General features: G+C 37.6%; 1 protein-coding gene across 1 annotated transcript; it reads left to right on the top strand.

Annotated features, from left to right (window-relative positions):
* Positions 1–29,466: 29,466 nt before the first annotated feature.
* LOC149811764 (glucose-6-phosphate 1-dehydrogenase, cytoplasmic isoform-like) lies at positions 29,467–107,830 on the top strand. The gene is made up of 16 exons (XM_089992520.1): positions 29,467–29,545; positions 30,856–31,086; positions 56,124–56,206; positions 57,462–57,528; positions 57,615–57,801; positions 73,921–74,078; positions 74,168–74,236; positions 74,756–74,814; positions 95,236–95,272; positions 96,866–96,937; positions 97,107–97,254; positions 101,200–101,295; positions 104,851–104,921; positions 106,206–106,321; positions 107,276–107,321; positions 107,406–107,830. Exons 2-16 carry the CDS (start codon positions 30,886–30,888, stop codon positions 107,571–107,573), a joined length of 1,578 nt encoding a protein of 525 aa, XP_089848646.1. The 5' UTR covers positions 29,467–29,545; positions 30,856–30,885; the 3' UTR covers positions 107,574–107,830.
* Positions 107,831–120,618: the final 12,788 nt, after the last annotated feature.

Below are 120,618 nucleotides of genomic sequence, written 5' to 3'. Positions count from 1 at the left end.
CCAAAGATGAGAAATTGTCACAAAATTTTTATCGTTCGAAAGTTATGGTCAACGCTCTGGGTATGGGTTACAAAAAGATTGATGCTTGTCCAAATTACTGTATGTTGTATTTCAAGGAGCAAGAAAATAACATATCATGCCCGTCATGTGGGCATCCTCGGTTCAAGCCAAAGACAAGAGGCAATGGTAGCACGAGATCAAAGGAAGTTTCATACAAGTCGCTCTACTACTTTCCCATCACTCCTAGATTGCAGCGATTGTATATGTCTTCAAGGACAGCTAAACACATGAGATGGCATGCAAATAAAGTTCGACACGATGAAAACAAGATCACGTATTCTGTTGACGGTGAAGCTTGAAAGCACTTTGATCGTACTCATCAGAACTTCGCAATGGAAGTGCGAAATGTTAGACTCGGTCTATGTACAGATGAATTTAATCCATTTGGGGGTAGATCAACTCCATACTCATGCTGACCAATATTTGTAACTCCATACAACCTTCCACCAAGCTTGTGTATGAAACGTCCCAATCTTTTCTTGTCTCTGTTGATCCCTGGTCCGACCTCACCTGGCCAAAATCTTGATGTATATTTAAGGTCATTGATTGATGAACTAAAAGTACTGTGGGATGACGGTGCTACCACGTATGATGCCCACAAAAAACAAAATTTCAACATGAAGGCCGATGTTCTATGGACAATCAGTGACTTCCCTGCATATGGTATGCTATCTGGTTGGAGCACACATGAGAGGTTGGCATGTTTGTACTGCATGGAGGATTTCAAAGCTTTTAGATTGAGGCATGGAAGGAAGCCTTGCTGGTTTGAGTACCATTGTCAATTTCTACCCAGCGACCATCCGTTTCGACGATAAAAGAATGCGTTTAAAGCAGGCACAACTGAAACGGAAGGTCCATCCTCAAGATTGTCTGGCATAGAGATTCTAAGAAGATTGCGATACTTTTCAGATGTATTAACAGATGCCCGCAGTCCTACACCCTTCTGTGGATTTGAGAAGGATCACAATTGGACGAAGAAATCTATTTTTTGGGAACTACCGTATTGGCCGACCCTATTGATACGACATAATTTGGATGTGATGCATGTGGAGAAAAATGTGTTTGATAATGTGTTCAATACAATAATGAATGTTAAAGGAAAAACAAAGGATAATTCGAAGGCCCGTATGGATTTAAAATTAATATGTAAAAGACCAGAATTGGAACTCAAAGAGTATAATGGCAAAGTACTGAAACCAAAGGCAAAGTACGTGCTCGAACCTGATAAAATAAAACATGTATGTCAATGGTTGAGACAATTGAGATTTCCAGATGGATATGTCTCTAACATTGCTCGGGCTGTGAAGATTGACGATGGACAGTTATATGGGTTAAAGAGTCATGATTGTCATATCTTTATGCAACGATTGATACCCCTAGCATTCCATGATATGTTAGACAAACCTATATGGGGGGTACTGTCTGTGTTGAGTAGGTTTTTCAGAACATTGTGCGCATCGGAGGTCGTAGTATCAGATGTAAAGAATCTCGAGGACTATGTCATCACCATTGTTTGTCTGCTAGAAAAGATATTTCTGCCAGCATTTTTCGATGTTATGGAACATTTGATCATACATCTGCCATATGAACTAAGGGTTGGTGGCCCTGTGCAATATCAATGGATGTACCCATTTGAAAGATATATGTTTTTTTATATTTGTCTCTTTAATGATAGATATTTAAAATTTGAAATGTATATTTTTGCCAGATGCATGTTCGACCTCAAAAAAAAGGTTTGTAATAAAGCAAGAGTAGAAGACTCTATTTGTGAGGCGTACACTTTAAAAGAGATTTCAAATTTCTCATCTATGTACTTCGAACCTCATATTCCAACACGTTACACATGCCCGCCCCGTAACGATGATGGAGAACAAGTAACTGTAGCTGACAAGTTGTCGATATTTCAACTACTTGGGCATGCATTTGGTAGTTGTCGATCAAAGCTCTTGACAGATCAAGAGCAAGATGCAACACACATCTATATTCTTTTTAATTGCTCAGCGATCGACCCATACATCGAGTAAGTATATGTAGACGCAACACAATTATAAATCCTTTTATGTTCTATATGTGGATACATGGTTCGGTAATATAAGTATTTGTGGTTTGCAGACGATTTGATCTGGAGTTGCAAAGAGAAGTTTCACATCTCACTGATGCAAAAGTACAAAAAGAACATGAAACTAAGTTTGTGGAGTGGTTGAAACAGTTGGTAAAGAAGCTAACATAAATTTTGTACTTATAAACAACACTAAGTTACTTAATTGATCGTGATCACAATCATTGTTTATGTCTGTGCGTAGGTCCGCCATGGTGATGTTAAAGATCAAGAAATATGTGATTTAAAAAATGATCCGACCAAAGTTGTGCAATGCTACAACGGGTACATCGTAAATGGTTATCGATTTCATACAAAAGATTACGATATAAACAAATCAACGATAAATAGTGGCGTGTGTGTAAAGGGTAGCAGCTACGGTGAAAATGAACATGATTACTACGATGTTATAGAGAAAATAATGGAGTTGACTTACTTAGGCATAAATAATAGGGTAACTTTATTCAAGTGTCATTGGTTTAATCCAACTGCAATAAGACTCGACAAAGCTTCAGGCATTGTGGAGGTGAATCATAAATCCAGGTTTGGAACATATGAACCATTCATATTAGCCTCGCAAGCTCAACAAGTTTATTATACTTCATATCCGAGTATAAAAAAGTCAGATAAAAATGAATGGTGGGAAGTTTGCAAGGTAATGTCCAAACTATACCCTGAGTATGATTAGTTACAGGAAGATGAGTTAGCTGAAGACAGCGATTACTATCAATCAGATGATGTCTATGACTTCGCTTATGGTCACGATGTTGCGCATGATATGCATGTCATATCTCCATTGGCCGATAAAACATTCATAGAGGAATGTGATCCAAATGATGTACCGAGTGGATGGGTAAACAATGAAGAAGAAGAAGAAAAAGAAGAAGAAGAAGAAGAAGAAGAAGAAGAAGAAGAAGAAGAAGAAGAAAGTCAAACAAGTGACAAGGAAGAATTCTCAAGCTAGTGAGCAAAATCTTGTAATACAAACCTCTATTTAAATGCATTGTAATACTTGATGTGAATGATTTGAATTATTTGAATGTATTGTAATACTTGATGTGAATGAATGAGTTGTATTGCAATACTTGATGTGAATGATTAAAAATTTTATTTGAATGTATTGTAATACTTGATACGAATTATTTAAATGCATTGTAATACTTGATGTGAATAATTTGAATTATTTGAATGTATTGTAATACTTGATGTGAATGATTCAAATGCATTGCAATACTTGATGTGAATGATTTGAATGATTTGAATGTATTGTAATTTATGCAACTAATGATTTGAATTATTGCAATACTTGATGTGAATGATTTGAATTATTTGAATGCATTGTAATACTTGATGCGAATGATTTGAATGCATTGCAATGCTTAATGTGAATGACTTGAATGCATTGCAGTACCTGATATAAATGATTTGAATGTATTGTAATACTTGTTGCAAATCATTTGAATGCATTGCAATACTTGATGCGAATGATTTAAATTATTGTAATACTTGATGCGAATGACTTGAATGTATTGTATGACATATGTTATTTGTTAGAATATGGTTCATGGAGGTTACAGTGGTCGCTCATCCAGTAGTAGCCAGACCCAACCTTCATCTTCACGGGCTCCTGTGATAGGTATATCATTTAAGTAATTGGATGCTTGATTAGTTCAAATGCGTATTCTGTGAAAGTCTAACGTATTTTTTTACAGATGATGTTTCGCCTGTACACAACCCACCTACACCAGTTGATCACACAAGTCATGAGCCAACACAGGAAGCAGGGTCTTCTCAGACTGACACAAGAAGACTCATTCGAATAGTGTATATCGATAATCGACCGTAAGTATTTCGTTTTCAATGATTGCATATCTTATAAATATTTTATATTGATATTTACTGTGTAACAATTCATGTGCAGCACGATGTTTGAGCCACAAGAAGTAGTACGGGAGATTAGGAATTCACTTCTTCAACATCTACCAGAACTAGTGGCTCAATGGAAAGAGTACCCAAAGGAGGTGTTAGACAGATTGTGGTCCTCATTCACGATATACAGTTGTTCCTCATAGTTAATGTGTTTCATATTTAATTTATTTAAGTAATGTATACTAACTTTCTGAAAATATCTGTAGGTTTCGAATCGCTTCGCAACTACGATGGAAGAAAATGATGCAAGGAAGGTGTGGCAGAAGGTGACTGCCAATCGATTTGCAGACATGTTGCACAATATGAAGACTGCAGCAAAAAAAACATCTGGCGTAATAGATGATCCACTACAGTGGAAGGGCCATGACCCTATTACTATCAGGAGAGATTATTGGGATGAAATATGCGATAAGTGGGCTGGAGATGCATTTCGAAATCGCTCTGCAAAGGTTGTACAAAATCGAGCGAAAATATCCGAAGCCCATCTACATACAGGTGGATCTAAGACATTTGGGAGCCACCTGAAGAAAATGGTAACTCATCAATATATAATATTAATTTTATAAGTATTGTTGCAAACTCGTGAACTAAATCTTTTGTCCTTTAACTTCGCAGAAAGCAGAAAAAGGAGACAATGTACCATATAAGGATGTGTTTGTTGAAACACATAAACAGAAGACCACAGGAGTCTTCGTATCAGAGAATGCGAGAACGACAACGATATGTATTTATTCTATTAATAATCATTGCAATATGCAAGTTATCATAATGTTATCATTAATTATTAATGCATACTTTAAACATTATTTTGTAGGAGGCATATGAGCAACATATGGTAGAGCGATATGGCGATGACGCTACTCAGCATTCATCATTTGATCCTGCAGCATGGGTAACTGCAGCAGGTGAACCAAAAAAAGGTCGCGTGTTCGGGTTTGGGAGTAATCTGAACACTTCACCAGTTATTGCTTCTTCCAATTACGGCTCACAGACTTCTTTCGCCGACATAAGCTCCAAGCAGCAACCTATTCTTTCCGGTGATGATGTACGCCAGATCATTAAGGACACAGTGAATGACTACTTCCATGACACTGTCGCCCCCTTTCTCTGAGATGAGATCAACAATCTTGTGCTGAACAGAGGATCTTCGATTGCAGGTCCCTCTCAAGTATAATCACATATTCAGTTTTTTGTCTGCCTTAGAACACATATGAGCATAATTGAATCACATATATAACTTTTTGCTTGCCTTAGAGCACATATGAGCATGATAGAATCACATATAGAGTTTTTTGCCTGCCTTAGAGCACATATGAGCATGCTATAATCACATATAAAGTTTTTTGCCTGCCTTAGAGCACATATGAGTATGATAGAATCACATATAAAGTTTTTTTGACTGCCTTAGAACATATATGAGCATGCTATAATCACATATTTAGTTTTTTGACTGTTTGAGAACACATATGAGCATGTTATAATCACATATTCAGTTTTTTGACTGCCTGAGAATACATATGAGCATGCCAAAATCACATATAGAATTTTTTTACTGTCTTAGAACATATATCATTCATGATATATTCACATATAAAGTTTTTTGCTTTGCTTGCCTTAGAGCACATATTAGCATGATAGAATCACATATAGAGTTTTTCTGTCTGCCTTAGAACACATATGAGCATGCTATAATAACATATTCAATTTTTTGACTGCCTTAGCACACATATGAGCATGATCGAATCACATATATAGCTTTTTGCCTGCCTTAAAGCACATATGAGCATGATAGAATCACATATAAAGTTTTTTTATTGCCTTAGAACACATATGAGCACATGATAGAATCACATATAGTGTGTAATTTATTTCATTATATTTTGTTTATCAATATTGACTGTTCTTTTCTTGTGTAAGCTGCTAGCGATAATCAGCATAGCGGAGCTGAAGGGACAGATAAAGGCAATGAAGAAGAAGACGCACAAAATCTTGGGGATGATTAGAGAACTGTGTTGAAGAAGTTCTATTTTTTTTGTTTCTTAAATGTAATTATTGAATTGTAGTTAATTGAACTTGTTAATTTTAAGGTGGAACGCTTAATTGTTGTAGATTCCTTTTATATGAAATTTTTTGTGTGGTTTGTTTTTTATTTACAGAAAATATGAATTGTACAGGAAATATAAATTGTACCGTTCTCGGTATTTAATTTTCAAATATTTTTTTTTTATTTTTTTTCGTGTTTGCGACGGATTAGTGACGGAAACATCCGTCGCTATGCATATAAATCTAGCGACGGCTTAGCGATGGACGTAAATCCGTCGCCAAGCCGTGGTCGTCGTTTAGTATCGGTGGATTGGCGACGGAATATATCGTTCGTTATTCTGTCGCAATTAGCGACGGACCTGACGACGAATTTATTTCGTGGCCAGTTAGCATCGAAAAATTTGTGACATAAGCATACCATTGCCTCGTCGTTGCTAAGCCTATTAGCGACGGAATGTGGTTGTCGCTAATCCCCTGCTTTGTTGCGGTGTCTTAGCTCAATTGCTAACGGCACATCAAGGATGTCATTAGGAATTACTAATTGTCGTTAGCATGCCATGAAATGCCGTTAAAATATATAGAATGTCATTAGAAGTGATCCAAAATGGGACTGTCATAATCATTTATCTAGTGTTGTTAGCAGCATTTTCATTAAGACCTAGTGTTGTTAGCACCTTGTGATATGCCCCAACACCCCGCACATGACCTAGGCGATTAGGTGCATGGACGCCCACAGCCCACGGCCTTGAGCCATTTTACTTTTGGTTATTTAGTCATTTTCTTATTTGGTTATGGGTTTGTTGAGCATTGATCTATTGATCTGAGGCCCGACCTGTGGTGACATGGATATGAATAAATGAGCATGCTTATATAAGCTCACCTTGGGGTGAAAACCTTAGGCATCTATGAGAAATCAATTTTTTGAGTAGTTGTCTCTCTTTAGGATTGACATGCGGTTCCTTCAATCCTCAGGTTGCAGTGCCCCCTCTTGGCCATTCTTTGGGTGATGTGAGGCTTAGGCAACCCCAATGAATAAGTAAGCCTCCCGGTGCTCTGCTCGAGGGCATCGAGCAAACTGGTAGCTTGTTCCTGTGTAGCTACAACCCCTTTCACATTGGGTGATACATGCAGGTCCTCTCACACGAGATCAGGCCTTAACAATGCCTAATCTACCCTTGCATGCATAGTTGGGGAGATTCATTGCTCCCCTATATATGTAGTGGATGTCATGCTAGAAGCGCCAAACGAAGCCCCACATCACCCGTTAGTGTAAGTATGTTTCTAATCTTGGTGTTGAGTGTTTGTTAGACCAGTCTGGTATTAGAGAAACCATCATGTCTCGAGTTCGAATCTCAGAAGGGGCAACCTAAGAAAAAGGCTACCTGAACCAGAGTGAGAGCTAGAAAAGATGGAAAAGACCGCCTGGAGTTGAGATCATTGTGAGAGTCGCCAAAAGATGGAAAGGACTACCTACAGTTGAGGTCAGAGTGAAAGTCATCCTAGAGTGAGTCGTCGAGGATGTTAGCTGCATAGCGTGGTTGTTAGGATCTTAGTGGTCAAGGACTTAACTTTATGAATCTATACCTCATTCTGGAACTCCCAAAAACCTATTTGTCTATCATGTTATCCTGATTCTTAGCACTTAAATTATAAAACCTCTAGTCAATCAGAAAGAAGCCTACAAACCCTCAACCAATCAAATCCGAGATCTTTGGATCTCGGATATATAGCATTAAGGTTCATATCTGTCAAAAAATCTATAAATAGGGCCCTGATATTTCAAATCCAACATCTAATACGTGAGACTAGGAACATTGATACCATGTCATAGTCACTACACACCCTGGCTTCCTAGAGCCTAGTACCCTAACTCTGCCTCGGCAAGTCCAGCCCAGCTGAGCCTACTTAGCCCAGTTTAAGAACCAGACTCCTTGTCTCACTTAGTGTTGTTGGAGTCTCCCCGTGCTCGTCTACATCATAAAAGAGGGTTACCTAAGCTTGAGGTGAGATTCAATTCTTTTTATTTTTTTTATTTATTTTTTTTATTATTATTATAAGTATAGATTTTTCCTAATGTTAGCATACTTGTTTATGTTTGTGTTTTCCTTGAGCCATAGTTGTGGCTCACACCATCAAGCTTGCTTTTTTTATAAGACCCATGTACGTGGCATGATCCCTTGCAAGCTAAAGCCCAAATATTAAGGATTTCGAGCTCTTGAGGTGGTTGATCTTTGCTCAGTAAAGGAAGAAGGACAACTTAAAGAGCGAACCCAAAACTCTCATCTTATATTCGGATCTAGTTTTTCGAATCCAAAAACTTTTTCAGATAAAACCCTCTTTTTGGCTTGCAAAATTTGGGGATCTACAAAATGGTACTATAGGACCACTCATCTAGATGTCAGAATTAGAGATATCTGGGATTTTAGCATTGCAAGGTCAATTTTACCCTTTTTTAGTATTTTTGGATATTAGATCCACACCAGATCCAAAATTGAGTTTTGTCTTATTTTCCTATCTTGACCCTACACTGCTAGAAAGGCTACATCTCTCTGTCTGTAAGTCATATAATTGCATTCTAGGAGTCGTTGAAAATAGACATTCAAGGCTACATTTCTCATTTTGAGTGTAAGCCCAAATTTTGCTTCTAAGGTCTTCGAAAATGCATGGAAAATGAGAAAACAATAGATTTTTATAGTGTTTTCTATCAACCTATCTGTACTATTCGCATCATATCTCAGCATTATAATTTTAAAATCAATGTTTTCATAGTTGTTGGACTTCTGAGATCCTGATCTAAAACTTCTCTGTTTTTGGTAAGAACCATAAACCCATCTAGGATTCTCGTTTTTTTTTTAAAAACTAAGGTAGAATTCCGGTCTATAGTAAGTAGGTGGTTGTCGACAAGTCTATCTTATAAGGGTTGTATCTCTCTAATAGTACATCACGTCTGGGTGATTTTGGTGTCGTTGAAAAGCTAGTTTTTTTTAACTTCAATTGTTTTTTCTATTTTCCTTGATTTCTAGTGTTGGTGACTAGAAAGTGGATTAAGTCGATGAGAATAAGTACTTGGGTGCCTTTTTTCTTTTGCTATACGCATATTGTTGGGGTTGTATCTTAGTGCCTTCTTGTTATTTTTTGGTGAATGAGGTATCGTTATAAGGGTCTTAAAGTCCTATTTTCTTGTTATTGTGAGAGATTTTTCGTATTCTATTGTTTTTGGGTCTAAAACCAGTGTTAAAATCTTGGACTGTAAAAAATTTCCAATCACTCCGTGATTGTGGATCAAATTTTATTTTTGGGGTATCAAAATCCAGTGATTCGATCGCCCTTGAGTCTTTCAGTATTCTAGTCTTATTATTTGAGTGCTTTTGTGTTGCATTTAGACCCCAAAAAGCCTTAGGCAAGGATTTCTTTTGGATCTAGTTCTTGATCTCGTGATCTGTATTCTTATAAATTGGATCTCGTTAAAAAGTTGCTGCTCGCAAAAGTGAATTTTTGGTTGTTCAAAACATTTAGTTTGAAAAAAAAAAACTTTTGAGTATCCTTTTCCTGCTTTCATACATAGAAACCTTAGTTAGAATTGGGTATTTTTTTACTTGTTTTAGAATAAAAAAATTTGACTAGAAACACTTGTTGGAGAAAATCATGTCATATAGATTTTCTAATCTAACTAGGTAGTCATTCATTTTGTGTGAGATATTTTTTACACCACCTTTGCTTCTCTTTTGATTTATTCTCATTTCTTAGGACTTTGATTGTAGATCCTACGTTTTCTTTCTTGGATTTTCAAAACCCCTCATCTTGTACTATATATTTTTTTATCTTCAAATCTTCCCACTAGTACCAAAAGTCAGGTATATTAGTGATGGCCCAAGGAGGTTGAGTACCTGCTCGCATGTAATAGGAGTCATTGTTCATGTATATAGCAAAAGGTCTGGCAGGAAGTGAACCCTACCATGTGGCTTGGTAGGAACGTGGAGCATACAAAGAGGCCTAGGGGAACCTATTTTAAAAAAATCTAATCCATGTGCTATGTCTCTGTAAGATGCACAAATTTTTGAAAATTTATTTTTGAAAATTTTAGGTAAATAAACCAGTGTAAATTCAAAGTTTTGAATTAATCTCTTGAAAAGTTAATATAAGCATCGATTCAAATAAACTAAAGGTTTTTAAGAAATTTAAAACTGGAAAATTTAATTTCGTAGATTTAAACCTATTGGGATTTGGATCTTTGTCCAATATCTAAAATATCTGAAATCCACTGTCTAGGTTAAATGGGTCCAGTACCTGGATCTAGTTCATAAGCAAATTTGAGATCCAATAAAGAGTATAAAAAAATAATAATAATATACATTGAATTCTAGTAATTGGATTTGGATCCCAAGAGGATAAATTTTTTTGGATCTAGATCCCAAGATACAAAATTCATAATGGTGTTGGATATGGGTGTGAATCGATACACATAGGACTGGATCCAACATGGATCTAGAAATTGATGATAAAGAATAAGGTAAGGTAGTATTAGATATAAAATTTAATACACATAAATATAAGAGGAGATTCATGTTAATAAAATATTACATACTATATATAAAGTATAGATATATATATTAAAGTAAAAACACAACACAAAGCGCTGAAGAGGTAAGGCATTAAAGAGTGGGACGCCCTCTTTAGTGGACCCCACCTAAACTAAGAAGAGATAAAGATAAAGATAAAGAAAAAAAAGAAATAATAAATAAATTTATCTAATCATGAAGCGGCCACACATTTTGGACATTATGAGGAGGGAGTTACAATTAGAAGAGTGAGGTGGGCTGAACCCACTCTCCCACTTCTTAAAACTCATGAAAGAGGGAGTTACATGATCCACCACAAGTAAGATTGAAAAAAAAAATGTGAAACTCTTATTTTCCTAACTCTCATATCCACTTCTCCCTCATTTAATATCACTTGTACGTGACCCTACTCCCATCCAAAACTTCCTCCCCACTACTTGATTAGGTGACTCTTAGAATGACCTATGAAACCCCCCAAATTAAACCACTACCATCACTCAATAAAATTGTAACTCTTATTCCCTCCCTCTCTATATAAAGCCCACGTGAACCTCTCTTCTTCCATACTTTTTCGTATCAATCTCTCTCCACCTTGCATTCTCCTCACAGCTAGAAGGTGACAGAGGAATTCTCATCCGACTACTATAGCTCAATCGGTGCCACAATTGACCCAAAGTTCTGTTAGTAAGGTAGCTACTTTGATTTAGTATATGCGTGTAGGTTTAGGCCCATGAACTTTAATTTATTTTATGTTGTAGATTTTCTATAGTTTTCATTTGGTAATCAAATGTTAGTATTTGACATAAAAGTCTTATTGGCATTTTTTATTAGATTGATATGTGATGTCTCTGTTCAGTCGGATATGTAGGTACTTTGATTTAGTATATGCGTGTAGGTTTATACCCATGAACGTAATATTATTTCCATGCTATAGATTTCCTGTATTTTTTATTTGATAATTGAATGTTGATATGGGCATTTTTCTTTGAGATTGATATATGTTGTTTTTGTTTAATTGGATATGTAAATGTTGATAGAGTTTAAGTATGTAGGCAGAGGCTGCGTGGTTTAATCCAAAATTGAAATTTTCCTAAGGGTTTATGGACGTATATATGGATGCGAGAAAATAAGATTTTTTTTATTTGATTTTCCTTAAGATGATTAGGCCATTTTTTCAGTACTTGGACTGCTGACATTTCTTTTATGAACTGTGTTTTTCGGTCTTGTACATAAAGTGGTCCCGATGTGTTATGGGTCTGGTCACATAGAAAATCCATGACAAATGAATGGTATTATTTCCTAGCATAGTCGGTTCTTTAATTAGGCCTATAAAGAAAAGGAATAAAAACCAATACGTGTTGTAAAATTCAAACTGTGACCTGCAGTTAAAAATCTAAGTTTTTGTAAAATGATATTTGTGTTTTATGAAAAATGATATATGTGTTTTATGATTTAAATGGTAAACTGCGGTTAAATCTTAGTTTTTGTGTAAAACAATATTTATGTTATGGTGTTCAATTTAAATATGTGATTTAAGTTTTTTTTTTATGAAAAATGATATATGTGTTTCTGGTTCAAATAAAATTTGTGAGTTAACCCTATATGATATACTAATCGATGTATGCAAATTATGCTCAAAAGCAAAATACGGTTGTTAGAAGTCGTATATATTATAGGTTTGAATGTAAATAAACAATTTAGTCATTGTTTATGTTAAGTGTTACTTGTATTTTAATATGAAATTTTCATTAAGTGAAATTTATGATTTCTTTTATATGATGTGCATTTTTTTTTCTTAAGCATGATCATGTCTTGCATGATGTATTAAGGCATATCTGCATGTTAATTAATGAACATGTTACAAATACCATGCCCTATATGAATGGTGTGGTTGTTCGAATAAGAAAGATCAGATTTTGATAAAACGTGTGTGCAGTTGCAAAAAAAAAATAGATCTTAGAATGTGTGGGGTGTGATGCTTGTGTTGGTTGCATGATATCGACAAATGTATGATTAATGCAAGATGGATGAGGCATGTTTGTAGTGGTAACTGCATCATGATAGGAATATGATGAACATGCATGTTATTGACAAAATGCAACTAAATTATGTGCTAATACATTGTTCTGAGATATTTCAAGCATAATAATGAAATTGTGGCCCACATGATAGTGAAAAATACAATATGTGCTCAGGACATATGTAATCAAAGTGTAGTGTTTTGTACCCCAAAGTGGTAGCCAATGACTTTATGATGAGTCCAATGAAAATCATATGTACTTGTGCCCTGTGGAGGCCATTGAAGTTTGCAAAGAATTAAGTAATGTTTAAGTACATATGTCATGGGGATTAACTAATTAAGAAAATAAATTCTCATATTATTTACAATTAAGTAAGTAATGTCTATGCATGTATGACAATAGAACCATTGAGGAACTTATTCAAAGGAAATATTTGTGAGGGTGTGCATGACCAAAATCAGGTGATCCAGCTAAGGCAGTAAATCTCTGTGAGGATTGCATTATCCAAGACCAGGTAATCCGTTAGGATGATAAATCTCTGCGAGAAAGTACATCATCTAAGACCAGGTAATCTGACTAGGGCTAGACTCCCTGTGAGATTATACATTTCCAAGATCAGATGATTCAGAGTGGAACCCATTTTCAAGACATGATGAATTTCTGAAAATAAGGCTTCAGCTGAATAAAATTCCGATATATCGAGTTGAGGGTGTTGGGATTTCTCTCTCGATAAGTTTTGTCCCTCACCCAGGGCCAGAAAAGAAGTGCAAGGCCAAGGTAATAAGAAACAAATTGTTTGAATATACTCCTTGGTCGTGTCTCTGATACGGATATTGTCTGCGTTGTACCCACAAAGGTTGTTAACAAGATAAACAAAAAGTGTAGTGCACATTTAGTGAGGCACATCATGCATCATTTAAGAAACATCACCTAAATGAAAGTATTATAAGCCACTCATGTCATAGATAGACGACATACTTGCATTGGTAAGTCATGCATAATGGATTTGATCATGCATAAGTGTTAGAATTTTTGTCTTTCAGTGATTTTGTGATTTACTCATGCTAAAATAGTTGTTTTTGTGTGAAAAAAATGATGCTTCATGTATGTTTGTTTCTATACACATGTATTTTGTCATTGTATTCTTACGGGGGTATAGTTATTGACACCTTACAAAATTACAGGCACTAAATGATCTACCAGAGCAGTGATGAAAAGTTGAGGCAAAGTTAGAGAGCCAAATCATTTCCTTTGATGAAACTATTCATTGAGTATTTTCGATACAAGATTGACACCTTGCCATTGATCAATCAACTCTATGATATCTGACAAAAGAATGATAAGGACACTCAAGACTTTATCTATCGGTAGAGGTTAGTATACCAACATATGGAGGACTTGATCTGAAAATCCCACGCCATTGCCCTCATCATTAATAATTGTAGCAAATCACTGAAAGGATTCTTGGCCACTTGGATATACAAAACTTTCACCGAGCTCATCGAAGCTGCTAGATGAATGGAGTCCAATCATAAGAAGGGTGTGTACGATGGTCTATTAGCTAAGATAATAGGTAATAAAGTCTATGAATCCAAGAAACCTAACTCTAAGAACCAAGTCAGTATAGTCAATCTAGACAAAAGCAAGAATCAGTCTAGATCATCCCAAAGCCAAAATCAAAATAAGTCTTAGGTAGTATAGGCTAGAATCAACATAGATTGGACTGAGGGTGATTCTTAGAAGCATTGGTGCACTCTTGACAATATGCTTCACAAACTTCAGCTCAGGCACTATCCCCTTGAAGGAGCTGATGAGCTATGTCATAAATCATTTTTAAGTATCTGTCTTCGATATACTTCATGACAAATACGTAAAAGCGATTTATGATGTAGCACATTGGCTCTTCAAGGGGACAGTGCCTGAGCTGAAGTTTGTGAAGCATATTCTCAAGGTGTACTATTGCTAGAGTCTCTATCAGTCTCAGTTCGAGGAAAATGGTGCAATGGGCTGCCATTACTAATGAGCTCATTTTCTTGGAGATGATGTATCCGCAGTTGCACATAGAATCGCTTTGCAGAAGGAAATAAACTCGACGATGAATGATATGGATGTTTTGGTGATCTCTTTTATAAAAATGGGAGTCTCTAAAAGATAGATATGTATTTGACGAAAATGTCCTCCTATAAATAGCTTTTCACATTCGTGCACCTGTATTGCATTAGAAGCACATCACTATTTTGGATGTGGGTTTCATAATGGTGATGATATTTGTTTTCTTTCTTTATGATGGTCATATATTGTATCTAAGCCAAACCATTGATCATGATGTATTGTAACTAAATACTAATATTTTTTGTATATAAATGTGGTTGTAAATCATGTAAATTTGTAGTTACAAAGTTATGGCGAGAACAATATGTTTTTGTGAATGAAATTGATTTGTATTTAAGAGGTTAAATCGATTTGTATCGATGAAGTAAACCCCAAAATCCTTAAACCTAAACCCTAAACCACATTCACCCGTAAAAGCGATTAGAAAATATTGTTGACATAGACATAGCCCATAAAAGCAAATCGCAATAGCACGTAGCCTTCATACGTCATTGTGTAAATCACGGTGGTACTTGTCATTCACTTAGACAAAGCTCATTGTCTAAAAGACAGACGTCATTGTGTAAATCGCGATGGTATAACGATTTACACAATGACGTCTATGTCGGCCACATCTGGATAAAAATAGCACTGTGCATGAGTACAAATCGTGGTAAAAGTGCACGATCAATGTTTGTGCAAATCGTTTCAGTCATTTATCAATGTTTATGCAAACTGTTTCATCCATTTATCAATGTTTGTGCAAATCGTTTTAGACGTTTATCAATCATTGTGTAAATCGCGACAGGAACACAGCTCGTAAAAGCAAATCAGTAGTATTTTCACTGTACACAACGCTAAATGCTTGTTTGATTTTTATTTACAAACGCCTATCATTACAACAATTTGTTCAGTGGCATTTGTGTGCTACACTTATACTCGATATTAACAAAAAAATCATATCTCACAAATCGACACTAGAAAACACATATAATCTTACAAATCGATATACAACAATTCAGCATAATATATTACAAATCGGTATACGACAATTCAACATAATGTCTTACAAATCGATATACGGTAATTCAATATAATATATTACAACTCAATATTAACAACCAAAAAAATATCTCACAAATCGACACTAGAAAACACATAATATCTTACAAATCGATATACGACAATTCAGCACAATATATTACAGATTGATATTAACAAACAAAACAATATCTCACAAATTGACACTAGAAAACACATAATATCTTATAAATATATATACGACAATTCAACATAATATATTACAAATCGATATTAACAACCAAAATAATATCTCAAAATACGTGTGCCATATTATGTCAATTTTTAAGATGTGTCAATTTGCAAGATATTTGTATTATGATTTTGAAACGTGTGTCTGCGAAATTTACATTGTTACGATTTGTGCGCTTGAGGTGGCAATTTGCGTATTCAAAACATGTGTGCCAGGTGCGTAATTTTGGTTTACAATTGAGGTTTAGGGTTTTATGATTTAGGGCTTAGGGTTAGGGTTTTAGGGTTTGGGGCTTAGGGTTAGGGTTTAGGTTTATGGTTTAGGGATTAGAGTTTAGGGTTTAGGGTTTAGGGTTTAGGGTTAGGGTTTAGGTTTAGGGTTTAGGTTTAAGTTTAGGTTTAGGTTTATGTTTAGGTTAGGGTTTAGGTTTAGGGTTTAGGTTTAGGTTTAGGGTTTAGGGTTTAGGGTTTGGAGTTTAGGGTTTAGGGTTAAAGGGTTTAGGGTTTAAGTTTAGGGTTTAGGGTTTAGGTTTAGGTTTAGGTTCAGGTTAGGGTTTAGGTTTAGGGTTTGGAGTTTAGGGTTTAGGTTTAGGGTTTAGGGTTTGGAGTTTAGGGTTTAGGGTTAAAGGGTTTAGGGTTTAACTTTAGGGTTTAGTAATATATTAAGGGTTTAGCGTTAAAGTTTAGTAAGATATTAAGGGTTTAGGGTTTAGCGTTATGGTTTAGTAAGATATTAAGGGTTTAAATTTTAGGATTTAGGGTTAGGGTTTAGGGTTTAGGTTTAGGGTTTAGGGTTTATGGGTTTATGGGTTTAGGGTTTATGGGTTTAGGGTTTAGGATTAGGCTTTAGGTTTAGGGTGTAGGTTTTAGGGTTAAGGTTTTAGGGTTTAGGTTTAGGGTTTATGGGTTTAGGGTTTAGGGTTTAGGGTTTAGGGTTAGGGTTTAGGTTTAGGGTTTAGTAATATATTATGGGTTTAGGGTTTAGCGTTATGGTTTACTAAGATATTAAGGGTTTAGGGTTAGGGTTTAGTAAGATATTAAGGGTCTAGGGTATAGGGTTAGGTATAAGAATATATTATGCGATATGTGTACCAATTTGTAAAATATTAAGTGATTTCTAGTATCAATTTGTTAGATATTTGTAGTATGTAATTGAAACATGTGCGTGAGGAATTTACATTGTAGCGATATGAGGTGACCATTTGCGTGTTTAAATCGTTGCTTATTTAGCGATTTTTATGAAAATTGCTTCAATGTGTCATACCTATAATTAAATAGCTGCCACATGAATCACTATCGTCAACAAGTATAAATCGCTATTGCACCAAACATATAAATCAATCAGCTTTAAACGTAAATAATAAATCATAATCTCAATGTTCATTATATTTTGGTACTTTACATAACCCTCATATATATCAGATTGGCAGATGATTGGCGACGGGTGAGGTGGGAGAAAGAGAAACTTTGGGTGTGGGTTGAGGGGTGAGAGGCACAACATCGACAAGAAGGGATGATGGTGGTTGGAGGGTGAGGAGTTGGGAGGCACAGGAGGCGCCCTTGCTTCTCAGAGCTGCCGCAGGCGACTTGTGCAGTGGTGTTGCGGTTGTCCTCTCCATTTCAGACATCATTATCACCGGAAAGAGAGAGAGAGAGAGAGAGTGGTTGGGGAGTGATAAGAGAAAATGTGTCTAAAAAAGCCAATGCGATATAGCCGTTACAGACAGAAAATAAAATATTGCGGCTTTTCTCCCCTGCCAGTTCAAAATTTTAAATCGATGTCCTGTTCTTAACGAACAACACATAAATTTAACTGCATCATTATATGTTACAATCGACTCCCCAAGTATATATTATTATAAATTATCACTTTCGTTACACAATCACCAACATTACAAGTCATCACAATATTTGGCTTCATAAGTAAACATCGTAGTACGAGTTAGCAAAATTAAGTATAAATCGAGGTAACTTTATAATTACGCATCGCTACTGCATCAAACGTATAAATCATTGCTGCTTCAAAAGTATAAATCGTTGTACAAATCGCACCCTTCATAAGTACATATTGTTGTAATGTTTTGGCTTCATAACTAAACATTATAGTACGATTTAGCAAACTTAAGTACAAATCGTGGTAACTTCATAAATCATAAATACGCATGACTACTGCTTCAAACACATAAATTGTTGTTGCATCGAACGTACAAATCGCTGCTTCAAACGTACAAATCATTGTATAAATCGAATCCTTCATAAGTACATATCGTTGTAAATCATAAATCGCTACTACATTAAATGTATAAATCATTGCTGTTTTAAATGTATAAATCATGATTCGTAAATCACTACTACTTCAAACGTACAAATCGTTGTTACATAGAACAAATCCCTACTGCATTAAATGTATAAATCATTGTTAAATTCAAACTTACAAATCGTTGTAGAAATTTAGCCTTCATAAGTATATATTGTTGTAATGTTTGGCCTTCATAAGAACAAATCGTGCTAACTGTTTTTCGACACCCAGAAAGTGGATATGCACAAATTGATTTGTTTCAGTATGAAAATAGGTGTTATTTAGCATGAATAGTACAACCAGTTGTAAGATTTAACATTCAGATTTATAAATCAATTTGTTTACATAAAATTCACCAAAAAGACACAAGTTTTGCTAATCCGACAGTGGAGGACAAACACCTAGAAGGTAGATGCAGCCGATGGTGGCAACGGTGCTCCGAAACCGCTCCGACGACAACAAACTACAAAAAGAGGTGCTCCGACAGCAGCAAATGACGACAAAAGGGTGCTCCGACGGCAGCAGACAACGACAAAGGGTACTCTCACGACAACAGACAACGTCAAAGGCTATGTCGTCAGAGGAAGCTCCTGTTACAGCAGATGGTGAATCATAAAAGGGTGATCAGGAACTATAAAGGATAACCCTTTCTGGCAGGAGGACATTTCTATCATTTACTCAAAACATCATTTTATGGCACTAATGGCAGGAAAGGGTACTTAGGTCTTTGCAAACGCATCGAACTCCGATGCTAAGTGATGCCGACACACACGGAGAAATGAGCCCCACGTGCTTACATACATGGTGCTCATTCAGACCCGAGAACACGCACCTGCGTGTTCCGGGGAGGACATATAACCTGCTTTGGTAGAATCGATAACTCTGCTTTCAGGGGTTGTAGAAGATACCCTGACTTTGCCAAATTGATAAATGAATGGCTCATGCTACTAAAAATGGGATACCAACTTTTCAGAGGACTTAGAAAGAACAACCAAGGCGGGCAAAACCGTCTCCAAGTCAAATTCAAGAGAGGGTCAGGTACAAGGGTAAAGGCAAATGAAGAGTCCAAAGTGCCCTTAGGTCATCTTCAAAGTTCGTCCAAGCGGAGACCATCCTACTAGAAGTTTTTCTAGACCCCATACCAAAAGAAAAAAATAGGTTATAATTAGCAGATGAAGAAAGTCACCCGGTTCCCCAACTAGTTAAGAATTGGAAGGCCTAGCATCCTTGATTTGAGAAATCAGTCACAAGAATCCAACCATAGACGTCTTGGATCAAGGTGATATGTAAGATCTAGAAGGACTTGGCAATCTAAACCTAAATCCACATGAAGAACACCTAGGCACAAACGAAGAGCCTCAAGGATTATTTCCACTACATCAGGAAGTCACACTCTTCGCTGAGAGGGCAGAATATGGTGTTTGGGGATAGGATCTTAGTCGCAATGCATAGTTTGAGTCAGCTTTCCACAAATGGAGCACCTTTGTCTGGAATGATTTCCAAAGGGATTTACATCAAGAGTAGTGAGTGCACTACTATCAAAGAGACTGCAATTGTTCACCCTGGCAGAATTCCAAGGCACGATAGGACCGCTAGAAATAGTCTGACAATACCCCGAAGTAGCAATTGGGATATATGCTAATTGTGACCAGAAATGAACAATAAAAACCACTAAAATATTGGAACACAAAGTGAAAGGAAAACTAAAGAAGAACAGAAAAAGAAAGATAACATGTCCAAAAAAAAAAAAAACTTCTATAAAAATTTGTGAAAAAATATCAATAAATTGAAGAGTCATAAACTTTCCCAAATGAGTAATCGATTTCTTCCTAAACCCACATCATTTTGAAGGACAAAATCTGAAAAAAAAGTAAAAAATCAGGGTTTTTAATAGAAAAGTATTGTGATATATCACGATACCTTGTCTTTTGGCTGTTTTGTAGAAAATTTATAGGTTTTGAAGCAAATGGTGATATATCACTATACATTGGCTATATATAACCAATATTATATATATATATATATTGTGTGTGTAAATTTTGGCTGCCCTCAAATGTATCATACCCTCTAGTAGAAACAGCTTGTTCCATACATTTTCTTTTATTTTATGGGCTATGGATATGATCCACATGGTTTGTTTAGTCCAAACCATATTTTATATTATCTGATCACATTGTATAAGCAGATTTTTTAAAGGCTTCAAAATTTAATCGTTTACCATGTGTAAAAAAATCATAATTGCGAAATCATGTATTTAAAACTACTCAATTAAAGATGCAATCCCTACAAAATGGACTGTGACGCATCTGGGGGGTTAAATTAATGAAATAAAACTCATGCTTATGAGTTTTAGTTTGGGTATGGTACTATACAATGTAACAAATAATTTACATCCAGCTATAGATTATACTTTCACACATCTAACTAGTGTGTGTGAAAATGTTTGGTACCAAACCCCCTAATTGGAACTCATAAGGGAGGTATTTTTTACCAAATTAGACTTTAAAGATGTGTTGAAGATAGTCAAAATAGTAGGAAACGACCTATAGATTATATTTTTTGACATAAAAGTATGAATTTTTTGAGATTTGAAAATTTAGTACATTGTAGGGTACTGATTTTCAGTCCCCAATAAAAGTAAAAAAAAAACATAATTGAAGGGTCATTTTTCTACTAAAACAAACTTTTGGATCACATCTAGAGGATTAAATGTGCAAAAAGTACAAAGATAAAAATATTACAGTTTTTCACCAAGGTTCCTTAATTACATACAAATAGGGTTGATAAGCGAATTGAGCAGCACAACTTGGCTAGGTTTGGCTTGTCAGCCGAGCTATGAGCAGCTTGTTTAACTTGAACAAGTCAGGCCTGAACACAAGGTGTTCGGCTTGACTCAGCTCAGGTGAGCTCATATAAATAAAATAAATATTTCATGTGTAATATATTTTTCAAATGTAAAATATAAAGAGAAAAATGCATAGAATATATATATATATATATATATATATATATATATATATATATATATATATATATATATATATATATGTATGTGTGTGTGCATATTTTTGAAAAATACATCATTATGTCCACACCTTTAAAAGCCTCGCATAAAACATCTAATACAAATATTTAAAAATCAATATGATACTGTTAGAAAGTATGATACCTTTATCTTTATGCACACATGCACAATAAATTGATCAAATTAATAACATACATCAACAAATGAAAAGAAAAAGAATGTCTCAGTTCCGCTCATCTAGTTGAAGTAACTTGTGAACTTCACTAACTTGACAGAATGTCTCAGGTTCGAAACCCATGGGGTGCATCCCTTGCCATGAGGTTGAAGCTAGGTGTGCTCTTTGGTGGGCATGGGGACCTCATGGTTTTACCAGCCAAAGGACTGCCAACGTGTAGTTGGTCATCCGGAGAGTTTAAAAAAATAAATAAAGTGTGAGCTCGCTTCTTTACAAAAGAGTATTTTGGAAATACTAATATTATATAATAAACATAAAAGTTTTTTCTTTTTCGTGTTTGCAGTCAAAATTTTAATTAAAATTTCACAGCATATTCCATGCGAATATTCCGATGGACTGAGCCAAACTTTTTGAAAGTAGAAAATGAACATATCTGTCAGATCTAAAGTAAATGGCATGTAAATCAAAACGATACGTATGAAGTAAGGTCTGACGTCATGTAATCTGTGATGCTAAGTAAGGCCTGACATCATGCAACATTAGTGGATGACATGACCAAATAAAAGTATATTTAATAATCTCTCTCTCTCTCTCTCTCTCTCTATATATATATATATATATATATATATATATATGAGTAATGGGTATGTGGTTTTTTTGCCTTTTCGGTGTTCATTTGGCAGTTTTGACCCCCGTAAATGTGTTGGGCATGTTCGATTTATGAGTTATCCACACCTGTAAATTGTGTTTTAGATGAAAAAAATGATGTTTGGAGTCTTAAAATTTTATAAAGATTTTAGACTGGACCTTATAAAAACTCACCGATGTGTTGGAATCAAATACTTGAAAAGTTGATCCCTATAAAATCAAGTACATAGATCACATTTGTAAGGTCAAAATTTTAAAAATAAAACAAAAAAAACCTGAAACATTCATTTAGCACCTACCCATTATATATATAACTGAACCTATTAAGCCCCATTTCTCGTTCTGCCCAATGGGCTTTAAGTGCTTTATGGTGGATCGTATCTTGCTCTATTTAGTGGGACATATTTTTTCGACAAAAAACATATTTTTATGAGCCAAAAAAAATTGGTACCTTCGTAGCTATTCATTTTGGATCACCTAAAAAAACTGTATACATGTCAAATTCCCGCAATCCAAAAGCCTATAAATCAGTATTAGACGTGAGAAAAAAAAAACTTAAAACTACTATTTTTGAAGGGAACTAACTAGACCTAACATTAAAAAGGGGCCTAAAGAGAGAGAGAGAGAGAGAGAGAGAGTAACTAGAATATAAGAACAAGAAATATGAGCATTTCCAACACTTTTTTTGCAAATCCAACCATGTAGATGTGCTGGAATTTGCTAGGAATCAACCATTGAATCATATATTTTTTATGAAAAATGTGATTTTTGAATGCTTGAATATTTATGAAGATTATAAGCCATGATTTTAAAACCTTAGAAAAATCATATTTATTCATCAAAAAGAGAGTGTTCTTATAAATCCAAGCATATAGATCACATTCATACGGTTAGATTCAAGACGATAGGACAAAAAAATCATGAAAATAGCAGAACATAATTAGTTCTCATATTTCCGGTTCTCATGTTCTAGTGATTATATATATATAGTGTGGAAAGCTACTCGATTTCATCCTTACCATATCATACCAGATTGCTTGCGACCATCAATTTTCAATGTTTTTTTTGAAATTCTGACCTTACATATATGTTCAACATGATTTATGTACTAGAAATTGACACTTGAATCATATGATTATGATACATGGATAGGTTTTTATAAGGTCCAAAATCAATGGTTTACAATTTTTATAATTTTTTGAGGCTTTAAATACCATTTTTTCATCCAAAATGCATGATCCAATTGTCAATTTCTAGTAAATCAATCATGCTAAACATATCTCTAAGGTCAAAATTTTGAAAAACATCGAAAAAAATCTTGAGTGGGTAGGGTTGATACATTTTCTATCTTGTAGGTTTTCATTTCTCTCTCTCTCTCTCTCTCTATATATATATATATATATATATATATATGTATAGAAAAAGTGGTAGCCTGCAAAAACTCATCCCTACCAAATTTCTTGGGACCATCAATTTTTTGTGTTTTATGTGTCTAGCATGATTGATTTACTAGAAATTGACACTTGGATAATTTGATTGTGATTCATAGATAGGTTTTTATAGGTTCAAAAATCAATGGTGTATCATTTTCATAAATTTCAAATACCTTTTTTTTTCATCCAAAATGTATGATTCAATTGTCAATTTCTAGTAAATCAATTATGCTGAACACATCTATAAGGTCATAAATTTGAAAAAAAAACATGAAAAAATCTTAGTGGGTAGGGTTGGTACGTCTTCTATCTAGTAGGTTTTCATTCATATATGTAAGGTAACTAAAATATGTTTACCAACAAAATATGTTTAATGATATGTCACTAGAATATGAGAACTAGAAATATGGGTATTTCCAACACCTTTTTTGCAAATCCAACCATGTGGATGTGTTTGGCATGGTGAATTTACTAGAAAGCGACCATTGGATCGTGTATTTTTGATGAAAAATGTGATTTTTGAATGCTTGAATATTTATGAGGATTATGAGCCATTTATTCTAAAGTTTTAAAAAAATCTCATTTTATGCATCAAAATTGGATTATTCAAGAGCGGGTTCTTATAAAACCAAACTTGTAGATCACATCTTTACAGTTAGATTCAAGAGAAAAAGAACAAAAAAATTATGAAAATTGTGGTTCACAGATTTGTTCTCATATATATATATATCATTTTTATCCGGTATGCACTGAGATTTTTATATGTTTTTTTATTTTCTTCTAAAATTTCACTATGCAGATGCGATCTAGATGCTTGGTTTTATAGAAAGCTACTCTTAGATCATTCGATTACGATATATAAAAAGAATCGTTTAAGGCTTGAAAATCAATGACTCAAATTTTTTATAAATATTCAAGCATACAAAATCACATTTTTTTATCCGATTATGATGATTCAATAATCAATTTCAAGCAAATGGATCATGTATATTTGCAGGGTTAGATTTGCAAAAAATTCTACAAAATTCTCAATTCATACTGGTTTGCATATTTTACTGGTTTACATATTCCAGTTTTTTTTTGTATGTATGTATATATATATGAGAAATGAAAACTTACAAAATATAAAACCTACAAAATAAAACATTATAGTGGATTCATTTTCTTGAATTTTGTGGTGTTTTTTCAAAATTCTGACCATATAGATGTGATCTATATGCTTGTTTTTATAGGAATCGCTTTTTGGAACATTTGATTCAGATGCATGGATAGGTTTTTATAAAGTTTAAAAAATCAACAGCCTACCATTTTCATAAATTTTTGAGTCTCTAAATATCATTTTTATCCAAAATGCATGAGTGTTTTCTAGTCAATCAATGGTGCTGAACACGTATGAGGTCAAAATTTCCAAAAAAAAATCATATTTGGTTTAATAGGTTTTGTATTTTGTAGGTTTTCATTTCCCAATATATATTCTCCCTTGTTTTCTCATTCTTATACATATGCATGTTTCGTTTGCATCACAAGGAAAATTTGTTATTTTTCTCCCTCGTTGTTTTCTCATTCCTATACATTAGCATGTGCTGTTTAACTTACATGTGATTCACCATCATATGATTCCAAATCACAGGATGGGCCTACAGTTTGATTTGGAATTATCACATATGAATAAGAAGGGTCTGGGTTTGGGGCTGTCATATTCAGCCTAAGCCCGACAAGAATCATGCTCAATCTGGCCTGTAGGTAAGGCCAAAACATGACTATAATGGGGCCTGGCCCGGCCCAGCCCAGCAGAAAAAAAAAAAAAAACTGGTCGAGCTTGAAGGGCTTGACCCCACTGACCTAGACCCAGCCTGACAAGTCTCAAGCTCGGCATGAACCCAACAAGATTTGGGCCAGGCTTCAGGTTGCTTGGGTCTAGGTGGGGCGTTTTGGGCCTTAACAGGCTGTCAGGCTTGCTAGGCCTAAGGGGTTTGGGGTAGTGGGATGGGACCTAGGCTGCTAGGCAGGTGGTCTAGGTTCAAATCTCATGGGTATCATTCGTTGTGCAAGCCGAAGCGTGGTGATTCCTTGGAAGCGAGGGGTATATTGCCCTCGGAGTTTTACGCTGCTAGAACAAAGACTATAAGTATGACAGGCAGAGCCAGCATAATTAGGTCTATGATCCTGGGGCAGTTTTTTCGAGTAAAAAAAAAAAAGGTATAAGCCAGCCGCCCTCAAAGTACGTTGATGCCACTGCATGGAATTTTGGTTCCCAATTTGTAGCCTATAATGGAACCATGTAACAAATATCGGCAAGATATTGAATTGAATATATTGTGATATTATGTGGAATATTCACATGCCGTGAAAATCCTGATGGTATTGCCAGAAATTTAAGATGTCGCCCGTTTCCATTGTACTGAGACGTTCCCAATATTTTCCCAAAAACCATTTTCTTTCTTTTTTTTCTTCCCTTGTGAAAAGACTCGTAGATCATAATTTTGGCAGTGAAATGGAACAGCAAAAATCCCTAACAATCTTTTCTATAGCATTGAAGATTTTCACCATTTCATGTTTTTAGGTAAGGGACCGTCCATAAGTGCAGGAAGTTCTGGAAATTTGTTGGCATCCAAACACAAACTCTATTCAATTCCATGTACGATCATCCAAGAAGTTCTTTGGCATTTCGATGTGGATCGAAAGGAATGCATTCAGCCTACTAGAAGACACATGGCTGGGGTGCTCCACCTGATTTTGGTGCTCTATCGAATCTGGTTGCTCAAACCAGTATCAACCCAACCCCATATCAGTTTGCTTCGGGTAGAATCAGCAGTGAAGATTTTAGTGGATATAGATCTCATAAAAACTTCATTCGAGGGATGGGCAAAAACCCGACCATTTCTCAAGAACAATGACTAAGGACTCTGATACTACCACTTGGATCTGGAACCTAAATGCATGCTCATGATTTTGATAGCCATACCAGGGATTTAGAGGAGATCTCTCAAAAAGTATTTATTTCTCGGTCAAATATCCAACATCTTTCAGCCCCGAATTGGCATAATCGAGATTCATTTTTTTTTTTTTTGTAATTTTTATTTTTTCAATTTTTATGAATTAAAAAACAAATCAACTTATTCTCTCAATCTTTCAAACACATTGGCTTCTAGAAATGGGTGCCCATATATGATATGGCTCAAGTGAAAGTGTTTGTAGAGAAATTGAATTTTGTAACTAAGGATAGTTTCAGTAAATGCCAGGGACATGTGAGGACAAAGCATATCTTTTACAAAAGTGGGATCACTTTCACTAGATACAAGTGTTGAAAATGGTGGATGTTCTGTTCTTGTTCACATCGATGTGAAGGGAGAGAGTAGCTGAGCATATATTCATGAATAGTTATTAACTCTATGCACCACAAAACAAATTGGATCACCACCGCGAGGTCGCCCACGTGGCCAGCAGAGTGGTTGTGAAGGTGCTGAGATGAAGGCACCGGATCGGACACTTTTGGCAGTGTCTATGTAGCTTTCAGTAGCGGACCATGCATGTAAGGCACGGTGGTCGTGGGGCGCCACCCAGGGCTTTCCTCGCTTCAACAAGGGATCCTCGTCATAAAAAAAATGCAAAGCAAATTGGATCCGGCTTGAATCTAATTCATTTTTTATCGTGTTCTTAGACTTGATCTTGACCTTGTTGCTTCTAGATTTAATTTGGGGCCAGATCGGCGAATGTTTATATAGATATTTACGTTATCAAATTGAAAAATGATCGTATTGTAGGGCAAAAATGATGTATTTTTTGAAAAACCTTACAATTTTTAAAAATTCGCCAAATGTTCAAATTCGCAAATGTCCTACTTTAAATGAATCATTTTAACCTTCACATGAGCAAATTTTGTCTTGATATATGAATTTCCTCCCAAATATGTGCTCAAGTATTGCATTTAAGATATGTGATAGAAATTGTCACCGATTTTTTACTTAAAAAATTAAATTTTTTGAAAAAACATAAAAAATAGCAAAATAACTAGACATAAATACCATTGCAATGATATGTGATTTACTAAAAAAAATGATGAACGGACGTTGAGATACAACCTGGACAACATTCTTAAAACAAAAAATGAATAGGTGCGGTGCTCGATTATTCTATGCTATTTTCTAGCAATCCATACCAAAAATCCAAAATACAATAAAAATGACAAAGATATATTGAGGTGTTAGCTTTCAATGCCACCAAGATTACCTTAATTTGAAAAATGGTTGGGGAGAAACTTTCTCGGGGGGTTTTATTCTGACTCAAAACAAAAAAATTGTAGGCCTATGTCTCAACTTTCCAACCACTATAAAAACGTAGGATTTTAATGACGGATCAAAGATATATATATCTAAGAACAAAGACTGTTGTATAAAAAATATGTGAATATATGAATTTCATTCTAAATATATGTGATATTTCTGCTAAAACATGCAAATTTCTTCCTATATATGCGATTTTATTCTCAAATATAAAAATTTCTTTCAAATATATGAATTTTCTCTTAAACATATGAATTTTCTTCTAAATATATATGATTTTCCTCATAAATATGTAAATTTATTTCTATATATGCAATTTTCCTCCCAAATATGTGATTTTCTCTTAAATATGCGGATATGCAAATTTTCTTGTAAATATATTATTTTTTTTCAAATATGTGATTTTTCCCTTAAATGTGTATTTTTTCTTTCAAATATTTTGAAAAAAATCATATATTTAGTATTAAATTCACATATTTAGGAGAAAAATTATATATTTAGGAGGAAAATCACATATATAAGAGGAAACTCGCATGTGTAGAAGTAAATGCACATATATTTAGGAGAAAATTCATATGTTTTGGTAAAAAAATTGCATATTTAGAAGAAAATTAAATTCATATATATTTAAAAGAAAATTTGCATATTTGCATATTCTCTGCAAAACAATTTATGTTATTTGATGTGTATCTCTTTGATCTAACGTTGAAAACCTATGTTTTTATTGTCGTTGGAAAACTGAGAGATATGCCTGCAACTTTTTTGTCTTGAATCAGAACTGAAAACTCCTCCAAGGTTTCTGTTTTTTTTTTATTTATTAATAAAAAGATGTAATATTAGTCAAAATGTAAAATCAAAATTAAAATTAAATATATAAAAAATGAAAGTAGTTTATGTATATTTAAATTTTTATATGGTAATATTAATCTGATAATTTTAATTATTAATTAAAAATTAACCATTTCCCATAACCTAGTTGACCATATATTTGCTCTAACTTCACTAATTTCAACATTTTTGTTATCGTAAATTCAATAGGTTGGTTTTTTCTTTTAATTGATATATATCTAATGGTGAGAAGATATTATGTAATTAAAATATTAAAATACCATCAATTTAATATACAATGGAATAAGTTTTTCAGTTATTTATATTTTTGAAATTTAATTATTTCTAAATGTTAATCTAAAATGTGTAATTTTGCTAATTAATCAAGATTTACGAGGAGTTTGCATGCCGAGGTTGAGCGATTTTTTTTTTTTCAATTATAATCACGATTTGTCGAGGAAGGACATCCCGAGGAATTGACGAGGACAAGTTTGGCTACTATGTTGCATCCCTATTTCTCGGCCTGATGCCAGTTTCACGTGTAATAAACATAGGTTAAAAAAAACACAGCAGACATTGTAGAAAGAACCAGTGGCTAGTCTGTCCATTAAAATTCTCCTTTGTAGGTGGCAAAGTTTTACAGCACGAGTCTGTCCCCGTCCCTGTCAGGATCTATAAATACCACTCCTTACGATTATTCACAGTGAAACCAAAAAGTACAGAGAGAGAGAGAGAGAGAGAGAGAAGAAGAAGAAGAACACCAACTTGAGTTTTGCTACAGGTAAACGGGAACTCCATTCTTTCCTTTGCTTCTGTCTGAATTCTGTTATCAATTCAAGAGCCAACTTGTTGGTCTATTTGGTCCTTTTCTGTGGAGTGACCCATCGTTGGTGTTCTTGTCGATCTTTGGTTTGGTAGTTAGCTCTTTACTTCATGTAAGATTTTCACAGTAATTCATGGATCTGATGATTTAGTTGTCTAATTTTTGGTGGTTGTGGAGTTTGAATTTTCTTTATTTATGAGGATGTTCTTGCTTGATGATCATGATGCTTAAGGTTTTAGTTTAGGAGCGTATCTGTGTGTTAGTTTTGCGTTAAGTATTTTTTATGTTTTATGGGGGGTTTATGCTTTGATGTAAGCTGGTGATAGTTGGTTGGTGTCCTTGCATCTGCATCACAATTTGCCCAAGAATTGCTAAAATTCGTCAGGTTAACAATTCAATGATAGAAATAATCAACATCAAGTGACTAGCTATTTTTTTATAAAACTTTCTATATCATACAGTAAATATCAAATACAAATTCAAAATTGGTCAAACACCTCTTTAAAAGTAGAAATTTAGTAGTTTTGAAGTTTTTTTTTTAAAATCTAGGGATGCTAACTCGCTGTTTTTTGGACCTCTGTAGTAAAACAATTTAAAAATCAAGATCTAAATGTATCTTCAAATCAAATATTGTCCTACTTGATGAGTTTGACACATTGAAACAAAGAAAATGCATGGATTCCCATTTCACTTGCTCTAAAATCATGTTGGCAAGAGCAATTGCTTGAAAGGAGACTTATTAGTCATTGTTGATTAGGTATAAAATCTTGTGTAGAAGCATCTATCTGAACTGTGTAGATGGCATGCTTACTTTTGGAATACAGAAGTATACAAAAGGTCATGATAGATATGCAATAGATGGAGGCTTTGATGCCTAGCAGTTCGCTACAATATTACTACTTTTCTTAGAAGTCATTGGTTCAGGGGGATTTATTAATGGGCCACATATAACAAACACTAAAAGTTTTTTTGTTCAGCCTCTGAAGTTATACCCCTCTGGATTCGTTGATACAGTAATACAGTAATTTTCACTGATACATTCATGTAGTTTTTCTTCTTTCTTTTCTTATTCCTCGTGATTACCTGCCTCTCAAGGAAATAGATGGGTGGTAAAGGTGATCTTTGGTTGATCTTGTTTGCTTATACTTACTCTGATACATAACTGACTGCATTATTTAGTATGCTTCATACAATTAATTTTAAGTAGAATATTTTCTTTTAAATTTTTTAAACTGCAGATCATACAAAATTCATCTTTGTGATCACAGGGCAGTCTCAGTATCCATTCCACTGTTGCCATGGGATCTAGAATATTACCTGTGACTGTGAGAAGTGACTCCTTCTCAGATAGGGGCTCTGTGAAGGATGAATCCTTTTCTGACAGAACAGAACCTGAAACTGTGTCAGAAAATGGATGCCTTTCCATCATTGTCCTTGGTGCTTCAGGAGACCTTGCCAAGAAAAAGACATTTCCAGCTCTTTTCAATCTTTTCAGGCAGGTATGCTACAGATAATAAGAGATTCTTGCTCCAATTTCTGATTTTTGTTGGTCATGTTGTATATCCTTCCTGGAACTATTAACAAACTGTTATAATGTTTTATATGCTTGTAATTCATGTACAATGTGCAGTTTTGGTTGGAGTAGCGGCATCCATAAGTCTCGCCAAACTGATCATAATTTTCCTGATTTTTTTAATTTCTGATTTAGATCTTCGAGAAGGTTTAATTATGATTTATTACCTTTTCAAATTCTAACAATTCTCATATTTTCTTTTATATGTTCTTTTTATGGTTTGCTAATGGAAGATATTATGCAAATGCAATACCATTTATAGCCTTTGAAGACAGAGCTAATTGGTTATTTGGGTTAGGCAAGTAGCCAATGCAAATACATGATACACTGAGTTCAATGTCCAGGACATGTTATGACAGCTGGATGTTCCTTTTCAGTGTTATGATCTGTTCTAGGTTACAATTCAGTGACTTCCAAAGGATTATTTTTGTTGCTTTTGAAAGAAGATGTTGGGAGAAGGAAAAAAAAAGGAGCTTTGTTTGCAAAATAGCTACAGGATACTGTGGTTTGGAAATTCAAATGAACCTCTTTTTTGCCTTCATTTCTAAATCTATATGTCAGTATACAATCTGTTTAACCAAAATTTCCTTAAAATGAAAAATGCCAAAAAATCCAGTGAATCTTGAAGAATCTTTCAAGTGTGTTTTCTTGTTTCTTGACTCTTTATAAGCATTGAAGCTAATTCCTTATTTATCTATCCTAGAACTCGCTCATCTGCACAAGTTTACACTTTGGGGAATATCTGTCTGATTAGTACTAGTTGTACTTTCTTATGCACATTCCTCTAAATAAAACCTTCTGTAGGATTTTTATTTCATAAGCTTCATAAGAGACTTGAAGGATGTTTTTCTGCCTAAATTTCAAGAAAATTTGTAGTTTTTGGGCACGTGAAACATATATATAAGCTGAGCTGAGAATGATTTGAGTGTTCAAGGTTGACTTCATAATTAACTTTTCCAAGCTCGAGCCTTGTTGTTGGAGCTTAAGTGGAGCATGAGTATTTCTCAGGCTTAGTACAAGCATGCATGATATCAGTTTGGTTGGGCTTGAGTGTGTGATCTATAACCTCCCTCATGCTAATTCACATTAGTGACACCATAAGAACATTACCTTTTAATTCTTGAAGAATTAAATCTGCATCTTGTACATCTTATTTAATTGTTTAATACTGTAACACCACCAAAATCCCGGACTTGTGACTTTTAGGAAAATTTTGAAAGCTTTGTAATCATCCCTTTATCAGAGTTTAAAATAGGAGTTCAACGAAAAATGGTATTTGACATAACAAGTCAATTGACCTTGGGCACATTACGGGTGAACCTTTTCCTTTATGCAACGGATTTGCAACTCTATACATACATTGAAACCAAATAGATTCAAAACGAGGTTTTAAAGTTTATACGAAAAGTGAAATTTCAAAGAAACCTTTATTCCAAATTATAAAAATGTACTCAAGGGCGAAATGTTAGGGAAAGAGTCTCATCTTGATATCATCACATCATCGTACCATCGACTGCCAATCCGGCCTAATCATCATCAGTACCCATGAAACAGGTCAGATTGATAAAAATCTAGTAGGTGCATAGATATAAAAAAATTCAGAATAAGACTAACATATGCGTTGTTGTTTTCATGATGTGCAGTTCAGAATAACTAAAATGAGCATGATAATCTTTTTTTGATATTAAACTGACCTGAGAGAACGTAGAAACAACTCAGACTGCCTGAGCATTTGTTATTTTACGTATTTTTATACCCCAAAATTTTGAACTTATTAACCTTTCAAAATAATTGAAAGAGACTAGAAAATCCTTTATTTTTCTCAGAGTTTTTGTTTTAGTGAATCAACGGAGACAGTTTTTCGAAAATAAAAGACAAGTCGACAACCTTGGGCGCATTTGCATAAAAAACTCCATTTCACAATAGATTGAATCTTCGCAAAACATTCAGAAACCATATGCATTAGAAGAAAATTTCAAGTTTATACAAAATGGGATTTCCTGAAGAAACCTTATAGAAAATGCAAAACCCAAAATGTATCCAGGATGCGGAAAGCCAGTAGAAACAATGGGATCTTGAAGCCATCTTGCAATCGCGCCATCGACCGTCTCGTAAACGTAATCATCACATTTATCCATAAGATGGGTCAATTTCATAAAAAAATGGTAGGTGCACAAGTAAGACAATATAGAACAATTCTAGCATATACATTTAATTCATACATGATACGCAACAAGTAATACGACAAATCTAGTATAAGCAGTTAATTAATACACGATGTGCAATTCAACAAGTAATGTGAGCAAGATAACTTTGTTTCAATATTAACTGGCCTGCGCATACGTACAAGTGTAAAACGTAAAAACAATTGAGACTGATCTGAGGGTTTATTATGCTATGTATTTTCGATATCCTGAATAGCTAGCTGAGTCCACTCATAAGGGGATGGTCGGTGACCGAGAGAGGATTCCCCAAAGGCATACATGGCAACGGATGCATCCAACTTCTGCAGAAGTTCATGGGATCTACCACCTAGGATAGTCTCTAGTAGTCTCGTCCCCTAACTCCGATGACTAGGGACACCAAGTCATTTGCCCGAGGGGTGGTTGTGAACAACCTGTTCATCGGAGTTTTTGTATCGATCCATCTTCTCCCTTGACGGAAACAAGAGGCGAATGGGTGTATCAGGACTCAGGTTTTATTTAACTGACGACCCATTCTATCTTTCAAACCAGCTCGAACATCTTGCCTGTGAAGGCGATTATCATCATTATGTGATTTCAACAATGTGCCAATCGCACGCTTTGAGGTTACCACAAACCTCTCATCTAATCATCGTAGTACTAACATGCCATGCCTATTTAAAGGTACGACTACGATGAGAGGGGCATTGGTTTCTCAAAAGGAAACCTCAACTCCATTGTTTTGTAAAAAAAACAATGCAACAAATATTTAGTTTGACATGATTTAGTCTTTTTAAAACACTTGTACATCCTTATGCAATTTGCACGATATGTGATCATCACAGATCCCTCATCCATTTATCGCAGTATCAGCATGTTGCGCATGTCTTGCGATACTATGCGATAAACGGGGTATGGGTTTCTCAGCAGAACCCTGCCCAAACACATGCTTATGCCCCCAATCGGGGTTATTCGAGTTATATCGGAAACTCAAACTGAAGTTGTAAAATATTTCTCCCAAATGTGCAGACTTTGGAAAGCTTAGTTGCAATTTTACAACCTATAAGCGTGCAAATTTTGCTTGGCAAAACTATGCATTCGGAAAGTTGGATTCCCGCAAGGAATCCCTTTTTCTTAAAAACTCTAGCACTATGCGCAAACCCATGTCTTTCAAAAAAGAGCAAGTGGGAAATCGATAGAATAGAACACGCGCTTGCGTGTCCTACGAGGTTGCATTTATGTAGGGATTATACATATATTACATAATGTTGGCCTGTGTACATTGCAGCGCGATGGCAAAGTATAAAGAAAATAAGTGCCTAAGCAGTGCACGATGTACGAAATCGTACCTTGTCTAACTAAATACGTAAGCAGTGCATGAGGTACACAACCATACCCTTGCTAAATAAATGCATAAGCAGTGCACGACGTACGAAACCGTATTTCGGCTAAATAAATGTGTAAGCAAAAGCCTGTGCACGTGACAACGCGGTGGCAAAGTAAATGACATAATGGAAAGAGGATAAGGATCACAAAACTGCGTCATTGAATTAAATGTGTAAGCAGTAGCCTGTGCACTAAAGCACGACAGCAAATTAAATGACATAAAAGGAAATGACAAGGATCACAAAACTGCATCATTGAGTTAAAAACATACTTATATATATACGTATATATATGTATATTTATTAATTTTTGTTTAAATGTTCTATGCTTAGTTTAGTTCATCCATTGTCTTTTTGAGTAACTTTTCCCTACCTCGGAGATTGTCAGAGTTGTTGACATCTCTAGGCATAGGTGATCAAAGGCTCGTGCCTCGGGGCACGTGCAAAATTTGTTGCATCGATGGGGTGCGCTGAAGGACTTGAAGTACTGCCTAAATGACACAAGTAAGCTTCTTTATCAAAAAACACGTGTCGAACCTAAAAGGAAGGGAGGGCAGGGTTGCGCCCCTGCCCGTCGTCCTTGAAAGGAAAAAGAGAGGACAGGTTCACGCCCCTGCTCGACAGCAAAAAAGAGGAGGGGGCAGGGGTCGTGCCCCTGCCCGCCCACCTAACAGAGGAAGATGAAGGGGTAGGGGGCACGCCCCTACGCGTCGGCCAACCTAAACAGGGAGGGGGCAAGGGTCGTGCTCCTGCCCACCGGCCTGACAAAAGATTGAGGAAGGGGACATAGGGCATGCCCCTGCCCGCCAACCTGAGAGCATAGGGAATGGGGTGGGTTCGGCTACCTGGCCGAGCCCGGCCCCAACTCAAACTGAGAGAGGGGTCGGGTGGGCACGGCTGCCAGGCCGAGCCTGGCCCCAACCCTTAGAGAGAGAGAGAGAGAGAGAGAGAGAGAGAGAGAGAGATGGGGTGGGTTGGGCTCGGTTGCCAGACCGAGCCTGATCCCTCCCAAACAGAGAGAGAGCGAACACCCCTCTCTGGCTAAAAAGAAGCAGGGAGGGGCAGTGCCCCTCCTCTGCTGAAGCCAGGAGGCAGGGAGGGGCGGCGCCCCTCCCCTGCAGAAATGAAAGAGAGAGCAGGGAAGGGGTGGAGCCCCTCCCATGCGAAATGAAAGAGAGAGAGAGAGAGGGGGGGGGGGTGCGCCCCTCCCCTTGTCCACAGAGACAGGGAACCAGGGAGGGGGCGACGCCCCCCCCCCCCTTCCATGTTAACAAAGGGGAAAACATGGAGGGGTGACGCCCCTTCCCTGTTAACAAAAAGGGGGGCATGGAGGGGCGTCACCCCTCCTTTGTAAAAAGGGGAACCAGGGAGGGGGCGATGCCCCTCCCTGGTGAAACAGGGAGCGAGGAGGGGGACAACGCCCCTCCCTCGACTTAGAGCGGAGTGTGAGGGGGTTGTGCCCCTCCCCCGACCATTAGAGAGAACAGGCAGGGGGCAGTGCCCCTCCCTACGAACCGAGGAAAACAGAAGGAGATAGAGAGAAGAGGGAAAGAGAGAGGGAGCAACGTACCTAGAGGTCGTCGACGCGGGAGAAGGAGGTCGCCGACGTGAGGGAGGGTGGTCGCCAGTGTGGAGAGAGAGAGAGAGAGAGAGAGAGAGAGAGAGAGAGAGAGAGAGAGAGAGAGAAGGTCGGGGGGGGGGGGGGTCTCCTGAGCATAATCGGAGACCCCCTCCCCCTTTCGTGCTTAAATAGAGCATGGGGGGAAGCGAGTCCGGATCCAACCTGGATTCGAAACTTAATTTTTTTTATATTGATGGGTTTTACAACCTACCATCAAAATAATTTCATCCGCAAAATTTTATTGAATTTAACGTTCAAATTACAAGTCAGGGTATTTTTTCCTAATGTCAGACTCAGGTTCCCAGGTGCATTTCTTGATTTCATGATGCTGCCAGCGAACCTTGACGAGAGAGGTAGTCTTCGATCTTAACACTTGGTCTCTTCGATGTACGATCTCCACAGGTCTTTCTTTGATGGTCAACTCTCCCCGAATGTCCACGTCATCATAGTGGATGATATGTGATGGGTCGTGAACGTACTTTCTTAGCATAGATATGTGAAAGATATTATGAATCTAAGCATACTTAGGAGGTAGCGATACACGGTATGTTGTATCACCAATCTGGTCCAAGATCTCAAAAGGTCCAACATATCTGGGACTTAGCTTCTCTTTTTTCCCGAATCAGAAAACACTCTTCGTCGGGGATACCTTGACAAAAACTTTGTCCCTTACCGAGAAAGTGAGTTCTTGACGACGTTGGTCGACGTAACTATTTTGCTGACTCTGCGCAGTACGGAGATGCTCCCGTATCAACTGCACTTGCTGAGTATAGTGTTGTAACATTAATGGTGAATCTAATTTTCACTCGCCAATCTCGTCCCAGTAGACAGGTGATCGACAAGGCCTTCCATACAAAGCCTCGTAAATGGCCATCCCGATGCTAGCGTGGTAGTTGTTATTATACGTGAATTCTGTAAGGCTGGTATGAAAATCCCATTCTCCCTTGCAGTCCATCTTGCAAGCCCGCAACATGTCTTTCAAAGTCTGAATCGTACGTTCAGACTACCTGTCGGTTTAAGGGTGGAAGGCAATACTAAATTTCAACTTCGTGCCCGATGCTAACTGAAGTTGCCCCCAGAATCTCAAAGTGAACCTCAGATTGCGATCGAAAATAATTGAGATGAATAGGCAGTAAATGAGCGGACTTGGTGAGTCTATCAACGATCACCTAAATCACATCATGTTTCCTCTGAGTCTTCGGCTGGCTTACGATAAAATCCATAGTGATATCCTCCCACTTCCATTGTGGGATTTCCAAACGCTGCATCACTCTGCCTGGTCTTTGGTGATCGATCTTAATCTGCTGACAGGTCAAACACTTTGAGACGTACTGGGATACGTCTTGCTTCATCCCGTTTCACCAGTATCTTCGTTGCAGGTCCTTGAACATCTTCGTGACTCCCAGGTGAATAGTGTATCATTGTAGAGTCTGGAGGGCATGACGGTAAACTTGTAATGCCCATATCTGGTTCGAAAGATTGTCTTTGAGATATCATCTCTCTTAATTATGAGTTGATGATACCCAGATCCAAAGTCGATCTTTGAAAAGATTTTGGCTTTCTACAGTTGATCGAACAGATCCTCGATGCGCGACAACCGTTGCTTATTCTTTATTGTGGCCTGGTTGAGCATCTGGTAATCTATGCACAAACGGAACTATCCGTCCTTTTTCACAAACAAAATTGGTGTTCCCTAAGGCAAAATGCTTGGTCGAATGAATCCGTGATCCATCAGCTCCTGTAACTGCTTCTTGAGTTCCTCGAGCTCGGCTGACGCCATCCGGTATGGTGCCTTAGAGTGTGATGCACTGTCTGGTAGCAATTCAATATTGAATTGCACCTCACGAGGCCTGACGAGGTCGTCGGCCTCCTTCTTGCGGCAATCCCGGATTTAGTGGCCCATCTTGCCACAATACAGGCAACCGCCTGTCTCACGAGGGCAAGCTTGCCCGGTATGCCACCGTCTGCATTTGGGGTAGACATCGCCTAACTGATGTCTGAGTGGTGGATTGCTCTGAGGCCGTTGTCGCTTTGATGAAGGAACACATTTCTTTCCTCCGCTCTTTTCATGAAAGGGCGACCACTTAACTTGGCCGCCAGTGGGAACCTTCTTCTGATTGCCACCCGCAGTAGATGACTTCCTGCTCTAGACGTTCTTAGAACGTTCCTAGTCGTCGCTCTGGAGGGTGGATGCCACACCAACCGCAGAGAAGGTCAAAGGCATACTAGTAAGGACCCGATGTCTGAGTCCTTCCTTCAGCCCTCGGATGAACTTTTCGGCCCGTTCACGATCGTCCTCGAATAGGCTAGGATAATAGTGCTTCAGATTTTGGAATTTGGTGATATAATCCACCAAACTTGAGCTGCCCTAACAGAGCTCCAGAAACTCAACCTTATTTTTGTCCCTCGCGTGAGGGGGAAAGTAACTTCCTAGGAAAGCGCTTCTAAAGGCTTCCCAAGGAATCAATGAGGCCCCTAGAAATTAGATGCCCCGGACCATGTCCCACCATTTGCGGGTGTTGTCCTTCAGTCGATAAGTCTCGAATAATGTCTTGTCATCCGGGACTGACAACACCTAGAAAGCGCGCTCCACTTCTTCGAACTAGTTTTCGGCCATCTCTGGATAGACCTTGCCAGCAAAGGTCAGGGGATCAAGCTTCAAAATTTTTTTATACGTCACCGTCGTATGATGGCTAGTCTCTAAAAGAGGTACTTGATCCCGCTGCGTGCAGACCTAACTCTGAATAGCCTCAGCTATGGCACTAAGAGAATCCATCACGAATCCCCTCTGCTCTGACCATGTATCTGTTGAATCGTCATTCGAGCTTTGCACCATCCTTAATGTAACCAAATGATACCTAAATATTCAGGGAACTCGAGAGAATGAAGTCAAAAAGATCTATATCATAAATGTATTGCGTAAGGAGCTTACAAAATCCTAACAATGTTGGTAGATATGCAGAAAGGAAAAACTATCCACAAAAGCAAAGGAGTTCGCAGACTCCAAAACAAACCAACAGATACTAACTCCCCTCAGGGATGGTTAGTGAATTGTCTAAGATACTCCCCCTTGTTGCCAGTGCGCCTAAACCTATGCGGAGGAGGAGAGGGGTACAAATCTTCATTTGGGACTCCTTGCCCATGGAGGGGTGTTGTGGGTGTGTAGTGGGGCCAGTCTTTTGCATAAATCGGCGAGGCCGGAGTGTAGACCGGAGAATCAGGTGAGGGTGTGTAGGTAGGCGAAGCATTGCCCCGAGTGCCTGCTAGGTGTGGTAGTAACCCATGAGACAGAGGTAGTCCCAAAGCACCCTGGACTGAGGAAGTTGTCCTCACGTTTTTGTGCTATCGATGCCCTTCTGATGTAGCATTCTTTGAGGTGACAAGTATCTATGGTGTGCCCTGTGTAACGACCCCAACTCATGCCCGTGAAAAAGTGGTAATTTTTTTTTTTATAAATCAGTACCTAGTCGACTGACAGTCAGCTGGGGCTTGGTTCCAGCCCAGCCGGCCCAATCGGCTAGGGTCGACTGCCCCGCGGCATCAAATAAAATGTTATATTTATTTATTATTATTATTTTTTAATATACTTGTGACCCAGCCGACTGGCTGGGTCTGGCACACAGCCAAACCCAACACAATCGGCTGGGTCAGTCCTTCCAGCCTAGTCAGCTGGGGGCTGAGTGACCCACGGCTCAAAATAAATATGTTTTTTTTTACTATTTATAGGCTTCAAGGGGGTGATGCCCCCCCCTCTCCAGCCCATCTATAAGGCTGGAGAGAGAGAGTTCTCTCTTCTAGGAACTCCTTTCTCTCTTTGGTTTTTCGAAAATTATGAAACTCTTAAGTTGACTTTTTTATAATTTGATTTCAAAAGGACTCTAAGTCTCTCAAACCTTCTTAGATCCTTCTAGGAGTGTTTAAGGACTCTACTAAGAGTCCTAAACAAACATCAAAATAAATTTTCAAAATTAAATTAAATAAATTAATTAATTATTTAATGTTATATGCTATATAAATTTTCAGAAGCTCCCCAAAATTACCAAATTAACTTGTGAGGCTTCTTAACATTAATTAACTCCAATTTAAAGGTTTCTAATGAATTTAAAGTTGGAAAAATCGTTGGGCATGGATTTGAGTCTGGATCCAAGATCCAAATCTATCTAAAAAATCCAAATGGGTCTTGAGCTGGATCAAATCCAGATTAATTTGGGTCTTGGATAGAGTCCAAATCCATATTAATTTGGATCAAATCCATCAGATCTGGTCCGATCCAAATTCGGATTCGAATCGACAAACTGTTCAGTTTTTGAAAAAATGTGATTTTCGAGCTAAACGTAGCTCGAATCAAGGAAAATAAAATATTGTTACACTCAGAATTTTGAGACGCATCTAACAATATATAACTCGAATTTGGCTTCTGAAATTCGCTTGAAAATAACCCAATTTTTGCTTGAATTTAAAGGTAAAAAACAAAACTTTTTCTCACGTTTCGATTGGCTCGTTTAAGCCTTGACAACGAGACCTGGGTCAAGCCTAGACTCAAAAGCATCGGCCTAAAATCGAGAATTGAACGATTTTACTTCTATACTTAGTCAAATTTTTGAAAAAATTTCAAAATGACTAAGTGTGAAAACACACGATATTACACCCCTACCCCCTTAAAAGAATTTCGTCCACGAAATTAGAACCTACTGAATAGGTGTGGGTAGCACCAGAATCAAACATCACACGAGCCTAATGATCAACAATTAAGAAGATACCTCCGATTAGGTCAGTCTGATCATCCTGTGTGGCAACTGTATCTGCGTAAACTCGTTCGTTCGTCTTTCACTGTCGTTGTTGCTGCTGCACCTACTGCTGTTGTCCTCCCTGACCCGTCGGCCTGTTTGGACAGTAAGTCGCAATGTGCCTAGGCTACTGGCACTTGTAGCAGACTCCTCTGAACAAAGGACAAGAGCCCTGAGGATGACTCTTGTTGCACCGTCGGCACACAAGTGGCGCCTTCCCCTGCTGCTGCCCCTACGGGGTCCGCTGCCTCTTACCTCCCTATGCCTTGCCGCCCGCAGTGCTATCTCCACTAGTGCCTCTCTTTTGCGACCCATCCTTGGACCTCTCCCACTCCTCGTTCAGGACCGTCACAGACTCTATCGCCTCACTGAGAGTAGTACGTTGACTCATTATCACACGGACTCTAAGTCTATCCTTCAGTCCGCGAACGTATTTGGTTGCCCTCGCCTTATCATCAACGAATAGGTTCGGGCAATACCGCTCCAAACTCTTCAATTTGGTGGTGTAGTCCACCAGACTCATACCTCCCTAAGCTAACTCAAGGAATCGTTGTTGCATCCTCTCCCGTGCGTAAGAGGGAAAGTACGTGTCCAAAAACTCTTCCTTACACACCTCCCAGGGAATCACGCCAACTCCATCATACTTTACCTTTCGCAGGGTGTCCCACCACCTTTTGGCATCGCCCTTCAGACGGTACGTGCCAAAAGCGGTCTTCTTGTCTTTGGGGACAGGTAAGACATCAAACGCCCGCTCGGTCTCCTCCACCCAGCTCTCTGCCTCTTTTGGGTCGGCCTTCCCTGAAAACGTTGGCGGATCCAACTTCAAGAATCGCTCGTAAGTAACGTCACCAGGGTTCAGAACAACCTCGGTGGGATGGACACATCTAGATATCTACGCCGACTGCACTGTCTGCGCTGTCATAGTCTCGGTAAGTGTGTGGAGGGCATTCATCATGAAATCCCTCTGCTCCTGCCAGTCCGTGGGAGCACTAGAAGAAGTCAAAGCATGGTTGTGGCAATACATCTAAAATATGAAAGATTTGAAAAGTTATACCCCAATCGATCCTACCCTCTTAGGATTTATCTCGAATACAAATTATACAAGCATATCACAATTTCTTAATTCATATTGCAAAAATTAAGAATTACCATGAATACATAAGAAATTCACATACTTTCGTAAAAGTACCTAATAGCCTTACCAGTGAAGGAGATTGCTTTGGAGCACGAGGCACGACTTGCTAACATTCTTGGTCAGGGCTCAATTACCAAAAGAGACTTTTGACAAATAAAAGATGATATAATTAGGATTTTGTGGTGTGCTATGATGTCAAACCTGTAACGACCCCAACTCATACCTATGAAAAAGTGATATATATATTTTTATAAATCAGTACCTAGTCGACTGACGGTCGGCTGGGGCTCGGCTCCAGCCCAGCCGACCCAGTCGGTTAGGTCAGTCCTAACCTAGTCGACCGAGTCGGCTAGGGCCGACTGCCCTGCGACATCAAATAAAATGTTATATTTATTTTATTTTATTTGTTATATACCCGTGACCTAGTCGACTGGGTCTGGCACACAACCAAACCCGACCCAGTCGGCTGGGTCAGTCCTTCCAGCTCAGCCGATCGGCTGGGGGGTTGACGATGGCCCAAAACAAATATTTTTTTTTTACTATTTATAGGCTTCAAGGGGGGTGACGCCCCCACCTCTCCAGCCCATCTAGAAGGCTGGAGAGAGAGAGAGTTCTCTCTTCTAAGAACTCCTTTCTCTCTTTGGTTTTTCGAAAATTCCAAAACTCTTAAGTTGACTTTTTCATAGTTTGATTTTAAAAGGACTCTAAGTCTTTCAAACCTTCTTAGATCCTTCTAGGAGTGTTTAAGGACTCTACTAAGAGTCCTAAACAAACATCAAAATAAATTTTCGGAATTAAATTAATTAATTAATTAATTAATGTTATATACTAAATAAATTTTCAGAAGCTCCCAAAAAATACCAAATTAACTTGGGAGGCTTCTTAACATTAAGTAACTCCAATTTAAAGGTTTCTAATGAATTTAAAGTTGAAAAAATCATTGGGCATGGATTTGGATCCAAATTCGGATCCAAGATCCAAATCCATCTCAAAAATCCAAATGGGTCTTGAGATGGATCAAATCTAGATTAATATGGGTCTTTGATAGAGTCCAAATCCATATTAATTTGGATCAAATCCATCAGATCTATTCCAATCTAAATCCGGATCTGAACTGACAAACTGTTCAATTTTTGAAAAAATACGATTTTCGGGCCAACCGTAGCCCGAATCAAGGAAAATAAAATATCATTACGCTTAGAATTTTGAGACACATCTAATGATATATAACTCGGATTTCACTTCTGAAATTTGCTTGAAAATAACCTGAATTTTGCTTGAATTTAAAGGTAAAAAATAAAGCTTTTTCTCACGTTTCGATTGGCTCGTTTAGGCCTTGACAATGAGACTTGGATCAAACCCAGAGTCAAAAGTATTGGCCTAAAATTGAGAATCGAACGATTTTACTTCTATACTTAGTCAAATTTTTGAAAAAATCTCAAAATGACTAAGTGTGAAAACACGCAATATTACACCTTGCTTCTCCACAAAAGACACACTCCTCTTGGACATCCAGGGGGCCTTTCACCTCTGATGTGCCTGGTGCGGCATGCCGGTTAACCAGTACATGCGACGGTACACGACTGTCCTCTCGACAATGCACTGCTGCCCATGTCGCGGCTAAAGGTGCTTGGTAGATGACCGGATGTGCAAAACCCCAAGCATCAATAAAAGTGGGTGGGGGCTGCCTGTTAGCTCAATAGTACGACCAAGATGTAATACCTCCACTCTTTTCCACGATGGGACCCCTACCCCTTACTGAGCGGCCACGCGTCTTACGCGTGCCACTGTTCTGGCCATTTTTTGCCCTCGTGGAGGGTCAATATCTTTAAACTTGGTTAACTCTCGGCATGAGCCCAACCTAGCCCAGTCGGCTCGAACCAGGTTCGGGTTCCACCCTTGCGACACAAGCATTTCTTATTTCAATAATATAAGAAGATTTCATCATTTACTTCTCAGCACAATAAAAAAAATACCTTTTAGCGCACCACATCGGTGCAACAGACAAGACACGTGCACCGAGGCACGAGCCTTTAAAGACCTACACTTAGAATCGTCATCCAGCGTGACTGTCTCCGAGGTAGTGAAAAATTGCATACGAGGACAATGGTAGAACACTTCTAACATATATTTATATATATATGCTTTTAACTTAAGGACGCAGTTTTGCGTATCCTTGTCCATTTAATTTATGTCATTTACTTTGTCGTTGCGTTGTTAAGTGCATAGGCTATTGTTTACACATTTATTTAGTCGATGTACGGTTTCGTACCTCGTGCACTGCATACATAATTTATTTAACTCGATGTGTGGTTTCGCACATCGAATCTTGCTTTACGTTATTTACTTTATCATCACACTATTACGTGCACACGCTACTGTTTACATATTTTATTTAGCCGAGGTATGGTTTTATACCTCGTGCATTATTTATGCATTTATTTAGCTGAGGTACAATTTCGTATCTCGTGCACTGCTTACATATTTATTTAGTCGAGGTACGGTTTCGTACCTCGTGCATTGCTTACGCATTTATTTAGATGAGGTACGGTTTCATACCTCGTGCACTGCTCACGCAATTTATTTAACTTGATGTGTGGTTTCGTACATCAAGTCTTGCTTTATACATTGTCGCCGCGGTGTAATGTGCACATGCCTACGTTTTGTGATATATGTATTATATATACATATATACAACCTTATAAGGTACATAGTGTTGCGTACTCTTTCCTACCCTTTACTACGCCTGCTTTTAAAGACGCGAATTTGTGCATGTGCGTCAAATGTTTAAAGGAATGAGATTTCTCGTGAGATTCCAATATTTGAAATGTGCGTGGTTTTAAAAAGCAAAAATTGTAACGCCCCAAAATTTCAACTTGTGATTTTGAAAATATTGATGAAAAACCTTTTAAAGATTAAAGTTTTTACTTTTAAAAATCTACAGCGGAAGCAATTTAGAAAGGAGCACAAGTTAACAAATTGTGGGCACGTTAGCCATAAAATCATCATCATCCATAAAACAGTTACTTAGAGTAAGTGCAGAACAAAACCATAGTTTATTAATAGAATTTTTCAGTTTATTACAAAGTGAGCATTTTTCTCATAATCCAAAAATCTAAAGAAACTCAAAACTCAGAGCCAAGATGCCAGCAAAAAGAAGGAAAATCTTGAGCAATGTTGCATCGCGTCATCGGCCGCCTATAAAGTCCTACTCGTCACCTGCCCATGAAATGAGTCAGTTTCATAACAAACTAGTAGGTACACGAATAAACAATGTAGAATAAAATAAAGCAAGACATTAATGAGATAAGCAGTTTATTTCATTAAAAGCAATAAGTACAATGTGTAATCTATTCTAGCAGGTGAAACAATTGCAAAGATCTATTGTCTTGAAACAGATATACCAACAACATTGCAAGTAGTATAAATCTCAATCATCTACAACTATTATGAAAGGGATATTCTTTAAGTTCTGATATTAACTGGCTTGTAGGTACGCACAGATGCGAAACGTAGAAACAACCGAGACCGATCTGGGGGTTTATTATGTCAAGTGTTTTTCATTAACCCGGATAGCTGACTGAGTTCGCTCCTAAGGGGATGGTCAGTGACCAAGAGAGTAAATTCTCAAAGGCATTCATGGCTCATGGATGCATCCAACTTCTGCAGAAGTACCTGATAGTTACCACCTAAGATAATTTATGGTAATCTCAAATCCCCTAACTTCGATGATCGGGGAAGCCGAGTCTTTTTCCCATAAGGTGGTTGTTAACAACCTATCCATCAGAGTTTTTGTACCATCCATCATCTTCCTTGATAAAACCGTGAAGGTCGAATGGGAACGACGGGGGTTTCTTAACCGTCGTCCCATTCTATATGCTCTGGTCTGCTAGACCCACTCGAGCATCTTGCCTGCGAAGGCGAGTTGTCACCATTTATGTGATCTCAGCATTGTGCCATATGCACGCTTCGAGGTTGCCACAACCTTATCATCCAAACATCGTAACACCAATGTAACGTACTTATCCAAAAGTATGACCATACCTGCATAAAGGTACGACTACGATGAGAGAGAAACATTTAATATATTGAAATTCATTTGTTTCATACATGACATGCATTGCTCTTTGAGTATTTGGCCTATGGAGGCGAACATCATTATTTTCACTTATTTTAAGAGTGTGCTCATTGCACTCAAGGTACGGCTACAATAGAGGTTATGGGTTTCTCGAAGGATAACCTCACACAATTTTCGTATAACTTAAAAGCAGTAATATACTTGGCATGCTCAAACACTACGAAACAGGAAATCTTAAACAGGTCTTGAGATCGCCGTGGATCCAATCATTCCTTCTGAGTATCTGACTCGGGGTACAATTAGTTGCATCTAGCAACGCATAAATAGATCACAAGCTTTATAAGCAGAATTTTGTTCTCGACAAGTCAGCCTTGCACAAGGAAGCACCTCCTCTCGAGCTTTTAGTGCTTGCACACAATTTCGCACCTTTCTAAAAGGCAGAAAATACGGTACGCGCACCTGCACACCCTACGAGTCTTGTCCAACAAGATCCAACATGTAATAACAAACAAAGCATCTACAGTGCAATCACAATAACGAGCAAGTACAAAAACACAGTAATAGGAATCACTGTAGAAATGGGCCTACCCATATAAAATACATCAAGCATGTAATTTAGAAGAGTAAGAACGAGGAAATACAAAACAGGCAATCATAAGTTATATTGCTCTACATGTACGCATGTATAAAATATCAATTATTCTATCTCAGAATCCTTATACTATATTTAATTCATCCAAAATCCTTGTGCGACTTTCCCCTACCTCGAGAGGTTGTGTGGCTACGTGTGCCTACGAGTCTAGGTGATACGGGGCTCGGGCCGCGGAGCACGAACGAGACCCGTTGCATAAATCTGCAAAAGTATGAAAACTTAGAAGGTTGCAGCCATACTAAAGAACAAACAGGGATAGGGGCGCAACCCCTGCCCACCATTCTACTGGTTACCCTAAGAAGGGGGCAGTGGCAGGGCTTGCCCTGCCGACGGAGAGCATGAGCGGCAGGGGCCGAGGCCCCGGTCATACAACATGTGACGAGTGGCAGGGGCCAAGGCCCCTGTTTACCAGGAAAGTATTGAACAGCATGGGCCCAAGGCCCCTGCCTGACAAAACAGCGAACGACAGGGGCCGAGGCCCCTGCCTAACAAAACAGTGAACGACAGGCCCCTGTCTGACAAAACAATAAACGACAGAAAGGGTGGGGGGGGGGGGAGGGGAGATGCGACAGGGGGGTCGTTGTTCCCCTGCCACCCTTCTGGTAGGCACAGAGGGAGCGGCAGGGTCCGCTGTCCTCCTGTCGTCCTCCCAGCGAGACAACAGAGGGAGAGGCAGGGCATAGCAAGGGGTCGCTGGCCTCCCGCCGACGAGCCAACAGGGAGAGGGAGGGCGCGGCAGGGTCGTGGGCCTCCTGCCGGCCTCCCGACGAGCCAACAGAGAGATGGAAGAGAGGGAGGGCGCAACAGGGGTCGTGGGCCTCCCAACGACGCAACAGAGAGGGAGGAGAACAAGAAGACATGGGAGGAGGAGAAGAATAAGAAAAGAGAAAGGGTGTACTTGGGAGGGTGTAAAACCCGCTAAAAAAAAAATTGGACCCGGGCCGGGTCGGGTCCGGACCCGACCCGGGCCCCTCTTCATTAGGGTTTTAATAACCCGACTCAGGAAGAGGATTTTAAATCCTCTTCCCGAGCGCCGCCCCCCTTCCACCTTCGATTTCGGGGAGATTAGGGGAAACCCATCGGGGTTTCCCCATTCATCGCCCCCCCTGAGGCTTTTAAAAGCCCTGCAGGGGGCGGGGGAGGGCACACAGCCTTCGCCCCCAGCACGCCGCCCTCGATTGACGCCTCCAGAGTTGCCAGCCACCTCACCTCCTCCCCTTCCAGGTACGCCCTCTATCTCAGTCTCCTCCTCCCTCTTCTCCCCATCCCATCTCCCTCTCTGTCACCTCGCCAGGACGCCGGCAAGCGGCGCACGGCCCCTGCCGCGCCCTCCCACCTTCCTCCTTGCCTTTGGAGACCCGACAGGGGGCCTACAGGGCCCCTATCGTCCCCTTCCCTCTTTTGGGGGTTCCCCGGAGTGCCGGCAGGGGGGCCAAGGGCCCCTACGACACCCCTTCGCCCCGATCTCTCTCTCTCTCTCTTCGGCAGGGGTTTGTCCCCCTGCCATCGTCCTTTCGTCGGACGGCAGGGGCTCGGCCCCTGTCGATTCGCTGTCGTCGGCAGGGGTGCGACCCCTGCCGTCTCTGTGTTGTCGGCAGGGGAGCGACCCCTGCCGATTCGTTGCTGTCGGCAGGGGCTAGCCCCCTGCCGATTCGCAGTCGTCGGCAGGGGTGCGACCCCCTGCCGTTTCAGTGTGGTCGGCAGGGGAGCGACCCCTGCCGATTCGCTGTCGTCGGCAGAAGTGCGACTCCCTGCCGTTTCAGTGTGGTCGACAGGGGAGTGACCCCTGCCGATTCATTTCTGTCAGCAGGGGCTAGCCCCCTGCCGATTCGCTGTCGTCGGCAGGGGTGCGACCCCCTGCCGTTTCAGTGTGGTCGGCAGGGGAGCGACCCCTGCCGATTCGTTGCTGTCGGCAGGGGCTAGCCACCTGCCGATTCGCTGTCGTCGGCAGGGGTGCGACCCCCTGCCGTTTCAGTGTTGTCGGCAGGGGAGCGACCCCTGCCGATTCGTTGCTATCGGCAGGGGCTAGCCCCCTGCCGATTCGCTGTCGTCGGCAGGGGTGCGACCCCCTGCCGTTTCAGTGTGGTCGGCAGAGGAGCGACCCCTGCCGATTCGTTGCTGTGGACAGGGGCTAGCCCCCTGCCGCTTCGCTGCCGCTTTAGTGTGGTCGGTAGGGGCTACCCCCCTGCCGATTCGTTGTTGTCGGCAGTGGCTAGCCCCCTGCCACTTCGCTGCTGTCGGCAAGGGTGCGACCCCTGCCGCTTCAGTGCTGTCTGCAGGGGCTCGCCCCCTGCCACCTCATTATGTTTGGCAATGGCTCTTTCTCTGCCACCTTGCTGTTTTCGGTAGTGGCTCGTCCCTGTCGCCTAAACCTACCCATGTCCTCGTCGCACCATTAATTATATTAGCAAAATTGAATATTTAACACTCTTGCCTATTTACGCAATAAGCTCCGTTCGTGCTCCGTGGCCCGACCCTCGTATTATCCTCTCGCGTAGGCGTACGCAGCTGCACGACATCCCAAGGTAGGGTAAAGTCACACAAGGGGCAATAAGATCTAATTAAGTTGAAATAATTAAAATGTCTATGCTAGTTGTACTTAGATTTATACTGCTTTTGCTTGACTTATTATTCTTGTCTCCATGTTTATGAGTCGAGGTACGGTTTTACTCTTCGAGTATTAATTTGTGTATTTGCTTATGTGTTGAAGGTGGTTTCGCACTTTTTGCAATACTTATGCCCTAAATTGCTTGCATATATACTTGCCTGTACCTTTCTATGGGTGGATGTACAATTTCATTATTCGATTATTATTTTGCGTAGTTGTTTATGAATTTGAGGTGTGGTTTCGTATTTCTTGAAATACATATGCCCTTGTTTGTTTGCATCCATTTTTGCCTGCACGTTTCCTTTGAGTGGGGTATGACTTTGTGTCTCGTGTATTACTTATGACCTTATGTGTTTGCCTATCTAACTGGTCAAGGTATGGTTTTGGTACCTCGTGTATTACTTATGTGCTTTTCCCTCGATGTGCGGCATCGCAAGTCGAGAGTTGTTTGTTGACATGTTATAACCTGCATATGCTCACACTCATGGTAAATATGTACTTACATAAATATAGTCTTGTGCCTATCCTGTTATCACCTGTTTTCAAAACACTAAAAGTTGCACTTGTGCACTATAGTTCTTTTAAAGAGGATTTCCTTCTGCAAACCCAGGGCTCTTCAAAATGCACAACTTTTGCAAAGTATGATTAAGTCTTGCAGGATTGCGAAGTCACATTTGGCCCCTCCCAAGTCCACACACTTGGGAGAAATGTTTTATAACCTTGATTCATGTTGCGGCTCAATTTGAATAACCCCGATCAGGGGCATGAGCATATGTATGAGTGAGGTTCTGTTGAAGGACCCATTCTTTATTTATCAATCTAGTGTCACATGTCGATACTAAGATAAATTTTGGATGTAAGATTGATATTGTTGTGCCTTGCGTGAATGACTTAATGTGACATTATGGCTTTTAAGGATGAATCGTGCCAATTGAGCACTCCTATATTCTTTGGATCGCTATAAAGTTGTGTGTTGGGTATTCCTTTTGAGAAGCCCACATACCTCCCTGGTTCAGTATAGCGTACTTTTAGACATGCACAACATGTTAAGTACTTTGTTGATCGGACGAGAGATCCGAGATGACCTTGCATCATGAAATGTGAAAAATGTTGTTGAATTGAATTCAAGACTTATCTTGTCAGGCTGTGTTGTATTAATTCTTTTGCAGATAATATCTGTTGGGGTTTCTTTTGTGGAACCATTTCCCTTTCATCGTAGTCGTACTTTTTGACAAGTACGTCTTCTTACGTTGCGATGATTGGATGAGTAGATAAATGGCAACCTCGATGAGTGCAAATAACAAAATGTTGTGATCACCTAAATAAGTGATGTTTTCGCCTTCACGGGCAAGATACTCGAATTGGTCGAAAGGCCCGAGTATGTAGAATGGGTCTTCGGTTAACTACCCCTGATGTACTCATTCGAATCGCTGACTCCTGTCAGGAGAGAGGACAGGAAGGTACAAAACTTCGATGGACAGGCCATTAATGGCAGTTACGAGCAAAAGACTCGGCTTCCCCAGTCATCGGAGTTAGGGGAATGGGACTACCATAATTATCCTAGGTGGTAGCTCTCCATGTTTGGGATGCATCCATTGTTTATGCTGCTTTGGGGATTTCTCTCTTGGTCACCGACCGTCCCCTTAGGTGCGGACTCAGTCAGATATCCGGGTTATCATAAAATACATAGCATAATAAACCCTCGGATCAGTCTAGGCTGTTTCTAGAGTCGTGCCTTGTGCGTACCCGCTTGGCCAGTTAATATCGAAACATAATTTAAATCCGATCACACAATGTGTTCAGTTATGCACGTATGAAAGTTATAGGGTACAACAGGTTCAATACTTATGGAATTGTGTGTGTGGTTGATGAAGCATTGTATTTTGCTAGTTAACTTTCTTGTGCAGTGCTTTGCTTGTAATAATTAGCCTACTTGTGCCAGTAAAATGCTTGTAATAATTTTAACATTGTGTTCATGATAGTTGCTCTGTGAATCTGTTGAAATTAAATTGCTATATAATTGCCTGTCTACTTGACATATTAAATTATTCTGCTTAATTATGTTCAATATTGTCATGTCTGTGCACCTACCAGTTTTTAGTGAAACTGACCCATTTTATGGGCAGGTTTTGGATAGGTAATACAGTCTGCGATTGCACGATGGTGTGATGAGGTCAAGATAGAGCTCTTTCCTTGACGTTTCGCTCCTGAGGACATGTTGGTAAATTTGGTATAAAGTGTGTTTCAAAATTTCTCTTTTATTAAACCGTGAGTTAATAAAACTATTTTAGTAAGCTTCTTTTTTGTTTCAACAAACGAATTCTCAATTATTGAAACTCTGTTTCTAAACCATTTGATTTCAATGGTTGTGCGGTATTTGACAAAAGGAAAGTTTACGCTGTAATGTGCTCAAGATCCATTGACTTGTGGTTTTAAAAATATCATTTTCCGCTGAAGTATTATTTAAACTCTGATTATTGTATGATTTCAAAGCTTTCTAAACTTTTCTAAAAAGTTACAAGTCCTGGATTTTTGGGGCGTTACAGAGGGGATCGGTGGCGTCGTCGGTCGGCGCGCGCAAGGAACGAGAGTGGAAGAGATAAGGAGACTCGATAGGGAGGGGAGGGGGAACGCAGGGAGGTGAGGCGTCCCCTCCCCTTGCGTGCTCTTAAAGGCACGAGGAAGGCGCCAATTCGGGAAACCCCAAAGGGGTTTCCATTTTTGCAGAGGGAGGGAGAGGGAAAGCGGAACGGGCGGGGTGCGACGCACAGGGGAGAGGATTTTTTAAAAACCCTCACCCTTGCGTCAGGTTTTACAACCCTAACGGGCCCGGCCCCGACCCGAGTCCGAAACTTTTTTTTTTAACGTGGGTTTTACAAAAACGAACACTTGATGGTTGCTTATTCTCAACCAAGCTTTTTCCTCAAACCTACGTGGCAAGAAGAGGTACATACGAACTTTGTTCGATATCCGAATGACTCGGATACCCCTAGCCAAGAATACGGGGAGTTGAGACTTTCTATCTAAAGTTGGGATTTCTTCTAAGAAACCAATACCCCTTTTTATCATTGCGGTACCATCAGACATGTGCAATATGTGGGTACTACGATAAATGGATGAGAGGTTCATGGTGACCTCGTAACATACAATTGCAAAATGTTAAAAAGGAAAATCACATAAATGGTGATGATCGCCTTCACAGGCAAGATGCTCGAGTTGGTTTGAAAGACCAGAGCATGTCGAATTAAACTAAAATGGTTACATCATTTCTTTCACAACACAATTGAGTTGGGGTTTCTTTTGGAGAAACTGATACCCCTCTCATCATAGCGGTACTATCAGACATGCATGACATGTTAGTATTACGATGATTGGATGAGAGGTTTATGGTAATCTCGTAGCGTGCAAATGTACAATGATGAAAGAGAAATCACATAAATAGTGATGATCGTCTTCACAGACAAGATACTCAAGTTGGTTTGAAAAACCAAAGCATGTAGAATAAGTTGTCAGTTAAAATAAAACCTGACATACCTATTCGTCTCTTTGGTTCCGTCAATGGAGAGGATGAGATGATACAAAAACTCCGATGGACATGTTAACAACTACATTCCTCGAGCAAATGACCCGGTGTCCCCAATTATCGGAGTTAGGGAACTGAGCTACAAAAAATTATCCTAGGTAGGTCCCAATGAATTTTGTAGAAGTATGGATGCATCCTCTTGAACAAGTGACTTATTGGGAATTCTCTCTCGATCATAGGTCGTCCTCTTAGGAGCGGATTCAGTTATTTTTTGGGGTATCAAAATACATAAAATAACAAACCCCCGGGCAATCTTAGTTGTTTATATGTTTCTTCTGTGCGTACCCACAAAACAGTTAATATAGAAACAATGTTATCATGCTCATTTCACTTATGTTAAATTGCATATCACGAATGGAACTACGCATGTGTTAGTCTTATTTTGAATTGTTATATCTATGCACATACCAGATTTTTATCGATCTGACCCCATTTCATGGGTACATGTGATGATTGGGTTGGTACGGCAAGAAATGACATAATGGCGTGATGATATCAAGATGAGACTCTTTATCTTACGTTTCGCTCCTCAGGACATTTTTTGTAACTTGGTATAAGGGTTTCTTTGAAATTTCACTTTTTATATAAACTTCAAAACCTCGTTTTGAATCTATTTGGTTTCAATGTATGTATGGAGTTACAAATCCATTTTATAATGGAAAAGGTTTACCCGTAATGCACCCAAGGTCCGTGGACTTGTTATTTTAAACATCATTTTCCGCTAAACTGCTATTTTAAACTTTGATAAATGAATGATTACAAGGCTTTCAACGTTTTCCTAAAAAGTTACAAGTCTGTGATTTTGGGGGCATTGCCTGTCCGTTGTGACAGAAAAAGGAAGAAGAGGGGGAACTGTGACAGAAAAAGGAAGAAGAGGGGGAACTGAGAAGAGAGGGAGTTGAGGGAGCTTGAAGGTGAGGGGGCTCCGGTGAGGGACCGACGAGAAAAGAGAGAGAGAGAGACGGCTCGTCTGTACTGGCGTGCAAAAGAGGGAGACGAGGGGAGAGTCGAGAGAGAGGGAGAGGGGTGTGCCTGCGCGAGGAGCCAGCGAGGGAGGCTCAGGGAATCAGGGGGTTCGGCGATGGGAAGCCCCACGAGAGAGGGAAGAAGACGAGGGGGGGGTGGGGGTCGGGGTTCTCTGGTGGCAGTCGGGGCAGATTCGGGGTCCCCTTGCTGCTTTTAGAAAAAAGGACCCCCCCCTCCCCCGCTTGGGGTTTAAATAGAAACACGGGGGAGGGGGTTGGGCCTGGATCCAAAACTATATATATATATATATATATATATATATATATATATATATATATATATATATATATATATATATTTAAATCACGAGTGTTACAAATACAACATAATGTTGTAAATATTAATAATCACTTCTAAATTCACTTAAATGGCATCAATAATTTTCGATAAAATGCTATTTAACACAATTGGATCTTAACTAGTTCTTCATGAGTTTAACAAGTTTTAAAAAGCCTTATCTATGAGCTCAACTTGTTGACCAAGAAGCTCATCTCATCGTCATGAGGCATGGGGGAAACTTGTTTGCTGTGAACACATTAGAAGTTTCACTAAAACCTGATCTTTGGGTGAAGACAGAACATATATAGATTATCTCCATGCTTGAGGATTTTTATGATCTTTTAAAAATGTCTCCACTGCAGAGAGATATAAGAAAAGCCAATGATTTGTTCTACAATTGGGTTGTCTGCATTATCTGAACAGTGTAAGCTTATTTTGGTTTGATCATATCCAACCGCTCAAGGATACAAGGTTGTATCTATTTTCAGTTCAAGAAAAGAATAATTTTTTGGATGAATCTTTGATTCAGGTCTGGGGTCACTACAATCAACTTGTAGAATGATGTAGCTATTTGAACGTGGATTAGGTGATTTTTAGTTTGTCGGAAATATACGATCTTAGGCTACAATATGTATTTTAAGTGCATAGTTTAATTGTCAAAATGTTGTGATAATATTATTGTCAACATTTTTTCTTTTATATGTTTTCATAACGTTTTTAAGATGCTAGGATCCATGTAATTAATGTAGAAAATCTTTTGAATTATTACTTTAAAGGCGATCTCATTTTCTTACAAATCGAACATTATTGTATATAAAAGAGTGGCTAATGAGTATTTGTATGTAGCTTTATACTTCTACTTTCGCCAACTTTCATCTCTCATCTCCCTCTTGCATTCCTTCATCAGCAGTTTTGAAGCATCAGTCTCTAGCTCTTAGAAACAGTGTGCCAGTCTGTGCTATATTGGTGTTAACTCAAAATGGGTCCAATATCTTTTATGGTGTTGCATTAAATTCTCTCCATTTTTATACAGTGGCTCAATAATGTCTAGCAATCCCTACCACAGCCTAGGCAGGGAGGAATAAAAGCAAAAGAAAAAGAATAAAAAAGATGCTTCTAAGGATAATAGGTGGATTATATTTGTCTGACTTATTGTTGACCCTAATGAGAAGAAATGATTACAGTAAAAAAGGAGATGCACCATCATGTTTGCAGATTGCATAAATTCCTCTTTTGTGTGCATGTTCATGCCACGTGTATGTATGGTGATACATATTTAATTGATCAACATAGTGTGGCATCACATCTGTAGTAACTGTCAATCTCTCACATGGTGTATCATCCATCTGTATTAACAGTTAATCTGAGGAGGTACATTTTTTAACGTTCTCACATAACCTTATCTGTTTAGTTTATTTGTTCATTGGATCAAACTTATAATTGATTTCTGGTATTTTCTTTTAATTCCTCACGCTCATCATCATGTTTAATTTCATTCTGTGTAATTATTCCTGCTAGTTATTGTGCATTGAGTTTTTCTTTTTCCATGTGATAGTATGAATTTTGGTACTCATAGGTGTCATTTGAATTACACTCCACTAAGGAATTCTGCCCAACTTTATCTAGGGCTTCCTACAACAAAATGTTCACATTTTTGGATATGCAAGGACAAAGCTTTCAGATGATGATTTAAGGAACCGGATACGTGGGTAAGTTTTCCTTTTCAAAAAAAAAACTTCATTTTCATTTTATTTGATTGCAGCTGGGATAAGTGTAATTTGTCTGACTATCTAGAAAATGGTTTTTCACAAGTTCGTTTGTAATTTGTTTGATATTATGTATTCATGTTATTTGGCTATCCTCAGTGTTGGAGTTCTGTTCCTGTTTCACGGTTGTACTCTGTATTCTACTGTTTCTTATTTTTGCTTAGAATGATGTTATCATGATTTGAAATCTCTGAAGCATGGAAAATAAACCATTTAAACAGCTCTTATTATGGAATTTACCATATATATTGCTTCAGTGCTGTAAAAAGTGTTGACTTTGCACTTTTTATGATATATTCCTGCATTCAACTCCTTTGACCAAATGATTTCAAGTTTCTGCACAGCCTACTGCATATAACTTTGATTAGATTCACAGTTTCTGCACATACAAAAAATGGTGCTTAAAATTGAGTGTATTCCTAGTATTGGAGTTTTTAATTTGCTCAAAGAACGAACCAGAACCATAGCAATTAGGTTATGGATTAGGAAATTCAGTGCCAGGAAAGCTTCACTGCATTTTATGTTTTCCTTGTGATTTGATTTTTTTCTTTCTTGGTAACACTTGCATCAGAAAAACAAGCCTCTAAGTCATTTAGGTTGGACTCAGATTCCTCTGTCCATATAAATTATTCTAAACGACATATACTGTGGCAGATCTACTATAATCCAAGTTTGAACCCAAGTGACAAGATTTCAGTAAGAGCCTTCTGAATGATCAACAGACATGCAAGAAATGTCAAATGAACCATCAGTTTTAATTCATTTGCAATCAGGTTGTAGTTCCTGCTTGAACATCTCTCTCTTGTATACTACCTAAATTTACATGGAATATGCCTCAACAACCCAATCATTCATTGTGCAAAGCCATGTTGAAATGTGGCCTTCAAAGCCTGATGAGCCATAAAATTCAATAAGATCGTTTCTTTTATATATATTCTTTTTTTAATTTAAGTGGTGTGTGATTGTTGTAACTATTATTGTTCATTTTTTGTTTGCCCTCCTTTTCCTCTTTGGGGAACTTGTCATCAAGAGAGAAGTTGAGAACCTCAATTGGCTTTACATTATATATGAGTGCAGTTTCCTTATACCAGTTTAGAAGTCCTTGCAAGATTGATTTGTTATCCACATTCGCTCCACACATATTGAGTTGTATCAAATTAATACTATTGATTTTTCATGCTTGCTATTGAATTCACAGATATCTTAAAAGTGGAAATGGTGATTCATCCAGGTCCTCAGAAGTAGTTTCAAAGTTTTTGAAAATGGTATATAATCTGACAATTGTAGATTTTACACACTAATTTTTTCTGTTTGGATGTTAATTAAGTGGTTTGGACGTGAATGTTTGCAGATCAAATACATTTCTGGTTCATATGATGATGAGTCAGGTTTTATCCTTCTAGATAAGGAAATCTCTGAGCATGAAATTTCCATAAAGAGTCGTGAAGGATATTCTAGAAGGCTTTTTTATCTTTCACTTCCACCATCAGTATATCCACCTGTCTGCAAAATGATAAGGCACTTTTGTATGAACCGAGGTGAGCCTTGTTAAGATTAATGTATTCTTTTGTACATTTTTTGTTAATATATAATATATTATATATACATACATATGTATATATATTTATATATAATATATATTTAATATTATATGTATGCAGTGTTGTTAAAAACATGCCTCAAGGCACAAAAAGTGTGCCTCACCTCAAGGCGAGAGCCTGCTTGCCTTGAGGCGCAAGCCCAAGGCGCAACTGTGGTTTCGACGTGTGCCTCATACGCCTTGAGGCACACGCCTCATGACAAGGCGCATGCCTCATTTTTGCAGGTCAAATGAGATCAAAACCCTCATTTGACCCAAAATCCATTTTAAAAAAAACTATAAACAAAAGGGGGACCCGATGTTAGGGCACTCCCTTTTGTCTCCTCTCCTCTTTTCCTCTCTCCCTCTTCTTCACTGTCAAAGAAGAAGAAGAAGAATAAGAAGAGAGGAGCAACTGAGCGAACCCTCTGTCTCTCATGCACGTACTCTCTCTCTCTCTCTTTCTTCTTCGGCTATTTCTTCTTATTCTTCTATGTCTCATGTCTCTCCCTCTCCTTCTCCCTCTCTCTCTCGTCTCTCGCTCTCCCCTCTTTCTCTCTCGTCTCTCGCTTTCCCCTCTCTTTCTCTCTCGTCTCTCGCTCCCCCTCTCTCTCTTTGCCTCTTCCTCTCATTGTCTCTCTCTGTAAGACCCACACTTTAAAAAAAAAACAATCGGATCCAGGTTGGATCCAACCCGAATCCGAGTCAACACCCCCCCCCCCCCCCCCCTTAGTGTTTTTATTTAAACCCCCTGGGGGGGGGGGCTCATTTTTTATAAAGCAGAGAGGGGACCCCGAGCCTGTCCCGACCTCCTTGCACGAATCTGAGTCAACCCCCCCCCCCCCCCCCCCCTTTTAAACCCCGGGGGGGTTCCTTTTTTATAAAGCAGCGAGGGGACCCCGAGCCTGTCCCGATTTCCTTGCACCCCGAGCCACGCCGAACCATGGCGTGCTCACCTCAGTTCCCCTACGCAGCCCCGACTCCCCTGCACAGCCCCGACTTCCCCCTCCCTTCTCTCTGCTGAACCCCTCTCCTCGCTGGGATCTATCTCCCCCTCTCTCTCGGCTCAATGTTGTTCATGTCGGAGCTTCGCCGGAGGCGCCGCGTCTCTCTCTCTCTCTCTCTCTCTCTCTCTCTCTCTCTCTCTCGTCGGTTACCGGTAGGTGGGCGCCGCCCTCTTGCCCCTCTTTCTCTCAGTGGTGCAGTCTGTCAGAAGAAGCGGCACCACTCGAGTGCCGTTGTTCATTTTATCAGAGGTGGCGGCACCACTCGGTTGTCGCCTCTTTTTTTTTCCCTCTTTTCTGAATATCGACGGCAGACCAGAGCCACCAGTAGATATACACCCTCTCCTTCCTCCTCTCAGGGAGACCAGTAGCAGCCTCTGGCTGCTGTCGTTTTGTTTTTTCAAGAAGGGCAGCCAGAGGGAGGGCTTTATGCCTCTCCCTCCTGCCCCTCAGACAAAATGAAGGGCAGGCGCCTCCTGCGCCTGCCTCCTGTTTCTAGAAAGACAGCAGGGTCAGGTAGACCCCTGTCTCCCTCTTTCGCACATCGATGCGAACCTCGAAAGGGCAGCACATGCACATGGGTTAGTCGATCTTAGGAGGCAGGGGAAGTCGGTTGGATAGCGTGGATCACACAACCGTCGTAAGAGAATCGGGTTAAAATTCCTAAACTGGGCTTGGGCAACACTCGGTTCCCCTTTCCTTCCATTACCCCCTGTCGCACCACCCTGAGTCGAGCTGGGCCTCGACAGGGCCAGCCCCTGTCGCACCGCGAGGCATTGTCAACGAGTCAGGTTGTCTGGGAATGCAGCCCTGTCAACCCCTTTTTTGTCGCAGCATGGGGACCAGTCCGCGCTCGGCTTGAGGGCCGAGCCCACCCCTCCCGTTGGTCGCATAGCTCATCGAGCTAAGCTTGTCTAGAACCGAGCTCAGCTCGGTCTCCGCTTTCAGACCGAGCTGGCTCACCTATCAAGTTGTGTCTGGCTTAGTCAAGCTTTACTACTTGCCTCTTGTACCGAGCCCAGCTTGGTCTGGTCGGCTCGAACTGGGTTCGGGTTCGACCCCTGCAACACAAACGTTGCTTACTTTGTTAAATTAAAATGATTGCATCATTTCTTTTATAGCACTATAAAATATCTTTTAGCGCACCACATGGTGCAACGAACGCGGCACGTGCACCAAGGCACGAGCCCTTGAAAACCTATGCTTGAAATCGTTCGCGAGTCTGACCATCTCTGAGGTAGGAAAAAGTTGCATACGAGGACAAATGACAAAATACTTCTAACTTATACATATATATGTATATATATATATATATATGTATATATATATATATGCTTTTAACTCAAGGACACAATTTTTCGTATTCTTATCCATTTTCCTTGTCGCCGCGCTGTTACGTGCATAGGCTATTGCTTACGCAATTTTCTTATCCGATGTATGGTTTTGTACATCGTGCATCACTTGCGCAGTTTATTTAGCTCGATGTGTGATTTTGCATATCGAGCCTGGCTTTATGTTACTTACTTTGTCGCCGTGCTATTACGTGCAAATGTTACTGCTTACACAATTTACTTAGCCGATGTACGGTTTCATACATCGTGCATGGCTTACGCAATTTATTTAGCTCGATGTGTGGTTTCACATATTGAGCCTGGTTTTATGTCATTTACATTGCCATCACGCTGAAATATGCACAAACCTATGCTTTGATATATACATGTATGTATCATATATACATATATGTATCATATATACATATATATGACCTTGTGAGGTACGAAGTTTTGCATACTTCTGCCTACTTGGTGTTACACTTGTATTTAAAGAAAAAAGGGGATTTCACATGTGAATATTTCAAAGCTCGTAATATTCGTTGTTTTGAAAAAAAAAATGATTAATTAAACGTTTGCATACTCGCAACCAAGTCTTTCCCTCAACCCTGCATAACGAAAGGGCTTCGAGTGTGTAGCCCTAAGTGGTACGTATGGTTTTTGTTTTGATATCCGAACGACTCGGATATCCCCAGCCTAAAGCACGAGACTTTGAGATTTCTAAATAATGTTGGGGTTTCTTTCTGAGAAACCGATAGCCCTCTCATCGTAGTGGTACTATCAGACATGCACGACATGTTAGTACTACGATGATTGGATGAGAGGTTTATGGTAACCTCATTGCATGCATATGCACAATGATAAAATGAAATCATATAAATGATGATAATCGGGACTTTGAGATTTTAAAAAAAATGTTTGGGTTTTTTTTTTAGAAACCAATACCCCTCTCATCGTAGCGGTACTATCAAACATGCATGGCATGTTAGTACTGCGATGATTGGATGAGAGGTTTATGGTAACCTCGTAGTGTGCAAATACACAATAATGAAAAGGAAATCACATAAATGGTGATCATCGTCTTCACATGAAAGATACTCGAGTTGGTTTGAAAGACCAGAACATGTAGAATGGGTTGTCACTTAAAATAAAACCTGACGTACCGATTCGTATTTTGGTTCCGTCAAGAGAGAGGATGGGATGGTACAAAAACTTCGATGGACAGGTTGTGAATAACTATGCTTCTCGAGTAGCAATTGACTCGGTGTATCCGGTCGTCGGAGTTAGGGGACGGGGCTACCAAAAGTTTTCTTAGGTGGTAGTTCCCATGGACTTATGCAGAAGTTGGATGCATCCCTGACGGGGCTACCAAAAGTTTTCTTAGGTGGTAGTTCCCATGGACTTATGCAGAAGTTGGATGCATCCCTTGCCACGAATGCCTGTAACATTCTTAAAAAATCCAACCTTTTTAAAACTTTACCAAACCCAAAATTTTGAGAAAAATTTAAAACTTTTTATTTATTATAAACAATTCACATGATTCCTGAAAGTAATATACCAACAAGTTCATTTATAGCTACACCCCAACCGTTCCAAATACTAGACGACCCACCTGAGCGCAAGCGTGAGTGTATATTAGCCTCCTAGTATCAGATCCAGTACGGAATTATCCATACACGTATATCGATTAGGTTTATTATTCTAAGGATGCTCGCATGTGAAAAAGATACAAAAATATGGAAGACGAAACTTATCTAAGGTTTAAGACAATTGAGGAGTTACGAAAGAATTCAAATTTTTTAAATCACAAGCATAATCATTGCATAAATGAAAATGGCAAAATTTAACATTCTTCTTATTCCAAAATATTACACTTCTTCGTATGTAAGGATTCAAACAAAAAGTTAAATTTACACAAGGTTTTTAACCAACCCAAACATTGCATGATTCCTCTAGGAATCATAGTAGGTAAGAGTAAAGCCTTCAGACGCACAACAATCCTCTACGAGGTTATCTGTAATATTATAGGGCATCAACCACTTGCCCGTAGGAAGCCAAAAACCAAACTTGAAGAATACAATTCAAGTTGAAATAATGCAATCAAGTGTAATTCTCATCATTTTAGAAATGAGAGTCAAGGGAATCCATTTGATAGCATGGAACTCCAAATCACATATACCATCATTCATTCCATAGCATTCATAATTACATCATTTGATGGCATGGAACTCTAAATCATATTCATTTTCATTCATGGCATTCAATTTTACAACCATTCATATTCATGACAAACATTTGCATAAATGTATAAAAGTGAGCAATTTATAGCATGCTTCGAAGTGAAGTAAAATGAAATCTATCATGCAACACAACCATTCACTTTCTTTATGCTCAAAAGAAAAATACTCATGTCTAACTTGTGACTAAGGCAAATATTGTTTTAATTATAAATTCACATGTTTTTTCTCATAATATTTATGCACTTTGCATTCAAATATAATGATGGAACATGTATTAGACCCTTCCTGTGTGCCTCGCACACACAATCACCTCACATACATCAACCAAGCCCTTAGCTTGTATCAATAGGTCAAATCACATTACCAATTATAAACATATATTTTTCATTCACATATAACAAATTCATATGTAATAATCATGCAAAACCTTAAAAGTCTCTACATGTTCACAATATATGATTATGCATATGAAAGCAGTTATCCTAAAAATCTAATTAAGTGTTTCTCTTGTTTATTCAAACTCATCTAGTACAATAAAGGATATAGACACCCAGAAACAACTATAGGAGTATTTATTATTCTATGTATTTTATTATCCCTCTTATGTCTTAAGTGGTTCTTTCTCGAGCGATTCAACCCTGTAATGCAGCAGTTGGGAGAACGGACCCATGGTCCTAGGTCTTGGCCTACGCCAAACAGAAATCGGTGGCGAAAAATCGGGCATGCATCTTTAACTCTGTAGAGCTATGGTACTACCACCTAGGACTCATTGGTAGACCTGTCTCCTAACCTTCGTGGGATGGAGATAAGAGGTGCCTTCAGCCTTCGAAAACACATATCCCACGAGGCTTGTACCGCCCTTTCCTCTCTCGAGAGGACACGAGATCGGGATGGACCCAACCATCTCATAGTGCCCGGTCTTATCGGTGCCTCAAATGGACCCACGGTTCGAGGTTATCTTTATTATTAAGTCATAGGTCAAAGCCAAGCATTATAATCTCACTAGATAACCCTCTCATGCCCTCATGCATGAATATCAAAGTCTATACCACTTACATAATTCAAATTTACATGCTTTCATGTATGATATCAAAGTTTATGCTACTTGCATAATTCAAACTTACATATTCTTATGCATGATTCAATTCTAACGTGCTTTCATGCATGCTTTTATTTCAACATGCTTAACACAAAATGCTCTCATATATGCATGCATAGATAATTCCACATTTTCATGCATAAAACACATCACATCATAATTGTACAACGAATAGGATATGTAGTAAAATACATACATATTCACAAGCATGATACATTCATTTTAGGCATGCTTTCATGATACAATTTTGACATGCATAGCATACTTAATTCGAACATAAGAGAACAAGTAAATATGTATGATCTAATGCATAAAAGGAATATACATGATATCAATGCACATGCATGAGTAAATTATTATCTTTTATCAGAGTTTTCTTTTATGTGCATGTCCCTATTAAATGCACACAAATTTAGTTCCTCTTTTTATTACCATAACCCGCAGATACTCAAAATAGGTAGAAATTTCTCGAGGTCAAGTTAGGTCCCAATGTAGATTAACACACAATTTGTATTTTATTACTTGGTTCCACACTTAGCCCTCGACCGATATCAGGAATCAACACTATCGGAACATTAGAAATCCACATCTAATGTTGGGACATTATGTAAATCAACATTCACTGATGCCACTTTCTTAGTATACCAATAACAATAACTGTGTCTACACACCACCCCCAGGCAAAGTGACAAAATCTCCCTAAAACCATGACCGAGAGGTGAACCACTTAGTTGGGTTTAGGGGCACAATCGCACATAGAGTTTTAGTATCCTCACGGTTTCCCAAAACCACAGTCTAGGATTCTCACACTAAAGAAAGGACATCCAGGAAAAATGTGAATTACACTGTTCTTTTCTTTTTATCTTTTTTATTATTTCAAATTCTTTAGTTTGTAATTCAATGTGTAAAACCAACATCATACGTTTCACAAATTAATATGTGCAACTCATCACAGGACCACATCGCGTGGCACAAGAAACAATATAATTAATTCAATAAACATTAAGTTGATTTTTGCGATGCATACCAAAAGTTAAACATAGAGCATCACCTGCTCACCCACTTTGGTCCATCGATGCATCTAATGCAAAAAACATAATAAGCATGCCACTTATGCATTCATTTCACATGCTTTCAAATGCACATCCACATATGCTAAACAGGAATGTACATGAATAACTGTCACATGGGTGCGGGTGCGGCACTTTAAAAAACCTTGGATGCGGGGGTGTGGGAGGGCAAAAATATAAAAAATTGTATATATATATATATATAATATTATATATATAATTTTGAAGTTTTAATAGGTAACAACAGTAACACTAATGAAATAAAAAACAATTATCATAATATCTGAAACAAGATTAATTATGGTTGATCAGAGCCCCTGATTGCGAACCTGATGAGAACAATAGCTAATGAGATAGATTTGAACTCAGATCTGAAATTTTTACATAGCAATAATGGAACAAGTAAACATTAAACAAGGATATTACATGTGCCATATCTGGATACAAATCTCTGAGAACATAATGATTCGAACATAAGACCACAGTCCAATCAAGATCGATCAAATTGAATAGAATACATATTATTAGGATATTATTTTGAGATCCATATCCAAAAAAATTGAGTAGAATCGGTTCAGAGGTCTGACCCACTTGCAGATTTTAGGAATGTAATCGGTTCAGATTCAGATTGGATGTGATCGATACCATATCCTACTAAAGGGATTGGTTTTCGGATGGTAAAATGCTCATACCAAATCTGCCTTTTTACTTGTAAGAAAATTTGGATATCATTCAGATTCGAATTTTCAGCAGATTTGGCAGCAAAAATTCAAAACCATATCCTGATTATAATTTGATATAGTCTTGGTTTACCAAATTCAACTAAACAGAGCTCTGATTCAGTGGAGTATCCAATAAAACCCTATCCAATCACATCCATTTGCTGATTTGCACCTCCCATCTCGGTGTCCCAAAGGCGTCGGCAACGGGGCGGAGCCGATTGTGGACCCAAGAGGCCAACCACAAAAAAGGGGGTTGGGGATTCGTAGGTCACCGACCCTTGGTAGTGACCAAGGGTCGGGCGAGTCGCTGTCGACCCACCCCATCCGAGTAAGATTTGGCCGCACAATGTCATCAAGATCCTTTGGATGGAAGAACGACATCCATCCGATCTGGATTGTTCGAATGGTGGCAGCTGGAGCCCGTCACGCTCGACGTGCGAGCTCTATAAATAGCTCGGGCGTGACCTTCGCTTGGTCCCGTCGAAGAGAGTCGATATAAAAGGGGGCTCCTCTCCACCTGGAAGATCTGCTCGTTATTACCGTTCGTTAGTTTTGTTCGCTCATTCTTCTTCTCGACCAAAGGTGCACGTCTTCTCTCTCTCTCTATTTGTTTATGAACTCAGATCTGCGGCTTCGTAGTTCTTTCGGTCGAGATCTGGAAGTTTTTCGAGTTTTTTGCGTTATGCTTTGGGTTTTTTCTCTTAAGAAGAATAGATCTGGTGAAGAACACCGTTTGTGTTCTCTTTTTGTGATTTTTGAAAGTTTTCGAAGGAAATATGGTGGTTTTTTTTTGCGATTTGGATGTGAATAGTTGAATCTGTTATAGATATACTTTTTATTGAATGATTTTCTCCGGTATCGTGGATTTGGACTGGTTATAGAAGAGAGACAGAGAGAAGAGAGGCAGTGAGAGTGGTGGAGAGCAAGTGAGAGAGAAGAGAGAAAGCGAGTACCTGAGGAGTGAGGAGGAGATGTCGGAAGGCATCGGTGTCGGGGCTTCAGGAGAAAAACTCGGGCAGGAGGAAAATTAGGGCAAATTTTTTTTGCTCTAATCCTCCTCCCCTAAGCCCTTTTCATCAGGCATTTTTTTGTCCAAAAATTAGACACAAATGACCCTAGGTGCGTTGACCGCACCTAGGGTCCGGTTGATCGCACCGGGTGCCGCACGTGCACTCGCGTCGCGTCGACGTTGGTGTGGTACCCGGTTGGCTGAGTCCCTGTGACATAGATGAATAACAATTTTCATATGCATGTGTTCACATGATTATATGAAATAGATGCTTCTTTTCATGAATCATCTCATGTTCCATATGCAATCATTCATGCAAATATGCATATGCAAAACAATATAAATTTCAGGTTTGCACATGCACATGTTATTACAAAAATATGTGTTTCTTTACATGATTCTCCTCATGCTCAATAAGCAAACATTCATGTGATTATGCGAGTGCATAACAAAAACCCAAATCTCAAGATTTACATGTTTATTCAAGGTATATGTATGTAAACATCATTTTGTACATCCAATCATGCCTGACAGTCCAATAACAACCATACAACAATCTCCACATGTACCGGCATGAAAATCTGCATTTTTACACATATACTAATCCACCCTTTAACATGTATAAAATTTGTAATCTTAGCCCATGTAATTTTGTCCATAAATATAAGCATTTGGAATATGTAAAACTAGATATATCTACTCTAACGACCCCAACTCATACCTATTAAAAAGAAGTTTTTTTTTTTTAATTTGCAAAAACATTCTCAGAGACCTGGGGCCTTTACATGCATAATACATCCACAACCACAAGGGATCTTATGTTACCATCATCCAAACCAAACCAACTTTATTAATTAAAAGCAGAGTCTGAGAACATGTGCAAATGAATATAAATAGATCAAAAAAAGTGGAGTCACTCTGTCCATAAGTAAAACTGTCGAGCAGTCGTATAGCCCTCGTAGTAGCAGGTCATTCACTAGGCCTCAAAGGCTGTGAAAAATATAAAAATAAAGGTGTCAAAATTATAGATCCTATGTACGAGTCCATTCAATGAATCAAACAAGTAAAAAGAACATAAATAAGATTCATGCAACATTTTAGAGAGATGCAAATATGACAAATTCATAATTCAATTAAACATTCGTGTAATAGGAAACAATTATTAAGCAAGATGAAACAATTATTAAACAATCGGGATAACTATTAAGCAATAGAGAATATTTATCATGCATTAGAGAGCAAATATCATGCAATCATTAATTTAACACAAGATAACAAGTAAATATGCATGATCTAATTCATAACAAGAATATGCATTATTTCAATGTACATGCATGAATAAATTATTATCTTTTATGAGAGTTTTCTCTTATATGCATGTTCCTACTTAATTCACACAAACTTTAATTCATTTTTTTATTACCATTGCCCGCGGATAATCAAAACGGGTAAAAAAATTTTGATGTCAAGTTAGGTTCCCAGTTGTAGCTTAACACACAACTTGTATTTTGTTACTGGGTTTCATACTTAGCTCTCGACCGATATAAGAAATCAAACACCATCCATTGGAACATTAGAAATCAACATCTAATGCTGAGACATTATGGAAATCAACATTCACTAATGTCACTTTCTTGGTATACCAATAACAACAACTGTATCTACACACCATCCTAGGCAAAGTGGCGGAATATCGCTAAAACCGTGGTTGGGAGGTGAACCACCTAGTTGGGTTCAATGGCACAATCGCAAACAGAGTTTTAGTACCCTCACGGTTTTCTAAAACTACAGTCCAGGATTCCCACACTAAAGAAGGGACATCTAGGAAAAACGTGAATTACATTATTCTCTTCTTTTTATCTTTTTATTAAAAGAATGATTTATCTCAATTCTTTATTTTGCAAATCAACATGCAAAACAACATATGTTTCACAAATCAACATGTGAAACTCATCACGGGACCACAGCCCGTGGCAACATGAAACAATGCAATTAGTTCAATAAACATTAAGTTGATTTTTGCGATGCATAAGAAAAATTAAACATAGTGCAACATTTGCTCAAAGCCCACACGGCTTACATTGATCCACTTTTGACCACCGATGCATCTAATGCAAAAACCATAATGAGCATGCCACTTATGCATTCATTTAACATGCTTTCAAATGCACATTCATAAATACTAAACAAGAATGTACATGAATAACAAATTTCACATGCATATAATCACATGAATATAAAAATACAACTCTCTTTTCATGATTCAGCTCATAATCGATATGTGACCATTCATGCGATTATGCAAGTGAAATAACAAAAACTCTAGTTTCAAGATTCATATTTTCATTTCATGCATATGTAGGTAAACATCACTTCGTATATCAAAATCATGCATAACCGAAATTCTTTTGCCATTTTGGCAAACTTGGGGTACAACACACATACTCGAGTCCAAACCATGTTGCCTGCACACGGGACAACAATGGTAGGTACATTAACACATTCAAATATTCTCATGAAAACATGCATAACAGCCCGGTAATGATCATGTGAAAATCTACACATGTACAGTCATGCAAAACTGCATATAAAACATGCATAAGTTTGTATATTTACATACATGAAAACTAAACTTTTAGTATACGCAAGTCTGAAAATATCATGAATATTTTACGCAAGTCTGAAACTATCATGAATATTTTACATACGAGAACCTGAAGGATTGCATTTGACATATAATTCTAAACATAATCCTGAGCACTTACAATTATACCCATGCACAAGTAAATCTGAGCATACTTGAAACAGTAAAATCTGGACATACATAACGTGTGAAACTGGTCATGAGCATGACATATAACAGAGGAAATTTCCGGACATGACATTTAACATATATGTTTATGATACTTTGAAATCTGTCCTGTTCATCTTTCTCTCTCTCTCTCTCTCTATATATATATATGTATATATATATATATTATTTTATTCGGCCCAAGATTTTCTTTTCAAAAATCTATCTCTTATTCGAAATCTGCCCAGACCTCTTGAATCTGCCCAGTTTTTTTTTTCAACATGATCAGATCTGAGCCCAGATTCTGCCCTGACAGAGCCCAGCCGACCGAGTCGGCTGGTGCTCATGTTCTGTCCAGCTGTACAGTCGGCTGGGCCAGATTTGGGCCCACTTGCCTAGTATTAAACAATAATTTCTTTTTGTTATACATAACATCTGTTTTTGGTTTTCATGTAGTTTTTGGAGATGACATAGGTGGGATGACAACATCAGAATAAAATTAACTGCCTTCACATGATGTTTTTAAAAAATGGGACTTGGCTTTTCGTTGCCAAGTACTGCTCATTTTTTTACTGCATGTAACTTGAAAATTGACGAGATAATCATATCTCTTCACCAATTTATTTCTATTAGTGGGTAGGATATTTCGATTAGCGGTTGGCACTTGACCTGTACAAACCATTTGGTATATTCGCCAAAAGATTTTTTCATGCATATACATGCACGTGCATGCTTCTACAGTTTGTATTGAATTAAAAGTTGTGTATCATGATTTATATGTGATTACCACAAGTTTAGTCTATATGTATTAAATTTGCTTACTGCTGGAGCATGATCTTTATATTGTATATGGGAACTTGGTTTTTCCAGATGGACATATGGTCCTAATGTCAAATCTGATCCATAGAATGAAACTGATCTTAGCATTGATAGTCCATTGATCTACAGATAGTGCTTAGAATTGTGTTCATTAAAACAGACCTTAATATGGTTCTGATCAAATAAATGCAACTCCATGTTTGCAAAATATCATTCAAACTTAATCTAGAGGCTGTGTTGCATCTGGTACAGGTATGGACAGTGGTTATGGCACAACAATTCCAGAAACTTAATCTAGAGGCTGTGTTCAAACTCAATGTAATTCAATGCATTTACAATTATATGGATGTTATTTATAAACCATATATATTTTACCGAGCTTCATCCCTAGCTGAACCAGTCGGCTGCGACTGAACAGTGCACTGTTCTGCCCAGCCGACTGTGTCAGCTGGGGCTGAACAGTCCCCTGTTTTGTCAAAAACTCATATATAGTCAGCTGGGGCTGAACAGTCCCCTGTTTTGTCAAAAAATCAGATATAAAGAAAACAATTTGTTTTCCTTTGTTTTTTTTGCAAGCTGTCATAGAATTCGGATCAGACCTGATCCGAACCAGCCTGCTGTGGTCTGGGTTGGCCCTGGCCGATCCCCTCCTGTATGAATACATATTATAGAACATGAAGACTTTCAGAAATTTCTAGGTTAACCCTGAGCCAGAAAATTATGTTCCAGCAGGTTAAACAGAAATCTGAATTTCTGTGTTGACATAGGAACATGCAAATCCGATTGACTGGCTCAATCCGGAAAATAGGCCAATCAAGCTTGCTGTTTTAGCATGCTATTCAAACATCTGAGTTGCTGTTTTCACATGGAACATGTATAAAAATTTACTATTGTGACATGAAACATGCAACTAAGACACAATGTTCTAACATGACCAAGACACATGTATTGTGTAACGTGCACATCAGACTTATCATTTTATATATTATTTTTTTTCTGTCCAGATCGGACATCCTTCACGATGGGACAGATCTGTCCCTTATCACACTAGTCAGATCTGACCACATGTTTTATGGGACAGATATGTTCAGATCTGTCCGTATATATATATATATATATATATATATACATATATATATGAGCGTATGTAACGACCCCAACCCATACCCATAAAAAAGTGGTAATTTTTTTTTGTTTTTTAAAACCAGTGCGGAAACATTCTCAGAAACCCGGGGCCTTTACAGTTAACCACAACCACTACCATAAGGGATCTTATACTCATCTTTAAAACCAAACCAAACTTTATTTATTCAAGTGCATAGAGTCTATGACATAAGCAAATAAAATGTAAATAAAGCAAAAAGAAGAGCCACGCTGTAAAAAAAAATCTGCTAAGCAGTCACGTAGTCCTCTCGTAGCTCCTCTCAAAAGCAAGTCCCCTCACTGAGCATCTGAGGCTGCAAAAAAATACAAAAGTGTGGTGTCAGAATCCTGCGTACGAATCTCTCTAATGAAACAAATAAGTAAAAAAAACATAAATAAGATTCATGCAATATTTTAGAGGGATGCAATTAAGACAAATTCATATCTCAATTAATCATTCATGCAATAAGAAACAATTATTAAGCATGAGAGAACAATTTAGTAATCAATAGGGTCCATAATTTCAAAAACCGCAATCCCATGTCCATCTGTTCGGATATGTACACTTGTCCAACAGACATATTTGTCCAGGAGACATATCTCTCCAGAACAGACAAAACAGACAGAGCAGACAAGGCTCAGATCTACCCATCGTCACGATGGCCATATCTGTCCACTAAACACATGGGACAGATCTGTCCAAAATGTCCACAGAGACACACACACACACATACATATATATATATAAATTGGGAAAACACAAAAACTTGCAGAAATAGCATAGGAATTCAAATTTCACATATTCTAGACTTACGTCGATTTCCATGGATTAAAAGATAAAAAACCAAAATAGAATCCATGGTTCCCTACAAAAATATTGCCTAAAACTTATTTAGGCTCTTTTTCTCATTCGAGACGAGAGAGAATACTCGTACCTTATTTGGAGTTTGAAAAACTATTGGGAGGATCGACGGATGGTTGGAGAGGAAGAGGATCTCCTCTTCTTCTTCTTTTCCTTCTTCCCTTCTCTCTTTCTCTATCATTTTCTCTCTTTTCTTCTCTCTTTCTTTTCTTTCTCTTTGACCCTTTTTATAGAGGGGATAGGGGGTGACACCCCCCGCCGCCCCCTCTTTTCCAGCCCTTTTAGAGTAGGCTAGAGAGAGGACTGCCCCATTTGTGAGTCCCTCTCACCCACTTTCCAATTTTTTAAAAATTCTTTTTATGTTGACTTTTCAACCTTCTTTCCTAATTTACAAGGTAATTATATTCTTTTAGATATTTCCCTACTCTAAGCCTTTCCCATATCTATTAAGAATTCTTCTAGAGAGTCAAATTAGTTGGCTAATACTGAAATTCAAAATTATTTATATTTTAGTAATTAATTAACTAATTATTTATTAATAATTAAATATTCAGAAACTTTTAGAGGGTACCTTATCCCTCTGAGAGTCTTTTTAACTCTAATTAACTTTAATTCAAGCATAAATATTGAATTTAAAACTATATTTCTGTTGGGTATAGATTTTGGATCTGGACTCGAATCCAAGATCTAAATCCATATCCATAATCTGTTTGGATCTTGGACTGGGTTAATTCCTTATCAATATTGGTCTTAGACTGAGTCCAGATCCATATTAACTTGGATCATATTGGTTGAATCTAGTCTGATCCAAATCCGGACCCGGGCCGTCGAGGCGGTCCTTTTTTGAAAACATGCGATTTTCGGGACAACCGTAGCCCAAATTTGAAAAAGTAAAATACCATTGAGCTCAGATTTTTGAGACGCATCTAACGATATATAATTTGAATTTCACTTCCAAAATTTACCCAAATTTAACCCAAATTTTGCTCGAATTTCGCTTGAATTTAAAGGTTGAAAATAAAACTTTTTATAACTTTTTAATTGGCTCTTTTCGGTCTTGTCAACGAGACCTGGACCGCGCCCAGACTCAATTATCATCTCCTAACATCGATGGTTCTTCTTATATTTCTACAACACTTAGCCAAATTCCAGAAGTCTCTAAATTTAACTAAGTATAAAAATACACGATATTACAAATACACAAGCACACATGGTGCATACAATAGCCACTAAGGGCAATCACAAAAAACATAAAAAAAAAGTTTTGTATTAAGTCAAAATGCTTAGGAAAATCATTAATTACAAGAGGGGACTTTAACCCCTTTTTATAGACCACAAGAGGGCCAATATAGTCGTTGGGAGGCTATAAATGTAGCCGTTGGGGAGGTCCCAACGACTATATTGGTCTAAGACCAATATGCCCTTATAAAAAAAGTAAAAGACCAAAAATAAAATAAAAGGAAAAAATACAAGTCATACATGTAAAATGACTAAAATGCCCCTATAAAGACAAAAACCTATTACAATAGAAAACTATATATATATATATTAACACATGAGCTGAGCCAGGCTTGAACTTAGGATGGTAGAACCCAGCCTGGTACATCTTTTTTCAGACTGAGGCTTGGCCTTGTTGGACTAACCTAAGCTCAAGCTGAGTTTTTTTATCTGAAAAAATGAAATTAAGGTGATTTGAATGTGTCCTCCAGTTATGGGAAACACAATAACCATTGTAGCAAGTATTTTGCTAAGTTAGAAGTGTCACTAAATATTTGTGTGTGTGTGTACATTTAAAAATAATATTAGATGAGCTTATTGAGCGTAAGCGAGCCAAGCCTGAGTTTTCACAAGAAGCTTGTTGGCATTTTATTAAGGTAATTTAAGGAAGGTCACCATCTGGAAAACAGTGCATTCCTGGTACATAGTTTACAATGATTTTGTAATCCACTTTAGTGTACTATGTGTAACATCCTTTTTTCCTTTTTCAGCTGATCAGGGTGGTTGGACTAGAGTGGTTGTTGAAAAGCCTTTCGGCAAAGATTTGGCCAGTGCAGAGGAATTGAGTTCTCAGCTAGGTGAGCTCTTTGACGAACCACAGATATATCGTATTGATCACTACTTGGGAAAGGAGTTGGTGCTGAACCTGGTAATGTACACAACTAGATTTTACTGTGTTCAGTAAGGGCCCTCTCCACTTGCCATTAATCTTTATTTTTCAATACTTGAAATTGCCAGTTGGTTCTTCGTTTTGCCAATCATCTATTTATGCCACTTTGGAATCGTGATAACATAAGTAACATACAGGTAAAAAGTTCACTATTAAACTGTTTTTTTAAGCTATGCGATAACTTTATATCCTTCTTACTGAGAGCTGTCTGAGACTAGACTCTAATTATGTCATTCTGACATCATATTTTAATGTCTTCATTTTCTGTCAAAATGAATGTATGAATTATGCTTCATTAGTACACCATGTATAGTAAGTTTAAAAATTTCTCCTGTTTGTGATCATATAGAAGGTTTTCCAGTAGATGATAATAGTGTTGTAATGGTCATACTGTTTCACAGAATCACTAAATAGCATCATGTCTTTGAAGAGTTAGGAGCATTCAGTTGTCTTTTTTGCCTTTTTTTTTCTCTTTTCCATATAGGATATTGGACAAATCAATACTGAGCACTGATGGTGATTTCTAATTTTGGCAGTGAAAATACAGTTCCACTCCAATTATATTATCTATTGCCTGATGTTGGAAATAATAACCCTTTGTTTTCAACTTTTCATGAAATATTTCAAAACTTTGCTGTTTTTCTTTTTCTTCACAGATTGTCTTCAGGGAGGATTTTGGAACTGAAGGACGTGGTGGATATTTTGATCAATATGGGTTGGTTTTGTCTTTTTTTCTTTATCCACATACACGTGACACACATGCATGGTTATGCTTTAAGATTTAATAAATGCCATCGATTAAATTGTCACAAAGTTTGTTAGAGTTAACAGTGTGATTGTCATGGTTCATTTGCCTCTGACTGTTCTTAAGACTGAGTGAACTGGGCATCAAGATGGTTTTCTTTTTCCTTTTCCCTTTTCCCAACTTGTACAGTGTTATAGTATGACAATTGAAACCATAAGTTTGTCCTACACCTTAAAAATCTACTGCAATAATGTAATTGTGTTTAAAATCTTGTTCTAAGTGTACAATCATGATTAAGTCCTGCAGTAACAACTTGATTTAATGACGTGTATACAAGCCGAACTGCGATCACCTCTCTTTACTCTTTATGGCAGAGAGTAATTGAGATTTTCTTATATTACTAGGTTGTGTGTTTATTCATTTATAACTTATAGTGTTAATAACAATGTTGTGAAAAGCGTAAGCCCCCTCAGCTGTAGCTGTTAAAATGTATCTAATATATATATATATATATATGTGTAGGGGTATTTTTGTAATTTCACATAGTTGTTTTAGAAAAAACTATTTTCAGTTTTTGTTAAAATGTATTTTCTTTTTTTATTTTTCACTTTTATTTTTTGTATTTTTTAAATAACAAAAGGGGCTCCAACCATAGAGTCGTTGGAGCCCCCAACGGTCACAAATGTGACCGTTGGGGGCTCCCAACGACTCCATGGGAGCCCCCTTTTGGGCTCTCCTTTTGAGGCATTTTGCCTCTCCTTCTCTCCTCTCCCTTTTGTATAAATAGGGGTGATCCCCTTATATATTTTTCATTTCTTGAGAGCTTTCTCTCTTCTCAATAAGAGGCTTTTTATATTGTTGCCTTCTTAAAGGCTTGTGCTTGTATTGTCCCTTTGTGGACTTGTGATATTGTCTCTTTTATTCATTGTTGTAAGTGCTTGTATGCACTCTTTATATTTCCGCAATATCTCATTACATGGTATCAGAGCCACTCGATTCTTGAAGGAAAGGTGTGGTTCGTGTATCTCATATTTAGTGGACATCTTCTCACTTCTTGGCAACATCATGGAGACAAAGATTGACCTATCTTTCAAGCTCAATGGAAAGAATTATATGATGTGGGCATCGGCAATGGAAAATAATCTCAAAGGAAAGAAGCTTTGGGGTTTTTTCATGGGGACCGTTCCGGAACCAAAGTTTATGCTCACGAAGATGGAAGAAGGTCAAGAAAAGGCTCTTGAGGGAGATGCTCGCCTCAAGGCCATTGAAAGTCATCAAAAGGAAGTGGAAGATTGGGAAAGCAATCACGCAAAAATCCTTGCGTGGTTTATGAACAATGTGGAGCTTAAGGTATGTGCTAATATAGCTAAATTTTGTAGAGCCAATGAGGCTTGGTCCTTTATGAGGGGTATGTATACCCAAAAGGATCTTGCAAGAGCTTACTTCTTGCAAGAAAAGATTAGAACCACCAAGCAAGGTGATTCTAGCATTTAAGACTATTATAGTGCCCTAAATCCACTATGGGATGAATTGGCTCTCTTGGACCCAAAATGGGTTTCTATGAAAGATATTGATTTAAGGCAAAAACAAATGGAACAAGAGCGATTGTATCAATTTCTTTTTGGGCTACGTCCCGAATTTGAGCAAGTGAGATCTTCACTTCTCCATAGATCTATTTTTCCTCCTATTGAGGATGCTATTGCCGAAATCACTCAAGAGGAGACAAGGCTTGGCATGAGTAAGCATGTTGATGAAGTCCTTGCCGTATCAAAACCGGGTAACAATGTTAGAACCTATAAGCCTCCTCATTTTGGGAAACAAGGAAACTACAATAGAGGAAGAAAAATGATTGTTTGTCATTATTGCAATGAGCCGGGTCACATTAGACCCGTTTTTCCAAAGCTTATTGGAACCTTCAAGCTTAAAGTGGCCTCTCTTGAAGAAACCACCACAAAAAAAGATGAAGGCAAGAACAATGACATTAAAGAAACTCTTGGACAAATATCTATGGCTCTCCAACAAATGCTAAAAGTTTCTTCCTCCACATCGGGTGCGGCTATTGCTTCATCATCATCACCCGGTACATATTCTTGAATCCTTGACTCCGGAGCTTCTTTTCATATGACCCCTCATGAAAATGCACTTAGTGATGTTTGTGTTAAAATGTACCTATTATATATATATATATACATATATATATATATATATATATATATATATATATATATATATATATATATATATATATATATATATATAAATTCTGTTTATTACATCAATACCCGATAGGGGTATTTTTGTAATTTCACAGTTGTTTTAGAAAACAACTATTTTTCCTTTTTTGAACAAATGTAATTTTTATTTTTTATTTTTTCATTTCTTTTTTTATTATTTTTGAGGACCTAAAGGGGCTCCAACATAGAAGTCGGAGCCCCCAACGGTCACAAATGTGACCGTTGGGGGCTCCCAACGACTCTATGGGAGCCCCCTTTTGGCTCTCCTTTTGAGGCCCTTTGGCCCTCCTTTTTCCTCCTCCTTCTCTTGTATAAATAGGGGTGATCCCCTTGTGTATTCTCATCTTGGAGAGCTCCTCTCTCTTTTCAAAAAGAGGCTTTGTATATTGTTGCCCTCTTAAAGGCTTGTGCTTGTATTGTCCCTTCGTGGACTTGTGATATTTTCTCTTTTATTCATTGTTGTATGTGCTTGCATGCACTCTTTATATTTCCGCAATATCTCATTACATGGTATCAGAGCCACTCGATTCTTGAAGGAAAGGTGTGGTTCGTGTATCTCTTATTTTGGTGGACATCTTCTCACTTCTTGGCAACATCATGGAGACAAAGATTGATCTTTCTTTTAAACTCAATGGAAAGAACTATATGATGTGGGCATCGGCAATGGAGAATAATCTTAAAGGGAAGAAGCTTTGGGGTTATGTCATGGGGACCGTTCCGGAACCTAAGCTTATGCTCACAAAAATGGAAGAAGATCAAGAAAAAGCTCTTGAGGGAGATGCTCGTCTCAAGGCCATTGAAAGTCATCAAAAGGAAGTAGAAGATTGGGAAAGCAATCACGCAAAAATCCTTGCGTGGTTTATGAACAATGTGGAGCTTAAGGTATGTGCTAATATAGCTAAATTTCGTAGAGCCAATGAGGCTTGGTCCTTTATGAGGGGTATGTATACCCAAAAGGATCTTGCAAGAGCATACTTTTTGCAAGAAAAAATTAGAACCACCAAGCAAGGTGATTCTAGCATTCAAGACTACTATAGTGCCCTTAACCCACTATGGGATGAATTGGCTCTTTTAGAGCCAAAGTGGGTTTCTATGGAAGATGTTGATTTAAGACAAAAACAAATGGAACAAGAGCGATTGTTTCAATTTCTTTTTGGGCTACGCCCCGAATTTGAGCAAGTGAGATCCTCACTTCTCCATAGATCTATTTTTCCTCCTATTGAGGATGCTATTGCCGAAATTACTCAAGAGGAGACAAGGCTTGGCATGAGTAAGCATGTTGATGAAGTCCTTGCCGTATCCAAACCGGGTAACAATGTTAGAACCTATAAACCTCCTCATTTTGGGAAACAAGGGAACTTCAATGGAGGAAGAAAAATGATTGTTTGCCATTATTGCAATGAGCCGGGTCACATTAGACCCGTTTGTCCAAAGCTTATGGGAGCCTTCAAGCCTAAAGTAGCCTCTCTTGAAGAAACCACCTCCAAAGAAGATGAAGGCAAAAACAATGACATTAAAGAAACTCTTGGACAAATATCTATGGCTCTCCAACAAATGCTTAAAGTTTCTTCCTCCACATCGGGTGCGGCCATTGCTTCAACATCATCACCCGGTACGTATTCTTGGATCTTTGATTCCGGAGCTTCTTTTCATATGACCCCTCATGAGAATGCACTTAGTGATGTTTGCATCAATTCAAAGGACTCTTGTGTCTCAACGGCCGATGGAACCTTTTTGAAAATTTCAAGTATTGGCTCTTTTAAAGATTCTCAAAATTTTTGTGTTCCAAAAGTAAGAGTTGTTCCCAAATTAAATTTAAACCTTTTTTCGGTTTCTCAAATTGCCGACCATGGATGTGAAATATCTTTCTCATCTAATGGTTGCTTTGTGCAGGATCTCCGGTCCGGGAAGCGGATTGGGCAAGGCCATAGAAAGGGAGACCTCTATTATATGGACCATCTTGATCTCCCTACAAACTTTTTTTGTTCTTATGTCCAAGAAAAAAATATGGAAACTTGGCATAAAAGACTTGGTCATCCAAGTTATTCCAAAATGTATCTCTTTCCTTTTGGAAACAAATTTTGTAAGGAAAAAGAAATTAATTGCAAAGATTGCATTTTTGGAAAAATGAAGTCTATTCCTTTTCCAACTAGATCTTTTTTCTCATCAAGGCCTTTTGAATTGGTGCATTCGGATGTTTGGGGTCCTTCTCCGGTTATGTCTAAAGGGGGTTATTCATATTATGTTACGTTTATTGATGACTTTACTCGGTATGTTTGGATTTATTTCCTTAGTCATAAGTCAGAAGTATTTACTTTCTTTAAAGATTTTCATAAAAAGGTTCAAAATCAATTTCAAAGTAACATATCTATTTTAAGATCCGATTCCGGTGGTGAATACTTATCTCACGAATTCCAAAACTATTTAAACCAAAATGGCATTTGTCATCAAAAGTCATGTCCTAGGACTCCTCAACAAAATGGCCTAGCGGAAAGGAAACATATGCACATTATAGAAACCGCTAGAACATTGCTTGTGTCTAGAAATATTCCAAAAAATTTTTGGGCGGAAGCCGTTCTTACCTCAACCTATCTAATCAATAGAATGCCCTCTTCTAAGTTAAAAAATGCTTCTTCCTATGAGAAACTCTTTAAGTTTTCACCCGATTTTAATCGACTTCGTATTTTTTGTTGCAAATGTTTTGTCCTACTACATAAAAGGGATAAGTTATCTCCCAAAGCAATTGAATGTGTATTTTTTGGATATGGTGAAAATCAAAAAGGGTATAGATGTTATGATTTTAAAAATGATAAACTATATGTTTCAAAAGATGTAACATTTCTCGAAGAAGAAAACGGTTTTGATAAAATAGAAGAGACAAATGAAATCGATTATGTATTCTTATATGATCTTATTGATGACATACAAGAAGATTCTCTTGAAAACATAGATGACACTCCCGAGGTATCCCCTCTTGACATAACATTCTCAAATGATAGTAATTCAAATACAAATGTTCATGATAGCAATGCCAATATAAATGTTTACTCAAGAAGAAATCAAGAAAAACCTATTAGTGCCCTCGAAAAATACTCTCAAATTTCCGAATCCATTGAGGAACCACAAGTTAGGCATTCTTCTAGAATATCAATACCCCCAAATAGGTTTGTCTCCTATGACTCTTTAACTCCCAACTATCGGGCATGTTTGATAACTCTACACTCTTATTTTGAACCAACTCACTATAATCAAGCTAAATCTATACCTCATTGGGTTGAAGCAATGCAAGTTGAACTAAATGCTTTAAAAAAGGCCAATACTTGGGAAATAGTTGATCTACCCTCACACAAAAAACCTATTGGTTGTCGTTGGGTCTTCAAAGTTAAAACTAAAAGCGATGGCTCTTTGGAACGATATAAAGCAAGATTGGTGGCTAAGGGATACTCCCAAGAATATGGTATTGATTACGAAGAAACATTCGCCCCCGTAGCTCGTATGACAAGTGTCAGAACCTTAATAGCTGTCGCATCAACCAAAAAATGGCCTATTTATCAACTTGACGTAAAAAATGCTTTTTTAAATGGAAGTTTAAGTGAAGAAGTGTATATGGATCCACCACCCGGAATAAATCTTAAGCAAGGTCAAACGCTTCGGCTTTTAAAGGCATTATATGGTCTTAAACAAGCTCCTAAGGCTTGGTATGATCGTTTTAGTGATACAACAACAACAACAACAACTACGCCTTCATCCCAAAACAATTGGGGTCAGCGATATGAACCAAAAAAGAAATTCATTTTGGGTCTTCCACATGAATCCTTTTCCTCCAATCATTTCTATCCAACGCCATGTCCTCGGTGAGGTTCAAAGCATTCATATCCTTTCCTATCATCTCCATCCAAGTCTTCCTAGGCCTACCCCGACCTCTTTTAACTAATATATTTTCCCATTTCTCCAACCTTCTAACTGGAGCATCATTAGGCCTTCGCCGAATATGTCCAAACCACCGTAAACGATTCTCTCGCATCTTATTTTCAATGGGTGCAACACCTACCTTCTTACGTATCTCTTCGTTCCGAAACTTATCTTTTATTGTATTTCCACACATCCATCTAAGCATCCGCATCTCAGCTACACTCATTTTTTGAATATGATGTCTCTTGGCAGCCCAACATTCCGTACCATATAGTAAAGCGGGTCTAATAGTCGTCCTATAAAACTTTCCCTTCAACCGCAATGGCATTCTACGATCGCACAACACTCCAGTAGCACTTTTCCATTTCATCCACCCAACCTTTATCCTATGATTTACATCTCCATCAATTTCTCCATACTTTTGAATGATGGATCCCAAATATTTGAAATAATCATTCACCGGTATATCTTGCTCACCAAGCTTCACTACACTCCCATCACTACTTCGTTGCTTACTAAACCGACATTCCATATATTCAGTCTTACTCTTACTCAACTTAAAACCTCTAGCTTCCAATGTCTGTCTCCGTAATTCTAACTTAGCATTAACCCCAGCTCTAGACTCATCAATCAAAACAATATCATCAGCAAACAACATACACCACGGTACATTATCTTGAATTGATCTCGTAAGCTCATCCATCACTATCGCAAATAGGAAAGGGCTTAAAGCAGATCCTTGATGTAACCCAACCGTTATCGGAAAATTGGTTGTCACCCCTCCACAAGTGCGGACATTGGTTACTACTCCTTCATACATATCTTTAATTATACTAATGTACTTGAGAGAAACACCTTTCTTCATCATTGTCCACCAGAGAACGTCCCTAGGTACTCTATCGTATGCCTTCTCTAAATCAATAAAAACCATATGCAAATCTTTGTTCCTCTCTCTATATCTTTCAATAAGTTGTCTAAGAAGATGTATAGCTTCCATAGTTGATCTTCCAGGCATAAAACCAAATTGATTCCCCGATATCATGACAACCTTCCTCAACCTAGACTCAATCACCCTCTCCCAAAGTTTCATAGTGATATCATGATAAAATTAGGATTTCATTCTTGTTATACTGACACTGCTCTTTTTGTTAAAAATGCAGGTTCTAGTATCGTAATTTTGTTGCTTTATGTTGATGATATGATTATCACTGGAAATGATCAAAGTAGTATTATTAATGTTAAAAATATGTTAAAAGATAATTTTGATATGTCTGATTTAGGTTTTCTCAGATATTTTCTTGGAATTGAGGTTGCATATTCTCCTAGAGGATATATTTTGTCACAGATGAAGCTTGCTGCAGATATATGTTCTAAGTCTGGGATTTCTGATGATAAGAAGGTAGAGACTCCCGAGGTTATTAATGCCAAGTTGCGGTTAGAGGATGGGGTTCTTCTGGAAGATCCTACACCGTACAGACAACTCATTGGGTCTCTTACATATTTAACCATCACCAGACCAGATATCACTCATGCGGTTCACTCAGTCAGTCAATTTCAGCATGCTCCTACAACCGTGCATATGAGTGCGGTTCTTCGAATCATCCGCTACATTCGGAATACCATCAATAAAGGGCTATTTCTATCCTCCTCTTCCCCTTTGAATCTTCTTGCTTATACTGATGCAGATTGGGGAGGTAATCCCAATGATCGAGTCTCAACTACTGGTTTTTGTGTCTTTTTAGGGGACTCATTGATTGCCTGGCGATGCAAGAAGCAGCAGAAAGTTTCACTATCATCCACTGAAGCTGAGTACCGGGCAATGGCAACCACAACAATGGAACTTTCTAGCTTCGCAGTTTGCTTAAAGATATGGGAGTTGATATTACTGAAGCCTCAAAGTTGTGCTGTGACAATAAGAGTGCTATCTATATTGCCAGCAATCATACCTTTCATGAACGTACGAAACATATCGAAATGGATTGCCACTATGTTCATGACGAATTTTTACGAGGAACTATTGCCCTGCCATATGTCACTACAGAATATCAGTTGGCAGACTTCTTCACTAAAGCTCTTCCGGCTCCTCGGTTCATGTTTCTTCTCGGCAAACTTTCCGTCCTTCCCCCGTAAAGTTTGAGGGGGGGTGTTAAAATGTACCTATTATATATATACATATATATATATATATATACATATATATATATATACATATAAATTCTGTTTATTACATCAATACCCGATAGGGGTATTTTTGTAATTTCACAGTTGTTTTAGAAAACAACTATTTTTCCTTTTTTGAACAAATGTAATTTTTATTTTTTATTTTTTCATTTCTTTTTTTATTATTTTTGAGGACCTAAAGGGGCTCCAACATAGAAGTCGTTGGAGCCCCCAACGGTCACAAATGTGACCGTTGGGGGCTCCCAACGACTCTATGGGAGCCCCCTTTTGGCTCTCCTTTTAAGGCCCTTTGGCCCTCCTTTTTCCTCCTCCTTCTCTTGTATAAATAGGGGTGATCCCCTTGTGTATTCTCATCTTGGAGAGCTCCTCTCTCTTTTCAATAAGAGGCTTTGTATATTGTTGCCCTCTTAAAGGCTTGTGCTTGTATTGTCCCTTCGTGGACTTGTGATATTTTCTCTTTTATTCATTGTTGTATGTGCTTGCATGCACTCTTTATATTTCCGCAATATCTCATTACAGTTTGCACCAATTCAAAGGACTCTTGTGTCTCTACGGTCGATGGAACCTTTTTGAAAATTTCAAGTATTGGCTCTTTTAAAGATTCACAAAATTTTTGTGTTCCAAAAGTAAGAGTTGTTCCCAAACTAAATTTAAACCTATTTTCGGTTTCTCAAATTGCCGACCATGGATGTGAAATATCTTTCTCATCTAATGGTTGCTTTGTGCAGGATCTCCGGTCCGGGAAGCGGATTGGGCAAGGCCATAGAAAGGGAGACCTCTATTATATGGACCATCTTGATCTCCCTACAAACTTTTTTTGTTCTTATGTCCAAGAAAAAAACATGGAAACTTGACATAAAAGACTTGGTCATCCAAGTTATTCCAAAATGTATCTCTTTCCTTTTGAAAACAAATTTTGTAAGGAAAAAGAAATTAATTGCAAAGATTGCATTTTTGGAAAAATGAAGTCTATTCCATTTCCAACTAGAACTTTTCTCTCATCAAGGCCTTTTGAATTGGTGCATTCGGATGTTTGGGGGCCTTCTCCGGTTATGTCTAAAGGGGGCTATTCATATTATGTTACGTTTATTGATGATTTTACTCGGTATGTTTGGATTTATTTCCTTAGTCATAAGTCAGAAGTATTTACTTTCTTTAAAGACTTTCATAAAAAGGTTCAAAATCAATTTCAAAGTAACATATCTATTTTAAGATCCGATTCCGGTGGCGAATACTTATCTCACAAATTCCAAAGCTATTTAACCCAAAATGACATTTGCCATCAAAAGTCATGTCCTAGGACTCCTCAACAAAATGGCCTAGCGGAAAGGAAACATAGGCACATTATAGAAACCACTAGAACATTACTTGTTTCTAGGAATATTCCAAAGAAGTTTTGGGCCGAAGCCGTTCTAACCTCAACCTATCTAATCAATAGAATGCCCTCTTCTAAGTTAAAAAATGCTTCTCCCTATGAAAAACTCTTTAAATTTTCACACGATTTCAATCATCTTCGTATTTTTGGTTGCAAATGTTTTGTCCTACTACATAAAAGGGATAAGTTATCTCCAAAAGCAATTGAATGTGTTTTTTTAGGATATGGTGAAAATAAAAAAGGGTATAGATGTTATGATTTTAAGAATGATAAACTATATATTTCAAAAGATGTAACATTTCTAGAAGAAGAAAATGGTTTTGATAAAATAGAAGAAACAAATGAAATTGATTATGTATTCTTATATGATCTTATTGATGACATACAAGAAGATTTTCTTGAAAACATAGACGATACTCGTGAGGTGTCCCCTCTTGACATAACACTCTCAAATGATAGTGATTCAAATATAAATGTTCATGATAGTGATACCAATATAAATGTTTACTCAAGAAGAAATCAAGAAAATCCTATTAGTGCCCTCGAAAAATACTCTCAAATTTCTGAATCCACTGAGGAACCACAAGTTAGGCATTCTTCTAGAATATCAATACCCCCAAATAGGTTTGTATCCTATGATTCCTTAACTCCCAACTATCGGGCATGTTTAATAACCCTACATTCTTATTTTGAACCGGCCCACTATAATCAAGCTAAATCTATACCTCATTGGGTTGAAGCAACGCAAGTTGAACTAAATGCTTTAAAAAAGGCCAATACTTGGGAAATAGTTAATCTACCCTCACACAAAAAACCTATTGGTTGTCGCTGGGTCTTCAAAGTTAAAACTAAAAGCGATGGCTCTTTAGAATGATATAAAGCTAGATTAGTTGCTAAGGGATACTCCCAAGAATATGACATTGATTACGAAGAAACATTCGCTCCTGTAGCTCGAATGACTAGTGTCAGGACCTTAATAGCTGTCGCATCAACCAAAAAATGGCCTATTTATCAACTTGACGTAAAAAATGCTTTTTTAAATGAAAGTTTAAGTGAAGAAGTTTATATGGATCCGCCACCCGGAATAAATATTAAGCAAGGTCAAACACTTCGCCTTTTGAAGGCCTTGTATGGTCTTAAACAAGCCCCTAAGGCTTGGTATGATCGTTTCAGTGATATCATGATAAAGTTCGGATTTCACTCTTGTTATACCGACACTGCTCTTTTTGTTAGACATGCAGGTTCTAGTATCGTAATTTTGTTGCTTTATGTTGATGATATGACTATCACTGGGAATGATCAAAGTAGTATTATCAATGTTAAAAATATGTTAAAAGATAATTTTGATATGTCTGACTTAGGTTTTCTCAGATATTTTCTTGGAATTGAGGTTGCATATTCTCCTAGAGGATATATTTTGTCACAGATGAAGCTTGCTGCAGATATATGTTCTAAGTCTGGGATTTCTGATGATAAGAAAGTAGAGACTCCCGAGGTTATTAATGCCAAATTGCGGTTGGAGGATGGGGTTCTTCTGGAAGATCCCACACCTTACAGACAACTCATTGGGTCTCTTACCTATTTAACCATCACCAGACCAGATATCACTCATGCGGTTCACTCAGTTAGCTAATTTCAGCATGCTCTTACAACTGTGCATATGAGTGCTGTTCTCCGAATCATCCGCTACATTCGGAATACTATCAATATAAGGGCTATTTCTATCCTCCTCTTATTCCTTGAATCTTCTTGCTTATACTGATGCAGATTGGGGAGGTAATCCCAATGATCGAGTCTCAACTACTGGTTTTTGTGTCTTTTTAGGGGACTCTTTGATTGCCTGGCGATGCAAGAAGCAGCAGAAAGTTTCACTATCATCCACTGAAGCTGAGTACCGGGCTATGGCAACCACGACAATGAAACTTGTATGGCTTCGCAGTTTGCTTAAAGACATGGGAGTTGATATTACCGAAGCCTCAAAGCTATGTTGCGACAACAAGAGTGCCATCTATATTGCGATCAATCATACTTTTCATGAACGTACAAAACATATCGAAATTGATTGTCACTATGTTCGTGACGAATTCTTACGAAGAACTATTGTTCTGCCATATGTCACTTCAGAATATCAGTTGGCGGACTTTTTCACTAAAGCTCTTCCGGCTCCTCGCTTCATGTTTCTTCTTGACAAACTTTCCGTCATTTCCCCCTTAAAGTTTGAGGGGGGGGTGTTAAAATGTATCTAATATATATATATATATATATATATATATATATATATATATATATATATATATATATATATATATATATATATTGTATATTACATCAATACCCGATAGGGGTATTTTTGTAATTTCACATAGTTGTTTTAGAAAACAACTATTTTCAGTTTTTGTTAAAATGTATTTTCTTTTTTTATTTTTCACTTTTATTTTTTGTATTTTTTAAATAACAAAAGGGGCTCCAACCATAGAGTCGTTGGAGCCCCCAACGGTCACAAATGTGACCGTTGGGGGCTCCCAACGACTCCATGGGAGCCCCCTTTTGGGCTCTCCTTTTGAGGCATTTTGCCTCTCCTTCTCTCCTCTCCCTTTTGTATAAATAGGGGTGATCCCCTTATATATTTTTCATTTCTTGAGAGCTTTCTCTCTTCTCAATAAGAGGCTTTTTATATTGTTGCCTTCTTAAAGGCTTGTGCTTGTATTGTCCCTTTGTGGACTTGTGATATTGTCTCTTTTATTCATTGTTGTAAGTGCTTGTATGCACTCTTTATATTTCCGAAATATCTCATTACAGTAGCATCATGCTGCAGCTGAAAGGCTCGGAGAACAAGCCGGGGCAGGAGGGCTCCGGCGCCGTCCAACGAGAGGTGGCAGGGGAAGCAAGGAGTGGGGTGGTAGGGGGGCAGCGCCCCCCTGCTCATTGGCCGGGAAAAAGAAAAGAGGGGCAGGGGCAGGGCATCACCCCTGCCCACCAACCGGAAAACCCATAGAGGGGTAGGGGCATCGCCCCTGCCCACTGGCTGGAAAGTGGGAGAGCAGGGAGGGGACAACGCGACGGCTCTCTCCTACTAAACGAAAAAGGAGAGAGAGGGTGAGGGAGAGAGATTACCTGGGAGGGGGGCTGGAGGTCGCCGACGAAGGAAGAAGACAAGGGGGACGAGAGGGCTTTCCTGTGGAAGCCGACGTCCGGCGTGAATGACAGAGAGCCGGGAGGGAGACGAGGGTCTGCAGAGGGGAGAGCGACAGGAGGGTGGTCGACGAGTCGGTGGTCTCCGACAGGCGAAGGTTGAGAGAGGCGAGGGGCTCGGGGGAAAGGGAGACAGAAGCTGAGGGCTATCGGGGAGAGCTCGGAGGTTGCCGGTGCAGGGAGTCCGGCAAGGGGAGGTCGTATGGGGGAAATAGAGGTTCGGGTAGAGAGAGCACTGAGCAGGGAGAGAGAGGCATCGGGGGGGGAGGGTTCTCCTGTTCTGCATAAGAGAGAATCCTCCCCCCCCCCTGCATGCTTATTTATAAGCACGGGGGCGGTTAGCATTTCAGATCCGCGTTGGATCCAAAATCATTTTTTTTTGTTACGGGTTTTAGAGAGTGTGCGACATCACTTCCAAGTTTGTATGAGTGTGCATGAACAAAAGATACTGTCACAAATTCGAAACTGAAAATTTTCTTTTCTACGTAGACTCAGTTCTGCCCAGCCGACAGTGGCTAGGCTTTACCAGTCATGTGACTGCCCAGCCGACTGTCAGTTAGGCCTGCAATGACTATCATTTGATGGTGCTGCCCAGCCAAGAGTCGGCTGGGATTCACCATACATGAGGTTTCCCAGCTGACAGTCGGCTGGGTCCACCATGTACATATATTACACATTTACATTTTTTCCTTTTTTTTTTACACCATATGCAGCAGATCTGGGCCAGATCTGCATATGTATGAACATGGCAGAAGTCGATAACAAGTAAATATACATATACATTGATGAAAAAGAGTAAATCAGATTTCTTCTTTCTTTTGTATTTCCACTAATATGCTACATAGAACCCAATCTACGCTCTTTTTTTCTCATTTGAAAGAAGAGAAGAACCTATACCTTGTTTGAAGTTCGAAAATGAGGGAGGAAGCGTCAGATGATCGGAGAAGAAGGTAGCTTCTTCTTCTTCTCTTTTCCTTCTTCTCCTTTTTTTCTTTCTTTCTCTCTCTTCCTTTCCTTCCTCTCTTTCTTTTTTTTGTGTTTATATAGAGGGCATCTAGGGGTGACTCCCCATCCCCCTTTCTAGCTCCTTCTAAAGAGGGCTGGAGATTGGACTTCCCATATAGGAGTCCATCTCCAACTTTTCTTTCTAATTTTTTTTTAAAACTCTCTTTGTTGACTTTTCTACTCTTTTTTTCAACTCTATTAGAGTTCCATTGTTCTTATGCCTTTCTCATGACTATTATGGATTCTTCCAAAGTCCTTACCATTTAACAACTTCTGAAATTCGGAATTAAATATTAATTAATATTAATTTAATTATTAATTAATTATTTATTAATAATTAAATATCTGGAAAATTCTAGAGGGTGCCTTATCCCTTTGGGAGCATTTTTAACTTTAAAATCCTTTAATTTAAACCTGTATATTGAATTTAACGTTGTATTTTCGTTGGATCTAGATTTTGGATTTGGATCCAAATTGATATCTAAAATCCATATCCAAAATTCATATGGATCTTGAGATGGATTGGATCCTAATTATTATGAGTCTTGGACTGAGTCCAAATCCACATTAAATTGGATCATATGGATCAAATCCAGTCTGATTCAATCCAGACCAGACCCCATCGAGACAGGCCTTTTTTAAAAAAATGCGATTTTTGGGCCAATTGTAACCCAAATTCAGAAAAGTAACATACCATTGAACTCAGAATTTTGAGGCACATCTAACGGTATATAACTCGAATTTCGCCTGAATTTATCCCGAATTTCGCTTGATTTTAAAGGGTGCAAATAAAATTTTGTATCACCTTTTAATTGGCTAGTTTCGGTCTTGTCAATGAGACCTAGGTCATGCCCAGACTCAATTATCTCATCCTAATATCGAGGGTTTTCTTATATGTCTACAACACTTAGCGAAATTTCAGAAATCTCAAAATTCAATTAAGTATAAAAATACACAATATTACAAATCCAACCTGGATCCAAATCTTTTTTTTTTGAAAGCCCCTTAAAAATTTATGGATTTTACAGATAAAAATGAAAATCTTAGCAACTTACCACATGGGAAAATCAGCAAACACCAATTAAACATTTTATGTCAAACAATAACATGGTTGTTCAAAATTAAAATTTCAGAAATTCACAATAAGGGAAAAATCGACAAACATGAATTAAATTTTTATGTCAAACAATAATATGGATGATTGAAATGAAAACTTTAGAAGTTAACAACATGGGAAAATCGATATTTCACAGAGCCTAAATCCACACGCACATACTAGGTCAGAGTACCTACCTCAAACAAAAAACCTCGAATCAATGTAGCGCCAGTTAAACTATAGTAGTCGGCCGCGAATCCAGCTAACTATTGTCACAAACACTACTACCCAGCTGTAACAAAATATAGAGAGAGGTATAGGAAGAAGTACGTGGAATGAGAGTTCACGCAGGCTTTACTGGAGAGGGAGGGGATGGGAGTTATAAAAGGATTAAGTAAGATATCATCATGGGCTAACTTTTGTGGGGGTTTCATATTCCAAGAGTCATCTATCTAGAGTAGTAGTGTGTGTGTGTGTGTGTGTGGTGGTTGGGGGGGGGGGGGGGAGTTTGGCTAAGATGGTGTTCACGTATGGGAGGTTTAATGAGAGAGAGAAGTGGGTGGTGGTTAGAGAAATCAAAATTCTCATTGTATATATATATATACTCATTTGAATTAACTCATGTAACTTCCCCCATTCACGTGAATGGGGTGTGTGGGTTCAGCCCACCACTTCTACTTAAGTATAACCCCTACTCATTAAGAGAAAAACATGTTTCTAATTGCTTTATTTTATTTAAATATTTTATTATTTAATTTATTTAACTCCGCCTGTGTAGTTATACACTGCCGGTCCCAAGCCCGGATAAAGGAGGAGGGTTGCGGTAGGCCTGTGACAGCCAGCATAAAAACTTTGTCATATCCTATGAAAATGAACCAATATGAGAATTTCGTTGGGGCGTTCCCTACTGAGCGACGCGCTGTACTCTCTAGGCCCGGAGGCAGTGATAAATGTGCAAGGGTTGCTAGGTCGTCGCCCAGAAGCGACGCGTCACACCGGCGCCCGGGTGTGGTGTCAAATAGGCAAGGGTTCCCTCACTTTGTTGGACGGGTGGGGGTAAAGAAGTTAGTCCAAGACCATAAAATTAGGTTAGCCACTTGGAACATAGGGTCTTTAACTGGTAAGTTGGTAGAGTTAGTAGATGTTATGTGTAGGAGAAAGATTGATATTTTATGTCTTCAAGAGACCAAATGGGTAGGTGAGAAAGCTAAAGTGATAGAACCTTGGGGATATAAGATTTGGTATACAGGAATAAATAGGAATAGGAATGGAGTAGGGATTGTTATGAGTCGTCAGTTTATAGATAATGTAGTTGAGGTCCGTAGGAAGGGTGATAGAATTTTACTTATTAAATTAGTATTAGGTACGGATATTATTAATATTATTAGTGTTTATGCACCTCAAGTAGGTTTAGATGATTCCATTAAGCATCAATTTTGGGAAGATTTAGATGGAGTAGTACAAGAGACATCTTATGGAGAAAAGCTTTTCATCGGCGGTGACCTTAATGGACATGTAGGCATTAGTAGGGATGGATTTGAGAATATCCATGGAGGCTATGGTATAGGAAAAAGAAATGAAAGTGGAGAAAGGATTTTAGATTTTTGTTTGTCCTATGATATGATCTTAGCAAACACTTGGTTTAGGAAGAGGGAGTCTCACCTAGTAACATTTAAAAGTGGGGTTAATACGAGTCAGATAGATTTTTTCCTACTTAGAAAGAGAGATAGGGGTTGTTGCATCGATTGTAAGGTTATACCAGGAGAAAGTGTAGCTACACAACATAGAGTCTTAATTTTAGATCTTAGAATTAGACAATGCCGCAAAGGGGATAGACATAGGATAGATCCTAGAATTAAGTGGTGGGCACTGAAAAAAGCTAAACAAGGAATGTTTGTAGAGCAGGTAGTTAAGGAAGTTGATTGGTGTCTCGAGGAGGATTCAGAATCAATGTGGAATAAGATAGCGGGTGGTATGAGAAAAGTAGCTAAGGAGGTATTGGGTGAGTCTAAAGGCGGTGCACCACTAGGTAAGGATACATCATGGTGGAACGAGGATGTCAAATTAGCTATTAAGGTTAAAAGAGAGTGTTATAGAAATCTAAGTAAGAGTCGTGATAATGAGAATTTGGAGAAGTATATGATAGCAAAGAAGGAAGCTAAAAAAGTTGTTCGAAACGCGAGGGCTAAGGTATATAAGGAGGTTTATGACAAGTTGGATACCAAAGAAGGCGAGAAGGATATTTATAGGCTTGCAAAGATGAGAGATAGGAAATCGAAGGATTTGGGTATGGTTAGATGTATCAAAGATGAAACGCAAAGGGTTTTAGTCAAAGATGAGGAGATTAAGGAGAGATGGAAAGATTATTTTGATAAGCTATTTAATGATAGTCATGCTCAAGATCTTGGAGACTTCTCCATTCCTTTTCATGAGATAAATCGTGACTTCATGCGCAAGATTCAAAAGAAAGAAATTGCAGAGGCTTTGAAGAAAATGAAATCAAGAAGGGCAGTTGGCCCAGATGGTATACCTATCGAGGCTTGGAAATGCTTGGGAGAGAAAGGTTTAGAATGGTTGACAAATCTTTTTAACTTGATTTGGCGAACAAATAAGATGCCTAATGAGTGGAGGAAGAGTACTTTGGTGCCTTTATATAAGAATAAGGGTGATATACAAGATTGCACAAACTATCGTGGTATAAAACTCATGAGTCATACTATGAAACTTTGGGAGAGGGTGATTGAGTCTAGGTTGAGGAAGGTTGTCATGATATCGGAGAATCAATTTGGTTTTATGCCTGGAAGATCAACTATGGAAGCTATACATCTTCTTAGACAACTTATTGAAAGATATAGAGAGAGGAACAAAGATTTGCATTTGGTTTTTATTGATTTAGAGAAGGCATACGATAGAGTACCTAGGGACGTTCTCTGGTGGACAATGATGAAGAAAGGTGTTTCTCTCAAGTACATTAGTATAATTAAAGATATGTATGAAGGAGTAGTAACCAATGTCCGCACTTGTGGAGGGGTGACAACCAATTTTCCGATAACGGTTGGGTTACATCAAGGATCTGCTTTAAGCCCTTTCCTATTTGCGATAGTGATGGATGAGCTTACGAGATCAATTCAAGAAAATGTACCGTGGTGTATGTTGTTTGCTGATGATATTGTTTTGATTGATGAGTCTAGAGCTGGGGTTAATGCTAAGTTAGAATTATGGAGACAGACATTGGAAGCTAGAGGTTTTAAGTTGAGTAAGAGTAAGACAGAATACATGGAATGTCGATTTAGTAAGCAACGAAATAGAGATGGGAGTGTAGTGAAGCTTGGTGAGCAAGAAATACCGGTGGATGATTCTTTCAAATATTTGGGATCTATCATTCAAAAGTATGGAGAAATTGATGGAGATGTAAATCATAGGATAAAGGTTGGGTGGATGAAATGGAAAAGTGCTACTGGAGTGTTGTGCGATCGTAGAATGCCATTGCGGTTGAAGGGAAAGTTTTATAGGACGACTATTAGACCTGCTTTACTATATGGTACGGAATGTTGGGCTGCCAAGAGACATCATATTCAAAAAATGAGTGTAGCTGAGATGCAGATGCTTAGATGGATGTGTGGAAATACAATAAAAGATAAGATTCGGAACGAAGAGATACGTAAGAAGGTAGGTGTTGCACCCATTGAAAATAAGATGCGAGAGAATCGTTTACGGTGGTTTGGACATATTCGGCGAAGGCCTAATGATGCTCCAGTTAGAAGGTTGGAGAAATGGGAAAATATATTAGTTAAAAGAGGTCGGGGTAGGCCTAGGAAGACTTGGATGGAGATGATAGGAAAGGATATGAATGCTTTGAACCTCACCGAGGACATGGCGTTGGATAGAAATGATTGGAGGAAAAGGATTCATGTGGAAGACCCAAAATGAATTTCTTTTTTGGTTCATATCGCTGACCCCAATTGTTTTGGGATGAAGGCGTAGTTGTTGTTGTTGTTGTATTATTTAATTTATTTATTTTTCTTTTTGGTTGAAGTGGGTCCACTAGAGAAAACACCCCCTCTTTAACGTCTTACTCTTCCACTCTCTTTATTAGTTTATATATGTCCCTAAGTATATACTATGTAAATATTTCATACATTATGAAATCCACCTTATGTATTAAAGTTTATATCTAATACTACTTTCATTTTTTTTATCAATAAATTCTGGATCTATGTTGGACTGAGTCTTATGTGCATTGATCCACACTCCTATCTACAATCATTTTGGATTCCAAATCTTGGGATCCAGATCCAATTTGGATCCTCTTGAGATCCGGATCCAATTACCAAAATTCGATCCTTGTATATATTATTAATTTTTTTATATCCTTTATTGAAATCTCGGATTTGTCTATGAACTAGATCTAGGTACTAGATCTGTTTCCCATAGATAGTGGATTTCAGATATTTTCAGTATTGGACCAAGATCCAAATCCCCGTAGGTTTTAATTCACTGGATTAATTTTTTTGATTTACATTCTTCACAAACCCTTAGTTTATATTAACTTTTCAATAATTATTTTTGAAAACACTGGTTTATTTACCTAAAACTTTCTCAGAAATTTGCGGGTCTTACAGATGAGAGATGAGAAACAGAGGGAGAGAGTACCTAGTTGAGGTCAAGGCTTCAAGCCTTCTTCTCCTTGCTACAGCCGAGACCCAAGAGAGAGAACAAATGAGAGATGAGAGACAAAGAGAGAGAGAGAGATGAGAGATGAGAAACAGAGAGAGACGGGAGTGTACCTAGTTGGTTGGGGCTTCTTCTTCTCTTTGCTGCAGCCGAGACCCGAGAGAGAACAAATAGCGATGGATGAGAGACGAGAGCGAGAGCGAGAGCAAGAGGGAGCAGGGAGAGGGTGAGAGCAGGGAGAGGGAGTAAGAGCGGGGAGGGAAAGAGCGAGAAGGAAAAGGGAGACCTTGACCCCAATTAGGATTGGGGCACCTCTTTTTTCCCTCTTTTTGGGTCAAATGGGGTCTTTGACCCGATAATGTAAAAAGCACGTGCCTCATGTTGAGGCGTGCTTCGCCCCAAGGCGTATGCCTCGTAGCATAGAGGTGAAGGGGCTTTTTGCCTTGAGGCGCTAAGAAATAGCATTTTTGCCCCAAGGTGTACGCCTCTTAGCATACGAGGCGTACACCTTGGGGCAAGCAAAAGGTCTCTCGCCTTTAGACGAGGCATGCCTTTTGTGCCTTGAGGCGCGTTTTTAATAACATTGGTTTCTAATTTCAATGGTTGCTGGTTTCCTATTTTTATTGCATAAATTTGTAGCAGTTGACTTTTGAATGTTACAGTAGTTATAAGAGCTGACACCTTCAAATGGTAACTTCTTCCATCTTGTGATTCTTTTGCAGAATTATCCGTGACATCATTCAAAATCATTTGCTGCAGGTATGAACTTCTTGCTTGATTTATGCAATGATACATACAACAAATTATTAATCACCAACCCAAGAATTATTTGAAGATTATAAGAATATTTTGGAAGGAAATTTTACTAATTAATCACACAATTATAATATGATTGTTCTCATACTTGTTATGCTTGAAATTTCTGATAGGGTAGGGCAGAATGAGTTCAGATGTAAAACTTAGTGCTTCTTCTGTGAGAAGCATTTACTTGTGATACATAAGCACAAAACTTAATGCACCAATTTTGAATTTAGATACACAAGCACCAAATAAATTTTTCCTAGGAAACTTTTTGTTATTAAAATCTAGAAGTCTTAGATTTGAAAATAAGCATGTACCTTCATGAAAACAAGCTCCTGCACACATACAAATACAAAGTTATTTTTTATTAATAAAATAATGTTTCTTGTAGAAAATTTTCTGTAGTAAGTCGGTGAAGGATAAATATTAAATATAAATAGAAAGAAAATAGTGTAGCAAAAAGTTCTGGTGGCTTGCTATGAATATGATCAGTAAAAGTCAATTGAAAAATGGCTTGGATGTGATTGTTAGACCAAAGCTATCTCAATATTCTTGGTTCTTGACAGTAAAAAAAAAGGAAAAAAAAAGAAAAACATGAATATAATTCTTGTTAATTAATTGAAGAAGATTCTGGAATAATGGTGTTTCTATTGAGAAATCTGAAAGAATTTATGTCAATGAGTGTAACTCACTGTTAATACAAATAGTATGTCAAGTTTTTTTTTTTCAGAAAGACCAAAGAATGTGAAAAGTTAAACGAATACTTATACTACATGTAAGTTATGACGAAAGAGCTGAAGTAACCTAGACGCGACTGACTGTGGATTATTGGCTATGGCAGCCCAAACAATGAGGGTACACAATTTTCATATTTTGGATGACTGATAAATGGGTATATTTTTTCAGTAAGTAATAAATGGATATATAACATATAAAACATGATGTGAACAAATATCTAAAACGTAAAGAATATGTGGAATGGATCGTGTATTAGTTATTGAGATATAGGTTGAGATACAGAAAAAGCATTTGTTGAAGTAACAGGTTAGAAATATCTAACAAGCAAGCTCTTCCTTGATCAAATCAAAGTCCAGGTTAGTATTTCTGCATCTCAAAGCAGCATAGTTAGTCATCTGAGTGTCAGTTTCACAAAACTAATGAGAAAAATGACATGAATTTCCATTATACCTGTTAAACATTGTAAACTCTTGCTTCTGTTAACTTAAATGATATGTTCTTTAAACCCACATCTGGTTTGAGGCTTCTTGGTTTTTCTTTTGAGATAGGGGAAACAACTAGTGTAATGTATTTACAGTATGAAGTTAAACCTGTGAATTTGATCAAGTTTCATACTGTCGTTTCTATATGTAGTTAAATTCCATTTCATGTTATGACTTGAATATTTATTTCAACATTTTTTATTTCATTGTTTTCCTCATACGTTTTCATCATATTTTCTTTGCTGGTCATAGAATGTCTTGTATTTACTTGTCTAATCCACAGATTTATTATAAAAGCAAAGTTGATTAGTATTAATAGCTGTCCTCTCAGGTTTTTTGTTTAGTTGCAATGGAGAAGCCAGTATCTCTTAAATCAGAGCATATTCGAGATGAAAAAGTGAAGGTTTGTAATTTTCTCCAAATATTATCAATAAATGCATATGGTTATTATGAGCCTTTCTAACTAATTACTTTTCTTTCCTCTGCCAAGGGATCAATCAATACTTGGCCTAGGTTCGCTTAATGTATTTCGGGAGGTATGTTATACTGATTCATGGTCTGATGTAATCCAGGTTCTTCATTCAGTCTTGCCCATAGAGGATGAAGATGTTGTTCTTGGACAGTATGAAGGATACAAAGATGATCCAACAGTTCCTAAGAATTCTAATACCCCAACTTTTGCAACTGTGATTCTCCGAATTAACAATGAAAGATGGGAAGGTGCGGAATTGTGATAAAAAATCAGTGATATCTGATAAGTACCATGTGCCTTTATAGCATAGCTTGGGTACAATCTGCCAGGATTATCTTCACAAGGGGGAAAACAGAAATTGAATAGCATGGAAGAAAATACCCTTCAAGGTTAATACACGTTAACTGCGAAAAAGCAAAAACCTTAGCAATGCACATGTAAACAATTTCACACTTCTCATTAGAACAGATTAATCACTCACTCAAACAGTTCTAGAGGAGATATTAAATTTCAATTAATAAAATGATATTCTTCATTAAAATTAGTTTCCTGCATGAAAACTTTGATAGCCTCTCTTTCTCGAGCTTCTTTGACATCTTTGTATACCCTTGTGAAGAAAAAATATGACAATTTGGTTTGAAGTTCTAGGAAAACAACAACAAACAACAACAACTACGCCATCATCCCAAAACAATTGGGGTCAGCGATATGAACCAAAAAAAAAATTCATTTTGGGTCTTCCACATGAATCCTTTTCCTCCAATCATTTCTATCCAATGCCATGTCCTCGGTGAGGTTCAAAGCATTCATATCCTTTCCTATCATCTCCATCCAAGTCTTCCTAGGCCTACCCCGACCTCTTTTAACTAATATATTTTCCCATTTCTCCAACCTTCTAACTGGAGCATCATTAGGCCTTCACCAAATATGTCCAAACCACCGTAAACGATTCTCTCGCATCTTATTTTCAATGGGTGCAACACCTACCTTCTTACGTATCTCCTCGTTCTGAATCTTATCTTTTATTGTATTTCCACACATCCATCTAAGCATCCGCATCTCAGCTACACTCATTTTTTGAACATGATGTCTCTTGGCAGCCCAACATTCCGTACCGTATAGTAAAGCGGGTCTAATAGTCGTCCTATAAAACTTTCCCTTCAACCGCAATGGCATTCTACGATCGCACAACACTCCAGTTGCACTTTTCCATTTCATCCACCCAACCTTTATCCTATGATTTACATCTCCATCAATTTCTCCATGCTTTTGAATGATGGATCCCAAATATTTGAAATAATCATTCATCGGTATTTCTTGCTCATCAAGCTTCACTACACTCCCATCACTACTTCGTTGCTTACTAAACTGACATTCCATATATTCAGTCTTACTCTTACTCAACTTAAAACCGCTAGCTTTCAATGTCTGTCTCCATAATTCTAACTTAGCATTAACCCCAGCTCTAGACTCATCAATCAAAACAATATCATCAGCAAACAACATACACCACGGTACATTTTCTTGAATTGATCTCGTAAGCTCATCCATCACTATCGCAAATAGGAAAGGGCTTAAAGCAGATCCTTGATGTAACCCAACCGTTATCGGAAAATTGGTTGTCACCCCTCCACAAGTGCGGACATTGGTTACTACTCCTTCATACATGTCTTTAATTATACTAATGTACTTGAGAGAAACACCTTTCTTCATCATTGTCCACCAGAGAACGTCCCTAGGTACTCTATCGTATGCCTTCTTTAAATCAATAAAAACCATATGCAAATCTTTGTTCCTCTCTCTATATCTTTCAATAAGTTGTCTAAGAAGATGTATAGCTTCCATAGTTGATCTTCCAGGCATAAAACCAAATTGATTCTCCGATATCATGACAACCTTCCTCAACCTAGACTCAATCACCCTCTCCCAAAGTTTCATAGTATGACTCATGATTTTTATACCACGATAGTTTGTGCAATCTTGTATATCACCCTTATTCTTATATAAAGGCACCAAAGTACTTTTTCTCCACTCATTAGGCATCTTATTTGTTCGCCAAATCAAGTTAAAAAGATTTGTCAACCATTCTAAACCTTTTTCTCCCAAGCATTTCCAAGCCTCGATAGGTATACCATCTGGGCCAACTGCCCTTCTTGATTTCATTTTCTTCAAAGCCTCTGCAATTTCTTTCTTTTGAATCTTGCGCATGAAGTCACGATTTATCTCATGAAAAGGAATGGAGAAGTCTCCAAGATCTTGAGCATGACTATCATTAAATAGCTTATCAAAATAATCTTTCCATATCTCCTTAATCTCCTCATCTTTGACTAAAACCGTTTGCATTTCATCTTTGATACATCTAACCATACCCAAATCCCTCGATTTCCTATCTCTCATATTTGCAAGCCTATAAATATCCTTCTCGCCTTCTTTGGTATCCAACTTGTCATAAACCTCCTTATATATCTTAGCTCTCGCGTTTCGAACTACTTTTTTAGCTTCCTTCTTTGCTATCATATACTTCTCCAAATTCTCATTATCACGACTCTTACTTAGATTTCTATAACACTCTCTTTTAACCTTAATAGCTAATTTGACATCCTCATTCCACCATGATGTATCCTTACCTAGTGGTGCACCGCCTTTAGACTCACCCAATACCTCCTTAGCCACTTTTCTCATGTCACCCGCTATCTTATTCCACATTGATTCTGAATCCTCCTCGAGACACCAATCAGCTCCCTTAACTACCTGCTCTACAAACATTCCTTGTTTAGCTTTTTTCAGTGCCCACCACTTAATTCTAGGATCTATCCTATGTCTATCCCTTTTGCGGCATTGTCTAATTCTAAGATCTAAAATTAAGACTCTATGTTGTGTAGCTACACTTTCTCCCGGTATAACCTTACAATCGATGCAACGACCCCTATCTCTCTTTCTAAGTAGGAAAAAATCTATCTGACTCGTATTAACCCCACTTTTAAATGTTACTAGGTGAGACTCTCTCTTCCTAAACCAAGTGTTTGCTAAGATCATATCATAGGACAAACAAAAATCTAAAATCCTTTCTCCACTTTCATTTCTGTCTCCTATACCATAGCCTCCATGGATACTCTCAAATCCATCCCTACTAATGCCTACATGTCCATTAAGGTCACTGCCGATGAAAAGTTTTTCTCCATAAGATATCCCTTGTACTACTCCATCTAAATCTAGGCAAAATAGTGTTAAAAAAATAAAACAAATTGAGAGAAAGGAAAATCTTGCACATATAGATGTGTATGAAATTTCCATACCAAGGGAGATCATGTTACCTCACCTGCCATTATGAACTGCTATCACAGTTTGTGCTGAGTTCCTTTTCAAACTCATGTTTTGGAGACTATTACAGTAATTCTTCTTTTTCAATATATCTGTACAATTTCATATAATAGCTTGCCTATTTCGTATTATGATTCTTATTATAACCAATTTTTTAAGATTTTAAAAGCATAAATTATGACACTCTCAAGGCCTCACAAGTTCTTTGCTCAAGATCTGATCAAAACATCACCAGAATTTTGAATCATGCTTATCTAATTTTAATATATGAATAACATGAATTTGCTAATCAACAACTAATGAAAGGTCCCTTTTTGTAGATTTAGATACAAAATAAATAGTTGCAGTGCTAATGACAGGAAGTTACTAAAACCAATTTGAATGTGTATTTTTTTCATTGTAGATTAAGTTGGACACATCATAATTGAAGAAGAAAAAAAATTCCAAGTACTTAATTCACCATGTAACACACGTCTGATTACTCACACAAAATCAGGCAAGATCATCTGGACTTTACCAATTTCCCATGCATTTTGCACTTCAGATAATAGAGAGGTTGTGCAAAAAATATGGACAACAAGTTACAATTTATATTATCTGATCCTTTTTCTGATAACTATCTATATCTACATTTCTCTACTAACAACACATATGTGTGTGTGAGCGCAAGCATCTTTGTGCATGTGTAAGTTTTCTAAAAAAGAAAAATTTAAGATCTCTACTTGATGTTGAGTTTGGCCAAGTGGCATGATGTGTAACTTGGTCCACAACTACCATTTTTTTTGAGAGGTTACTGTCGAATAAATTTATGTCTATAGTTGAAATTGCCATACTTTCCATGTTTCTTAACATAATATATATTATCCTGACAGGTGTTCCCTTTATACTCAAAGCGGGAAAAGCACTGAACTCAAGGAAAGCAGAAATTCGTGTTCAATTCAAGGATGTTCCTGGTGACATTTTCAGATGTATGATTCAGTCGTTTTTTGAATTTTACTTTAATCCTGATTTATTTTATATAATATGGCTTCATACTTGCCCAAAGTAAGAAGCAAGAGTGAGAAGCGATGCATGAAATGTGAAATGAGAAACGAGTGTTTAAGAGCTGCTTGTGCTTGTGTGAAGTGTGAATCATTTAAGATGCTTAAGAGATAGAGAGTTAAAAATAAATAATAGAAATAAATAGAAAATAACATAAAAATATAATTAAAACCTGTATTCTTTACTTAAGATGAATTTTAGATATTTTGATAAAAGTTATTTATTACATATGTGATTTAAAAGAGAGTACATTTTTTTACATATGAAAGGCTTTGATAATATCAAAGAAATTTATTTTCATGATGGGAGAAGCCAGCTTTTCCATTTTTAGGAATCAAGTTTCTCATAAAGTTTTGTAGATGTGTAGCTTTTCACTTCCAAAGCAAGCTTCCAGGGTTTTAAGAAGCTTCTGCTAACTATGCTTCACATCGTTGATGTGTTCACTCCTTGCTAAGAATGTAGCAATGAGTTTTAGGCACTTGGTGATCTTTGCTAGTCAGATAAGTCTTGAAATCGAATTCAAGCAGAAAGTTAGCTGCATCCCTGGAGATTGGCTTTTTAGACCCAACTCTCCACTAACTTCGCAGTTTTTTTGTTTCACCTCACTGATTACACTTTCACCTAATTCCACTTCATCTCATGATAGTTGAAGTTTCAGCTAAGAAGTATTTTCTCTTTTCATGTTAACTGATGTAGCCTCAAAATCTTTTCTTATTCACAATGTATCTATTTTTCACTATTCAAATGTTAGTTATATAGGTGTCTGAAGAATAACAATTTCCCACCTCGTGTTGGCTAAGGACACTAATCTGGTTGAACACTTGCCTTGCTGATTTTGTGTAATGATTTATTGTGTTAAAATGAGCTTAAATATGTTACCAGAGCTAATACCCCCCTTCTCGAATTACTCTGACCCTTGTACTCATAGCCACAGTCTGGACTTTACCATACCCACGACTTCAACATGAGGTTTACTTGACTCTTAACAGATCCTAGCATTTTTTTTTGTTTATATTAAAAAGAACTATCCTTTTCTTATTTTGTTTTATTTTAAGTTTTTATGTTTCAAATACCAAGTTTCCCAAGATTTTTTACGATTTATCAAAAATCCTATAATATCCTGAGATTTTGTTTTGCTGAAGTATAGCCAAGACAGATGTATGTGACTATGACCAGTAATAACTAGTCAGCGATAGTCTGATGAAGTTTGACTAAACTTAACGTCAGGAAAATAGGGATCTTGTTACAATATTTTACTATGCTGACAACATAATAAAACTTACCTTAGTTTAATGGTATGGTCCTAGTCTTTTCCAATTCAAGGTCTCAAGTTTGAGTCCTAGGTCTTTCCATGTACCGGTTGCCTAGAGTGGATTGGGTTAGATATCACATCATATATGAGATGCAAGTCTAATCATGCATAAACTATAGATAGAAAAAGGCCATAACGAATACAAAAAAATTTATATTCCAACTGGGGAAAAATAAAATAACTCTTTAGAAATGAAGACACACAATGTGGTAGAAAACAAGGCAAAATTATAAAGTGCCTCATGTCAAAAGATCATGTATGAGAACTGTGCGTCCTAACTGTCCAAGTCACTGTGATATGAGTAGGTGTTTATTAAGGTCTGTAATACAAAGAGAAGCTTGTTCAGGAGGTTAGGAAAGTGAGATGAAAGTAACTCTCATGCAGAAGTTGGCAACATCTGCTGATATGTATGGCTGTGTATGGCCATCAAAGAGCTGCTCAGTGAAAGCTCACCTAATGTTGTTGCTAGCAATGCTTCAAGAGAATGTTGGGGCATTCACAATGATGATGCTTGCGTCCAACTAAAACCAATGGATCAACAAGACATGTAGAAGCTAGCATATGCTATGGATAAAAAAGGTTGTCTACCGGTGCACATTCTATAAGCTCAAGAAGCAAGGTGAGCAAGAGGATCATAGTTTCAACCTAGAGTGTGTTTGGGCCAGAGTTACCGGAAGCTTCTTAGGTAGGTGGGAAGCACTCTTCTTAGAAACTCGCTTCAGAAGCACGATACTCCTCGCTTCCAAAACTTCATGAGAATCTCGATTCCCCCATGCTTCTTCTATGCTTCCCACATGCATGGTCTATGATTCCTATATTATTTTCTCACGTTTCTTTTCATGTCCTTTTATTTTCTCTCACGCTTCCACTCACTTCCCATGTACTTTCTCTAAATTGGTAACTATCATTGTTAGATTTTAACAAAAAATTAACTCTTTTACTAAAAAATCATGAAATATAAGAATAATCAATTTTATTAGTTTTTATTTGCTTCTTGTTTGATTCCTATTCAGTTACCATATTGCTTCATTTTTTATTCCTGTTTCACTTTGAAATAGATACTTTGCTTCCCGCTTCCTATAAATTTTAAAATGCCTTCTCGCTTCCGCTTCCTAGTTTGGCAACCTTGGTTTGGGCACATATATTTATTGATGTTGTCAGTCACATTAACATAATCGGTAAACTAACTTTGACTCTATGGAGGGCATGTGAAGTGTATTGATTTTTTATGGTAGGCAGGATTTTAACATAAAAAATGTTTAATACTGTCATAAAGACCAGAAATGGTGGATAACTGGTAAACGATGCCATCACAAGTGCATGTTGTCATGCAGATATCAATCATAAATATTACAACTGCATGATTTGCAACTGATGAAAATTTGGAGGTTCCTAGCAATATCTAGTAAAAACTGCTAGGGCATGAAAAGAGATTGGGAAAACCTATAAATCTGCCTCGCAAAGAAGTGACGGGTTGAGCAAGAATTCAGGAAAACCCCAAAATTGACTACGATATTTTGTTTTCTCAAACCTAGCTTGTTCAAAATGAAATATCAGAGAGATTGCTTTTTATTTCAATTTTTTCTGGTCGATGGCCTCTTTGGCATTTACTGCCACCATCTGGTGGTATGGCACAAATGAAACAAAATTTTGAGAACGAGACAAAATAGATGAAACTCGTGACTGTTAATTCATGATGAACATGATCCTGCAGAATACTCAAATAGTGTGAAGACCGATTCTTGTTTATGAGCACTAGAGGAGTTGCAAATATGCAACATAACACGTCAACTACAACACAAGGGCAATAGACATCTGTGCCTCTCAAGCACAACTAAATATAAATATCTACCTGAAAATGTTAATTTGCTAATATTATAATGAAATTTTGTTCATGCCTTCCTTCATTACCTTTATTTCTTTGTGGATATACATGAAATCAGAAACTTTCCTTCAGTACTGGATGACCTTGGTTCATATTTTTTTGAATTTCATTTGGTTGTGTCTCAAAGTTCTTTGTGAATGTACGTGAAATCAGAAACTTGCCTTCAGTACTGGATGAAGTTGGTTCATATTTGTTTTGCATTTCATTTGGTTGTGCCTCAAATTCTTTAATTTTGGTTATGGAATTATCTTTTTCTTTTTATTTATTGATTCTTGGTTGATGCAGGCAAAAAACACAGTAGAAATGAATTTGTCATACGACTGCAACCTTATGAGGCCATGTACATGAAACTCACAGTAAGCAGTTCATTCTGAAGACTGCATTATCATATCCAATACTTGCATTCTGTTGGAACTTAAATTACCTATGAAAATTTTGGGCTAGGAACAAAGTTTTCCATCAGTCTGCTCCGTCTGTAATTGCCGGCCTGCTGCATTGTCAGATTCTATTCCATAATAAGTCTGAAAGAATAATGTACTTTATTTGTTATGATATAGTACTATGGTAGAGCAGCAGTGGTAAAGGGAGCTCCACAAGTAATTATATGTGATTCAATTACTACATACAGAAAATCATACTACAAGGTTCTTTCCATTTGCTGTTGCTGTGACTGTTGGACATGTCTTGAATCTTGATGGGTTTTCAAAGTGGTTCTGTACTTCTCATTTACTTTTTCATTAACTTTATTTTGTACCTAATTGACCAGATCAGTCCATGTTCAAGTCTGACACATTGGAAAAGAAATTGTTTGGATCTAAGCAGTGATGACTGATCAATGTCCCTTACTACTTGTATGATCTCCTATATAATGTTTTGTAAACCTCCTGATTGTATGCTAGTTATGATCTTTAGTCATCTGATCAAGTTCACATGAACAATATACCCAAATTGTGATTGGTGAGTAGTGGGTCATCTACTATCCTTAATAGTCTGCCAACTTTTGTGCTGTTGAAACAAGGCATTAACATGATATATTTTCCATATTGAGATTCATAACACATAAATACCATTCCTATCATACACCTGTACTGTCAGAAGTTTAGATTACATATTATGCATATGCTGGCCTTAGTAATGTTTTTTAGCTTCTAATTGCTCGATGATGTTATTGAATTCATGGTTATTAGGAAATTCAATCTTCCCCATTTCCTGTTTTCAAATTTTGTCCAAGAAACCTTTTGTGGTTTGGAAAGCTGAAAATTTGATGGACCTTCCCCCATTTCTATCTATGGATATGCAAACATATTTTTGTGCTAGCAGTTCGGTTGACCATACTCATTTGAAAGCATGTTAATTAGTTAGAGAATAAGCTCATTTTAGTAGCTGAATTTTGAAATATTTCATAGTATTGTATATGTTAAGGAAAGAGCTGCCGCCCTATTCAATTATTCGTGCTGCACTTCCTTCATTCAACGAGTTTCATATCTTGATTGATATGCTATGAAGGAATTTATGTTGACATGCTAGGTCTGGATGAGTGGTTTAACTTTTTCATCGTGTTTTGATGATTCCATCGGGTGTCAATAAGGAAAGATGCAGACTCTCCATATGATTTTGACTGCATTGTTCTGTTCATGCAGGTTAAACGACCTGGACTGGAGATGTCAACTATCTTAAGTGAACTGGACTTATCTTATGGGCAACGTTATCAAGATGTCGTAATTCCTGAGGCATATGAACGGCTAATCTTGGACACGTATGTTCTGAACTTTTCCATTTTCCATATGTTCCATAATAACAGTGATTTCAGCTGTGATCTTTATGGTTGTGAATGCACTATGGAAATGGTACAAATTGGTTGCAAGTTTCATGCAACCTGATTAACTCGGTTAAGGAAATAGAAGTGATTGAACTTGTCTCATGTCTTTTGTAAGGTGTTTGATGGCAAGCCACATATCCATATGAAATCAGAGAGACTAGCGAGGAATTTCATGATAACCTTGTTCAGTGGTTTCATTTTGCTATAACTATTTGTATGAATGAAGAGTGGAAATTAGGTTCAGTAATCATCCCAATAAGACACATATGCTAGTTTTGGTATTTGTAGTGAATGCAGAAAGGGATGTAATCCTTTTTTGATAAACCAAAATGTAATCTTATTCTCGTATTCTCCTAGTCTGTTATTGTTTGTTTATTGTTCAACAGATTATTTTTATAGCATTAGATCAACTAGTCATACCGTGTATTGTTTTCATATGGATAAGTTAGGTTTTCATGTTTACTTCCATTTTTCTTCAACAGCTTATGTAGATAATATTAAATTGAGATTCATGCATACACATGCATAAGCACAATTATTATGAGAGGATATCTTAGCCACCAATTTCAAAATGAGTCTTGTTCAGTCACACCTGGCAAAATACTATTAATCCTCCTCAACAATATTATTTTGGGTTGTGGTGCATAAGGGAAACTAAAGAATTAGGAAGTTTGAGGGTCTGAAATCCTCTCTCCCATATATATGTCTGTGCGCATAGCCTATGCTGAAATATAGAGCAGTCTAAAAGAGAGTGCATGTCTAGCTCATCCTTAAGGTGCATTGGTGGTATTATTTGGTCATTATAAACGGTAGTGTTACCATTTCCCTGTGATATATTGACGTTACGATGTGGCAAATAAGTGAATAAGTTGATCGGTATGATATTTGCAGAATAAGAGGCGACCAGCAACATTTCGTCCGCAGGGATGAGTTGAAGGTAAATTGTGCTGTTTCTTCACTTGGATTGCCATGTTCTAGTGGGCTAACTGGAAGAAAATTTCTAAAAGAATTCCTCTCGCAGGCGGCCTGGGAGATATTCACCCCTTTGCTGCACAGAATTGATAATGGAGAATTCAAGCCAATTCCCTACAAAGTGGGAAGTCGGGGTCCGGAAGAAGCAGATAACCTACTCACAAAAGCTGGATACGTGCAGACCCATGGCTATATTTGGATATCGCCCTCTCTGTGAGGTGCCGCCGAGTATTGCATGTAAATGCAGCAGCTACTTTTCATCCCACTGCAAAATATGTTTGTAGAATCAGTTTGTTTAGCTTGCGTGAGAGCTTTGTTAAGCAGGGAAGCTAATGTTTGCATCTGTTTCCAACTTTACGTTGTTTATATGTATGCGTACTCACGCCCACGTTTCTCTTTGTGATGTCAATGATTTAGCATGGCACTGAGATTGTTTATATTATATATAGAGAGAGGGGTGTATCTTCCAGACCATCCCAGACCCTTCAGAACACATACTTGCATGTGTTTTTTTTTAATCTAAAACCATAAATGTGATCTCTATGCTTTATTTAATAGAAAACATGTATTAGTTTAAACAATTTTTATGTTTGTGTTTTTAGCTCAATGAAAAAATCAATGGGATATATTGCATCAAAAACTTGATTAACTTAAAAACAAGATATCTTGTTAAATTTGATTGGATTCAATGGATGGTTTTTAGTAAGCAACGATAAATACATCTACAGGTTTAGATTAAGGAAAAAACTTACATAAATGTTTTTTAAAGAGGCTTCGGATAGTCTGAGAGATAAATGATTTGGAAGTTCCACATTTCTCTCTCTCTCTCTCTCTCTCTCTCTCTCTCTCTATATATATATATATATATATATATATATATATATATATATATATATTTCCAAACACCCTAATTCTCTCGTATATGCATATGATCCACCTATTGGTCTCTCACTATTGCCTGATGGGTCTTTCCCTCAATAAAAAAGTCAAACAAATTTGTAAATAACATGTATATCAATACATTGCATGTCATTATAAAAAAGATATAACTGTGTTGCTATTTTTCATCATGATGCCCTCAATTCATCTTTAAGAAGTATATATATATATATATATATATATATATATATATATATATATATATATATATATATATATATATATATATATATATATATATATAGTTGTGAAAAGCATTTTGGTGCAGCGAGGCACTCCACCAAAAATCAGGCAAGGCGTAAAGTGTAAGCCTCAATTTTTTTTGTAAACTTTAGAAAACTTATAAAAAAATATCTAAAAATATAAATAAATAAATGCTTTATTGATGAAATAACAACCAATAAGAAATAAAAAATCTCAAATAAGTACTAAAAAATATGAGATTAACGTAACTAAAAATTGATTATATAACTGAAAAATATATGAGATTAACTTACAAAAATCTTGTTAATTATGTCTCAGAAATCTTTTTCTAATTTTTTTGTGCCACCTGCGAGGCGCGCCTCAAGGCGCGTTTTTTATAACACTGTATATATATCTAGAGAGAGAATAATGCGCTCCTGCCCTCCTTGTTCTGTCCCCCTCAAAAAATATCATTTTTGGGTTTTTTTCTCACATCTAACACCATAGATGTGATTTATAGGATTTGTTTAGTGGGAACCGGCTTTTGGATCAACGGAATCTGACCTTTCTTCAGGTTTTACGGTGATCCAAAATCATTGGCTATGAAGGTATTAGCTTTTTTTGGCTCATAAAATCATGTTTTTTCATCCAAAAACTTGATCCAAGAGTCAATTCCCACTAAATCAAACATGCTAAACACATCTGACGGTTCAGATCTATCATAAAACACTTCAAAACTATGGGGCAGAACAAAAAAATTGAGCCTAATATATATATATATATATATATATATATATATATATATATATATATATATATATATATATATATATATATATATATATATCTGCCAATGCTATTCCCTGCCAACGATGGCCAATGCACCAGCGTCGTAAAGGCAAGAATTAGCGATAGTCTAAAGTAAACAAGTTGGATGTGGCACGCATTTATTGTGGTTCGGATCACGATATCCCTCACACAGTGAGGAGTTGCCTTTATTGATATTTATAGATTCACATACAAGGTTGATCGTGTGGCCCATAATGAATTACACGAGTCCTTATGGGACGTTAATTGAGAGGGGTCCCTGTTAGGCATCACAACTTGAGATATGATTGATTCTGTAGAATCTTTGTGCACGATGGACTTCTTATGATGACATTTCATGTGTCGGCATGTTTTTTAAGGACTTGGCAAGCAAGCACTGGACGTTGGTAACGTATTTGGACGTTTCTTACTAACATCAATGGTAACTTATGGAAGACCAGTGACCTGAATATTTGGTTTCTTCTTGGAGTCCTTAATTATGTGAGCTCTATTTGGAATTTGCATGGCATTGGGTATGGATCCAGAGTCAGTAATCGAATATGGTATTCTATCATCCCCCTACAAACACAATGGACCGGGTCAGACTGAGTTTGAATCTCAAAGCCTGAAACAGTAGAACAGGGAGAGCTTTGGTCAGTATATGGGCCAGTTGATCAGATGAAGGAATATACAAAACCTTGAGGCGACCTTTGGCAACGTGATCGAGAATGAAGTGCTACAATGACTATGCAAAATAGGGTTGGCAACAAGGTACTTGGTAGAGACATTGTCACACCATAAAGTGAGTGGAGAGTGCACAGGCATACCAAGTTCACGGAATAGGGCATGGACCCAGGAGATCTCAATGACAACATTGATGACTGCATGGTAGACCTCGGTCCTGGAATGGGCTACAACATGTTGCTTCTTAGAACTCCAAGAGATGATGTTGGGTAAAAAAAAACTGCATAGCCGAATGTGGATTTGCGATCATCAAGAGATCCAGACCAATCAACATCAGAGAAGACAAAGAGGCATGGATGGTTTGAGCAGGAGCCCATAGTGGATTGTTTTCTTGAGATAGCGGAGGATTTGCTTGACAACATTCCAGTGGTCAATAGTCATGTTGTGCATGTATTGGCTGTAACACCCTAATTTTTAAGTCTTGAAAATCATAAATTTTTTATACTTTTAAATACTTTTATAAAATTACAGCGGAATAATCAAATGGGACTAAAACTTGGCACGTTACCTCTCATTTACATTCACAGTCACATGTTCATTTGAACTTAAAAATTAGACATTCATGTATGAAATAAATATTCATATATGTCCAACATAAAAGTCAATTTATCAAATCAAATCAAATATCAGAGTTTTTGAGCAACTAAAATGCTCTTATTTCAGAACTTCGGAGGTTTGGGAAAGGTATGACTCGGTTTCCATCTCAACCTCTTGCCATCGCACATGAGCTCACTCACTTTCTGAAAAATATTAAAATTTCATAAGGTCAGACAAAACTTGTCTCAGTAAGGTAGAGCTATACTAAACATGTAATCTAGAATTCATAAGCATGAATTACTTCAGATTTCCATGCATTTAACATATCAAATACGATAAAGTTCAACAAGTATTACAAATATCTCAAATAAGCATGCAATTGCAAAAGTTAACATTTATCCATCTTTCATTTAAACTTAAACAAGTAAAAATGCATGAACAATTAAAAATGCATGTACTTACCAATACAAAAGTTATTCATATGCATGAATCAATTCTTATCTTTTCTTTCTTATAGCATGCCATGCCTTTCTAATACACATACTTAGGTTCCACTTCTTAGCCCTGTGGGTATAAACACAAGCATATACCTGGATCAGGACCGTCGCGCCGATGGTGTTTTCATACATGAGTGGCTTTGGCCTGGCCGAACATCTCTCAACAATACCGGGTGAGGGATGACAAGTGCGAGAGAAGCTCCCAACACCACCATCCCGATGCATCAGATTTTCACTCATGAGTTTCTTCCCCCTACGCTGCAGTCTATTGTAGAGGGTTTTTTCTATCTTCATGGTTGAGAATGAACAACTTTCACTGCTCAAAGACATATTCTCACGAAGTCATTTGTACCGCTTGTCTTCTCCTTGCAAGCCCTTACTTTAGAGTTATATGTTTCACTTATTTAAATTAAATGTTTTACATGAAACATCATATTATATTCTATCAAAGATGATTCAGCTACTTTGGGACCAATGGATGCGAGTTTAAAATATTGCATTCGATAACATGCTTATATTTTTTACTTTGCAAACATGTGCACATATACATAAATAATATGATAAACTTTCATAAATTTGCATGCATGATATCAAATTCAATTAAGCATCCACACATATCATATTGTGCAAACTCGGATTTCTCTTAACCCATTTTTAAAAAAGCCATAAAAAATTATAGAAACTGAATTACACTCGCCAAATTTTAGAAAAATAATCCAAGAAACAGAACCAAAAATTTTGTTTTAATAAAATCAGAAAAATTCCAAGACTAAACCATGTTAAGGAAAAATACAAGATAGATTCTGTCATCTACAGAAATTTATCCCAGTTTGGGAAATTTCTCCAGGCCTACAAAAAAATCTTTTTACAAAACCCTTTTTACAACATCATCTTATACAGATTAGCTTTCACCCATTTTTTTTTAAAATTATTTTAATTAGCCTTGGTGAGATCTTTAGAACAATAAAAAATCATGGGTCAGAACAGTCCTACAGACAGGGGAGAAAACCTATGCTCTATTGCAATGGACGTTTGAGCCTTAATACTGGTCTAAAAGAAGCGAAACAAGATTTTAAATTCAAGCCTTGGATGTGTAGAACGCTCTAACATTTTTATTTTTATTTTTATTTTTATTTATTAGCTTCGTTTTCATAGAGATATTAATTTTTTTCTAAAATAAGTTGGGATAAAAACTGAGAACAAGAAAGCTAAGATTCAAACTCATGGAAGATCCATCAAGCAAGAACAAGATTCAAGGTAAAACACCATATAATCACGATTTTTGATACTCTAAACATTGTTACATCATCATATAATACATATTTGATCAAATTCATGCTAATCTTGCTAAATCAATAACATATATCATCCAAGAATCACAAAACCTTCAAGAAATAACTCAAATATGATTTCATCTATGCAAGAATTACAAGAAACCTTAAACAATCATGAAAACATTGATTTTTTATGCAATAACATGTTATTTAATCATGCTAAATATGAAATAACCTACCCTATATGCTCAAATTATCTTTCTTTAACAAAAACATCTAAACCCTAAAAGTGTTTTTGCCAAAACCTTATTTAAAACAATCTTTCACATATAAGAACATGGATTCATGCATATAACAAATTTTCAGAACTTATAAAACCTATATTTTATCAATATAACATAATATTAACATATTAAATATGCTGGAATAAATAAGATCTAGCAAATAACAAGAAAGAACCTTTCTCTAAATTTGCAAAAAGTCCAACTCTGTTCGACTGTTAGAGAAACTATAACTTTTTTTTAGTTTGTAGAAAATTTTGTTAGCTTTTCAATTCCATAAATTATTCATAAAAATTCATTGGTATGAGAGAGTTACGAATGTTTTAGTGCAGACCTACACTTTTCTTTTCTGACTATCACAGATCTATGTTCAGTCCATGAATAAAGCTCAGAATTTTATAGTATATAAAAATTTTTGTTAGCTTTCTAACACAATAGATCGCTAATTGAAACTTTTCCGAACAAGAGAGATATGAGCGATTTACCGATCAGGTGTCAGGCTGAAAATACGCAATTACAGATTTTTTTTAAGAAACCCGGTAGCACCAAACATGTATTTTCCTATGAAAACAACCATAGAAATCGTTCTAATTTTTACAACACATCAGTATGAATATAATATACTAATCTAAATCAAAATATACAGAAAAATAATTGGGTAACATGTGTATTTTAAAGTTTTATTTTTTGAGGAATCAGTTTTGAGAGAAAACTATTTTTAGAGGAGTTTTCTTTCGAAAACCCCTTTCTATCACATGCATAGACAACCCTAAGCCAAATCCACGTGTAGAAGGCATGGTTTAGGGTCTGTACTTATGAAAAATTGAAAGAATTCATACCCACGAATTTTATTTTATGTGTAGAGTATAAAACTTTCTACCTTTTTGACGAAAAATTGGTCGTATGTACGTAGATCACTCTTCTACCATGAATTGACCATCCAACATGAACGAAGTCCTCTCCCATGACCTCCTTACGCTCCTCACAAGATCATGGATACCTCTCTTGCTAAGCCAAGGGTGAAAACACCAAGGGTTTGGTGTGACGAAAGGGGAGAAGAAAAGGGATTTCTTGGAGAAGGGAAAGAAAGTTTAGAAAAAATACAAGAAGAAGGAAAATAGGGGGGCGTGAACCCCTCATCTATTTTATACTATTAAGGTCGGATCAAGGGCTGGAGTTAATCCTAGCCCTTGATCTTAGATCTAGGTTAGTTTTCATAAACTTCTACTTTTCTTTTCTTTTCTTTTTCTTCTTTCCTTTCTTTCCTTCTTGGTCCAACCCCTTATTCAAATTGGACTCTCTAGGGAGTGATGCCCCCCCCCTCCCTTATGGAGTCTTGTTTTGGAAAACAAGGCAAGATTTGACTAGTCAAATCCTGCCTTAAAATTTGGTAAGTTTTACTTTAACTCTTGAATTCCAAGTTTTTTTTTTTTAAGTTTAAGTAGGAGTGCCACATAGGATGGGACAGCCCACCTATGGACTCCTACCAAATTATATAATTTAATTAATTCTTGAGTTTCATTTCACTAAATGAAATTCCTAATTAATTCAAACTAAATGCAAATTCAATTATTTACCAATTCAAATGTAGAATTACATAAATTGTCATTAGACTTAAGTGTGAATAGATTTCACCCATAAATTTTTGAACTTCTATTTATTTAAATTATTCATTTTAAATATCCTTTAAAAGGTTAATTCAAATTCTTCAGAAATAATTTCTGAAAAATTTGAAACTTCATAGGGTCAATGAGACCCTTGGGCGTGCAGGGGTATTTTCTTCATACTTAAAATTCTTTTCTAAATCCTACAAACCCTATAACACAATGCCTACAAAAAAATTTAAAAATTTTGATTTACCATTCAATAAAGAAAAATGCACAAATTCAAGAAAATTCCTTAAAAAATTGCAGGCATTACATTGGCACACTTTGTTAACTAGAAAGGAAAGATCAGGGCTGGTGAGGGTGACATACTGAAGTGTGCCAACCACACTATGGTACATAGTCAGATCATGGAAGGATAACCCTATAGACGTCAGATGCGTTGACAGAGCCTTAGGAGAGCTGACAAGCTTAACACCAAGCATGGATGTTCGGTGTAGTATATCAAGAATATATCTGCGCTAAGAGAGTAGGATCCCATTAGAGGTGTAAATTGCTTCAATACCTAAGAAATAATACTGATGGCCCAAATACTTTAAGGCAAAGTTTTGACTTAGACGATGAATTAAATACCTAACAAAGGTAGGTGAGCTGCCTATAACAAGAATATCATCAACATATACAAGAACATAAGTAGTTAAATATGATTTTCTCAAGATAAACAATGATGTATCCGTTCGGGATTCCACAAAACTATTGGCCAAAAGAGCATTACTCAGGTGTTGGTACCATGCTTGAGAATCCTGTTTGAGATCATAGAGGGCGCTATTAAACTTACATACATGGTGCAAAAACCCTGAGTCCCGAAATCTAGGTGGTTGCTCCATGAAGATGTCTTCAATAAGAGATCCATGAAGAAAGGTATTATGAACATCAAGTTGGTGAACAAGCTATTAATGACCAAGAGCCACAGAGAGGACAACTCGAATAATGTGTAGTTTGATAACATGACAAAGTTTCAAAATAGTCAACACCTTCTTTCTGATGAAAGCACTTAGCAATCAGTCGGGCTTTGTAGTGCTCAAGTGATCCATCAGCTTTTTGGTTGATACGATATATTCATTTACATCCAATAAGATTTTGGGAAGGATCAAGAAGAACAAGAGTCCATGTATTGTTTTTGTTCAAGGCCACAAATTCGCTGTTCATAGCATCACACTAGTGGGTTTGAGATTGAGCTTGTTTAAAGAAAGTGAGTTCAATATTGGTAAAGAGCTCAATGAGGAGGGCAATAGGGAGAAGGTGTTTAGTGGCTTGAAATAGTTTATGTTTAAGGGTTCCATCTTGAGCATGAGTGATCATATGGTTAGTTCGAGTGGGAAGAAAAGTAAGAGTAGAAGCATATACAGGGGTGGCGGTAGGGGTGTAGGACCTACATCACTGGAAGAAGAAGGCACATGCAAGCTAGGGTTAGGAGTTGGCTTTAGACTACACTCGTGAGGGTGAGGGAGAGAGAGAGACCATGGGCTCTAGGAGGGAGGGAAGGGTGGTGGTAATGGGAACTACAAAGAAATGGGCAGGTATAATGGGTTTGTCAAGGGTTTGCACAAGATAAAGAGTTTGAAAAAGAAAGGTGTCTTCGTAAAAACTAACATGACGAGAGACAAGGACTTTGTGGGTAGTGGGATTAGGATAAAGATAACCATGGTGATTTAAATTATACCCTAAGAAAATATGTCTAGAGGATTTGTAGTCGAATTTATGGGACCTGAAGGGTTTAAGGTACAAGTAACAAGTACATCTTTGATTGAATAAGACTTTAATGGGCTGACTTATGATGGAGATTAGGGGTAGGTAGATGGTTTATTAAGTATACAGAGGTAGAGAAGGCATACAACCAATATGGGGTGAGGACATGGGCATGAGCCACAATAGATAATCCAATTTTGACAATATAAGACCCATTTTGCTCTTGTGTGTGTGGATATAATATTCGATGTCCAATCCTAGGATCTTTAAGAAACTGGTCCAGTGCTTTAAACTCTCCCCCACCATCAGTTTGTAAAATTTTATTTTTGTGCCAACAATGTTTTTAACATACACTTTAAATTTTTGAAATATAGTAGCCCCCAACAGATTTATGTTTTTTAAAAAATATTCAAGTAAAACGAGAATAACTATCAATAAAGTTAACATAATATCTAAATCCTTGACTAACAGAAATTGGGGTAGGTCCCCACACATTAACAAAAATTAACTCTAATGGTCTAAAAATGTCATGCATACAGGTGAAGGGAAGTTTATGATGTTTTTTCTTTTGACAAGCATCACAGACTTTAGAATCAATGTGACTAATAAACGGTAAATGAAACTTAGAAAAAACTTATTAGACAATTCTTAACGATGGATGACCTAAACGATAGTGCCACTAGGCGGTGGTTATCCTTTCTCCAACACGAGCTTCCTTATTGTGACTGAGGTGAATGTGGTACAATATATTCTTGGTCGTTCTTCATAGGATTTCATTCTCCGTTACGGAATCCTTATCCCAAAAATGAGACATGTGAAATTCAAAACCAGCATTATTATCTTGAGTAATCGTTGGACAAATAATAATTGTTTCTTAATTTGAGGAATACATAGTATGTTTTATAAAGTAAAATTTTTTCAGCATTAGATAGAATAAAATCACCAATATGAGAGATGGGCAAACCTATTCCATTATCAACTTTAACTATATCGCTATCTTGATAATTAAACTGCAGGGATAGCGAGTTGAGATCCGGAGTCATGTGATGAGAGGTGCCAGAATCAGGGAACCAACCATCATTGAAATAATTTACTATTTAAGCTTGATAAGTCATGGGTGACAATTCTAAAGACATTTCTCTTTGAAGTGTATGACATTGATGAAAAGTACAATTCAGTTTCTCGCAATACTGACAAGTGACACTAGTTGTGTTTTGCTGGCTATTGAATCGCAAAGCAGGTTATATGTTCCCCCCCCGAACAGGGCAGTTAGCTACATCTCATGATCGGGGGTCCCAAAGAGCACCACGTATGTAAGCATGTGTGTCTCGTATCCCCATGTTTGTCAGCATTAATTAGCATTGGAGTTTGATGCGATTGCAAAGACTTAAGTACCCTCTCCTCCATTGGTGCAAAAAAAAATGACGGTTCTTGAAAAGGAGTGGTTGTAAAGACTTAAGTGCCCCGAAGATGATTATTTAAGACCCAGTCTCTGCACTGCAGGATTATCCGAGAAAGAAATCTCCCCTGGAGGAGGCCATGAACATCAACCCTCTCACTCTCTCTCTCCCTTCTATTTCTGCTTCTGTGCACATCCATTAGAAGATCATACATTGCTCCATCAAGCACCGACTGACCTGTACATTGACTCTTGTGGAGCCTGATTCAGAGTTTTTACCCTTACAGGAGGAGGGTTTGGGGGCTCCTCCCAGCGTGGGTATCATCATTCAACTAAATGAGTTGTAGATCCTGATTCAGAGTTTTTACCCTTACAAGAGAGGGGTAAAACCTCATCTCACTCTCTCTCCCTTCTCTCTCTACTTCTGTGCACATCCAACAAACGATCCAACATTTCTCCATCAAACACCGACTGACCTGCACACTAACTGTAGCATCGTTCAACTTGATGAGTTGTGGAGCCTCATTTAGAGTTTTTGCCCTTACAGGAGGGGGGTTTGGGGGCTGCTCCCAGCGTGAGTAGCATCATTCAACTTGAAGAGTTGTGGAGTCTGATTCAAAGTTTTTACCCATTCATATTTTAAGGCATTAGATCTCATTTTTGAACATCCACGCATGTGCAGTTTGCTTTCATCATGTTCAGTTGCTTTCTAGATTATACTTTGAATTCTCGTGCATTTTAGATCTATCGATTTGTATGTAACCAGAGCTCATTTTAATCTGAATTTTTTACTGCAACTTTATGCATATGTCTTCATGCTCTCCACCAAAATTCTGATCATTCTGAGTTTGTTTGATTCACTTTAAAAATCGAGATTCAAAACCTATTATTTTGCACCGTCAGGATTTTAGCAGAATCAGGACCAACTTGCGAAAGTGATTTCTCCCTAACCAGATATGATCTTTCCGATCCGTAAAAAGGGTTATTTTATAAATTGAATCTAGTTTGTTCATACCAAATTTCAGTAATTTCTATGGTGTTTTCATACCAGTTTCGGGTAAAAAACCATAACCCTATCATCCTGTGTCATTTTAACGACTCAGATTTTGATCCATTTTGTTTGAATTTTATTTTCCTAATGGAAGATCATTTTTCAATTCTGTAAAATGGGTTCTCTTCGTTTATGTGTCTAGTTCATACCTGTAAATTTTCAGAATTTGTCATGGTCAATTACTATTTTATTTTGATTAAATACTAGAACCTTGTATCCAGATTTTATAAATGTTCTGATTTTGGCCCCCATATCATGACTGTTGTAGCACTTCTTCAACAAATCGTTATTTGAATGACAATATTCTTCAGCAAATTGTTGTTATGATTTTTTTGAGTCTCTAATGAGTCCCTATTATGATTTGTAGTATTTTTTGGTCTCCAACGAGCCTCACAATGATTTATAGTATTGTCCGGTCTTTTAACTATGATTTATAGTGCTTTGAGGTCTCCAACGAGCCCCACAACGATTTGTAGTATTTTTCGGTCTTTTAACTATGATTTATAGTGTTTTCGGGTCTCTAACGAGACCCACAGCAATTTATAGTATTGCTGGATCTCGCTATAGCGATTTGTAGTGTTTCTCGCTAAACACTACAGCGATTTGTGATACAAATCGCTATCCGAATCAGGACCAACTTGTCAGGGCCATATCTCCCTAACAAGAGATCGGATTTCAAATTCGTAAAAAGTGGTGTCTTCGTTATGAAGTCTAGTTTATTTCTGTAAATTTTCAGCGATTTCTATGGTCATTTGATACCCTCTCTCTCTCTAGAGAAGAAATCAAGGGAAACAAAGAGTTCTTCCTGGAGAAGGCCATGAACATCAACCCTCTCACTCTCTCTACTTCTGTGCACATCCAACAGACGATCCTACATTGCTCCATCGTCATCTTCTTCTTCTTTCTTCTTCGTAAAACACTGTAAAACCCTCTCTCTCTCTAGAGAAGAAATCAAGGGAGGTAAAGGGTTCCTCCTGGAGAAGGCCATGAACACCAACCCTCTCACTCTCTCTCCCTTCTCTCTCTACTTATGTGCCTGATTTAGAGTTTTTGCCCTTAAAGAAGGGGGTCCGGGGGTTCATCCCAGCATGGGTAGCATCATTCAACTAAATGAGTTGTAGATCCTGATTCAGAGTTTTTACCCTTATAGGAGAGGGGTCTGGGGGCTCCTCCCAACGTGGGTAGCATCATTCAACTTGAAGAGTTGTGGAGTCTGATTCAAAGTTTTTACCCTTACAGAAAAGGGGGGTCTGAGGGCTCCTCCCAGCGTGGGTAGCATCATTCAACTTGAAGAGTTGTGGAGTCTGATTCAAAGTTTTTACCCATTCATATTTTAAGGCATTAGATCTCATGTTTGAACATCCACGCATGTGCAGTTTGCTTTCATCATGTTCAGTTGCTTTCTAGATTATACTTTGAATTCTGGTGCATTTTAGATCTATCGATTTGTATGTAACCAGAGCTCATTTTAATCTAAATTTTTTTACTGCAACTTCATGCATATGTCTTCATGCTCTCCACCAAAATTCTGATCATTCTGAGTTTGTTTGACTCACTTTAAAAATCGAGATTCAAAACCTGTTATTTTGCACCGTCAGGATTTTAGCAGAATCAGGACCAACTTGCGAGAGTGATTTCTCCCTAACCAGAGATGATCTTTCCAATCCGTAAAAAGGGTTGTTTTCTAAATTGAATCTAGTTTGTTCATACCAAATTTCAGCGATTTCTATGGTGTTTTCATACCAGTTTCGGGTCAAAAACCATAACCCTGTCACCCTGTGTCATTTTAACGGCTCAGATTTTGATCCGTTTTGTTTGATGTTCATGACCTTTTCCAGGAAGAACTCTTTATTTCCCTTGATTTCTTCTCTAGAGAGAGAGAGGGTTTTACAGTGTTTTACGGAGAAAGAAGAAGAAGACATGTTTGTCCTTTTATTGAACAGAAAAAGAAGACTTTGAAGAGTCAACATCATCCTCGACTTTCTGGATGGAGTACATGTTTGTCCTTTTTTTGAACTGTTTGTTTTTCTTTTTTGAATGAAGGGCATTTTTGTCATTTTCTCAAACCATCACTTTATGAGAAGAATAGCAAGAAAGGGTACTTAAGTCTTTGCAACAACACCAGAGTTTGATGCAAAGTTATGTCAACATACATGGGAATACGAGCCCCATGTGCTTGTATACGTGGTGATCATTC

Source organism: Nuphar pumila, chromosome 17, assembly GCF_984573655.1.
Source record: "Nuphar pumila chromosome 17, dmNupPumi1.hap1.1, whole genome shotgun sequence".
Classification (NCBI taxonomy): domain Eukaryota; kingdom Viridiplantae; phylum Streptophyta; class Magnoliopsida; order Nymphaeales; family Nymphaeaceae; genus Nuphar; species Nuphar pumila.
Note: the sequence above shows the minus strand (reverse complement) of the source record. Positions and strands in the feature narration are given on the sequence as shown.

What these genes read in the sequence shown, in the direction of transcription:
- LOC149811764 (XM_089992520.1), top strand. Translation starts at nt 30,886, where the DNA reads ATGGGATCTAGAATATTACCTGTGACTGTGAGAAGTGACTCCTTCTCA. An exon ending in GGATATTTTGATCAATATGG is followed by an intron (nt 74,815 to 95,235) that starts GTTGGTTTTGTC and finishes ATTCTTTTGCAG; the next exon opens with AATTATCCGTGACATCATTC. An exon ending in CCATGTACATGAAACTCACA is followed by an intron (nt 104,922 to 106,205) that starts GTAAGCAGTTCA and finishes CTGTTCATGCAG; the next exon opens with GTTAAACGACCTGGACTGGA.